Source organism: Nyctibius grandis, chromosome 9, assembly GCF_013368605.1.
Source record: "Nyctibius grandis isolate bNycGra1 chromosome 9, bNycGra1.pri, whole genome shotgun sequence".
Lineage (NCBI taxonomy): Eukaryota > Metazoa > Chordata > Aves > Nyctibiiformes > Nyctibiidae > Nyctibius > Nyctibius grandis.
In genome coordinates, this window is record NC_090666.1 from 43,464,852 (window position 1) to 43,566,554 (window position 101,703).

Consider the following 101,703-nt stretch of genomic DNA (forward strand, 5'->3'; position numbering starts at 1 on the left):
TGGAACCATTTGGACTTTTTGGGTTTGTAACAGCCCAGTGACAGCAGCAGCTTCAACCAAGTTGCCAGAATCCCTCAAATTAAGAGCAGGAAAATATATCTACAAAGGAAGACACGACATGGGATAGTCCTAATGGCAGAGTGAGACATCAAAATTCCTTGTAAAGTCAAAATGAGAGACTTGCAGCAATGAAAACTGGCTTTGCTTTGCCTGCTAGCACTTCACTTCTTGGCACCCACTTTCCCGGTGCTGAAGTTAGAGAGGGAATGCAGCGGGATACTTGAGTACAGTGGTACAAAACAAACAATTTACCTCAAAAGATTCTCCGACTCTGCTCTTTTCACAAGGTTAGTCCTTAGCAAGGGCATTTAAGCCCCCATCACCAGTTCTACAGCCTGTGTCCATCCATGCCAGCATCAGAGTAGAGATACCTCCCTTTGCTGTGGGCAAACTGCTGCAGGCAGCGTTCTGGAGCACCGCGCTGGCACCGGCAGCCCGAGGAAACCCCTGCTGATCTGTCTCCCCGGGCGAGTGGAACAACTGTGATTCAGCAGTTTCAAAGAGCATAAAATCTACTTCCATTTTTCATTCTTACAAGCATAACCCATGGAAAATCATATGTAGCAGAGTTTTTTTCTACTTCCTCTTGCATTTCCACTCTAGTTCACAGAAAGCAACGCAAATATATCGGGGTATTTTAGTTTTTAACCATAGCCACTGGATTTTGCATCTCAGTACATCTGGCAGTGCCTTTAAGCATCTTCATCCTTTTGCTCTTGAAGAGACCACTGGAATTCTTGCATATTATAACTTGAAAAGAGTAATTTCCACAATGCCAATGCTCTTGTTAAATTCTGAGATCTGTTAGTACTCCTCCCAGTTGTGGAGTCTGTATTAAAAGGGGAAAGGAAATCAATTTAGGGTGAGGCTTGGTGTATTTGCATCATAATGACACTTGGTGACTCTCATCTAACCCTATATGAAGGCAAAAATAACTTATTGATCAAAAATCGGGAGTACTTGAAAGCTTTAAGATGACTGGATCCATTGCACCCACTTCTCTCTAAAAAAACCTTTTATTGCTGTTCCCTACCCAGCTGCTGCGTTAGCATCGTTCTCCTGTAATACACATTTTGGGAACCATGATCCTAATCTGGGTCCATCTGGGCAGCTTTCAATGACAAGCTTCTTCCAACACAAGAAACGCGGTTCTTTTGAAAAGGATACTAGGGATACTGACAAGATCAGCAGCAGCAGAGCTACCCCTCCGATTTATTTCTTTATCCCTTCGGCAAATTGTTAACATCTCTTCTTTTACTGACATATTTCTGATTTAATGTTAGCATTTTAACAAAACTTCACATATTTGCCTTAGCTCCCACCCCTTTGAAAAGAGAGGAGGAGAGTACAACTGCGGGAACAGAACTGATGCAAAAAACAACTTACTGGCCACTTTCTGTAATTTTAGGGCTACTGTGTTTGATTAAATAAGTGCTTATTCCCTTCCAGCCTACCCATTTCTCTCTTCTGCAATGATGTCATACACTTGTATTTGATCTCAGCCTTTTAATGGACATTATTTTCTGTTATCACAAATTCAACATTATGGCTTCACTAAAACACTGACAACGAATGTGAAGAAGGTTTTGGAAAGGGCAAGATCTGTATAAACCTGTATTTTATCTTCAGTAACTAGAAAATGTACCAACCAAAATGATAAAAGCACTGCAAGTTATATTTATTTCTGCTTTAATGCTGATATATCTAAAACCCTCTTCAATACTATAAAAGTTCATCTAAGCCTGAATTCAGACACCCTGCTTCCAGGCTTTGTTCAAGCCTCAATACAGCCTCTAGGCTGGAAGTCTTGATGCATCTTAGAAACAAAAAGTACAAAAGACAAAGCAGACATTGAACAAAGCCTTTAGTACACAGAAAACTGTTCCCAAGAACGCTAAATCAGCTATGTCTACAACCAGCCATGACTAAACCTTTTAGCAGCAGCAGAAAGCCCAAGGTTTACCAACCCTGTTTCTCCTCCTGTTGATAATTTTGTATTTCACTACAATTCAGAACTCTTTTAGGTAAGAACAAATAAGACCTTTTAAAAGATTATGCCTCCAATTCGACTAAACACCTCAGTGCATTCTTCATGTAAACGCTTGTGCCTGACGTATATGACTTAAGTATATTCTTAAATATGGGAATACCAAATGTTAAGGCAAGATCCTACTCCCTTTCATCTAAATAGAAATTACCAGTGTCAGCCAGTGTGTCTGGAGCAAGCACAGCCTGTCCGATGCTGCTGCTGCTGACTCACGCCCAGGTAAGGTCCCAATTCCACAAGCACATGGGGTTAACCATTAACTCTAAAGGAGCCCAGATTTCACCGCCTCAATTCAACAAGTCATTTGCATACATAAATCTTTGCAGATTTGGGTCAGGAGTGTCATTTTTTCCTCAAAGCTAAACTGCTGCTAACCAACAGCAGGGCAAAATTACTGGGGGGGAGGCACAGCGTTTAACGATCTGGACACGCTATTTAAAACAAAACTTTTTGTGCATGTTTTAAACCAGTCAAATTATTAAATGCACAATCAATAATATGAAGCCACGTCAACTCCTCGCAACACACAATTTAACAGCACAATCAATGACAGTTTAATAGCGACTCATATTTTGTGCGAAGGAAGGGTGCTTAATCTCACAACAGCCGGTGTTACAATCCTGTCCGTGGTTCAAGTACATCACCAGTGGGGATGCACAACTAAACACTGACTTCACTGAAAACTTTGAATACAACATCAACGGGAACTTTGATCACAGAGTAGGACAGATGTTTCCTAAAACATCCAAACTCAGGGGAAAAAAAAAAACCAAACCAAAACCATACAAGTTCCTCATTTTCAGTGCTCTCTTTTGAATATCTGGAGATTTCTTAAATATTTTGTGGAAGTTTTTTTCCTATATTTTAAAGTTTAAAGGAAAAGTTAATAGCTTAGCTCCTGCATGTTTCCATTCAAAGAAGAGGAATATTAACATGCAGTTGTTGGAACCCTCTGACCCTAACTGTCGCTGGGGAAAAAAGGCAGAGAATCCCTCTCATTGTATGGCATGGAGTAAAAACAACAAACAAATAACCAGCTTCATCCTTTAATCAGATCCATTCTCTTCTTCTAGTTGAACTATCTGAAAATGGCACCCACCCAGAAAGCTTTAATCTCGCAGCAGTCAATCCTTTCCCCAGGAAGAAAATACACAGTATAATACTTTTACCATTCAGTGTCAAAACAGTTGCTAGAGAAGTGCCATAGTTTGATTATAATTTAAACTTGCATTCCCTAAAGAGAGACTAATCGATGTGTTTGCAATAAAGTATCAGAAATTGTACATTCCCAACAGAGACACAGTCCTTTTTCTCTATGATAATCTCTTTACTTCCTCATTAAGTAAAACTTAATCCAAAGTAGAAAGATAAATTTGAGTAACACTTAAAACCATCAGCTTCATGGAATGCTCCGTCACATTGCAAGGCGGGGAGGAAATGGCTCATCTCTTTCTGAGCATGTGCGCTACAAGAGAACTACTGTTCCCCCTCTGTCCTTTGAATATCCTAAGCAGCAAATCCAAGGTAAACTTTAAAACCACTTCATATAGAAAAAAAACGCAACAAGCAAATCAAAGAAAGGAAGTAAACTTTTTTAGAAGCTGACAAGGGACATAAGAAGGGTAGGAAATGAAGTCACCCGTGTCCACCACGCAACCTTGAATCGAGTGAGTCGGCTGGCGTTGCGTGACGTTGTTTTGTTCTGAACAACACACGCACAATCCACCGTCACTGACCAAACGCAGCCACTTCAAAGTCAGCCAGCTGCAGACAGCACGCCTGGCGATTTCAAAGCTTAACTGAAAGAGAGGGTGAAGTGAGAAAATGCTCTGATGCTTTCAGTAGTTAATTATTACAGAACTGTTTGGGTTGGAAGGGACCATAAAGATCATCCGGCTCCAACCCCCTGCCACGGGCAGGGACACCTTCCCCCAGACCAGGTTGCTCCCAGCCCCATCCAACCTGGCCTTGAGCCCTGCCAGGGAGGGGGCAGCCACAGCTGCTCTGGGCAATTCCTGGCATGTGGCTGGGCAATCCTGGACAAAATCCTGCTTTGCTGAGCTGAAGGCAAAAACCCAGAGGCATCATTTACAGACGTCCTTCTTGAACGCAAGAAATTTGCAGAGTTTCATTACATACTTTTTAATGTTATTAATGTTCCATCTAGCTTCCTATTTATTACCTCCATCTATAACAAAAAGTAACTCACAAATTAAACACTATGCTTCAATATATTCATTTGAAGATTTATTGGAAGAAGCCCACATCTCATTGCTGTCTACAACTACCTGTAGCGAGGTGGGGGTCGGTCTCTTCTCCCAGATATCAAGTGATAGGACAAGAGGAAACAGCCTCAAGTTGCACCAGGGGAGGTTTAGATTGGATATTAGGAAAAATTTCTTCACCGAAAGGGTTGTCGAGCACTGGCACAGGCTGCCCAGGGCAGTGGTGGAGTCCCCTTCCCTGGGGGGATTTAAAAGCCGTGTAGATGTGGTGCTGAGGGACATGGGTTAGTGGTGGCCTTGGCAGTGCTGGGTTAGCGGTTGGACTTGATGATCTTAAAGGTCTTTTCCAACCAAAATGATTCTGTGTGAGTCTGAGTTATCCATTATAGAACCCTACAATTTTCTCCATTACTTAAGAAATAACAATTGTACAGTTAAATTGACCTTTAACTGTCTGACTTGTAAAGCGTATCTGCTTATTCACTAGCCTATGAGGAAAGCAGGACATTTGTGATGGTGCAGTGAGCACTTTACCACTGCTGCTCTGGCATCCATCAAATCAAACGCTCAAATCTACGTCACTCATTTAGCACAAGAGAAGGAAAGATGCTGTAACAGAAAACTGCCATATGATCAACTTTCCCTTCATCACAACAAAGCACCTGGGCTTTGCCTTGACTCTTTGTGTTTCTCTTGCTCTGCTTTTTTTCTATTAATGAAGAGCAAAGCCAAAACAGTAGCTTGAGACCCTGTAAAGCGATTGATATTAGTGGAACAAAATATTGCAATTCATGATCTCTTCAGGCCTGCCAGTTTTGGAACCAAGCATTTCAGCCACCCATATAAAACCAATATAGTCTTTTTTCTTTTTTAAACCAAAAAAGACCTGATTCACATGAAGAAGGAGACTAGACCTAACAGTGCAGAAAAGCACTGAGAGAAGTAATTTTCTTGTTTAGTATTTCTTTGCTTAGTAGCGCCAACAAAATGATGCTCCTGGTACAAAATTTGACCTGCCTTCTAACTGCTAAAATGAATCAAATAAATTCTTCTTGCTTACACATAACGAGAACATTTATCTTCATGGTAAAAAAATAAATAAATAAAACTATCACCTTGGTAACTGAAGAAAATGCGTTCATCCTCTAACAGGTGGCACCCAGAGCTGTGCAAGGCACAGCACTTCAGGGTGAATGTGGATGGAAATTAAAAACCGCAGTATTTTCAGCATTCAAAATACATTTCAGACCAAAGTCACATTATCCCTACAGATCATTCCAAATAGCATAAGAAAACAATATCTGCCTGTTTATTTACATGTAAAAGTTTTAATGCCATTCTTCTTCCCATGCACTTAGACCTTCTCCTGAGGACTCTGCTCTGCAAGACGATGGCCATTCTAGCCTGGATCCAAGACAGCACACAGCTGCGTGTGTAAGCTTAAACACACCAAAGTATTTTGTAAAGTCTGGGTCAGTATTAAATATTCTTGATGCTATACAAATACACAAGAGGAAGTAAATGATTGTATTTCTACAAGAATTAGCATACATTGAAAAAAAAAAAAATGCCAAAACTGTGTAAGTAACCAGAACAGAACGTTCCATAGGACTAATACCATCAGCTAACACAACTTTCTGATGATAACCTACAAGCTGTAAGGTTTTACAGATGAAGCATCTTTTCGTTACGGTTTTCATAGAAGAAAAGGAGGGCTTCATCAGAACAGAAACTGTGCTGCTAGAAAAGAAAATCAGAAAAGAAAACGTGCAAGAACAGCAAGGAGGAAAGGACTGGGATGAGAGTGGAAAAGACTTCAGAGCAGATACTCAGGAGACTAAAAGGAACTGAATGCCAAGAGAAACTAAGGAGGTTACAGAGCTCCCAGCCTGGGGACAGACCAGTCAGAGGTAACCCAATGCGAGCAGAAGGGCTGGCTCTCAGGTGGCTTGCTTTGGAAGTGCCCTCGACTAACAATGGCCTCCTGCCGCCAGATGACCACGCTGGCGAGGGAAGGACTGACCATAGGTTCTGCAAAGAGCTGGTGTTGCAGGGGAGATGTAAACATCTCTTTACCCTTCAAGGCACAGTGGTTGATTGCTTGTAATCTTGCTGAACCAAACAGGCACTGGTCTCCTCACACAGAAGATCCTAGTTGCAACAGGCGTCAATGATGTAACGCCAGAGGCAGTCTGGTCTTACACAAAATAAGCACAGGCCTCCTTTTTTCTGATGACAAGTTATACCTACACAGTAGGCAAGGATTCAATTGCAATGGCTTCTTATCAAGAGGTGGGATACACACTGTACCACAGAACTGGGAAAGATGGATCCCATGTATGATAATGCAAGGCCAATGGAATAAGGATGTAATTTTACAGGCAGAGATAATTAAGGAGATAGACCTTAAAGGAGCTGTAGCAGAACAGCGTGTCCTATAAGAGGCATCACACCTACTAAACCATCAGACACTAAAATAATCAATACTAGGTAGTAGCAGCAGTTCAATGGAAGACAGGTCAAGAAGCTCAGGGTATGCAGAAGTCATCGAGTCACTCTGAAAAGAAAAATTACCCACTGAAGACTGGGCTTAAAATTCTGTACAAAGTATTTGGATTACTGTTGTTAAACCACAGCCCCTTTGCTCTTCAGAGAAACCAGCTGATGTGATTTTGTTTCCAGTGCTGCAAAATTAACATTAGAAATCTACGGTTTTCCGAATCATGACAGTTTTGTTTTCTTTAACTAGCTAAAGCCCAAATTTTCTCAAAGCAGGAAGGGAAACAGAAGTCCAGTTCCTTGTTTTATAGAATGAAACACATGACTTTAAGTTGTCCTCACCTTTTGCACGTGCTCCTGCCTTCTGTGTAGTATTTTAAATTAAAGCATTTCCACCTACATCATTTTCATGCTAGCTTTGTTACTGATGTTTTTTCTTTAGAAAAACCAAACCTGTCTGGAAAGGTTCACTGACCCGCTGCTGGAGGCCTCCTCCCCACAGCTCTGCTGCCAGACCAATTTGTGTGAGCATTTCTTAATGAACTTCAGGCAGAAGTCAGCTGGCTTAGTTTATACTGTATGGGCATGCAGTTTGTCTTTATCAGTGCTTCAAGAACATGTTACCCTGTTTCAGTACAGCAAATTTCTCCTTAAGCAGAGATACTTTTTCCTGTTATAACCTAGGAGAAGCTACAGCTTTCCCAGTTGCAGTGACTTGCATGTTTATGGCTGCACTTAAAAGCAATTCTGCATCAGTCCTCTCAGAGTTGAACGGATCGCTTCACAAACCCAGCTTAAGGTGAAGCCACCCAAACAGGGCTAAGAGCCACTGGGGTGGGAAAGAGGAACCTGAGCAAGCAGGACCTTGTGAGTTAGTACGGACACCAAAGGCTCTGTACCACCGTACCTGAAGCTGGCCTGGCTGATTTTGTCTGACAGTAGCATAGCTGGAGTCAGAGGAGAACATTTGTCCACAGCCTGTGAGATGGCAAACAAGAGGGACAGATCACTCATATGATTTAGAAGCCACTGCAGGTTATTTTGTCAGGAGCATTAGTATCATTCTGCACAGCTTTTGCCAGTTCTGCTAGGAAATTTGCAGAGTTATGTGCAGGAAAGCATTTGGCACACCTTCACTTGAAATCAACGCATAATGTTGTCTGATATCCTACCACAAAAACCACAGCGTGCTTGCCTGGAGCCTGTCATTTACAACCCCTGGAAACGTACAGTCCATAAATAAGAATCAATTGTCTTTTTGCACATACATTTTCTTTGTGGCCTCCTTATTCCTAAAGATCTCTAGATTTCAGTTCAAAATTCTGTATCCCTACTCTGATAAGGAAGATTACAACTTGGTAAATTTCTCAACATTTTTTCCAGGCCTCAAATACAGCCTAGTAAGGAGATGGGTAATATTTTATTCAGTTTGAGAATCACAGCAGTCAGGAGGAATTGCAAAGGATTTTAGCAGGCCTTCACCTGCCCTTGAGCAGATGTAAGTACTTGCATTCTCCAGAGCTGGTTTTGTTTGTTTGTTTGTGGGGTTTTGGGGGGGTTGGGTTAAAAAAAAAAAAAAGGTTGTTAGTTTCTACAAAAATTACTTACAAGCTTAGGACCTGAAAACCTACAGAACGGAATGACTGCTAATCACCTTTTCTTCATTGGACATCCCATGGGGCTTTTCCTCACATCCCCTCACCAAACCATCCGTTTGGGTGCTGCAGAGCTACCCAGCTTTGTTGGACACAGCAATACCCAAGAGCAGCCCTGACTCACAGGTGCACGGGGGTGATGGAGCCTGGTTTCGCAGTCAGCTGGCTTCAGCAGCAAAGCTCTCAGCAGGACTTCCCTTCACTGGGCATTCCCTCCTACCCAAGCTTAACCGATATATTGGTGCAGGATTCTGCTGTTTTGCCAAGAAAAGGTTACTTCTCTTAAACCTGAATCAACTCAGCAGCTGAGCTTATACTGTGATCCAGCAAGCTGCTGTTCCTCAGACCTCCGTTCTGCTGAAACAGGTACCCGGAGCAAAACATTCCACGTTGCTGCCAAAAGAGGAGGTCCCGCATTCCCTCTGTACGCGGCTGCTTGCCAACACCTTAGTGCAGGCGTTAGAGGCAGGAACAGCGAGCTAGATCAGGAAATTGATCCAACTAAAAAAGATAAGAGCGTGTGCTGTGGGGAGGTTTCTGGGGAAAATGGGTCGGTTTTCTCATCTAGCTCTCTGCACAGTTGCACGATCATTCTGCTGGCACAAGGAAAGCTGGAGAGATATGATGACAGGGCAGCGTTGTCCCCTTCCATTGCAGCTGGGCTTGAGCCAGAGCAAAGTGCCTGTGTAGGGAGAAGCTTGGTGATCACGCTGAGCAATTTGCAGGATCTAGAATCAAATATTCATACCTGAAGCTGCAAAGCCATGGAAGGAAAAAAATGATGAAAATGCCAACAATTTGGCAGTATCCAAATCGTTTTCTTCAATATTTTGTTTTCCCACAGGGAGAGAGAACTCTATACCCATGACAGAGCAGTAATTTTGAATGCCACCATCTGAAAGTTAAAGTTTCTGTAAAAACCCTTGCTAAAGCAGCAAAATGTCAGTCCACTACTGCTTCAGAAATACACCTCCTACTAGGTGCCACACCTCCCCAGTTCAACAACAAAAAAGCAGGAGAACATCTACTGCTTTTTAAACCAAATGAAATTACAGTTTCCAAATTACCCAAACTCAGTTGTATCATGATTGACTGAGTTGCCGTGACATCAACACAATGGCTTGGAGTAACTTCTGAAATCAAACTGTAGGTTTTAATGAGGGGGAAAAAACCACACATCTAAATAATTTCCCTTGTGAATGCTACACAGCTGCTCATTTGTTCAGTTAGCCTGCCCTGAGCATCACTCTCTTCTCCAGGTATTTTTTTTCCAAACCTTTGTAATTTCAGTACCTGTAAGAGATTACAGATAAAACAGGTAGCACTAAATAGTTTCCAGAAAAAAAAAAAAAGAGAAACAAAGGCAACGCTGTTTTTGTGACTGATATTTATCTTCATAATCCCACACTTCCAAGGATGAAGCATTCCGTGCCAACAGTTGCCACTTGCTAGCCACAGTGCCTGCGTGCTTACATCAAATGAAAAAGCCTAGGTAATCTTGCAAATAGAGAAATAATCACTAAAATTAAAGATAGGCATGCTAGCGTTCTGCAAGGACTGTGAACATCTGTGGAATATTAAAAAAAAAGACTGCAATTTGGATTAATTTCAGAATAGATTAAACGAAGCAGAAAAACATATTAACGACTTGAAATACTGAAGGAGCACAACAGCAGCAAAACAACCAGCAAATACCCGTTATCTAAATTGCTCGTCGAAAAAGCTGGAAAGCAAGAACAATCATTTTAAGAGATCAGACTTAAGGCTCATAAGAAACCAGGAATGTTCAGAAGGAAAACATGCCATTAGATTTTTATAATATCTGCAAACGTAATGGAATCGGTGCTTTCCAAATGACAGAGAATGAAAAAGAAAGATCATCTTACTTGCAAGTCGCATCCTGAAGAAGGTAAATAAAAAGAAACAGTACTTCTATGTTGCTGATCCTAAAATTGATATGAGAGTCCAAACATGTATTTGACAAAGACTACTATCAGCTAATGGAATAAGTAACCAAGAGAATCACTACACCACGCAGCTTTCTGTATTGGGAAGTTGCAATGGGGTGCCTTTCCATACCATATTTTGTCCCTCTTGGGCTCAGCACAGTCATAAATGGGTGGGAACTGATGGCCTGTGATACGCAGCAGCCAAATTAGATAATGTATTGGCTGCTCTGGGTGCCAAAACAAATGAAAAAGCTATGACTGTGTGACTAATACCAGATAGAATAAAGTAGCTGTTATTCACTGATAGTCATTCAATATATTTGCAAATCTGACAGGACATCAAAATATTGTTTTTAATTCTTTCTACTTCTACTGTGCCAAAACAAACTGGCTCAAGATCACTTTCTCCCTCTTGCCATTATTTCTTACCCTTTCTCATCTTGCCCCAGCAGCAAACTCTTAAATACAGAGAGCCCTTGCAATGCAGAGCTCTGCAGGGATATGGGGCACGTGGAACAGCCTGTTCCCAACAATGCTGAAGGTTACAGCCATCCACCTGGAACCACCCAGGATCAGGAAGGCCTGGAGATGGCATTATGCCACCTTTCAGTCCTGCAGTAGACTGTGCCTTCCATGGTCACAATAACATTCAGAAATGGTTCGATTTACCAGGGGAGGCAAGTATGTTTCTTCATTTTCTAAAAGCTGTTATCTGGGGAAGCTAAACCCATGTAACAATATCCAAATCATGGGTTAGAAGCAGCTGAGACTGATGTGAAGTTGATTCAATTAATCCAGTACACCTTTGGCAGAAGCAACCTTGCAACTAATGAAAGTCATTGCTCTCCCAGGCTCTGGGCTTTCTCCTCCCTTTATTTTAGATCTACTTACTCTGATTTCACATTTTTCCTTTTCTCTTGCTCTCCACTCTCATCTGACCCTTCCTCCTGTTTATCTCATTTCACCCTTGTTAGTTTTTACTGTTTCTGCTATTATTCCTCTGGCCTCCTGTTTCCTAGAAGGAGGCCACCATTCTGGTTTGGTAACATTTCATATCCACTTGACATAGTATGAATCAGGAGATTTTCAGGGCAGCGAGGAATCAAGACCCCTGTTTACATCTGCCAAGTGTTTTCTATTTGGCGTACGATCATACTGTAGGAGTTCCTACTGTATTAATCCATACAAATAGCAACAAATATTACAGAGATTAAAAATTATACCAATAGCCTACATAGTTTCCAGCACAGCAGGTTACATTCCAAGCAGGAAATTAAGAGAAGGGACGATATGAATTCTGAGTTTACAGGTGACTCTCCATGTTCAGCTGCCCCCTACTTTTCACCTGCAGTTCCTTTACAAACAGAGGGTAACGTCAGCACTGATTAAACCACATCAGAGCTGTCACGCCTCCTTATGCCAAGATAAAAATACGGTGCCTCCCATTGCACACTAAACTGGAGAACTAATCTGGAATGAAAAAAAAAAAACACCAGTAAAAATGCAGGTACCATGTTCATGGTTATTTTTCAGCAGGATTCCTACACACTCTGCATCAACGCAAGAGGGGAAGGGGTTGAATAAGCAGCAAGAGCTGCTCACTGAATTACACCTCAAAGCCAAGTTTGCCTGCAGAAGAATATCTGCAGCCTTCTTAGCGTGCTAGACACGTATCAGGAAAAGATAAAAGGCAAAAGCATAACAGAGTACAAGGAGAATACATGCACTTCTGGGAAGATTCAAGCAGCAGTTTGATCTTGGCTTCTTTCAGCCGTTTACAGTGTCATCGTCATATTAGTCAACAAAGCGGCGAGTGTCCTATCACAGCTGTAAAAGCAGTAGACTGGGAGGAGAGCAAATGGTATCAGTCAAAAAAACCCGAGAAACATTGGGAGGTTTTGTGTTCGGGATGGCCACATAACTCAAAAAGACAAGCAAGCATTTAACACACGTGGCAGGGGGTTGGAACTAGATGATCTTTAAGGTCCCTTCCAACCCAAACCATTCTATGATTCTACACGTCCTCTCACCCAAACCCTATTTTTAAAGTGTTTTACAGTATCTTCACATATATTGGCTTTTCTTTTCTCTATCTATAATTCTCTATGCCATAAACAGTTAGTCCAGTACTAGAAGCTGCAAAATGGTGACAATTTAGAACACTACAGAAAGCATCTTTCTCTTCTTTCACCATCGCCTTGACTCCCCCGGGCAGCGGCTGAGCGGGTTTAGGGGCCGCACGCCCAGCTGGGAAACGTGCCTCGCCAGTACCGCGGCTCTCCCGTCCCGGGCCCCTCACGGCCCGCCGGGACCCGCCGCCAAGCCCGCGCTGAGGGCGGCTCCCGCCACCGCTCCTGCGGCAAGGCCGCCCCTCACGGCTGCCAGGAGGGGCCCCCAGCGGCTCCCGCCGAGGGGACCGGCAGCGGCCTTCGCGGGCACCTCCGCCCGGGCACCCCCGCAGCGGCCATTTTGCAACCGGTTGCTCCAGCCACCTGCGCCCCGCCCGCTCCCGCGCCGCGCACGGACACTCACCGTGAGGTGGACACGGTGGAGCCGGAGGAGCCTCCCGCCCCAGCGGCCTCGCCGGGCAGACGGCCCGCCCAGCAGACGCTCCCGCCGGCGGCTGCCCCGGGCGCGGTGCGGGGCTGCCGGCCGCGTCCCGCCCCCGCCACGACCCCCGCGCGCCGCGCTGAGGGACGGCGGCGCTTCCCCTCCGCCGCCTCACAGCATCGGTAACCCTAGCAACTTCAAGTCGCGCCGCCATTGGCGGGTTTAACAAGGGCCAGTAGCCAATGGGGTGCCGCCCAGTGCCGCGCCTGGCCAATGGGCGCGGGCGCAGGGCAGGGCGCTGCGCCGGCGTCGCGAGCGGGGCGGAGCGGGGCCGGGCGGAGCGGGCGGCGGGGCTCGGCGGCGCCGGCGCCACCACCGCCACCATGGAGACCCCGGGCTAGGGCCCGCCGCGGCCCGCCGGCGCGCTGAGCGGGGCCGGCCGCGCCGCCGCCTCCTCCGCGCGGTGAGTGGGTGAGGGCCGGGGGAGGCCGCGGGCCGGCCGGGGTGAGGCGGGAGGCGAGGCGGCGGAGCCCGCCGGGGGCCCGGGGCAGCGGAGCCGCCGCCTCGGGCGGACCCGCGCCCGGCCCGCCTGCGCCGCGCGCTCTCCGCGCCCGCGCTGCCGCCTGGTGCCTGGCCGCGCCGCGCGGGCCCTGCGGGCGGAGGTGCCGCCGCCCGGCCCCTGCCCCGGGCTCCGCGCCGGGCACCCGGGCGGCGGAGCGCGGGAGCCCGGGGGCGGGCGGGCGCCGCGCGGGCAGGTGCGCGCGGGCCGGGCCGGGCAGCCCGCAGCGGGGGTCGCGGTGGGCCCCGCGGCAGCCGCGGGTCGGGGGCGCGGAGCCCGGGCCCGCCGCCTTCAGCCCGGCGCGGCCGCCTCCCTCCCGGGCGCGCCGGCTTTCCGCGGCCGCGGGGCGAGCCCGCGGCGGATGCGCAGCCCGGGGGGGCGCCGTGTGCGCGGGGCGGTGCGCGGCGCTGCGGGCGGGAGCCGCGCTGGGCCGAGCCGCAGCAGGCAGGGCCGCCCCGCCGGAGCGCGCACCGCGGCCGCAGCGCCGCGCAGCCGGGGGGCGCGGGGCAGCGCGGGGGCACGGCGGAAACTTCGGGGAGTGGCGGGGCGGGCCGGGCCTCTGCTCCCGCCCGGGCGGGCTCCCGGGCCGGCTGCGGGGCCGGCGGGACGCTCTTCCCCGTCCCGGGCGGCGTGCTGTCCCGCACCGCGGTGTCTCCGCGGCGGGCTGCCCCGTGCCCCCGGCTGCGCTCCGTGCACGGGGTTTAGATGTGCGGGCTCCCGGTACCCTCTGTGTGACCGTGAGCGCGGCGGTGCGTGCCCTCGGTCGCCGGGGGCTGGCAGAGGGGCCGCTCCGGCCCAGTGCGAGCTCGGCTGTCGGGGCTGGTCACCGCTTACAGCTGCGTTCCCCCGCCGCTGATCAGGAGGGTGGAAGCACGCAGGGAGGAGCAGCACCCGCAGCCTTTGAGCAGGTCTGGGTGAGCGCGGTGGTGGCTGCGGGGTGAAGCGAGGCCGGCTCGCCCGGACCTGAGGCGCTCCACAGCGGTCCAACGAGAAGTGTAAGCGCGTCTGTAGGTACAAATTAGTGAGTGCCAGTACCGTGTCTGAGGCTGGGACGGCTGGGAAATGAGGCCTCAGAAGAATAAAATTAATACTGACACTGAGCCCGGGCTGGTTCGGCAAAAAAATTATATTTGTGTGATTGTAATTTGTGTGGAAGGTAGAAATACCAAGTGCCACAGAAGAACGTGGTTTAGGAACTGAGCCCTCTCTGGTCCCCTTCCCCTCCCACCTAACGCTTCAGAAAGCATCAACATCTCCCTGAAGAGTGCTTGTGTTGGGCCTGTAGACCTTTGTACTTTTTTTTTTTTAATAACCTTCTGCTCTGTGTTAATTTTACATTAGTCATTGCTTCAAGATTTGACTGTTTGAAGGAAAAGGCGTGGTTGGACTTGCTGTAGTAATGTTTCATTAACGAGCTTTTCATTTTTTTTACCGTTCTCATTTTTTGGTAACTTGGAGTTTAGGCATTAGGAGAAGACAAGGATGATTACATTTTTCCCTTCAACTAATAACTGTATTTTTGAGGTAAATGCCAAATAATATGTTCACTGAGATAAAAATATGGGAACCTGCTAAATGTACTTGTTTAGTTTATGGAGGTTCACTAATTTGGTCTTGTCCATCACATTTAAAATGGGAGGAGTGTGTTTGGGGGGCAAAAGCTTATTGTTGGCCCTGACATGCTGTAGTATCTCCATTAAATATTAAAATATTACATGCAGATGAATGTAACCTGTCTGTATAAAGACACATTGCAATAACTTTCCCCTTTTGTTTAAATTGCATGTAAAGTGCTATCTTGCTACTGAAATAAGTTGCTATTAATGTTTTTAATTAAGGTAGAACAGCTGATGGTCCTTTTCCAGTAAAAATTCTGTCTTTTTTCCTTTTCTCTTGTTAGATGTTAAGGATAAATAGCAGTAATAATAATAGAAATTCTGCTATAAAACAGTTGGAGCAAGTTTTGTGAGAGAGTAGTCTTCTATAAGAGGGGAGAATTTGTTCTAAGTTTTCTTAAAATGTCGACAATTAACACACCTTTTGATGTTTGCTTTTTTTAGTAGTAATGCAGGGTCCTTTTATGATGAACAGATGAATTCAGTCACAAAATGTAAGCAAGGAAAGTGATATGATACGTTACTTTTTAGTAGGAGCTTGAAGTACTAGCAAAATAGCATCTCTAATGCATTTGGGGGTATTTTTTTGTATTGAATTGATAGCATGTGCTATGTAAAAATAATAGTAATGTTAATTAGTAAGCTGTGTCAGGTGTTTAGGAAATCTGCATGCATTGGGAGAGAAGCCTCAGTGGAAGAACCACTCTGCATATTAACAAAACAGGAAACATAAATAAGAACTTTATGTACTTCTGCTTCACTTTATGTAGATTATTTAAATACATTTATGACAGATGAAAAGCTAAAGCAGTTCCAAAAGATGGTAGTCTCTGAGTACGGTCTTAATTTTGTTGGGTTTTTTTTCTTAATTGCGGTGCTGAAAATGAGCAAGTTCTGCAAGCATTTATCTGGTTATTTATTTGTTGCAAGAAAGCACTGACTAGTTTAGGGGTCTCGGGGAGCTTAACAAAGTTGTTATAAATGTAATCAAGAATAATGGGGTTTATTACCAGCACTTAGTTGTTATTGTCAATCAAACCAGGCAGTCTGGGCTAGAGTTGGGTTCCTCTCTGTGAGAAGCTGCCCTCCTTTTAAGCTATTTACATCTTCGTTGGAGAGCAGTCCCCGTGAGCAGAGGGGCTTTATAAACGATACACAAGTTTTTAGTTGGCTGTCGTGGCAGGGAGGCCCTGCCCGTGACCTGGGACCCTTCTGGGCAGCCTTCCCTGCTGCAGAAACGTCTGGTACGAAAGGCGTGTGTACGTGTCCCGAGTAGCTCGTGTTGGGGTGGCCCAGAATTTTTGGTTAGGTTTGTGTTTGTTTTTTTTTCTCAAATGAAAGTACGACAGCAAATTGTTATGAATATGGCATGTACTGTCACTCCAAAAGTAATTTGAACTGGTTTAAACTTTACTAGTTGGGGAGGGAGGAAATTGAGCTCGCATAGCTTTATGTGTAAGTGAGTAGAAAGCCAGGCCTGAAACTGGAGTTTTGGGGCATGGCCTGTAAATATTGCTTGCTGCTGTTCCTGTCTTGATTGCAGATATTGCTGACGATAAGGCAGTTCAACTACTAGTGAAGATGGAGAGTAAATACATAACAGCAGCCGAGCAGAGAACCAGAGCCCACGGGCACAGCCCTTCCCCACGCAGCAGAACCGCGCCTGACGCCCTTGCGAAGGGAGCTGGAGGGACTGCCAGCGCTGAGCGGCTCTCGGGGCGGGCTTGGGAGTTTTCTGATTCTCAGATGCTTTTCCTAAGGCCTGCGACATGTCCTGGTTCATTGGATAACTCTTCATGTCCATTTTATCCAAACGGAATACTCGTTTATTCTGCTTGGGGGCGGTTTGCAGGGGAGGGAGGAAGGAGGTGGATGAGGACAGCCAAAAACTGCCTCTGGTGACCTCCCCAAAGCTTTTGCTTGCAGGGAAGAAAATCGCAGCCTCTTGTCAGTTGAAATCTCTGCAGCTGGCACCAGCGTTCAGACCTTTGCTCCTTCCCCACTCGCTGCCTCTTTCCCTCTCTGCCCTTAGTACCTCGCTCACGTTTCTTCCACGGCAGAGACGCGTACGTTTCAGCAATGAGGAAGGACTCCTTCGGTCTCACGGTATATCAATTTATTTATTTTTTAATAACAAAATCCCCAACACTATCATTAAAAGCAAAGGCTTAAGGAGAAAGCTCTTTGGTGTCTGGCAGAGGTTTAATTGCTCTCGGAGCCACCGAAGGCAGGAGGACGTGCCTTTCCAGTCCGGCCGCGCTCGGCGGGGAGCGGGCATGTGTCAGAGGGTCGGGAGGTGACTCTGCACAGGCTTGTCCTCCTTTCAGGACGGGTTTCGTGACTCAGCCCCACACTCCCTGGAGAGCGGTGCGGCTGGAGGAGCCCAGCTCCGTGAGCCAGCTCGGCCAGGTTGCTGCCTGCCCTGCCCTGCCTTCCCTCCCCTGGAGCCCACAGCGAAGGGCGGATGCAGCAGCTTGGGGTAAAGTGATCCGTGGAGAATTTCTGTGGCTCTCTAACTTCCCAGTCCTGTTCAGTGCATCCCTCTCTTACAGGCAAATGAAGACAACATCACTTTTTGGTATTTTTAAACAAGATGCCTTTTTAACAGAAACTTAAAAGTTAGGCATACTTTTAATATAGATGTTTTCCTTCTGTTACTGCAATTTTAAGATGCAGTGGTTACAAAAGAAAAAGAAACTACTATTTTTCTCCAAAATGTCCCCATGGCCATCTCTTATAGATCTCCCCCACCTTTTTCTTTAATTTGCATAGCATTTTACAAAGGTCTTACCTAGCACTAGAAATTGAAGACCAGTCAGCTTCCTGTTTAATGGAGAAAATAAAACTCTGAGCTATTACTTTATTTGACTCTGGTTGATTTTCTTCAAGGAATAATTAAAACTAAGACTTCTTCCCCCACCCCCCCCCATGTAGTGGGGCCTTTTGCTTATAGAAGACTCGTGATCTAAGCATTCTAACTGAAATGTAGTGGGTTTTTGTGAACCTTATATCAGCCTTATAGCTAATCTACTATTCTGATTGGTACTGTGATTAATTCACTATTAAAGAAAAAAAAAAGGTATCTATTGTGACTCCCTTGAAGGTGTACAAGCTGAAACTTGCTTTCAGCACCCCAGCTCAATGGGGAGATTTTAAATGTATTTACTGTTTGTGCAACCGTGGGGCGGTAATTGTGGGCAGTGAATAAAATTACCCTTTAGCTAGTGGATCTGCAAAGCAGATGGTTCCTAGGTAGTGTGTAGGTTGTGTAATTAGCTAGCCTTTATTGTTCATTGAATTCTTAAAGAGGAGTTCAGGGCGCCGGGACCCGTTCCCACGCGAGCGAGGTGCATCTCGGTGCGTTAAGTGCGACAGCCCCGGTGGGATTCATGGTCTGGAGGGTACCTGGGCGAGCTGGCAGCGGGACAGCGCAGCAGGAGTGGCTGCAGTAAATGTCCTCAGCTTAGCTGGAGCCATCTCCAGAGGGAGAGCGCCCTGGAAGGTGACGAAGGGCTGAAGGCGAGAAGGTAGGAGCAGTTTTTGTAGCGCCAGGCAGGGTACGAAGTAGCAGAGCTCTGGGGAGCGAGTGAGGGAAGGGAGGAGCTGGGCTGTGCGGTGCCAGACATCGCTGCTTCTCAAATGAGGTTCAGCTGTAAGGAAACAGGGAAGAAGCGTTAGAAAAATTCTGGATTTCTGTTTGCGTGGGTGCAAAAAACTTCTCCTCTCTTCACCTTCTAAACAAAACCTCATTGTGGCACACAAGTGGTGTGGAAAGCCTCAGGCTATCACCTGTGCTGTACTTTTAACGTTTCTTTGTAAATGTACTCAAAAGCATTTGCATTACACGTGTTCAAATGGAAAGCATCTAATCTATATCTTAATTTGCTTTAAATTATTTTACTTACGCCATCTCTGCTAGAAATCCGGTGTGAGCAGGAGACGCCCCGGTTCGCTGTGGATCTCTGTCCTCCTCCTGCCCAGCGAGGCGGCGGCAGGCAGCGCGTCCTCACCGTGCCTGGAGGAAACCTTTTTCCTTCCAAACACGTGTTCTTCATCGTCTTGTGTTGGCAGAATTTTCTGTTATTGTGTAACACCTGACCTGAGTGTTCGTGCGATTGTTATCGTGAAGGTAAATCCGACCAATGAAGACTAGTAAACTCGTGATCGCTCCCGTTCCTGTGGAGTGTGGTGGCTCGTGGGTCGGGATGGAGTGTGTGGGCAGCCAGGGCAGGGGCAGGCTCCCCGCTTTCCCTGACGTGTCCTTTGGAAACTTGCGCTTGCTGATACCCAGGATACAGATTCCCAGGTATTTCTTCCTGAATCGATTTGTGCATACAGTGCTGGGACTGATACACGTTACCTAATACGCTGAAATTCAATACAATATCTCCACTTAGTTAATTCTTTGTAGTGGCAGGTTTTGTAGTAATTCCAGTTTTAAAAAAAAAAAGTCACTCGTTTCTGAAACTATTTCAGACAGATGATAACTCCTGGACTCCCGTGTCAGTGTGACATGCTTAGAAATGAAGTTTCATGTCTTTCACAAAAATGAAACCAAGATGATGTATGAATGCAACTGATTTCAAGGTCCTCTGGACAAGTGAAGTGCTGGAGAGTTAACTGAAGAAATTCTGTGTACAGATGTGTTTGTGTGACACTGTTCACTGATTGCCTTTTGCAGATTCCTACTCAAGTCTTGCATGGTATCTAAAGAGAAACGGGGAGATAGATCTTAAAAAGAGTTAATATTTTTGTCTTGTTTTGGTTTAAAAACTAAATTTGCCAGATTTTGTTATTAAGAAATAAGGCAGCAGTATCAAAATGATAGCACGTCATGAAAGGAGGTTTTATTTGAGCTGTCATCGTGCCCGAAGTCCAAATTGATGTGCCCTTTTATGAAGCAGAGGGAAATCCAGGCTCCACAGAACTTGCAGACAAAAAGGCAAAATTTAAACAGATAGATGAAACAAGTGGAGGAGAAGAGATCAAGAACATGACTTTGTAGTACATACCTTCATCCAGGATGCTTGTGATCCAGGAGTAATGCTGACTTGTCGGTCTCTGTTATTTGAAGCAGCCTCAATCGAAGAACACCAGCAGAACTTGCCATCTGTTGCTGCTCTGTATCCTTCGTATCAAGCTCTGTCCTCACCGCTAATGTAATGAAAATAACCAGTGCCATATTTTAGCTGAAACAGAAAATATTGGCATGGGAGATGATGGATACAATACGTCACTTGTTTGAAATATAGACGTGCTCCCAGAAACAGGGAATGGAAAAACCCAAACATTTCAGATTGGCTCATGGATCCGTGAGATGCGGCTGTTTTCTCTGTGCTGTTGGGACTATCCAATAAGAAAGAAAAGGACTATGTTTTCTTAGTTTTGCCGTTATTTCTTAGCATAAATCACAGCAACAGAATACACTGAAATTTGTGAGATTTCAGTGTAATTAAATACATTCTTTTCCAGAAGATACTTTTAAAAATCATTGTTTAGAATTCTTTGCAGAATAGAAAGGCTGACACAAAAACTTACTGTGGGTCAAAGACTTGAGATTTTTTAAGGAAGTTCTGGTTTGCAATGCTAGACATAGAGCATTGTTTTTAACATTCTATAACAAAAGTTATCTGGAATATTACCATAGTAAAATATTTTTGTTCTGTTGTGATGCCTGCGATGCTTTGAGATGAAGGGAAACAAAGGAAAACTTGTTGTGCAAACAAAGTACCTTGCTGTGCAGACACTTTCTGCATTTTGGGGCAGAAACGTTCTCTTCTGGTGAATGGAAGCGGAGGGTGATCCCGCTTTAGAAGAGTGTTGCTGCATGGAAACTTCTGGCAGCGCGTCCTCCCGTCGCGTTGTCACCGGAGCAGCAGCTCAGAAACGCCTCACCTTACGGTCACGCAGGCCAACACCACCTTGTACTTGTGTAGAACTTTTTTCTTACGAAGTCAAGAACTGCTAACCCTGAGCAGGTAACTTCTGCAGTATGTCCTGATTCTCTTGGAGCTCGTGATTGGTTCTCTATGACCCGAAGCAAGCTTTGGGCTCCTGACTTACACCCTGTAGCTGACTGAAATGGTTTGCGGGTTGCACAGAGTTACAGCCAGGCTAGGGATTTTTATCTTGTGTGCAAAGATGCCTTCTAATTCTAGAAATTCAAGTGTGCTGTGTCCTTTTCCCCCCAGTATAAATAAATACCAAGTGTGAAACCTCTGCAGTGTCATTCTGCTGACGTTCATTGACTAATTAACAACCAAGTACAAAGCCTCTGCTCTGGTAATTGCTAACAGCCTCAGACAGGAGGAGAGCAAAGATGTAGTTGTGTAGTAACTAAGCGATCTTCCTCACTTTCTTAATTTTTACAACTTTTATTTTATCAACCCTCCCATCGTACTCCTCTCTTTTGTATTTACACTTGTCCATGTGTTTTATAATTCCTTAAGCTAAGGCGTCAGGTGACAATCCTTGTGAAAGAGTATAGTCTATTGAAATTCAAAACTCTTAAGCTTGCTTGGCCTCTATTTCAGAATCAAGTTCTGGTTCCAGACAACAGATGAATAACTACTGCTCTTCAGCATCTTTTGTTGAAAGAATCTGGCACTTGTATTTAAAGGTTTTAAAAGAAGATTCTTTACAGAGTGCAGGGGGGAAAAAAAACTGGGAAACAGCGAATACACTGTGTTCCTTCAGAATATTTCTCCTTCATTTTACACAGCTATTTAAAAGATACTGCAGGCTGGGACTTTTTATCTGCTTTACCATTACATTCCCATAATTTAGCTATTTTTACAGTAGTATTAGTGGCTTAGTTTGCCTTTCGAAGGAGCTTAGTGATGGACAGCCTTGTATGGTCCCAAGTTTAGACTTACCAGGGTATCTTCTTAATACGAATGTGAAACATTTGGGTGTGATGTTGCCTCATGATGTAATGTGTTGAATTTGTAAAACTCATGACCTCGTAGCTGTACAAACACAAACTGCACCTTCTCAGTTTCAGGTGCACATTAGCTTTCTGCCCAGCTTCTCCTTGAAGGCAGAGCTAGTGTTCAACATAATCTTGTCCAGTATGTTGGAAGCGGACCTAGTAACATTGAGTGACGTGGTGCTAGTGTCTGACTTTAGTTCCATTTTGCCTTTTTTATTTCAAAGCTTGTCTTAGGAGATGCAGTGACTGTGCCTCTCGCCTGACCAACGGCAAGATCATTTCTTCATCCAGATGAAAGAATGTGTGGCTGTCAAACTTCCTGCAGTATAGGATTTTAGAGTAGGTTTTTATGTTGTCTTCAAATAAAATGGTGATTTATGTGTGCAGATTTACTTGGGTGGGGGACATTCAGCATCTCCCCCAAGTAAGTTGTCATTTATCATGACGCAACTACGACTGTGTAGATTTTCTCCTGTGGATTGTGGATTGGTTAGAGCAGCCATGGCCTTGACCACCTTGACTAGCTCTAAACTGAACAGACAGGATCAGATCCCCGTTTAATCCCAGGTGAACTTAAACCAAAATGTAAAGTCTTCCCATACAGCTAGCAGGCGGAGGTGCAGTGGCTTGCACTAATTGTTTCCAAATGCGAATTTGTACCTTTCAGCATGGTGGAACCTGAACACGTGATTCTAAAAATCCCGTGGATGCCCAGATGTACTCGGGGTTGTTAGAGTGCTATGGGTGGATGCTAAATGTAGTCATAGCTTTGATTATTCATAACTTCAGCTACTGTATGAAGATATTTGTGTATATTTTATTCAAGAGCCCTAATTGAAATGGCCCTACCACAGAAGGAAAGCAAGCGAATCACCTTGATTTGCCCTTCACATTTCCCAGTTGCAAAGGAGCCAGCAGGATACGAATCAAAACAGTGCTGACTGTAAACACATGGCAGAGGAGCTGGCTACTTTCTGCTGTCGTAACTGTGTGATGGAAGTAGTTTGACTTTTCTTATGGTAGGTATGATTTTGTTTTATATAGCAACATGCCCTTTTGCCATAAGCAAGAATAAATTGAGTGTACCAATATGATAGGAATCCATTTCCTAATTTATAGTTATATAGACAAATTTCAAGACCTATTTGGTTTTCTCTCAAATGTCTCCTTATCCTCATTTTTACCCCCAAGTATTCATATAAAACAATATCTCCTCAGTCTCTGTTCTGTAAGGTTTCTGCCTGTCCAGAAAGAGGGTTTGGTCCCTTTATCATCATGACAGCCTTTGAATTCAGTCAGACCAGCACAACCAGCTGCAAATGTGAGAAACAAGACCTGTGCCAGGCACTGGGTTAACTTGTATTTCGTTATAACAGAAGCAGCACTTCAGAACCTCAGCTGGAAGGGTATTTTTGATGTGTTCTGCAATGTCATGTGCCACTACTGTGGCCATCTCAGAGGCACAGCTAGTGAGTCGATATTCTTCTCACCCATCGCTTCTTTGTGATGACGGTATTGTCTGTTACAGAAACTTTCATTGGTCACCATCCATGGCTTGGCTAAAGAACAGCAGCAAGATTAATTCCTCGAGGGCTTCCATAATAACATGCGTGCTTAATGCCCCAAGCCCTTCTGGCCTACCAAAGGCCCCACAAATCTGGAGGATGTGTGAAGGCAGTTGTTTGACAATGTTAAACATGATCGATCACAAGGGAATTCCTAGTGGAGAAACTTTTTTCCCCGTGGAGCTTCTCATTAACACTACTTTTTTATCTTCCTTCCCACAAACAGGCTGAATACATGGTCATGATCACTTGAAAATAGAGACCACGTGTAGCTTATTCTGTCTTAGGTACCTGGTAGAGTATTACCTGACCGTGTTTTCTCTACAGACAGATGGTTTTGTTACTCTTGGAATTTCTTTGCTGCTTTAGCAAGTCTTGTTTGGCTTGATTGTCTGTAACTTTCACATAATTCCATTATTATTTGACTTGGAAAACAACAGTTCTCAGAATTCATGGACGTGTAGATTTCTCCTGTCCCCTTAGGGTGCTCTACTTTTTCACTTGTACCTCTCTTACAGTAGGTGCGCTTCCCAGACAAGTAATTCTTTGTTGGCTTAGATGTACGTTGCGTGCTTCTGCGTGTCATGCCTTCCACCGCTTTGGATAGATAGAGATTTGTTTGGTAGCACTGGCATCAGACAGCTCTGCTGAGCTCAGCTGGTTGATTTCACCACATTGTTTTCTAGTTCATAAGATTTATTCTTCTCAAATCGATGACTTCAGTTACAGGTCTGCGTACTTAAATTACGGTTCCATTTAAAATTTAAATCACTCCCTAACAATGTGGTCCATGGCTATTTCGGCAACTGGTTTTCTTCTGTCTGTTAGGCTCAAGTTTGTTGAGTAAGTAATATTTTTGTTGACTTAATTGCTCTTTCATCACCATATCTGTGAAATGAATACCTGTGCCCCACCATTATGATGATTATTTGTGCATCAAACAATGTCTAGAAAAGCTAGGTCTTATGGGACCAACTTTCCAGTGGTATTTGTTTCTAATAGAGCTTCCACCCCAAAGCTTGGCTGGCCATTACTGGCAATATCTCTTCTCTGCTGTTGGGCATTCGCTAAAAAGCGTTAGTGGTTGAGCTGGAAACTGTCCTTTTTCAAAGGAAGGAGCACCAGTTACAGAAATGAACAGTCCCCAGAGAGATGACTTCTTTCTGAAGCTGAAAGCTGGTGACATGACTCTTCCTGTCTCTTGAATTTTGCTTTGGTCAGTGGGTTTTACGATTCACCAATGGATTAAGTTTATAACTAATAAATTGGAAATCCACAAAACAGTCTGTTGTGAAGACACTGAATCAATAGTTTATTAAGGAAGACTTTTATTCGTTGAAAGTTAGTGGCTTTGAGCATGCGATACTTGGCGTGGATGCAAGTCTTGGCATCAGTGAGGTTAGATCATCGGTTCTTCAGAACTCAGTGTGGAACCTGAAGTTCATGTTGCCATTCCAGTGATTTCATGAAGACTTATCTGGGGACAACGAGGCCTGAGGACTCTGCCCGTGAGGTGTTAGTTGGTGACAAGTACAGAACAACCAACCCGTGTCAGAGCTTTGTCCCGTGCCAGTTCCCCTGTGTTTCCCTTCGTTTCAATGCTTTGTATTTCTGATTCCTGTGGAGGACAGGAGTAGCGATGGTGAGGACCTCGGTTTTGGGAGGATTTCAAAGCAGGCAGGGTTATCAGCCTGCGTGATGTCCCGTGTCTGCGTTTCGCTGCTCTGCGCAGGGGTGGCCAGCCGGGTCAGTGCCAGCTCTGCTTGGTCCCAAGTGCCGCCTCGCTGGCCCAAGGGCAGGAGCTCTCCAGGCACGTTACTCTATCAGTTGGGTTGCAAGTAAATGCTGCCTTTTAAGGTGACTGTAAATGACAAGTTAAGGGACTTCTGGCTTAATCCGTGTATCTGACAAAACTGTTGGGCATATCCTTCCTGTGGCCCAACAAGAGGATGTTGACAGGCAGCAACAGCATCAGTGTTAAAACCGGATCAGAACAGGACAAGGTTGCATGTGAGAGTGTGTGTGGGTTTACCTCGCCGTATTTGGACATGTTGATCTGGAGTCTGCATTAATGGCCTCGCTGGAGTCTATTTTTAAAACATATAAAAAAAGATTATAAGAACATTCATCAGAAGGTGTGTTGAGAGTTGTTTGGAGTCAACCAGCAGCATTACTGTAGGGAAGCAAGTTACAAACTGTATTTGCCGTTGTAAGGAATAAACTTCTCTAAAAATGTTGTTTGAAGAAATATTATGTGCAGACATTTAGAATTAATTTTCTATTGTGCTTTTGTTTGACAAAAGAAATGGAGTGTTATACACTTCCCTTAAACAAGAGAAGTGTAAGGCAGATTTTTGAGCGTATTTTTGCCCCTCCTTTGCTGAGCATGTTGACATCTGCTCTGGCGTTTGCAGCTTTACCTGACTGGTCATATGAGAACTGAACTAACAGTGTACGAGGGGAGCTTCAAAAGAAGCAGCAGAAAGAGGTTAAACCCTTATGCAGGACCTCTCTGTGCCTTTGCTGAAAAGCTCCATTTTAAAATTTTTGGATTTGAAGTAGTCTCTGTCACAAATAGGCAAAAAATGCAATTAGGCAGATCCGTAGCCTGTTGACACCTGTAATTTATCCTGCTGCCTGTGGTACTGACAAGATAACGAGCAACTGACTTAAAGCACCTTGCTGAAGGGTTTCATTTTTAGGTAGCAGGAATTATATGTGTAACAGATATTTCCAGTTCCTGTGGTATAGTAATACGGGTGTTCCTCGTTGATTCCTCCCTCTCAGAGGACTGGTTTTAGTACTTTATTCTGCTGGAGGGTGTTGGGGCGTCGTTCGGCTCGGGGGGCTTTGCTGCTGGGTGCTCAGCTGCTGCCTCTTCCTCACCTTCCAGCGCCCAGAAGGTTCAGTTCCACATCAGCCATCTGAAATTGTATGTATTTTTACGAAGCTTAAGTAAGACGTTCTAAAAATGGAAAGACACGCCTCTAACTCCAATTACTCTTTAGGCACTATATGAAATAGTGATCTTGCAGGTTCTGAAGCGCATTCTTTTCCGCTGTTGTCAGCCCTGAGTGTATTTCCTGAGTTATTATCTCGACGTTTTCCTGGACTCGCGCGGTGCAAGCAGGAGCAGGCTTTCTCTGTCTTGAAAGTGGAAATCCCCTAAACCAGTAATTAATGATTGTGTTTTTTTAAGACTTAAAATTGTGTAATTTTTCAACTACTTCATGGTATTGAGAGGATTTGCTTTTGATAGCTGTGTTTTAAACCCATTATTTTGAGCTTTGTGTTAAAGCACAGTGAAAATAGCTGATGAAGTTTGTAACTTTTCTGGTGGCAGAGTTGCTTATTTAAATGTATCAGTATTAATTGTCAGCCATTTCTAAATTATTACTGTGAGCATTTAATTTTTTCTATTATCTGTAGTTATGAAAAGATCTAAAAAATAAAGTTTGTTTGAATGAGGAAGGGGGGAAAGAGCACCCTGTATCCCATTTAGAAGAGAGAGTAACACTTAAATAATTAATGTTATCGATACCTGGCAACAAGACAGCAGTAGCTTTTAGATATTATCCTTGATTATTGTTTTGTCTTTCCTGCAGTGACTGCAATATTTCAGCTGCTACCCCTTTTCCCCATAGTCTTTGTTTTGTATCCAAACACAGGCAACTCCTACATAAAATTTGCATAGCTTTGGTCGCTCTCTTCTGACTTTTCAATTGATCTAACTTGAAATTGGGTGCCCAGAACTGGGTAGCCTTCTTTAGCTAAGTGCACTGGCAAGATTGTGCATTTCAGTGCAGTGGGAAATACAAAATAAGCAGGAGTGGTAAATGAGGTCTCTTTTTTTTTTTTCCTTTGTCCCCTCCTTTTTCTTTGTCAGAGGAAAGTGTGCTTTGATTACAGGCGTCCCCACTTCATGCTGTTGTCTTGCTGGTTGTCTTCTGTGGTGTGTTTGTTCCTGCTGCAGCGCAGGACTCGGATCATCTTTGTAGCCGGGGTGAACGTGAATATGGGCAAGGCAGGATGATGCACGTGGAGGCAACAGGGAATCAGTGGCAGTCACTGGGATGGGTAGGCAAGCTTCACTGTTCACTTTGGGTGGATCAGCTGCTTTTGAGCTTGGCATTTGTTCTGAGGTAGATTCTCCTGTAGCTCACGGTCTCTGAATGCTGGCCCTACCGCGCAGTGATAGCGCATCCCCTCCCCTGGTGCCGCTGTCGTTATCCCGGGTGGTACCTCCGACAGAGCCCCATGTCAAGCCTTCTCCTGATGCAAGCGAGCTGTTAACTCCTGCTTTGATCACAACTGTCTGACGAGTTCCCCTGGTTACCCCTTTCCCCCGCGGTATTTTCGCCTGTGCTGTCTGGGCTGCTCGTCAGCAGGCCACGTGGCAGGGTCAAAAGCCTTACGTTCAAGATTTGTTTCTTCTAGTGCTCTTGTCATAGAACAAAATCGGGGAGATTTGATATGATCTGCTCTTGACAAGTCCATGTTATTTCTTAACACTTGAAGTCCTCGTGCCTGTGACAGAGCCTGTTACTGCTTTTGGTGTGCTCAATTTTCCCTGCTCGGAAATTAGAATTAGACTAGTGTGTGAGGCAGGGAATTAAAAGGTAGAAATAAGAATCATGTTGTTGTGATCGGTATTTGAGATCCCGTTGAAACTCTGGATTTGAGCTTTTAAAACGCATTTGAGTCATTTTCAATCTCTCGGGAGCTGAGGCAGGAAAGCTATCTAAATTGCATCTCCAACTGGTAAACGTTGATGCAAAATATTGCCATCTCATGTCAAAATTGTACGCCTGTCGGAGATTTTACAGGAAGAAATGTTTCTCACTGAGAGAAGAAAATCCCATCTTAGCATCGTCGTAGAGTGCTGCGTGAAGATGCGGTACTTCCCCACAACAGGAAGCCTGTGAATGCTGGTCTGAGAGTTTCTTCTTGTCTTAACTGAGAATCAGTAAAAAACCTCAACTGTTTGCCGTCATTCAGTATTTGTTTCCATTCTTGACCATTTCCACACTTAAATCTTCATTCCTTCAGTATATAGTTTTCTATCCCTCTGGATTTTCTTGTTGCTGTATACTGAATTGTCTACGTTTTATACTGTGGGCATCTATTTCAGAGTGTAGTTAGAATTTTTGTCATTATTTAATGTACAATTGACCTGACTTTTTTCCCTTACGGCAGTCCTGCAAAAAGCTGTCATGCCTAGCCACACATTTCAACCTAAGTGTGTCTAACTTTGTCGTTAGGCTTCTGTCAGCTACCCCCTACTATGGGGAGGCGTATGGTTCACTTTAGTAGGAATAGTACATATAATTTGCTATTTAGCAACGTTAGCTCATTCACCTTGCTTTATGGTTTTCCTCAAGTTTCTCAGTTGTCTTTGATCTCCTCTAATCGTAATGTCACTTGTAATTTTGGCGTTTCACAGCTCTTGATCTCTTTATAAAGAATTAGTAGAAATACTAAATTATCTCTAGAGTAGAGTTATGCATTATCCTACTACAAGTACTTAAAGTTCTTAAGGGTAAACAAAGCCAAATATACCTCAGAAAAATAATATGGATGATACCTCTTTTTTGGGAGACTGGAAAACTGATGGAAATATTGGTAATTTTGGCCTTAAAAGCCACATGCTTGTTGTCTAATTTGTGTAGAGTTTGCGACTACGTGGAACGTTTTTTTTTGGCTTCTAGCTTGGAGAACAGAAGAGGAGAGCGAGCTCCATTTGCTTAAATGGAGAAGTTTGCACGTAGATTCTTAGCAGCAAACTGAGTTTTGCTGTGCAGTTCTGTTTCAGAGTTGGACTCGATGATCCCAGAGGTCTCTTCCAACCTGGTTGATTCTGTGAAGAGTAAACTGTAGTTCAGCAATTGATAGAACTCCATTTCAGTAAAACCTTTTGCCAGTCCATAGCCATGTTTATTAGAGAACAGCGGTATTCCCCAATCTGTCTTTATGATATGCAAGAACTTGACATTTCTGTAGTAGTCATTTGAGCAGGAACAACCACAGGTTGCATTAAAGAACTTATAAATGTATCCCGAGTAAAAGCAGAAGTTTTAACATCCTCAGCTTCTAAGTTTTGCAAGGGCATAGTTGGATTTTTCTCCCTGCTAACCCCGATGTAAGCTGTTGCTCACTGGTCACTCCTTCCTGTTCTCAAAGCAGAGGATGGGGACTGCAGTGTCAGTAAAAACACCCGAGTCTGTGTGGTAAGTGCAGTCACACCGCTCATCCAGTCTGGTTGGTTTTTAAAGGCAGGACACACCAGGGGGCTGGTAGTGTCCAGTTCCAGACCATCTCAGGGATACACCTCACTCCACATCCCTCGAAAACTTGCATTATCGACACAGGGGGAGCTGTGGAAGTCTGTAACTCTTTGGCTGTCTTGTAAAATCGTGGTTGTAGCTGTTAATTTTTATCATTGGGAAAAATGTTTATATAGTAATTTTTTTCCCAATACGCTATATGACAAAATAGAGCAGCATACCTTTATAAATGACTATAAAATAAATTTGTGTTTATAATGCTTCCAGTTGAAATATCTCTGCCTACAGTTAGTGTGCGTTATATCTAGCAGTAATGTAGAGAGTAATGCTTCGGTAATAATTTTTACAGGGCTAGGAGAAAATATAAGTGGAAATTGAATAATACCTGCAGCTATTGATCTGCTTGGTAGTGTTTATGTCTTTACTTACAGTTATTCTCAGTTTAACCCCCGTTTGCTTGTGTATAGGAGTTTTCAGGGGAGCGATTGAGAAGTGTGGGTCTGGAGCTCCTGCGCTGTGCGAGCGTTGGGTAGCGGTGCTGCCCGGCGTCCGTGCGCCGCGGTTACAGTTCTGAAGTTATGTTGTTCTGTGACATTCATTCTGAATGACTTCATACCCTAAATTAATTGGGAATATTCCAACAGCAAACTAAGAATTTGTCCCTCTGTGAATGGTTGAATGAATAATTGATGGATGTCACCTGACAGTCTGTGTGGAAAATCTAAAATCCTTCCATGAAGCTTCATATCCCTCCTCCCTCTCAGTCAGCACTAGGATAAGACTGAACTTTATCCCTCGAGATAAATCTGCTGGGTTTTTGCTAGTCTGCAGAACTGCTTTTGAGCGCCGTGCTCTGATGGCAGTGGGTTCAGATATATCAGCACAACGGAGCCATGCAGGCTCGGGGTGGTCCAAAGGAAAGGATCAGGTTTGGGGTCTGACATTCGTGTTTTCTTTAAGGCGCGGAGTCCTGTTGACCTCAACTACTGAAAACTCTATTTATTGCCAATTAGCTTGTGGTACTTCATACCTTTGTGAAGTGTGAACACTCCAGACATCCTTCAGGTGACAAAGATTCTTCTTTTTTTAAGGTGAGCTACAAGTGGTGCCTCAGGCCTTGAGGGATATGATCGTAAATATGCCTTTATTCAAAATGGTCGTCTTCTGTTCCTGTCTGATCTCTTCTGTTGAATGGTTAGTTTGAAAGCTATAAAAATATTAATCTTACGAGCATGTTACAACTGGATATTTGCGGCTGTAGAATCTTGCCTGCTCACTAGAGTGGAGTTAAAGTATGTAGCCATCGGCAAGAAAAAAAAAAAAAGGCAATCTTTAACTAGGAGCTGTAACAAAAATACATTTATCCACAAGCTAGGGTAATAATTTTTAACATTTTAAAAAGGACATAGCACCAGATGCCTTTTGAACCTGCATGTATTTAAAAAAAAAACAAAAACAAAGAGAGGAAAAAAAATGTATCCCGAAAAGAAAAAGGGATGAGGAAGACTGTAAATTTAGCAGTAGCTGAATGCATCTCCCACATTTCTCAGGCATGTACGTTTCTTTTGTTACTGAGGGACTCAGCCTGCACAGTTATGCAGGTGTATTTGTTTATCCTGTCATTACAGAAGTCAATTTCTTCCATGTTTTCATCAGATAATATATTTACTTCCCTGCTTTCATCCTTAAGTCCATGTGAACAGAACTTCTGCACTACTAATGTCCATAAAGAGGAGGTTAGCCTGTAGTGTGGTATTTGAAGTATCTTGACTTACTGCATCTGGAAATTTTAAAACCTATTTTTCATGTAAACATTTGAGCCATCTCTCACATAATCCATTTTTAATTGCTTGCATCGTCTTTGCAAGTGGGTAGGGTGTCATCTGCTGCCTTTCCATCCAAACACATGAGTACAGGCTGGCAGACATAATGCAGAGTTTGTCTTAGTTCAGTCCCTTGGTTGCAGCAAGCTTGAGAAGGTAAATCACTGCTTAGTTAGTAGTGAGCAAAACTCCGTCCTTGTAGCAGGGTGGAGCTAGTGGGAACTACTCATACCTAGAAGCGTAGGCACTTCACCGTGTGTGTGAAGTAACTCAAAAAATCAGATGAATTTTAATCGTCTTCATCTAAAAACTGTAGAAATGTAGTAAGTCTTGTTTTAGTTTTGACTTTCACATATACTGTAAAGGATGAAAAAATAAGAATATTTGACTGAGAGCTGAGATCTGCTTTGTAGCTTAAGTGTAGATTTATAAGAATAACTTGTTTGTATAATAAATAACATGGCAGTGTCCCAGCAAGCTGATTTTAGCTTATTGGAGCTTTTTTCTTCTGTACTAATGAGTATCACTCTGATGTCCTTGGTGATTGACTCCTGTTGCTTGAGTTAATCTTGTAGCTAGATAAATACGAGGATTTTTAGTGATGAGGTGTTGCTTGTTGTTTTACTCATGTTTCCCTCATGCAATAGATACAGTCTGTCCTGTCCTAGCTGACAGTGTTCGTAGGAATTATATTACCTCTTCAGTGCAAATTACTCCGGTGACTTTTGTTACTGGCTTCAGGTCAGCAATGGGAGGCTCAGACACGGGGAACGCAGGTAAGGAGGAAATCTGGGAGGACCACCTGTGTAAGGAAGGCAAGAGGAATCGAAGGGAAGTGAGAAGGAAGCTGTGGAAAAGCACCGCTTTGCTGTCTTGCGGGGAACCTGGAAAGGTCTGGGTTCTCCTTGGGCCCACACTACCAGGAGAGGGATTGCTGGGTGCTGTCAAAACTATGTGGATATCTCTAAGAAGATAACAGGAGGAGCAGTGGAAGGTGGAAGTAGAGACTAACGAGGCTGAAGAATTAAAGCCTAGTTTCCTGCACTCAGTTCAGTGATTTCTCATTTCTTCTCTCCTTCTCAACTGTGTGTTCTTGTTCCTTCCTCGCATCAGTGATTGTATGGCTGCAAGATCGGCTGGTTCAGAAAAATACACTCACCCCCCCACCCCCCAAAAGACAAAGCGTAGCTTTGTGTCAGATGAACTCACTGAACCTATTTGCTTTGCAGCTGTTTGACCATTCGATCAGACACAAAAGAAAGCTTTACCCGTTTTGGCAACCTCCGACCTCGCTGCATGCTTAGCGGGCCAGCGTGAGAGCCAGGACTGGCAAGCTACGAAAGAAAACCGATGAATCTGCCCCATCATCAGTGCTGGGGTGCCAAGAAGTCTGCTGCCGTGTTACAAAAGGAGAACATCTGGGAGGTTTTTAGGAGCTGGGGCTTTTGTGCGCTAGGTGTAAATAAGCTAATTGTGCATAGCGGAGGCGATAGGTGTCCTCTAAAGAGACGGTTACAGTGCCTGTTTAGATGTGGTTTGCTCAAGCAAATCCCTGCAGTTGCTGCAGAGCTGGTCTCCGCCATACACTTGCTGGATTGAAAGCTGACTCTCTGATGGCTTGGTTCGCTCTGACGCAACTTACTGCGTGGTTTCATGAAACCATTGCAGTGAGCCTCTGTGGTGGAGGGTGGAAAAGCCACTATTTTCAGAATTGCTGTAGGGTACTGCAGACTAGAGGCTTCAGATTGAACAGCTTTACTTTATTTTCCTTGTACGCTTGTATCCAGTCTGAAAATGTAAATGCAGGCCAGCCTAGAGCTGGATTGTCACTGCTTCTGTTCTTTTGTCTTTTACATAGAGAATTTCAAAATTCGGAATAGATGTTAAGAATTTTCTCAGACATATGCTACAAGATGAAGCATTTAACAGTTTTTCTGAAAACTTATTTAAATGATGGAAAATACATTATTTGATCAGAGACTGAATCTACAGAAAATAGGAGCAAAAATTACTCTTCTCTTCAAGTCTGTTGTTAATCTCCCCCAAAAGTTTCAAAGGATCTCGCATATTACACTTTCGATCTGTATGAGAACCACTTACACCATTCACAAATCTGTGCTTCTGCAACATCCACCAAAAGATCATCTCAGAACATTCAAGTCTTTCAATTCTTGTGCATTCTTTGCTATAGCAGAGAATTTAAATCTGTAAACTTTTCTCTCATATTCAGGAATTTTAAGAAGTTATGTGAATAAGATGCTGAAATGCGTGGCACAAAGCAGAACAGTAAAATAAGGGTTGTAGGGGATGAGGATTTGGACAGGCAGGGAAAGACGTAGGAACAGCGTCTCCCATTCTGGGTGAGGTTGAACTGCTGGGCTGTGACACGAGGCAGGCAGTGTAACTATGGACCTGATTTTCTGAGGGGTGAAGTCTGGTTGCTTGTTTTCCAATAAAGAAGCAGTTATCCATACTGGAAGGAGTGAGCAACACAACTCGGGAAGTGTCTTCAGCCAGTAAATCCCAGTCTTGTGTAAAGAAGAAAGAGGTTTTCTTATTAACTCCTCCCAAGTTTTACTCGTACCTGATTTTAAGGCTCTCATGAATCCTACGTTTGGTATTTCCTGTTCCCTTAAGGTGAATATGAGACTAAATTGACTTTGTGAGTTCCTTTCCTCAAACAGCGTGTCTAGACAGAGGCATGGTGGTGGGGACGGGGTCCTCTGTGGGGCTGGGCTTCAGAAGGCATCTCCCTGTTCCTTCCTTTCCTGCACCATGTCACCCGAGCTCGTGCACCTGGCAGCTACCTGGCCACACAGGAGGTCGGAGTGAATCACAGACTCAATCAGGTTGGAAGAGCCCTCTGGGCTCATCGAGTCCAACCATTGCCCTGACACCACCATGGCAACTAGACCAGGGCACTAAGTGCCATGGCCAGGCTTTTCTTAAACCCCTCCAGAGATGGTGACTCCACCACCTCCCTGGGCAGCCCCTGCCAATGGCTAATGACCCTTGCTGAGAAGAAATGCTTCCTAATGGCCAACCTGAACCTCCCCTGGCGAAGCTTGAGGCTGTGTCCTCTTGTCCTAGCGCTGGTTGCCCGGGAGCAGAGGCCGACTCCCACTCCACTAATGAATGAGCGTGCCCGTTTGCGATAGCTAAAGTACGTACGTAAGCATTTGTAGGATCAAAGCCAACAGTTGTCTAATCTTGAAATCAAGATTAGAAAATCAGTAACTTTGCCAAGAAATGTGTTAATTGAGAGAAGAGCAGTTAAAACAACTGCCTGTGTGGAAGGGCGTAGCGCTCTAATGACACCTCTTAACACTGAGATAGATGTACATTTAACACTGACATCTTCATTAATAATTAATTTGATTGGTTTTCATCTGAGTGTTATTATTAGAGACCCAATATCGGGTATATTTTCTGGTCACAGAAATTACCATACCTTCCAGCTAGTTCAGATGTACATTTTCTTGACTGGTTACAGAAATTTGCTACAGATGGGTTGAAGAGTTATTTCACAGTGTTGGGGTGAGAAGAGAGTGACAGATAAAATTATGGAAAAGATGAATTGAGATCATCTCGCATCTGTGCTCATTATATCACATTTTTGTAGAGATTTTTAGTTGGTCCAATTTTAAGCATTCATTTAGACATTCATTCATTTGGAAAGAACTGGAAACTTAAAAGTATGACCATGATGGCACGTTATACTGATTTTGGCTGGGATAGAGTTTAATTTTTTTCATAGTAGCTCCTGTGGTTGTATGTCTGGGATTTGTGCTGAAAACAGTGTTGATAACCGAGGGACGTGTTAGTTACCGCTGAGCAGCGCTTGCACAGCATCGGGGCTGTTCTGCTCCCCACCCTGCCCCACCAGCCAGCAGACTGGGGGTGCACGAGGAGCTGGGGGGGACCCAGCTGACCCCGGCTGGCCCAAGGGTTATCCCAGACCACACGGCATCGCGCTCAGCAATAAAAGCTGGGGAAGAAGGAGGAAGGGGGGGACGTTCAGAGTTGAGGCATTTGTCTTCTCCAGCCACCGTTACACGTGATGCGTCCCCGCTTTCCTGGAGATGGCTGAACACCGATGGGAAGGAGTGAATTAATTCCTTGTTTTGCTTTGCCTGTGCGTGCAACTCTTGCTTTCTCTAGTAAACTGCTTTTGTCTCAACCTACGAGTTTTCACACTTTTACCCTTCGATTCTCTCCCCCATCCCACTGGGGAGGAGTGAGCGGGCGGCTGCGTGGGGCTGAGCTGCCCACCGGGGTTAAACCACAACACATCTAAATATTTAACTGATCTAAAGCAACAGACATGCATAACTGTAGTTGAGAATTCAGTGCTGCTTGCTTTTTTATTTAAGAGTTTGGCTTTATTTATTATTGTGCTGGATTTTGTGTTTCTCGCCTGGAAGTCCCAAAGCGCAGTGGACACTCCCTTGGTTACCGTGCAGGTGACGATATGTTGGGATGTATGGACAAGAAAGCAGCCTGTTTCTGAAAGAAGCTCATGTGTAACTTGTGAGAGTTTGAGATTTGTCCCTTTGATTACTTATCAAATACTCCTAAATGAAGGAAAAGCTTGACTGGGTAGTTTTATTACTTCATGATATGCTTGCAAATTTAACAGTTCATTTAGAAACCTGAAACAGAGTTCTAGCCGTAAAAGAACTCTGGAAAGTGATTTAAACAATCAGGTGTGACCCAGGGAATCGTAACATGTACTCTGTGATTCTTTGGGTTATTACAGCTTGATGGAAGAGTTGAGTTTTACAAGTAAAACCTTAAAAGAATACATTTTTATTTTCTAAAACCTTCAAGTTACATACAGAATCACACACGGATTCTGTATGTAACTTGAAGGTTTTAGAAAATAAAAATCTTTGACTTTTCAAAATCCTGTTATATAACTATTAGAGCATGGGTTTTATTCTGCCTTCTTGAATGCTATTTAACTCGTTGTAGAAACAAGGGTCCTTGAAGCTTTAGGTGTGTGCCAGGCTTACAGTTGGCTTACAGAGATCTCGGTGTGGCAGCCTTTGTATTCACAAGGTTGCAATGAATAAAAACATTGTTTCAAAGACAGCCAGCTATGGCTGGTGATTGGTTTGGTGGTACTTTGGAAGCCGAGTAGCATGGAATCACAGAACCGTTTTGGTTGGAAAGGACCTTTCAGGTCATTGAGTCCAACCATTAACCCAGCACTGCCAAGGCCACCACTAACCCATGTCCCTCAGCACCACATCTGCACGGCTTTTAAATACCTCCAGGGTATATATCACTTATATATATATTTATTTGTATATATTATTTTTGTTTATATTTATATGTCACTTTATATCTGTTCTCCAAGGGTAAGTCCTGTTCTAGTTGCAGGAGCCCCCCCCGGTCTCCCTCAGACACACCCGCAGGGGTTTCAGACTCAGGTTAGTGGGCAGCCTCCCTGTATCCCTTGTGCAGCCGCTGAGGGGAGGAGAGGCCCTTCCCCAGAAAGTAACCGAGCCCGAGCGAGGCTCTTGCTCTAACGTGCCTTTGGAAGCAGCTTTTCTCTTCCCGTTCGCAGTGGTAGAAGCTGGTGGGTGACCAGGCTCCTGCACCATGGTACCTCCATGGCTACTCCACTGCCTCTCATCACTCGTCTCACTTTAGTGTCTCTAAAGGTGTTGTTTGATTCCCTCACCGGCTGATGTCAAACTGCTCATTAACTGTCCTACCAACTCTTCTAGCAGACTAGAGTAGCGTGGTTAATAAAGACCACCTGCTAACGCTCGGAAGCCTGAGCAGAAGTCACCCCTCTCACAGTGCACATGCCGCTGTACACGAAGCCGAGCGAAAGTACTTTTTCTTACATCATCGCTCTTGCAGTTTCCACCCACCTTGTCTGCCCAAGGCTACCTGTAGTAGCACGGAATTCCTCTGACAACATGGCGCTGTGCCTGCACTCGGCTTCTGTGTATAGGCACGAGTGCAGAAAATGTCCCGAGAGGGCGAGCGATCCCGTAGGGTGACTCTAGAAGAGATCCCTTGAGGGTCAGCTCAGCTCCTCTTCCAACCAAATCAGAAACACGCAGCCTTACCGCAGAGCCACTGATCCTGTGGATTGTCCTGTGTCTTTTTAGGGTAGTGTGTGCCCAGCTCGTGCTGATTCAGCGTTTCAAAGGCAGGTAGTGGAGAAAGGATGGTCGTGGTTAAAAACGGGTCAGGACTGAGGGGTTTTAAGGGTCCGTTCCCTGCCTTGGAGCTTGTGTGCAGCGTAAGCTGCTCTTTGTGAAATGAAGGGAAGGAAGGTGCTGTTCGTATGTGTTTCCTCTAGGAATATTGAGTTTGTTCTGAAGATCTGAAATGAAATATTGACTCCTTCTAACATTACACCTCACAAGCTTTATTTTCTTTTTTTCTGAAGGAAATTAAAGTGTGGTATACGTGCAGAAGCTACATGAACACCACCTACTTGCTATTTTCAAAGCATTAAACATACTTCATAACTATCTCTAACATTAGTTAACAGTGACTTCTGTAGTTAAACAAATGAGCCGCCTGTTTAACATGTACTGGATTTATTAGTGTGCTGCCTCCACGATAATGAAGCTTGGGACTCTTGAACGCTAATCCTCTTGGTCCTTTCCACGCTACCCGTAGCCCAGGGCAATCGGTTTAACTTTAGTGTTTTAATTTCCTCTTTTTCAAAAAGAACACTAGAAGCATTATTCCCATTATTTTTTTATTACCATAATTAGTCTCTTCCATGGTTTGTTCCTAACAGCAAAGCATTCTGCAGTTACATGCCATTCCTCTATGCTGAGAACTGCACTTGTGGTAAACTTTTACTGATCCTGGGTGTTCTCAACGCTTCACGCTAGTATTTTTCAGACATCTTGGATTTTGCTACTTTTAATAACTACCACAAAATAGCGCTTTAAAAATAATCTTTAAATGTCGTGCTGCCTGCTTGCTTCTGCCCGGCCCTCACGTTCTGTGTGTAATTCTGATTTCAATTTGTGAAGGTAAAGCACAGTAATAGCAGCATATGTTGATATTAATAAGAGGAAGTTCTCTGCTAATTTGGTTAAGCTTGGAAGGGTTTTAGAAAAAAGTCAAGAGAATTTATAATCCTGAAGACTTGAATTTTAAACATCACTAGCTCAAAATGTAAACTATGTTAAAATATTGTTATTGCAGGCAGAATGCCAGCCCCTGAGCAGACCCCAATGGTGGAGGAGGGGCTGCCGCAGACAACACGGGAAACTTCCACAGGCCCAGGCATGGAACCAGAGACTACGGCCACTACCATTCTGGCTTCTGTAAAGGAACAGGTACACGCCTTGTGTTCGGCAATTCGGAAATTCAGTGTGCGTTGTGCAGTTAACCGTTGTCTTTGATTGCATTGCTGGAAAAAACATCCTTGTTTCTAAAACGTGTGGTCTAGCGTTAGCACAGTATATGTTGTACATTAGAGTGTTAAAATCTGAATATAAAGGGTTCATTTAATCACATTGGACAGAAGCATCATTATGGTATCCTGTATCCCTTGGAATGTGTGCACTGTTGTAAAGCAGACTTGAAAAGCAGGTTCATTGTTTAACAAGAAAAGCGAGCGTAGTGTTGATGCAACACTGAGAGCCAGTCCTTGTACGTTCTGCAAAGTTGTGTACAGTGGTACAGAAATTTGCTCATGAAGGTTTGGTATGTTTATTTGTATTTTGTTACAGAATGGGTTTTAAACTTTTGATTTCAGTTATCAATTTGGTAATCGATATCAGTTTGGTTTCAGTTATCGATACCAAGGTAATAATACATTTTAAATCTGCAACACATTTGGGGACATGAATCTTAGTGATAGTCTCTATAGGGAAGAAAAAGTTGTGTTTGAAATAAAGTTCAGCCTTAACTTGTAAAGATTCACAGGGAAAAAAATTGCAGTTCTACAAAGAACCATTCTAACTAAAGTTTTTGATTTTGTTTTGTTTTTTAAAAGAACACAAAGAGAGAAGTGATAGTTTGGCTTTTATTGTCAGAACTAGAAATAATGATCATCTTTCTTGGCTTAATACATAAGTTGTAACATCTGAATTTCAGAATAAATCTGCTTTGCTTTCTCTATTTTAGAACTACTTTTAAGATAAATCAGTGCTCAATTCAGGATATTAACTCTGAATGCAAACACTTGATGTATTAGTTCTCATATGTTGTCCCATGTCAATATTAAAAAAAAAAAGGTAAGAATTAGGTTATATTGTCTTGATATCAACAGATTTCGTACCCATAGAACCTTCATTTTTAACTGAAAATTTTCTGCAGATGATGAAACATGAATCTTTATGCCTAAATTAATTGTTTCAGAAGTATTTTAAGATGACAATAGCAACCCTAATAGTTTCTTAGTGATATTAAAACTAATATTAAATCTTCAGTGCGAAGGATATTAATGGTGGAGGCTATCAAGAGTTGAGCAATCACAGTCATCTGAGTTGCAGTGATCTTGAGTCACTTCTCATCATGAGACAGCAGTTTGCCTTGTGCCATCTGAGCTGATCACAAATGTCAATTAGAACTCTTGCTTAAAGTGCATTTGTGGTGATTTTAAATGGGTCCATTTTATTTTGCGGTTCACGAAGAGCACGCTCATAATGGTAGCTTAGCTGATGAGCGGCATGGCAATTAATGACAGCCCTGTAATTGCTGGTGATCACCAGGCAATGCTCTCACTGCTGGGATTGCTGTCCTGAACTGCTTTTGTGCCGTTTTGATGCAGTAGAGATTGCTGAAACTGCACACACAATTACAACAGCGTTGTCTGTAACACGGTGATACATAAGCAGACAGTAAAAAGGCATTTGTTAGCATTCGCTTTCCTACCCGAGAAGTGTTTTTATCATTTTCTTAGAGGAAAAATTGTTAATGGAGTATTTCTTAATTTTAAAAAGGAAGTTAAAATCTCTTCCCCTTTCCATTCATAAAAAGGCTATTAAATATGTGGACTATTAAGTAACTCAAATCTGATGAAAGGAAAAAATAAAATTAAAGTTGTGTTTAATAGTGAAACACAAACTTCAGAACTGTAGCCTAACTTTACAATGTATGGGCACAGCAGAGTGAATACAAGGGGGAGGAATATGTAAATTGTATTTCACTTGTGAAAATGATAACGTGAAAGAATTAAGAGCTGAACCGTTGCTTTCTGGTATTTTTTCTGTTGATAGTAATTACGGACACTGAGATATTCACCACCCTTCCTGTATGGCAGAAAGCCCAGAACAGAATATTTTCCAGTGCAGTTATTTACTTTATTAAGCTTGAACAGAAACTACTATGCTGTTTGCTGTGGCCCAGCTTCCTTTTGTACAGGAATCTCTCTTCATTTGCACGGAGTCTGTGTTTGTAACATAGAGCTGCCACACCTTAACTTCATTACTTCAGAAACACTCACTGCAGTGGAAACACAATTCAGAAAAGACTTTATTATTACTTGTCAAATTATGCAAGATTTTAACTTGATAAAAACTTTTAAAATTACTACAATAGTTCTGAAATAGGTAGGTAAATTTGTTGAATGACTTTGTTAAGCTTTCTACCCTAGCAGCATGGATAATGATTATAGAAGTGGCACTAGTCCATGAACCCTACAAGCCACTTTAAATAAACTCTCAATTTGTTTCTTTTTCCTGTGACCCCAAATCAGTTTAAAGCAACTTTTTTACCAAACTAGAGTGTCTCCCCTGAACTCTGAGTAGTCTCTCATTGAGACAAAGTTGTCAGACAGCTGTGTAAATGTCCCTTGGTTGTATTTCAGGTAAGAAACATTTTAATTCACTTTTAGTGTTATAAAATAATATGTGCAGAACAAGTGCAATCTGTGAAGAGATTTAGATTACTGCAGCTTTGTGCTTTTGTGACAAAGTTTTGTTTTAATGTGAAAACACATCCTTAATTAGTATAAATTATGCCACTGCCTCCACAACCACCACTGGCATTGACTGGGGTAGGGAGGATAGTTCTTGTACCAGGTTAAGTTACTCTGTTTGCGGGTACACTAGGGATATACTTTGGGGTGGAAATCAAGGGAAGGACTGACTCTAGCTGGTGTAAGTTGCATCTCTAGGAGAGGAATTCCTTTTTGAATGCAGGGAAATCCTAAGGGTAACTGTAATAAAGTTGAAACATATTTTGGCCTTTTTTTTTTAGTGACTTTGATAACGGGTTGTGGGGGTTTTGGTTTTGTTTTTTTCTTTTTGTTTGTTTGGAGAGGGGTTGTTTTCTGTAGTTTTGTTTTGGAGGTAATGGGGTGTTTTGTTTTTTTTTTCCAAAACACATATTTCACTTCTAAAAAGTTACAAAATTTCCGTGTTGTAGTGGATAGAAGTATTTTAGGAAACCCTGAAGCAAGTTTTAAGTAAAACTAAAGCACTAAAATATACGTGTCAATATTTGTGAATCCTGGGGAGTCTTTGGCTAAAAGTTTAGTTGAGGTCTGTAGGGAGTCTCTTATCCATATTAAACGTAAGTTGAGTATTTTCATACTAAAATAACAAATTGTTAAAAATTGTAGGGGCAACATCATAGCAGTAACTTTTGGGGGGGTTGGAATGTAAGGGCAGGTAGTTGCCAGCTACTCCAGACAGACTTGTGGAGTCACTGCTACTCTTGACGTGCGAGCTGTACACTGCTGGATTTGGATGAATTGCTGCTGAACTGGCAAGATTAAAGGGGAGCCTTTGGAACTGTGAATTTCCTGCTTAGCGTGTTAGTTTTCCTTTTCAGTGACTGGGCTGAGAGAAAAGGTCTCACAGGAAAAACTACCCATCGATCCCGTTTTCAAAAGTAACATGAACGTGCTGGTTTGAATCTCTTTGCTAAGAGAAGCACTTGCAGCAGCAGCGAGTTCTTTTAGTTTCTTTGCGCTTTGGTCTAGTTGTTTTTGACACCTGAAGATAGACAACTTCTCACCTTTTGTAAATAGGTGACAATAGGTTAAGAATGATTGGATATACTTTTGGATGAATAATCATAAATCTCTTGGGTTTTCCTAAACGTTTTCCTAGAAGAGTTCACTTTTGTTCAACACTTCAGCAAAATATTTTCCTTTTTTACAACTGTATTGAACCATATCATATACTTAGAAAGTGCGCACTTTACTTTTTTCCCTTCTTTATTGTTTAAGTACAAAAATCTTTACTTAGTTGTTGAGATTTTTATTTTATAGGGTTTGTGGCAGGAGGGGAGGCAAAAACGTAAGTTTTTTCGGATGGAAAGGGAGGGAAGAATGCCTTCTCCATAGAGCAAAGAATTGATTATTGCATGTTTAAAAACACCTTCACTAGAATGACAGTATTTTGACAGTAAGTTTGGGAGATTTCTTTACCAGTTCAGATATGTAGTGCTTTATATCAAGTACTCTGTAATCTGACTGTGTAGGCGTGTTGCTTCAACAAGATACCTGCAAAAAAGACTTAATAAAAGCACTTGCAGTAATTAGGCACAAACACTGGACAGTCTCACTTTGGAATTCTGATTTGCACACATCTAGTGATCGGTTAGAGGGGTAATGCGTATCAGTTCTGAAATGAAGGTGGTACTTTTTATTCAATGGACTTCCAAGCTTTGCGTGAGTGAAACAAAAATCTTTGTCACCATTTTCTGACTGACTGGAAGAACTGGTTTTTTTCCAACTCTCTTAATATTGTGTTCAGTTGCATAGGTCACTCTTCCCTATTTAATCCCAGAACTTTGAGGTTTACTGTTCTGCTGTTTACAAGCATTTCCAGTTTTGGTGAATCAAGTCTGTGAAGTCCACTTCCCAAGGCTCTTGTTCTAGGACAAAGTATGTGCAACTCCTGTCTCAAATGAAACAACTAACTCATTTCCATAAGCAAAATTCTCCTTTATTCATATGAAGGTCTAGAAATTAGTTTTTCTTTCTAGCGTGTTCTGTTCGGTTTCTGAGGAGAAACTACCCTTGAAAAAGAACCTGCCTAGAACTGTGGGTACCCCTGAAATATACTGGAGTATTTATACCTTTTGTACCACCTTTGTGTTCACATTACCAGCCTATCTACCCAGCAGCAACTGAACTCTAATTGCCAGCTGGCAGAACAGTATACTTAGCTTCAGCGCCCATTTAAAAAAACACCTAGTATTGTAACAAACAGTTTTCAAAGAGCTCAGATGTAGTCAGTGAATACCTCAGGTGGCATTCTTCCTTTCTGCCATTGACTGAGAGTAAGCTTTCTATGAATTGCTTAAATGTCGATCCCCCGTCAGCTAGAGCAGCACTAAGCTGTTTTACCAGACTAGTGAACAATGCAGGCATAAAAGTATTAAGGGCTTTAATGGTCTGCTGCTGTTGAATGGAGGGAGTGTGATCAGCCAATAATTGTAGCTGTGTCATTTCACATCCTGTAATCTGTGATGCTCTTCACCCTGTCCAATTTTTTATCTTTTCTATTTTGGAAGATACTGAGATACTGAAAGCATGCAAATGCAGTTGTGTGTGTGAGTAAACTTTGTTTTTACAGAAAATGTTAAGGTTGATCTGAGATGGTTAGTTAAAAGTACAGGCTTTTTCTCAGTAGATTCTGGTAGAGAATTTAACTATTAAGTCACTACAGTATGATATTCATTTTGGAAAAATACAGTATTCAGTGTGGTTTTAAGTAGTCAGTTGCTTGGTCTAGCTCTGAATTACCACAAGTGGAAACATGTCAAACTCCACATAGACCAGCACAGGAGGTTAATGTGAAGAAGGTATAAATGAATTTAATTTTGTTTGTCCTCCTCTTTGTTGCACATTTGTATCACAGAAATGTCCAACATGTAATTGTCTTTTCTTTAGTACTGTTTGAACTTTCACAGGCAGTGGGAGTTGTGTGGCTCTGCACTGTACGTTGCAGTTGAATGAGGAATAGTAAATGCGAGGTAAAAGTGCTTCTCTCAAATGTAGGCTACACTTTCTTAGATCATCAACTCAAACTGCTGGAAGAGGCTCAACTGAATTGTTCAACAGGCAATGGTTTTATGACTAGGAAAACATTTCGTAGTTCAACTTACAATTACCTTCTTAATATTGCACAAAGACAGTGACATTTGCCAATTGAAGCAACTTAGCATATCCCAGTGGTGCTACAACTTGAAGTAACATCCCATCCTACTACAGCAACCACTGAGAACTGGCAGAAGCCAAGAAGCTGCAAGAGATGCATCTCTCTCAATGGCATCATCTCTCGGATGTCCCAACTGCCCGATCCTGGTATTACTAGCCAGGCACGTACCATTCAAAAGGAGTTTGTGAGTTGCTTCGCTGCCTGTGCCATTGCTGCCGATTCTTGCACAGTTGTCACCAGAAAACCTTCAGTTACCAACTGCACCACTGTTTGTTGAAAGTTTTAAGTTACCTGTTTTTTTGCCAGAGGTTTTCAAATCACAACAGGGCAGAAAGAAAGTAATTTTTACTTTTCAACATTGTGAATGTAGACTCCACATTCTCATCCATGCTACTGAGGGGTAAAAGTTCCTCATTAACAAAAATAATTGTTGGATCTCTGCAGCATGGTATCATAATGGGATGCAGATGGAAAGCACAGAATTGCCTCTAAAATTTCTTTTATTGTCCAAAGCCTGCAACAGGAGAATGACAGCCTTCATGGTCAGTCATACAAATTACATACCCATTTCTTACCTGTTTTCAAATACTTGCAGTTAATAGCCCAGCGCAGTGTGTTGGCAATTGTTTTCACTTGCCAGGGAGCCACAAGCCTGTCAGAGGTACTCAGCTTTCAAATGAAGAGAGTATTTTGTTTTCAGGATTGGTGTAACTTGTCTCATCTGTATCTTGCAGCAGTGAAGACCTTGAAGTGTCATCTTTGAACGAGATCTCAGCATTGTTGTGGACAAGTGACCGCTTGGCAAGCAGAGCTTGCCATGTGAGAGCTGGTGTTGGTCACCTGTGGTATACACGACAACGTGCAGGGTTTGCCCCTCCTCCAGAAGCTTCAGCCTCCAAAATGAAACGGGGGGGAGCTGATTGTGGCCTCTCAAAGATGGTGAAAGACTTTTTACCAGGGCCTATAGTGACAGGACAAGGGGCAATGGTTTTAAACTGAAAATGGGTAGGTTTAGGTTGGACATAGGGAAGAATTTTTTTTAGGATGACTGGGACTGCCCAGAGAAGTTGTGGGTGCCCCATCACTGGAAGTGTTCAAGGTCAGGTTGGGTGGGGTGTTGAGCAGCCCACAGTGAAAGATGTCCGTGCCCACAGCACAGGGGTTGGACTAGATGCTCTTTGAAGGTCCCTTCCAACCCAAATCATTTTATGATTTGAAATCTCACTAATCCTGGGTTTTTTTAATTGCCTGAAATCCTCAAAAATCTGAGGTGATTATTGGAATTGGGTGGACCTTTGTTATCCAGATGAAGAACTTGAATATACTCTGAGGAGTTCTCAGGGAGGGTGGGAAGGAAATTGTGTACCTCTTAATACGTATAAAGAAAGTACACTGTGAAATGAGAAAAATATAGCATATCTTCCACTTTCTCTCTCTGTATTTTATATTGGTCCTTTTTCTGTGCTGCAAAAAAAGTGTTTTCTGTAGCTGTTACCCTTCGGTAGTGTTCTCTTGCATTGGTCATTCTTTTAGGTTCAGTGGTGCTTTTTTGTCTTTTAAACCTGTAATTGTTTTGCACTTGTAAAATGCAAATCATTATTGATTTCTCTGATGATCTCAATTAACTGGTTTGTCTCTTTAGGATGGAAGTGTGACAGATCAGTTTAAAACACCGTGATTGTGTAGATACAAGCGTGGTTGACAAGCCCAGATTTTATTTTCCCTCTCGTGTGTCTGATTTCTGCCACTGTAACTGTTGGACCTGGAGCTTTGTCCTGTTCCCTTTGTTACGTGCTCCTTTTTAATTGATTCCCTTTATGTAAGGAGGCTTTCTAGACAATATCAACCTTTCTGCAGGATTTGGGAATTTACAGTAATTTTTTCCTTCTGGAACGCAGAGTGGCAGAAGTTGCCTGGCGATGACATTTGCCATATAAAATCCCTTCCCGCAGGAGGACACGTGAGCTGGTGTAAGGGCTGGGTTAGAGCGCAGGAGGGGAGAGCTCAGGTCAATGTGTGTTCGTAGTATGTGTGAAGAGTGTGTTTTCTAGAATAATGTTATTTTCATTAATGCCTCTGCCTGTAATGAAAAGGCAAATTAATACAGATTGGTTGAAAGGAAGCAAATAATGGCTAGCATGTGTTCTTTTATTCATCTAATTAAAAGATCAGTAAATAACAATAGGCAACTTGAGTCTCGTGTTCACATTCATAGTTGGTGTCAATGACGTTGCTGTTTAAATATTGATTTAGAAGTAAGGAACAGGAAACAGCTTTAAACACAGGGTGAATGTTTTACATTATTTCTGCAAACAAGCAGCGCAGTGCTGTTTATTTTAAAGATTTCTGTTTGTTGTGTGGTTATATAATACATCATGGTTGACTTGGGGAAAAGCTTGTCTTGCTGATGTTTGCTTCAAAACTTAGAGCTTCAGCATCTGAATGGGTTTTTTTTTGAACATCACAGCCTTTTCCGCTAGCTTGTTAATGGCTGGCTGGTGAATCAGCTTTTAGATGGATGTGTTATGTATATTCAGACTTTAAATGAGAATTTATTTTCCAATTCTTAAATTTCTTTTTTTGCTTAATACACTTTTTAGTATTTTCTCTCCAAAAGGCAAGCTGTCTAAACAAACAGGGTGCATGTGTCCCTCTGGTATAACATGAAGTTGAATCACGCTAGAACCTGGTGTCAGACTGACGACTGGGTCTCCACTACTGGATGCAGTTACCTGAACAGACCTCCTGAGACTATCCGTACTTTCTGTCCATGGACAGGCCCGTAGGATTTGCTGGGGTCTGCACGTTATCATGCTCATGAGGCTTTTCATATCAGGTCTCAGGATTAAAAGGATATAGCTTTAGAATTCTGTCTAAAAGCAGGTTTTAACAAAATCCAAGTTTAGGACACAAGTCCTAAAATGCTCTTTCATGCCCGAGCGTTGGCTGTGCTGAGCTTTTCTAGTGCTGAAGCTTGACAGCAAATGCCAACCTAACGGAAGGGGTGGCCAGGAGGAGGCTGAGGACCCCATCTCCCTCCCGCTGCTCCTGGGGTTTGCATATTTATTTGTAACAGAACTACAGAGTGTTCTGTTCTGGTGAACTGTTCTTAGCAGAGCAATAGTAGAAAAACGCAGCCTTGTTCTGTGGGTGCTGGTTGTCCTACGCCAGTAGTGGGCGAGTTCCACGTCCTGGAGGCAAGCAGTTTTGCTGGCCAATGTTTGGAATATTCGGGTGTTTCTGCAGTTTGGCTGGTGAGCTCTGAGAAAAGTTTGAAAGTGTCTACAACCCCTGATACCGTCTGGGAAGGCAGTAGCTTGTGTGGCCCGTCTTTAACGGGCCAGTTTGTTGCATGAGCTTGAATCAGACTTTCAGAAGTAGCTTTTCTCCTTTTTTTTGTCATCTAATATGTAGTAGAGTCCTTCTGGCAGTGTGGCAGCTGCTGGTTAACTTGGCCCTCAGCTGGCTTCCTAGTGAAAGCAGTGCTAGTTAGCCTTCTGTTTAGGAGTTCTTGGAGGTAATCTCGTGGTGGTGTTGGTAGAAAAAAACTTTATCCCTACTTCTGCAAGGTAAATCTTGGGTTTAGAGTAGCTTTTTACTACACTGTTACTCTGAGCTCTCTTTTGCCCTGCCGTGAAGCCTGCCAGGACTGGAGCTGTGGGAGGCAGAGAGGTGCTGGCAGACTGCTGAAAGCCAGGGGTGCATCGCGGAGCCACGCTTCACCTGACTGGGAAGGTGTGCGAACTGCAAGGTGTAGAGAGCTCTGTCAGGGACCATCAATGACAGGGAAGTGGTTAAGCCTCATTCCGTGTAGTGTAAGGGGTGCAAGAACAGTTTGCATTAGCTGTAATCTATGAGTGAAGGTGACTTCTGCAATATGGCAAGGCATGCGACTACTGTGTAATGCAATTAAATGATTTACATTCAGGAAAAAAAACCCTTATTAGTAATTTGCACTTTAAAATTAAAGGAATGCTTCTGTGCTGTGTTTGACTTGGATATAAGACCTGCTTCATCAGACTATTAAATATCAGTGTTCACCTATTTTTAAATAGTATTGGACAGTTTACTTAAACTTCAGGGGATGCAGAATATCAGTTTGGACAATAATACAATTGCTCAGTAGAATCCTTTTCTGTCATTAACAAAGCTAAATGTGGATGAAAACATCACTAATATCTCTTGATGACATGGTGTAGATTTCAAAGTTTGTGTTTATAGAAAATGTTTCCAGACTGTAATAGCAAACATTCCGTGCAGGCTTGTGTTTCCCATGTCTCCCTCTGAGCATTGTGCTCCAAAACCCTGTTACAAGGCTGAGTTTGGTACCTTTGGCCAAGAAATGGAAAGGTGAAGTAGCACATCTCTACCCTTAGCTGGATTGAAATAATAGATTTTAAGTTTTTGAATACAGAAGTCAGAACATAGCTTAGGATCTGAAGTTCTGCAATTGGGAAGTTTAGGATACAGTATTTTCCAGTATACCTCGTTTGTAGATGAAATTGAAGACTGACTTTGTAGGCACTGATTTTGTTAGATTGTGGCAACATAAGGAGACAGAAAAATTTTAATTGCAGGAGGAATAAAATCCACAAATGCTTAAACATGTTTTTCCTTTTGTAACAGGTGATAAATCAATATTTGCATGAGTCACGAATTTAGAGAACCATTAAATTCCCACTTTAATCTTCTAATAGTTTATTCCACTAAGGAAGAGTCAAAACAAGAAACATGATTGTGATGAAACAGTGATTGTTTCAGAATTAATCCACACCCATTTTTTAACATCAAGAATGCTTTTCTTTTATTTTGAAATTCCAGGAGCTCCAATTTCAAAGACTTACCAGAGAACTGGAAGTGGAAAGGCAAATTGTGGCTAATCAGCTAGAGAGATGTAGGCTTGGAGCAGAATCACCAAGTATCGCCAGCACAAGGTACAGGTCCTGATGACTTTACTTTCATATGTCCCATAAATTAAAGCGCTTTTTAGTGGTGCTGATGTCCTACATACATGTATTTTCACTGATAGCTGTTCACCTTCCATTAATATCTGAAGTATAAAAAAAAGAAGATTTGCTATAAAGAGTTATGGGACAGTTTAAAGAGGCCTCTCTAATAACTGATTACATTTTCCATAGAGTGTATGTGAAACTTTAGTTTCTCTTTAAATATCTTGAATTTTTCTTCTAAGATTCAGCCGAAGAGAAATACAGTAGACATACATATTTATATCAAAGTAACAGTGCTAGTTAAATGCAGTAATCCTATTATTTTTTTCCCTGAATTAAGTCATCTAGTTTCATCCAGCTTTTCTGAAATACTTTCTGTTGTTACATTTGTTTTCAGGGAACATCTTGCTGTACGTGTGTTGTTAGCATATTTAAATAGTGTGAAACATACGTAACGTATTTCACATACAATGACAATAACTGTAGCAAAGCATTTTGTTAATATTTCAGCTGTAACTAGTATTCTGGTTTTTTTTTTTTTTTTTTTTAATTCCTTAGCAAACTCTTTAACTCTAAATGTGTTTGGGCACTCATTCATTCCCAGCGTATCAAATAATTGGTAGCTCTTGACTCTGAATGTGCTCTCATGAAACATTTATACCTGCATTTCGGGTTACAGCAAACTTCATGTTGGCATGAACATAGAGTATGCTCTGAATGTTATTATTTCTTGCCTTAAATACTGTTTGTTCCTGTATTCTTTCAGCAATAAACTTGAGTATCATTCTGTGGCCATAATAAATATTTCTGCAAGTTAAATGGAAAGTTGTTCCTACAAAAACTTAAAAACAGGAGGCGATTATGTAAAAATAAATTTAAATATCCAGTGTACCAGCTAACACAGCTGGTTTTATACATCACACTACTTGACCTGAGTTGTCATTTGACAGTATTGTTACTAGCATGAGAACTTTTGTTTAAGGAACTTTGAAATAGTCAAAAATATTCCTTGGACAAGGTGACTATTTTATACCCTTCGTGCTTGCCTATCTTCCCTCTAGATCCAAACATTTCTCCAGCTGTTGCTCAGATTTTGTTTTGAAAGCTAAAAAAGTTAAATTCCTGTGGAAGAATGAGTAAAAAGCTTGAGGTATTTTATGCCTCCAACCACCATTTATTCAGTCTTGAATGTCCATTTTCAGTGAATTTGCCTGAGTAATACAAATTAAAAGGTGTTTCTACGTCCCAAGTCCAGAGAATTTCACGTACACCAGAGTTAGCTTGTCCCACAAGTAATATTGTGCAGTTTTTGAGATAAGGTACAATTACCAGTGTCTGCACAGTTACATCCTGTACTTCTATTAAATACTAACATTTACCAAGGTGGAAGACATAATTTATAGCATCATGAAGTCATTTCTTCTTTTGGTTGTTTCCTTATCGCTAAATGATGTTTATTGTATGAAAAAAAAGATGATGAAAGTTTAGGGGGAAAAAATACTAGCACATAAACTGGTTTGTAGTGTCCTTTAGTATGAGCACACATTTGTGAATCTAGACAAACTCTTCAAGCTCTTGTTTTCTGGGCCAAAAATTTTCCATAGTTATTGATAAAATGTTTTGCACATTTAGAATAAAAGCCTAATTATATTCTTAGTTCTTACAGACACCTCTCTCTTCTGACCACTGTTCTTATTTTTCTAAATTTTCTTAACCCAGCGGAGTCTGGTCCTGTATGGATGGGAATGCTGTGCTACGTTACTGAGGGACAAGGGATTCAAACTTGGTTTAGAAAATATGCTCTGAGATGTGTGTGTCCTTCGTTAATTTTTTCACTTATTCTTTAATGTGGATGTCCCTTTTAAGGGATGTGTGAGAAGCTGGAAAAAGAAAAATCTGTATTTGAATTAGATGCTTTCATTTCTTCACAACCAGTTGCTTCCAGTGCAGTTAGAAGAGTTGTTGAGAGAATCAAGGTAAAACGATCTCACAGAGCAGTATCACAGCAGACGCAAATACAGCAGCCAAATTTATAGTAAAAAGGTACCTGCTTCCCCAAACTAGGTGATGTAAATGTTTTGGTAAGGCTGACAAGACATTAAATAAACACAAAGAGAAAAGGCATGGAAACTGAATGCTGTGTTGGGAGATTGGTCACAGACAGCTAACAGCCTGCTCCCCGAAACACACAGAAGTGAAGCATTTAGAGAGCGAGATGATGTTTCTTATAGCTTAAAAAAAACCCACACCACCACACACAACACCAAAACAATGACAAAGACTAAAAAAGCGAGCAAAATTAGAGCATAATATGTGTACACCGTTTTATTTTTATCCTTTGTTCAAGTTTTCTGTCCCTGGGGAAATCAACAGTGCTTTGTTTCAAAGCGAGTGCTTTAATCTCCTGTGATGTGGTTAAACGTTTGGGAGCGTTTCATTTCAGAGGTCCAGCTGAAGGCTTTGTTGACCTCAGTGGTCGCAGCAGTGCCTCTGATTTACCCACTTCTAAACTGGATTCCTGCGTGCCGGCCTTGGCCTGGAGGTGGTGCTGCTTTCAAAGCAGGTGCTGACCGAAGCCACGGCTGCCCCTGCAGCAGCGCACGCCTCTCTGGGGGGTTGCAGCTTGGGCTTGGAGCTGTTCTGCGTGTCAGGTCATCCCGCTGCGCCGGCTCACTGCCCAGCTGCACAAGGGCCAGCCCAAGGAAGTCGTGGTAACAGCTGGCGAGGGAAGGGGGAAATGAGACATCAGTACCTTAAACCAGCTTAAACTCTGCAGCAAGGACATGGAGCTTCTGAGCCAACCTTCGTGGCCATGAGCCCAAAGGCTAGCACAGGGTGGAGTGCAGGCCGTGGAGATGTAGGCCGGGATAAATCCACGTGGAGGCAGGCACTGGTGATGAAGGACTCTCATTTCAGAGGCACAGATTGTTCTGTTACTGCTAGTCCCTAAGTCACATGAACAAAGCGAACCAAACAGAAGGTACTTGTAGTTTAGGTTTCATAGTCTGTTGCCCACCTGTATTGCAACTGTGTCGTAAAAGCAAACGACACACAGCAGTTGGCTGTTTTGCTCTCTGAAGAGGAGTGTGACGGATGAGAACAAGAACAGATCTGCAGACCCTAAGCAGTTGTAGTGTAAGGGGTGGAGAAGAAAGCACTAGATCAGCTGCAGCCCTGGGCTCCAGTACAGCTTTTTGTGTGCCTGTAGGTTACTTGCCTGTTAAAATTATTTCTTCTCACAATTATTGTAATAAATGGGTATTGTGCTCAGCACTCCTAAGGTATTTCATGGTATCCCATATACTTTCAAACCCCTGAAGAGCCTGAAGTGATACATGATCAGTGTTACATGTAAGCATTAAATATTTTTACCCATGTTATACGTTACAAGATCAGAGGTGATAGACTGAGGAAAACAATGTGAGGTTTCGGTTGTATCTTAATTGCGATTCACGCTGTAACACGCACAGGTTTCTGTGAAGAAGCCACTGGGCCATTAAGGCTGCCATACAAACAGATACAGCATTGCAGCTGCCTTTCCTTCTGCAGCGTTACTGGTTCAATTGGGTTCGGTTCTGGGCTGCCAGAGGGGTTGGAGGATGTGCTGGTGCAGGTAGATACCCGTGTGTACCAAGGGGCAGCAGCCAGACGCCTTTATCAGACACATTGCCTGACCTCGGTGGGAGTTGGCTGCATGGCTCTCACAGTCAGCTGATTCTTTTTGTGAGTTATTTGTTGCGTGTAGCTCGTGAAAACTGAGTGGTGTTGGGAACCAAAAGGCTTATGCTTATTAATTAAATTGTAAAATACGGCACTCGTAATAGCAGCTTGTCACAAGCCCTTTAACAGAAGAACAGTGCAGCAGTGGCACCCTAGGCTTCACCAGAACACAAGCCCTTTGGCCGTACAGTAAATACTGTAAAAAATTTAACACTTCAAGTACTGAACGATCAGTTTGAGTAATAATCTGCTTACCTGAAGTCTTTTGAGGTTTGTAAAATTAGGTGTATTTCATAGCTACTGGGATGGTTTATCCTCTCCGCTTTCCCCAATGCCAGTTGAAATACAACGTGCACTTTCTGCAGCAGTGAAAAGTATTCCCAGGAGATTCAGTGATGCTGCGCTCTGTGAGTGCTATTAACGTCCTGGGAGATGAACACGAACTGCATTTCACGGTCACGCTTTTTTTTCCTCGTAAGACGGGAGAATGCTTATAAAGAGTGTAAACAGAGCAAGTGGTTTTGCTGGAGAGCCAGCCCGCGTCGTGTTGAGCTGCGTAACTTTTGTCCCACTTGAGGAGCAGTGAGGTGCCAGACACGTCCGGGCCGCGCGCCGCCGCGGGGCGTTCCAGGGCGAGCAGCGGCACGTTCAGCCTGACAGCGCTGCTGGGGTTCGAGTATGAAAGAGCAAAAGTTGTACCTTGCTGATGAGTTGCTCTGGTGATAAATTGGAGAGTGATGATTTAATACTGACTTCAGCTGCGTGTGTAAATACTTGTTATCTTACCCAACAGCAGACTGGGCTACAAACCAGGGTTGTTATTTTTACTGTGAACGTACGTCTACCGCAGGGTACAGGCTGAGGGGCAGGAGGTGACGGTGTGTCAGCTGAAGTGGGGCAACTGCTCGTACGAGCACTTGTGTGAGATGACCTAAGGTCTCTGGTGGACAATTATGATGGATCAGGAGGTCCGTGTTAACCTGCCCCCCTCTGAGGCTGCCTGAAGTACTGACAGGGCAGCGAGTGCCGTGGTCGTTACTGTGGTGCGTCCTCTAGCTGAAATGGTACTTGAGGGACTGCTAATTCGTTCTGGAGATGGTCGAACAGGTGTGTGCCAATGAGGAAAGCTGAGCCAAGCAGTGAACTAAAATAAAGAAATATGTGTGGAGTGCATGCATTTGCAACAGAATTATGTTTAGCTTTTTACAGCTTTTCACCGTTTAAAAAATATTTTATAAATAATACTTAATTTTTTCAGCTGTTGCCTTTTCTTGATGACAACAGAGGTGTATTCAAGCAGTTAAGATAGGCAATGGAAATCACTGCTTTTCTCTCAAGTGTTTAAATCAGAAATACATTTTGTTTTATGGAATACTTGCTAAGATAATAGGCTTAAACTGTTCCGTGTCATATAATACCTGCAAAAGGTGTATGTAGCACCGAGAATATAAATGAACTGCCCAGTCTAGAAACGGAAGGTCAGAGTTGTGTTTACATAATTTTTAAAAAGTAGTGTACTGCTTAAGGCATCGTAACAAAAATTAGAAATCTGCAATTTTCTTAAATACTAGTATTGTTCCTGTGGCCTCGCTATCCCATGCACAGGTACTGTCAGAGACCTGGCCATGGCCTCGACCGGCCAGTTCCGCCTTGAAGTGTGGCCGAGCCCTTGAGCTGTCGTAGCTGTTTGACTGAGATGAATTTTGACCTCCTTTTCTAACCTGGAAATCCAAAGCTGGAAAGCGTTTATCTGAGAGGTATCGCTTGGAGAATGCAAAGTGGTGCTAGTGAAGCTTAGTACGTTTGGTCTCTAAATGACTTCATACGAAACCTTTTCCATTTATCTGATCATTTTTTCTTTTCCAGATTGGCAGCTGGTTCAGTTTTGTGTTTTAATACATCAGCTTTGAACTAAAGCTATAAGATGGCAAAGAAACAGTGTGAAATTGAGAAGGGAACCAAAAAAAACCAACCACCCCACAACAACAAAACAAAACAAAAAACAAAACAAAAAAAAAATCCACATACTTAGGAAATGCAAGTGAGAAAAAAATGCAAAGGATCAAAACCCAAAAGTGAATAGATTGATTTCAGCAGAGTTTGTATACATGCTCTATCTTCAGTTACCAAACACTTGGTTACTGGCTAAAAAATCAGTGTTTCAGTGTGTATATTTTATATACACTTAGTGTGGAGTTATGGCTTTGTTTCATTAATTCTTTGTGCTCTTGCGAAGCCGATTGAGAAGAGAAAATTCTTTTCATGTACATGGCGGTATGTCTGATATTTTGTCTGTGCTCTCTTTCCATGGCATTTAAAAAGAGGTGCTATACTGTAATAATATTTATCTCTAACTTCTTTAATTGGAAACTATATACATCATACCAAACTGTTCTAAAAGAAAAATATAATTTTTGTGTGTCTACCCTACTAACCTAATTCTTTTTCAAGGATAGTAGTGGGCTAACATTAAGCGTTTTCAGAAGCGCAGTGCCCCACGTATGGGCTCTCTTTAGATACACTACACGTTACTATCAGGAGGAGGCAGCGCAGTGGCTGGCTACGGGCAGCAGCGTCTCGTCGGTAGGGCGGTGTGTGACCACACTGGTTTTAAACAGCAGGATGAAATGCGTTAGACGTGCTTATCAAAGCTGAAAGATTGGTAAAAACGTTTCACCTGTAAGCTGACAAAATTAGATGATGAGGTCAGTGGGTGGTAGATGCTGGACTTTTGCAAAAATAATTTACTAAGAATGAAGGTAAATTCTAAACCAGTCTAATTGTTCATGAAGTAGCTTTCTGCTTATGACCCATAGTCAGAGCAGCCTTTATCGTTCATGAGTCCTGTCCATGTCAAGAAAGTTCAGTTGGCCAGGTGTGTTGGGTAGAGATACCTTTGGGGGCTTTTATAGTCTTGTGTGTGTGAGAGTAAAGTATTTCTGTGTGCTCAGCACTTCTTACCTTTGCTGGCACCTCAGGATGTTGTCATCTCCTCATAAGGCATAAGAAAGGCTGAGGAGTGAAGTAAAAGGTGAAGAGTGTAAAACTTGGCGTTCAGGTAGCATGAGAATTCTGGGGCCAGGTTCACCGTGTCTGTCAAATGGTCTTCATATTTCTTCATTTCGGTGGAGCAAAGTATTAATGAATAGGCTGACAGTAATTGATTAGAGAACCTGTTACATCCAGGTTTGCTTGATGAGGAGTAAAGATTGTGCTCTGTAAAGAATTCATGTAGATTAACTAACATTCAGAACACAGCTTTCAATAATTAAAATTAATTCAGTTTTATACAAATTCTTTTGAATTCAACACCAGTTTTGGTACAGATTTCCTCATGAATTTTTAACAATAGAAATATTTTTAAAGGTTTCATCAAATTAGTTGCGAGGTTCAGTTTGCAAGCAAAAAAAACCAGTAAAGTTGTGCAGAATTTGCTTTGGTGCGTAGTTACTATCCCCAAAATATGCCAAAGACACATTCTACAGTTAATGCACTGGTTAGATTCAATGGTAGCGTACTAGAAATGAGAAATATTTTTAACTTTTTATTTAAATGGAGTGAACTTTAGCCCAAGGCTGTGCTAAAATTGAGGTTTGGTGGTCTTGGCACTGGTTACTGCTCTGGAATAGCCAGGTGAGGATATCACAGTTCCTTTCTGCAGAGCTCCTGGTGCCTCTGGATACTTTGGTTTTTCAGAGCTGTCTGGCTTGTGTACCACGTTCACTGAGGCTGTTCTTCTGTGGAGAAAGTTGTAACAGCTTAAGCAATAACCATCCGTGGCCATTTATTACCCCCAGTTAGCTGGAGGCTGTGACCTTCTTTCCTGAAACGCCTTAGCAGGTGCTGTCAAGCAAAATCCGGGTTTGTTTAAATCCCAATTTAAACTATACCACTAAAGGCAGTTTAAACTAATCCACCTGACTTTGCACTTGGGTGGGATGACAGAACTCACACGGTCGCAGTGGCTGAGTTTCGGGGAAGACACTAAAATTGTAGACTGAGGGCAAGAAGAGCCAATGCAATGGTTGGACTCGATGATCCCAGAGGTCTCTCCAACCTGATTGATCCTGTGATTCTGTGATAATGCGTAGTAAAAATTCTGTTTCTCCCTAGATACAAAGTTGGCTTTCAGACACTCGAAGCCTGCATTCGAATTCTCTTTTTTCTTTAAATTTCATTGTAATTGTAGTTTAGTTTGTGCTGGTATGCGAGTTTAGCACTGTCTTATACATAAATACTTTGTTTCCAAAAAAGGCTCCTAAATGATTGTTTTTATTTTAGAAAATAAGCATATAGTATTGTTCATGTTGCTGTGCTAAAGTTTTTTGTAATTGGTAGCTGTGGAAGAAAGAGGTAAAATAAATAATACTAATTTAGAAATAGATACATCTTACCCAAAATCACAGTTTCGTGCTGCTATTTAGACATAAAATCTGATGGACTTGCCTGTTATTCCTTTAAATAGCTTCTTGTTTGGAAAATAGCAGCTTATAATCATTGCAAAAATGATTTCCTATTCAAAGTTTGATAGTTCATATGTCAAGTGAGGAAATACTTACATATTTCTATGGAAAAATGTATCTAATTTTAATAATACATGGATGGATTTTGCATTTGTCTGCAAAGGTAGTCATGCATCAATACTGTTACCAGCACATGGAAGAAGATTGCTTTGTAGAAGAAACAGAATAGTTAAGATAGTTTGATATAAAATAGTTATTGGAAAAATGCAAGAGAAGTGGAGGTTTGCACGGATATAAAACACCTGCTTGATCTTGTGGAATAGTTGTTTCTTTACCTTGACAATGTAAAACCCGTTACTGTTGCACTCAGAGGCGCACGTGTTTTGGTATGTCAGATGGTTTGACTCCTCATCATACGTGAAAGATCCGAATTCTCTCTGGAAAAGTGGAAAACAAAATAGCAGTAGAACTTGTAGGTCTGTTTCTGCTCTTTTTTTTCAACCTGCTTTACACGTAGAAGCCAAATGCTCTGCAATTGTGACTCCCAACCCTCCTTCGGCAGACCCTGCCACGAGCAGCAGATGCGCCTGCCTTTGCAGGGGTTGGTTTGCTGCTATCACACACACACACGACCGTGAACACTTGCTGGGTACTGTTTTATTTACGTCATTGCACCTTAGGTAGGAAGTGCGTAGCACAAATCATGCTCCTACCTGTCCTGTTGCAGCCAGGTTACGCTGCTCGATAATGTGCCATACAGTAAGTTACGGGGCATTCCCATTGAATAATGCAAAATTAAAATCAGTCACCAACGGTTTAGTTGGCAGGTGTAAAGTGCTGCAGTGTTACCTACATGGGCTATTGAAACTTTATCTGCTGGGGGTTTTGTACAAGTTTGTATGCTTTGGTTAAAAAAAAAATAACTCCAAACTAGCCACGTGGTTCATTTTTGTGATAATTGTTTTTCTTTCTGCAGCTCTACTGAGAAGTCATTCCCTTGGAGGTCGCCAGGTATTCTCTCTTACGTGTACATTTTGCTTTAAGCCCGAAAAACTTTATTTTCTTGCTATTCGTTTCTTGTTTTGCAGTGAACTGAACGTTAGCAGCAATGCTACATGTCTCCTTCAAGTATCTTCTCTACAGTGTAACATTAATACCCTCTGTCTCACACGTGAAAGGCTTGTGTGTTCCTCTGTTGTTGTAAAGGTTGCTTTGGCTTAGAGGTAGTTGCAGGTACTTTTCTTGCACCTTTTTGTGTCTTTGCATTTGTCTGCGAGATGTGACCGTAACAAAAGTCTCCTGTGTTGGGTCTCCTTTGCAATGAATTCAAAAATACTCTTGAGTCTTCCCCTTGGCAGGTAAGGATCGTAAAAATACTGTATGTTTTAAGCTTGAAAACGGATTTTCTTTTCACAGATATCCTTACCTAACTGAGAAAAATCTCCAGTAAGCGAAGGGTTTTCTGAGAGTGCTTTTTCTGTTTTTGTATCTCAGGAGAGCTTGAACTTTCTTCCCAAAGCAAGAAACATTTGTCTTGTAGTACTTGTACATCTACTCTTGAGAGTATTAGGTGGGATGGATAGGACTGTGTCTTAAAAGTGACATTGAGGTGTCTTGGAATAATCCAGTCCGTCCTTCACGGATCAGAGCGTTTAACTGGTTAGGGTTTTTGCATCAGTTACATTAGTTACCATTGAAGAGTCGATCTTCTGAACAGGGTCGTCTCTTCAGAGTGATGGGGTGTGTGTGCAGAAGGGAAATGTCAGAACCACGCAGCAGGACCAGAAATGGGACCGTGACTCGCTGCACGTTGCTTTTTGCCCTGGATCGTGTTTCTCTAGTTCAACCACGTACTCTTGAGAGAACGTCATAGTAAGCAAAACCGGTCTAATGTAATCAAAATGCAATTAGCGTTTTAGGTAGCTTGTTAAAAGTTTTATTACCCGAGTTCTGCATAGTATAAATATCATATCTTTATATAAGGATGCATGCAGTTCTGACAGCGATCCCGTTTCTGCTGATGGAGGAGTGACACATCATAGTTACCTGCTTGTTCACTCAACCATATTCGTAATTACCATAATTGTGACTATTTTAGGTAAATAAATACCTCAAACTATTTGCTTTCCCTTCACCTTCCTGGTTTTTGTTTTATTTAAAGGCTAAGCTCTTAAACTTGTGTGTAATTGTATTTACATGGTTCCAGTTGCCATTGTGGTGTCGCCTCAGCTGAGGTGAGGCACACATTAGCTTTTTTCCTTTCTTTAAAATCTAATATTCTCAACAACAAGGTTTGTAAACAGAAGTCAAATTTTTTTTTCAAGTAATTGAGAAATTAATTTTACTTATTCTTTCAATGTGAAAATTATTTTTGTGGGGTTTTTTTTTTAATCACATTATTCCCCTGGTTCTGTAACGTTCCAGTGACAGTTCACAACTGGTAAAGATACCTTCTGACAGATCTCGGTCATTGTTTTACTGATTTATCTCATCCAGTTGCATTCCATTTCCTCCGTTTCTCCTGTAACTTATTGTTTGTCTATTACAGAATCACAGAATTGTTTGTTTTTCTCTTTGGCTTCCTATGAGTTCCTCTCTTTCTTTGATCTCTCCAGCTCATGTTTTTATTTTGTCCTTTAATTCTCCTCCCATTCATGTGTTTCTTTTATTCAGAAATCTCTGTGCACATCCCTGCTAAGAAGTCACTTAACATATGGCAAAAAATCATGTATCTGTTTAAATACTGTATGCAGTGATATAAATCTAGATGTATATTTCTCACATCTATGTATCTAAAGTAAGGCTTTTCTGGAGTAATTGCTCAGAAGTGGGCATGTTTGAAAAAAAGATATTTTTTTGCTTAGAATTTTCTGATATGCATTTCATTTAATGTTTACATTTATGTTGTGATTATAGCATGGTTGTAGGTTTTACTTAGAGATTCACTCTTGAGCTTTGTTTTGAAGAAGTGTCACTAGATGATGCTTTACCAACTGCAAGCTGAAAAGTACTGAAGTTAAAGATGAATGAAAACACTCCCTTAAATCACCTTTTTTCCTGACTGCAGATAGTAGTTTATATCAAAACACATCAGCAGATGATGTGATAAGACGTGACCGTAGCTGTAATTGCTTTATGCATCAGTAGAATCATACAGAATTTTTAACAGAAATATAAAATGCTGTTTTGCAGATCCTTATAAATGGAATATTAGATCAGCAGCCATTTATAAAAAGGCTGTTATTTTATTCAGAGCACTCTCCTCATGATTTATAGTAGCAGAGACAGAAATACAACAATTCAGTTTATTGTGCATTCTTGCCTTTGTTAGAGAGCCCAAACAGGCTTTATTTTTTCATTTGCTTGGTGGCAAAAGTGTGATGGCAGCGAGGTTCTGGCTCAGCCCCCTGTCTCAGGAACATCTGTACAGCTGCACAACTGAACCTCATTCTTCCTGTGGGTTTCTCCCAAAACGGATCATTTGTCAGTCTGACATTGATTTAGTATCATGTAGTATCAAGTAACTAAAATAACAGGGCCTCTCTTATTTAAACAAAAAAGATTGGAGATGATAATATCGAAGTTGAATATAACCATAATTTAAATGTCCCAGTCCCCACAAGTGTTTTATCCTAAAGAACATGTAATACCCACTGATGTCACTTATGGTCTGTAGTAACACTTCTTATTAAATATTAATTAAATTTGGTCATAATACTACTGTAGTAAATTAACTAGTGTCAAATTTTACTAGATGGTTTTGATTTGGCAGTGCTGGGGTAACGGTTGGACTCGATGGTCTTAAAGGTCCTTTCCAACCAAAACGATTCTGTGATTCTGTACTGCATCTCTGACGCCTGTTCTTCATCAACAACATGATAACAATTGAATGCTTAATATTTCTGTCAAAATAATTTTGATTCAGTTTTTCTTCTTGTTTCATGTCCTCATCTTTGTCCTTTTTTTCCAGACTGCGTTTAATTTTTTCCTTTCTTCATAATAGTGGCGTGATGCCTCCTTTGCTTTCTCTTACGTATGATGACACTTTCCTTTGCTGTCTATAAAGTTCAGCTAATATTCTTAGAACTGAAGTTAGCTTAAGAGTTGTTAAAAAGTAAACATTTGGATAGTAGTATATGAAGTAAAAAATGTATAAAACTTGCAGCAACTTCTGTTGGTGGTACTCAAACAGGGACGAAATTCAGCTCAGCCTTTTACTTACGAAGCTCTTGAGATTATAGGACCTTAAGACAAGTGGTAGCTATCTGTGCACTACAACACAGTTGCACAATGTTTCTACTCTACTTACTAGGTAACCAATTACATTTTTCATTAAAATAGTTTGGAACATGCATTTGAAAAATTAGAATTGTAGAACTACATCAAAACCACAGGAAGCGAGGTTCTCAGACACTAGTATTAACATCCTTTGCATTTAGCTTGGTAGATGATGCCTATCTACCAGTAGACGCTGTTTACGTTGGAAGTAAGTTCTTCATTAGTATGTGTGAGAAAATTGTTATGATTGAGTTTGCAGGAAACTGACATAAGAAACGTTGGATTTATCTAATTAATTTATTCTTTCAGATCCTCCGGCCACCAGTGTGAACAAACCCCAGGTGTCAGAGAGTGCTCATACCAATGCCTATGACAGTAGGACAGAACCAGAGCAAGGGAACCTCTGCTCACCAGAACAGACATCTCTCCATGAAAGTGAGGGTCTGTTGTGTGCATTTTAAATACTAGAATATATTTCTGTATTGACTGTGTAAAAATGTAATACAATTATGAATGCAAGAAATATCAAAGTTATATAATATTTTATTTTTGTGAAGTTGTTTGTTGCTTTTATTCTGATGCTGGCTTTGTATCTCCAGGGTCTGTAGGTAACTCAAGAAGTTCAACACAAATGAATTCTTATTCTGACAGCGGTTACCAGGAAGTAAGCAGTTTCCATAACAGCCAAAACTTGAGCAAATCAGAAAACAGGCAGCAGCATTCCCTCATTGGAACTGCCAATAACCATTTGGTGAGGAGCTCGCGAGCTGAAGGGCAGACATCAGTCCAGGTACGTTCAAAAGGGCACACTTTGTCTGTACACCGTCTGCAACACGGTTTTAAAAGACAATCATTTTATAGCTTGGCCTGCCTTTGTATGGGCTGGAATTAATGTTATAAAATTACACTTTCATTTAACACCTTCACTGGTTAAAAAAGAAGAAATGGCTTGCAGCAGACATGGATTTGTTTGCTGAAATCAGCATGCATGTGATCTGGTTCGTTCACTGCAGCTGCAATCAAGTAAAATTTCTGAGGACTCCAGACTGCAGAGTATGCTGTTGATATAATGTCAAGGAAGTGTCACTCACTTAAAATTCAGTTGTGATATTAGGGAAAACGTCCTAGAATTTAGCCTGTATGTAGACATAGTGCTTAAAGGAAGGTGCTGTTTGTGTTCCTGTACCTTCTACTGTTTCTGGCTTTTTCCCCTTCTTTTTCATTAATCAGAATGACAGTAAGAGAGTGACACAGCTTTATGAGCTTGTGCTGGAACTCTTTGCATTGCTGTTCCTGGATTTCCAAAGTGGTAGCGTAGTGAGGAAAGCAAGCGTAGGTGCACATTAACATAGAAAGCCAAATAAGAGCGAGGAACGGGTGGCTTTTTAATGTTAAATTGCTGTTTTGTATATTAGGAAATACTCATTAGGAAAAAAGTTATTTTGTAGGAAAACTTGAAGGAATTCTGTTTAGGGTAAAAGCTACCCTTCAGCTGCTTTATAAATTGTTAAATTGTGTGTGTCTCTTGTTGACTGCTCTGTCTTATGGGAGAAAAGTATCTGCTACATGGCCTAACTGATGGAACTAATAGATGTTTTTGTTTTTAAACAGCCTTCAGTGAATATTGCCACCAACCGAGTCATGAGACGTGTCAGTTCAGTCCCATCCAGAGCGCAGTCTCCCTCTTACATGGTCAGCACGGGCGTTTCCCCTTCGAGGGGCTCGCTGCGAACGTCCCTGGGTAGCGGGTATGGTTCTCCATCGGTCGCTGAGCAGAGATCCCTTGCTTCTCACGCGTATTCCTCCACCACTCTGCCAGCACAGCGGGCAGCATCCCCCTACGCCGCACAGAGACCTGCCTCCCCCGCGACTGTGCGGCGCATCGGCTCGGTCACATCCAGACAGACGGCCAACCCCAACGGCGGGGCTTCCCAGTACCAAACGTCGGTCAGAGTTGGCTCTCCTCTTGCCCTTGCTGATGTACAGACCAGAGTGGGTTCTCCGTCCCAAACTCAGCTGGGATCTTCCTCCCCGAAGCGTCCTGGCATGACTGCAGTTCCACAGCATTTGGGAACAACGCTGCAAAGGACAATCCATGATATCGAACAGTACGGACAGCAGTATGAGATCTACGAGAGGATGGTCCCTCCACGCCCAGACAGCCTTACAGGTTAGTAACAAGGTAAAGACACAGCTTAAAACTTGGTACAAACCTACAGCTGTACAGAACCTTTAACACAGTAGTCGTTTTGTGGGTGAGACGTCGTAGCACTGGGACATAATTGTGGTGGGTGCATCCAATCAGATGTAAATACTGATGTCAAACGCTACGTATCAATCATACCATACCTGTGAATGCTGTCTTCCTCTTTCATTACTAGATTGCTAGCCATGCATTAAATTAATCGTATGTTTTGAGCAGCTAAGTGAAATTTAATGTCTTCCAAACAGAGGCATTTCGGTATTTTCCAAGATAAAGTACATTTAAATATATGTGCAGATTATACACAAAGTAAAAGATCCTAGGCTGGAACTAGTTTTATGTCTAGTTCTTTCTTAAAATATGTAACTTGGTACCACTGAATTTAGTCTTTTTTTTCCTAATATTTCTAGGCTGTCTCAAAGTACTTCAGCTTAAATATAGGGTAATCATTGTAGTATGAGCTTAAAATAAAGCCCTAAAAGGTAGAATCTGTTCATCTCAGAGGCAGTTCTTATTAAGATGCAGTTACTTTACATTTTAAGTTCTGTGTGTGTCACTTTTTGTTCTGACCTTCATCTAAATGAGCACAGACAAGCTGATTTTTCAGTTAGGCCATATACTCTTTTGAACAGACTACAATGCCCGTTTTTTTCTTTTAGACTATTAAACTGCAAGAAATCCCAAAATGTTCTCATTCCTCAGCACAAAGTGTAAGGTGTCTTCTCCCTCACCTCTCTGCAAGACAGTGATCTCCCAGTTTGATAAGGCACGGAAAATAATGAGTTTGACGTGAAAGGTGGTTCAGTAGTGTAAATGAATGCAGTCCAGTGGGCTGCATAACTTGGGGTGTAACAGCACTTGTACTCTTAAAATATTATTAAGGTACTTTACAGATACCACAGCTTGAGAATATCACCTTGTCTAAACAGGTGAACTGATAAATCTTTAGAAAAAAGGAGTTATTAGGACAGTGAATCAGTAATGCAGAAGCAGATGCTTTAAATTTAATGCTTTTAGTATTAAGGAAGTAATTAGCAACTGTGGGAGTCAAGCTTAGAGAGCATCTTATTTTATAGCCATGTCCACTGTAATCTTCCCAGGAAGCCTGAAATGGTGTGACTTCCCTGTGCTCTGTGTTACAAACTAGGAACAAGAATCCTTCAGTGTTACAAAAAACCTCTTACATTTTCTAGTATAAAGTAGTTTCCATGTTTCTTTGGAGAGAACAGTTCAATATAACACCTGAAACCGTAAACTCAAATTTGTATGTGATCAGTTTTCCTTGCATACACTGTGATAGAGCAGGTCTGTGATTTTTGGAAGAAAAAAATATTCAAATACAGGATACATTTGGTTAGACATCAATATTTAATTGTATTTTGAAGTTATTGTGTAATCATCATGTGATTACCTTTGCATAGTTCACTTAGCATATTCGATTGCTTTGATAGCTGCTAAAGCTTTAGTGCCTGCACTGGTAACGCCAAAGTGGACAAAACAGTATTAATTTTATAAAATATTTTTTAAAATATCTTTTAAAACCACAAATTATGCTGATTTTATGCCCTACGTGAATTTGTGAATGGCTAAACATTTAAAAATGTGTTTGCCTTGGCTATACCACCCATATGGTACATACTTATTTGGTAGCTTTTTTCTAACTCTGTTGACAGTTTATGATTTGATGTAGTGAGTAAGTGCTGTAGATAAACTCTGCATATAATTTTAGGCAAGAAGGATGACGATAAATTATGTTGTGAGATTGAAAAAATTAGGTTAGCAGTCTAGGAAGGGAAGCATGAGGAATGCTGGTCTGAGACCAAGCGGGATGTATGTGATTGTCACACTTACTGTAGTACAAAGGGAATTAAAAATAAAAGCTTTTAAAATTAAAGAGAATTTTCCTGGTAGTGTAATATTCAAAACCCAAGTGTTAGATAGCAATTATATAAGTAAACTAAGTTTGAAGATAAATATAGGTTTGGCTTATATTTTATTAAAGATATATCATTGCTGGTTACAGAAATACAGTAGCAGGCTGGAATGCAGGGAAAGAAATTCTAGGCAACGTGACTGAAGTTTCCATGGAGCAGGTGGAGGGGGAACCTTCACGGGGAGCAGCAGGTCTGACGTGGGCAGTGCTGTTCAAAGTGCTGGAACTGAAGAGCTGTTCTGCACCTCTGCCAATGATGTACGTGGATCTGGCACTGCAGAAGTGGGAGCAGGAGGTCCCTGCTGAGGAGTTGGAGTGAAATGAGGCAGAGAGAAGTTAAAAGAAGCTCAGAAGGGACAGCTGAAAGGCGAGGTGAAAAGAGATTCTCATACAGCTGTAGCACAGCAATATATATATATATGTGCACATCATGGGCTGTTTAAACCTTTATAAAGACTTTTCTCCACATGCTTAAATCTCTGCTGCCACTACCAAGAAGACTTTTGCTCTTACTGCTACCTATTGTTTCATCTCCAGGATTGTGACCCCTTTTAGGCTGTGCCCTATTTCACGACTGGATTTCTGTCAGGTTCACAACTTACCTTGTCATTGCTGAATCTGTGAGGTGCACATGCTGACTTAACTTTTACTTTGTATGTTTTAGACTTTCAACTGTTAAATGCTACCAAAAACATTGAGTTGGAAAACTTAAAGTTGTCAGTGTAAGGACAAACTTTTCATCAAAGAAATGCTGCTTTGTCAAGGAATATTTCAGTGGGGATTGTTTAATAGTGGGAAGGTGTTTAAAGAATAAATCTTTATAACTGTAGATCCAGCTAACACCTTTTCTTGGCTAAAAGAAGACAGATTCAAGCATGGCAGCTTTATTATTTTTAATTGATGTGGGCCATGTACATATTTCCCTTCTCTTGGTTTTAGGGCTGAGGAGTTCGTATGCTAGTCAGCACAGTCAGCTGGGACAAGAACTGCGATCGGCCGTGTCTCCTGACCTGCACATCACCCCCATCTATGAAGGCAGGACTTACTACAGCCCCGTGTACCGCAGCCCAAACCACGGAACAATCGAGCTCCACCAGGGCTCCCAGTCAGCGTTGTACCGGACAGGGTCGGGTGAGTAACGGGCTGCCAAAGCTCTGCCGTTGGCTGTGACCCAGAGTCAGGCTGAACTCACTGGAGTTCTTCTGGAACCGGTGGCACACAGGAGAACATACGTGAGGTGTAATGCCAGTTTAAAAGGAAAAACTAGATGTTATAAATTAATAGAGATAGAAACTAGGTTTGAAGGACTTAAAATAACCAGCAGGAATTGAAAAGCTTTTGTGGTGTTTGCAAGAAGTACTTGGGGCTACATACCAGTGTCAGCTTAGGGTCAGAACGTTTTCTGTTCGGTATCACACACTCAGGTACGTCCAAGCAAAGCGTATTTCATGACACAAAACGGTCCTGCTTCCTCTTGCGTTCGCTGTGCATCGTTCTCTGATGGATTGAGTTTGTGCATAGTTTTTTATTCATCAGTACAGTAAAATGATAGCTTGCAGGCTTAAATGACCTCCTGCCAATTTCTCAGTAAAAATACTGGGTTTATCCAACTTCTCAGCAAAGGATAATGTTAAAATACTGTATCTGGAGATCATACATTGAAACTGAAATATTTCTGTATTACTTCATAGAATTGCTACTCGTATGTTATGAAGTGCGTAGGCATTAGATTAGTATTAGAACTGATTGTTTTGTAAAGAGAAATGTAATACACGTTGCAGTGCAGTTTGTTCTTTAAGGTTGATTAATAATTTGTATAGCGGACTAATTTTCATAAGCTCTCAAAATATTAGAGTGATTTAACTGAGTAATTCTCTAGAAATATTTATAGGGAAGTGTTCGATTCATATGTCATGTTTTCACACATTTGAAAATTGCTTTTTAATGTTTTTTAATGTAGCTGAAATGTTGAAGGAGGCAACAGTTTTTGCAACTCTCCTGTCTTCTACAACCTACAGTAAACAAATTAAGTTTGTCAGGATGTGCCAGTGAGGAAAGATAACCAGAAATCGGACTTCTCTGTTTCCTTGTGTACCGAGTGTCACTTACCTTGGAAGAACAAAAGCTACCACAACAACTCTGTTAAGTCAGGAACATACAAGTGTCTGTTTTTGAAACAAGCAGCTTAATCTTTGAAATCATCCTCCTGTCAGCTTTTTGTCAGGGAAAATGTACGTGTAGTTGGGAAAGGAAAATATCATATAAATATATAAATTTTTATTTACTTATTTTTCCTTTTGTTTTGGTAGTTGGCAACTTGACATCACTGTTAGTAATCGAATTTTATTCTAAACCCTGAGAACATTTCTGATTTCTGCTCGATGGCACAGGTTGCATTTCTTTGAATACTTGTTGAGGCAAGCTGAGGCGTAAGCCGGATTTCACCAGACCTTTAGTTCTGTAACCAACCTCTCTGTCTTCCCTGGGACAGTGAGTAATTGCTCCCCTGAATCTGGCAATAGCTCCCAACGTTGAGCACAGTACATGTTTTTAAGACAGATTTTTTTTTCTTGCTTACACTTTAACCACGTGTTGCCTCTTCTCTTCCATAGACATTTGTTACCTATCTTGTTTTAACACTGATTTTATCCTAGGAGTTGGAAACCTGCAAAGATCGTCCAGTCAGCGTAGCACACTCACATACCAAAGAAACAATTATGCCCTGAACACGACGGCTGCCTACGCGGAACCCTACAGGTCGGTGCAGTACCGGCTGTCGGAGTCCAGCTACAACAGGCTGCAGCACGCGGCGCCCGCCGACGACGGGACCACGCGATCCCCATCCATAGACAGCATCCAGAAGGACCCCAGGCAAGTCCAGCGGTGCTCTCAAGAACCATGCAGATTGGCTCTGATAAGATTTTTAATGCATTCCGTGGATATATGTGGCACTTTGTTTAAACAGTGTAAAACTGGAATACACACAACAGTCGTGACTAGTTTAGATATTAAGATCTATACCTTTATAGCCAAAATAATAAATGCAGTCTGCCTGTTCGAGTAGGAAGGAGCAACTTTTATGCATTTAGTTGTTCTTACATTTTTCTTCCATGCTTATTTTCGTGTAGAAGTTATCACAGGAAATACTTATAAGTTTGATGAGAATTGGCTGGATTATTCCAGACATTTTTGAGTAACTCTACAGAACAACCTGTGATATTGTAGTAAGTTTTCTCTATGGGAATGGGAATCAGGGTTTGAAAGTTAGAAAGTACATACTTAATTCATTTGAATGAATTCTTTATGAGCAGCCTGCTTAATTTTCAAAACAACGTAAGTTTAAAAATTATGTATAAATGTACAATTTTGAAAGTGAATACACATTGGTATTTTTAAAATAGTTACTAGTTTGATGTTGTAAGTGTATGTACACGGTGTGGGCATGTGACAAGTGCAATAGTATCTTTACAATTTATCAGAGACACTGTTCATTAAAACCTTGTATTCTAAAATGGGAGCATCAAAACCCAGTCCAGGCAAAGCTGGGAGGGATTTATGGTGCTGTTTACCTTCAGTATGGGCATGGATTGCTAGAAATTCCCGTCCATCCTCAGATTGCCAGTCCGTGGAGGCAGCTTCTAGACACCCCCTGGTCACGAAAGCACGTTACACAGTGCACTGGTGTAGAAGGAACGGAAAGCAGAGAACCTTGTACTGGAGGACGTGGGCTCCAGTGGTGCTGCAGGAGTCTTTCATATGGAAACATCAGGGCACCAAATAAACTTTAAAAACAAATAGCTAATAGCTATTGTCAGACTAGAGTCTTACGCTGCGATCTCTTGGGCTTCCTGCGTTACAGAAGGCTCACAGCATGATCCAGCTGTTTCCTAGTTTGGCCCTGGCCTTCAGTCTGGAAAATAAACACACTGTTTTTAATAGACTTTGTTGTTCTGTTTGTTAGTGGAAATTAATATTTATTTTTTTTTTAATAGATATTGAGACTGCATTAATTTCATTTAACTGAATGGTACATTCATCTAAATTATGTTAATAGGATAATCTTACCTCTCAGTAGCAGTGCTTGCTAGCTGCGTGCTACTGCTGGCCTACTCTGGCATGGCTTACGAGAACGGTTACTTACAACAGGGATGCTTCACATTCATCACAAGGAACTTGAAACAAATTCAGAGTCCGTTTTCATTGCTGATGCACCTTCTTGTCTTCTAATTTCACAGTGGGATAGGTTTTACCTTAGTTTTAATATGTTTCAGTTTCTGATTTGCATGTGGTGCTCTTGCAGAGGTAGGTTAGTGTGTCGCAGCAGCCTCAGACTGGGCTGTTTGAAAGCCTCGCTCCAGAAGAAGAGGGAGGGAGCATTCAGAAAGCTGCTGGGTTTATTGGAAAGGCAGTTTTGCCTAAGGTTTTTTGAGCATGGGAAAACTTAGATACTATTTTTTTTTTACCCCCTCAGTCTTCCTTTACAGAAGGAAGGTGGCCCAGCAAGTATTAATGCGTGTACGTCTAGGTCTGTGAATTGGGCACGGATATGTCTAATGACTTTTCCAGGATTTGTCTGCGCAAAATCATTTTGTTTAATGAAGGGTAGTTTATTTTAATCATTTTAAGTTTACAATCCCTGAATAACTCAAATTACGCACACGTCCCGCATCTGATCATGATGATGAAATTTTAGGCTGCGCAGCTTTTGTTGAAGTATAATTGACTTTGGACTAGGAAGAATGTTGAGCGCTGAGAGAAAAAAAGTGTGGGAGAGATGCCCCTGAGCAGCATTGTGAAGTGGGTGTCTGTGGCGTTACACATGTAAGTGCTGGGAGATCTATGTAGGCTGCAGTGTCTGAGTTGGTGTAATTTTAGTGTGTATGTGTGATCAACAGCCAAGCACACTGAAGAGCACAGGATACAAAGCATCCTTTTCCAACAGGCAGACTAAAAGGTGATGTGACTCGTAGTTATTCTAACATACCTGGGTTTCCTCCTGGCCCTGATACTCCAGAACAAAACCAGAATTGTTGAAAAACACTTAAGATGCTCTAGTAATTCTACTTGGTAAATAAACATACAACTAATGTCTTCTCTTGATTGTGTTCACCTAATGAAGGGAGTTTGCTTGGCGAGATCCAGAGCTGCCTGAAGTCATTCACATGCTCCAGCACCAGTTCCCCTCGGTGCAGGCGAACGCCGCTGCCTACCTGCAGCACCTGTGCTTCGGAGACAACCGAGTGAAAACGGAGGTACTGTACCGAGTGCTTGCTGTGCCTGGGGGAACTGAAGGAGAACCAGACCTCTCGCCTCTTCTTGGTTTCTTCCAAGTGTTTTGGGCCCTTTCGTGTTTCTGTTTGTACCAGAGGTGTGATGATTTTGAAGTACCTAGATGTGTGTCATTGCACACACACACACAGATTTTTCCTGTCATAAGAGGCTGCATGGAAACTATATAAAAATATTTTACATGTAAGTTGTGTGATCTAGCAGAACTGTAAAGTAAGTTCACCAGAGCCTGGTTTTGTGTGACCTGTTGATGACTAGAGACTGAGAAAAACAGGAATTCTGGAAGGCTTTTCGCTGGTTTTGATCAAAACATTTTAAGGCATCGTAGGGAATGAGTGAGCTGTCAAGCAAAGGAAAGAAATCCAGCCCTGGAAATATATAGAGGATAGTATTTATGTCAATATGATGTGGAGGAAGGATACATCTGAGTGAAAATTCGGCTTATTGTTGAAATTTCTAGAAACTGCATTTGAAGAGCAGCTCTTTTTGCAGAGCAGCTGTGAGCTGTTGATCTGAAGGAATATGCTTTTTCGTTCACATCATACATGTGTGTTATCTGTTATTTTCAGTATAAATATTATTTATGTTAAAGTTGGTGCAACTTTTATAAGAAGATAGCCCAGCATAATTCACTGTTGCTGGAAGGCAGGTGAAAAGATGGTGATGGTTTTGATGTTCTGGTAAAGATTGCAGTGATAATCAGATGTCAACGGATTTACAAGGTAGTCTTGCTATTTTGTAAGGGATATGACAGCTTATTTTAGGAATTCTTGGGATAGTATTTCTCTGCACGTGTTTATCTGTAGGAGATCTTGTGGTTCTTCACTGTTTCCATTTTCATTATGGAAGGTAAGCATGAGAAACTACTTATTGCAGGGGGAAATCTTTATCATTTAAATTAGCTATGAAACTACACAGAATGAATAAATTACACTTCCATGTAATGAACATCTATCTGTAAGTACATACAATATTGAGATATTATTTCATGAATGTATCATTTTACAAGAATTCTGATTTTTTACGTTTAGAAATTGAAATGCCTGTTCAAACTAGCAAGAGCTGCTACAGTTTAAAATAGTTAATGACTCGGCAAAATACAAATCTTAAGAATGGATTTCTAGTCCAGTTTTATTTTGAATTGTATACACAAAAACTATCTCATCAAGTTCTGAGAACAGATGGAAAAAATGATAAAGCTATTTTGTCATTCATAACTTGTATCTATATTGTGGATGTTTGCTGTAGATGTAGTGTTTGATGTGCTGTGTTGACATACAAGAGGGAGATCTAACTGAAAAGTATGAGTAGTTATTTGTTGCTTCATTATTTAGTAACAGAAATAAGAATTATTTGCCTTGAAAAAGAGCAACTTTAATTTTTTGTTATAGTATCCTGCAGGACATGCTTTCAGTATAGTCTGCATCAAATAACTACCCTGTAAGGTGATATTCATTTCCTGGCTACGGAAATCTTGCCAGAGGAATAACTTTAAGCCTGAAGCCCACCGAGTGCCTTTAGGTACAGATTCCTGGTAGCTTTTGGCGCAGCAGTGGCTTGTCTAGGTGATGCACACCACGCTTTGTATCCCCTGGGGTTTTAACTTAGTGGTAGAGATGTCTAGGTGTGTAAATACAGGTTTCCTTTTGAAAAATATACGTTTTAAACAGAAGTCTAAAAAATTTCCATGTCACCACTCTCATTTTATTTCTTTTATTCTACTTAAGAGGTTATGTGACATACCCACACAAAACGGGTAAAATCACCTGCGGCGTTGGTCACAGACCTTGTGTTTCAGTCGTGTTTTTCCAGGCCTGTTCAGTCTGGCTGGTTTAGGGTGTGGGTAAAGGTAGTCACCGTTGTGATACCCAGGGCCATTTTCAAGAACGTAGCAAAGAGAAGGTTCTGTTTTTCAAAGCATCAGCTTAAAGTGATTTGGCTAAATCTCAGTTATGTTTTCATTGAGAATAATTTTATTCTCCTTGTGGTATGGCCAATAAAAGACACTGAACTTTTTAAGCCAAAAATCCATGAAATCCACGTTAATGTATTTCAAATAGCCCCGTGGCTTTGCCAAACTAATCATTATACAGGTTAGGATAGAAAAGGGGCCTCTAAAAGCGCCTTTAATGCTGAACTAGAGGATCCTTAGGACTGCTATGATTATTGTGAAATAGCTCATTTTTTAAAACAGTTCATAGAATATATTTTGGTAGCCTTTTGGTGGTGTTGTTTAATTTAAAATTAATGTTAATCTTGTAAGTAATACTCTTAGCTCTCTCTTTAAAATATTTTTTATTTAGTAAATCTTACAGGATTCTAAAATACTTTAATCTCATTTCTGTAAGTTATTTTGAACAAAGAAAAGTACTGCAAGTTGGCATTTAAATCTTTGCAACTTCTTATTTCTAGTATTCACTAAAAAGAAACTCTGAGGGATAGGAAATTACTTTAAAAACTGCATTACTGGGAAACAAAACTTTAGCAGTGACAGTTCTTCTCTGAACACAGCAAATGACTGAACATGTCCATCAGCCTTTGCAACGAGGAAGTGAGCGGTTCACAGGAACCTTCAGTACAGTGCAACAGTCGAGTTATTAAGATTTACCAACAATATTTCCTCTTGAAGTAGAATGGGCTGTACTGTTTTGTAAAAATAAGAGTTTTAAATGCATAGAGTGAAATGTGTGACGTCAGTGGGTGCTGATGCTCCCACCGTTGTATTTTCCAGGTGTGTAGGCTGGGGGGGATCAAGCACCTGGTTGATCTCCTGGATCACAGAGTCCTGGAAGTGCAGAAGAACGCTTGTGGTGCGCTGAGGAACCTTGTTTATGGAAAGTCTACTGATGAAAACAAGATAGCAATGAAGAACGTTGGGGGGATACCTGCCCTTTTGCGATTGTTGAGAAAATCTGTTGATGCCGAAGTAAAAGAGCTTGTAACAGGTAAGTTTTTAATAGAAACAAGCAGAGAACTATAATGCAGATTATTTTTCTGAAGTGGCCAAGACTGGAATAACTGGTGACTGGAACTGAGTATATCAACTGGATTTTTATTCGTGCATTGGTATTTTTTGTGACTACAAAATCACTTATTTTGATTACTGCCAGTTAAAGCATTAGCACAGAAGTATGGATTCAGTGGGAGAAGTGACTCTTGAGGTGACTGCACTAGAGCTCCACTTGGGGTAAATTTTCCCCCGCTACGATTCTCCTACATACACAGCTAGGTCTCGGATGGGTATTTCTTTAATGACTCCTTTATTTCTAATAAGCACTAAATTTGGTCCCAGTTATCTTAAAATAAGCACTTCACAAAGAATCAGATTGTATTCTCATTTTTAATGTGAAGACTAAAGGGCTGTGCAATACACAGTTCTACTTTGTAAAATAAATAGCTGAAGACTCCTCCCAGATTAGGAAGGGGAGTGTCCTGGTGAGAACTTTTACCTCCACATAATGAACACGGGGGTAATAAATCATTAATAATTTAATCAAGCTGCCTCCCTGGGAGTCCAGCTTCTGGACAAGTTGTGACAGTGGAACTCTAGTGGTTTGCTCCTCGAACCCCCCAGGCTGATCCTCACGGACGAGTTAACATCGCAAAGTTTAACGGGCTTCGTGGAGGGATCGAGTTCAGGGGGTCCTCGAGCTCGTCTGTGCAGTCTGTGCCCACACGTGAAAAGGAGCTGCTGGCTGTTCTCCAGTTTCTCAGCCAGCGTCTGAGTGCCAGTGTGCTCTGAAGGCAGGGCAGGGTGGGTGTGCCACGGCGCTCGTGGGTCTGGCGCGCGCGGCTGGCTGCCTTGGTCCAGCGATGCCCGCGTACGGAGCACACCATCCTTTGCTGCCGTGGCATTTCAGACAGCACCCGGCTGCTCCGGCTTTTTCACAAGCTGTGGGTTACCCAGGAAATCTTTGGAGGCAGTCACGCTTAGCAAGGCTGAGATTTACCTCTCGGAGTAACCACACGGGAATATTCTCAAAGCTGGGTCACGCAGAATCGCGCAGGCTGTTCTCCTGTGTGTGTTGGGTAACTCATAGTAGTCTGAGACTCAAAATAGAAGTTTTCTCTTGCGTAACTTGCTTTAACAACAGATGTTTGCAGGGCGGGGAGGGGGTTAGGTGAGATCTAGTTTCTAGTTTGCATCACAAATGGCATGAAATACGGTTTCAAAAGCTTAAAGCTACAGGCCAGTGAAGCATTTCCATTTCCCACTGTTAGTTACCCATGAAGTCCTTTTCTTTAGCAAGGGCACACAGCAGAGATCTATGGTGTGAAATTGGGTCTGTGTTTGAAATAGCTTGCTTTACGTAACCAAACTGTTAAACCTGAAGAATAAGCAAAGTTCAGCTTATTTTGAGCATGTAAATGTAATGCAATACAAAGACTGGTGAAGCCATAAATAATTTTTGAGAATCACTCAAAACTTTTATGAAAAAACCCTACACAACAACTTTAAAGAGCCTTTTTATTTAGTTTTTCTTTTCCCCCAGTTTGTAATGAATTCTCTTTTGTTACTGGAAGTCTTACTGTACAGGAGCTGGAGTTAGAAGTCGTAAATAGTACTTTTAACGTGGCTCTAAAATGGGTCTGTGATGGTATTAAAAGACTCCAGAATCCCTGAACACTTTGACATGTGAAGTATCCGTTGGTGTAGATTTTTCCTCTTTAGTCCCTCACGATTATCGGGCTGTGAATGACAGGAGTTACCAGCAGCTGCCTGCTTTGGAGGTGTTTTTTCTGTCCATGTCAGTATTCCCACCTTTCCTTCTGCACTGGAGCTCTCTGGGAGAGGGGCCCGCTCGCAGCGCAGGGTGCCGTTCCTGCGGGCACGCTTGGGGAGCACTCTGCTGGTACCCTGCTCCGTCCAGCTGCAGGGGCACAGATGTGCCTGTAGATCACAGACCTCGATAAAACTAGTTAATAGTAAATGACTAAATGACTTTCACTTTTTGCTTTTTATGAAGTTTTGTGCTGAATTAATCAGGGGAACCCATTAGTGACCTCTTTAGGGACAGAAGTGTCTGCTCTGGCACGTTCATACCAGCCTGCACTGATCTGCCATGTTACCTGGCACGCTACAAAACGAGGCAGATTTTTCTTCCCATCACAGGTAGTCCGTGTGGGGTTGATCTTTCGATCTCCAAGGAAGATGTTAGCACGGGAGAGGGAAGTCGAGGCACATGTGCTGCAGGAAGATGGAGAGGTGTTTTGCAGATGAGATGAGTTTGTGAGCTTGTAGGGAACATCCCCCGGACTCCTGTAGCGCAGTGGGGCCTCCCCCCTCCCCTCTCAGCAGCACAACGAGCTGTCCTTCAGGAAGGGAAGAAGGGAACGTCTGTGAGTCCGTGTGTGTTTCTGCTGAGTGTTTTTCCTTAAGAGAAGAGCATTTACTCACGCATGTTTTCCTTCTCAGTGTTGTGGCTGCTGATCTGTTGGGGTTATGCCGATTATCATCCCCCATTCCAGCTCTCGTCCAAGAGCAGACGCAGCGGCAGACAGCAGGAGTGAAGGCTGCTGAACACGTTATCATCTGAAGTTTAGAAATATTTATTTCAGTCTGTGAAGTGAATCTTTCAATGGCAGCTTTGCTGACCACTTACTGACCAGTGATCTTGGAATAATATTAAAGTTACATTGCAGGCAATTACATTCCTTTTGGTTTTGCATAGGAAGATTACCTTTCTCCTGCTGAAAGTGATGTCTTTTAAGTTGTTAGTGTTGCTTTGTATTTGTTTGCCAAGTCTTTCCTGACTTTGCTGCCGTGGCAATCCTTTCTGAAGGGGTTCTCTGGAACTTGTCTTCGTGCGACGCAGTGAAGATGACAATCATTCGAGACGCTCTGTCGACGCTAACAAACACTGTGATAGTGCCACACTCGGGCTGGAACAGTTCTGCCTTTGATGATGATCACAAAATGAAGTTTCAGACCTCCCTAGTTCTGCGCAACACTACAGGATGCCTGAGGTAATTTGCTGTTCTAGAAAACTCCCTTTTACAGAGCAATCATGTTACCCAACAGGTCCTTTTTATCCTGTAATTTTTAAGACAAAAGCGGTGTTGCATTCTATAAATAACATATCGTTCTGTCATTTAGGCAACTTTTGCACTTGTTTTTTTTTTTTCCGTATTAGGAAAATATGAGAAGTACAAAGTTAGTCACAAAGAGGTGCTGACTACAATGGCTAGTGGTTAAATTTGGGTTGTTTTTTTTATAAGTTACCATCATTGCACTTTTCCCCTATTAATTACTGCAATTTTTGTGTTGTGTGTAGGGCTTATGAATATTATTTAGGAAAAACATTGTGTATTTTATTGTTGTAAAATAACCCTGTTTGTATATGCGTACATATCAGTAAAGAAGTGTGTGAGTGTTCCTTTTGTGGGTTTCTCAAACAGCAGTAAGAGAAAAAAAGTATCCACACTAATAAAAGGCAAACCTAAAATATCTGACAAGAGAATTCAAGGGCCAGGGGTGGTATGTGAGCTATTTCTGTTCATTTGTAGGTTTGTTTATAATATTCTAAAGCCCAGCGCAGCCTTTGCCTTTCCCTACACCCTAATTTATACATTTATACATTTAATTTCTGGCTGTGTAGCACTATTACAGATGTTAACGAGGCTGTGCCACGGAACAGACCGCTGAGTGGATCCAGTGTAAAAAAGAGGCAACAAAGGGCACTGCTGACATGGACCAGCTCAGCAGCCTGTTCTCCAGCACAGGCAGACCGTGGGTTTGGGCTTGTCCAACGGACAGGGCTTGGAAAGGACAAGGCTGTGGGGAGGGGTTCTGCTCACGGCCCGTTTTTCAAGGAGCCAGAGCTATCTTGAAACTGCAGTTCTGAGTCTCATTTGTCTTCTGTGAGAACTGGGGGTGGGCTGCTGCACAAAAGGGTGTTTGCTTTTAACCTCTCAGTTATCCATCAGCTGTGTAAAACCTGCAGACTGTCTGGTGAAGCGATGGCAGGTCTGTCTGTCTGCACATACTCCGTGTGCCTTTATCGTTTCACCCCCTCAGGAACCTGAGCTCTGCGGGGGAAGAAGCCCGGAAGCAGATGAGGTCCTGCGAGGGGCTGGTGGATTCGCTGCTCCACGTGATCCACACGTGTGTGAACACCTCAGATTACGACAGCAAGGTGCGTGCACGTTTCGTCTGAGCGATTCTTCATGCTCAGCGGTGTGGCTGATGGGGGCTGTTGGAGTCTGTGCAGCACACTGTGGCGCTGCGATGTGCTCAGCTCAGCTGCTCTCCCTCCCAACCCCAGTTCACTGATGCACAATCAAATGCTGTTGCTAACACAGTGTAACTTGTTCTGTGCGTCTCATTTCCATCAGTGTTGAAGTATTCATTCTTTAATAAAATAATATGCCCTTGTGCTTTTCATTTTCAGAATACTAAAAACCAAGCCACTGTAGTAGGGATTACAAATATTGTCATAGTTGAGGATATCAGGAGAGAGATTGCCCAAGAGAAACAGACAAAGCAATGCCCAGGGCCCAGAATTAGAATCCCGTGCTTGTGTCCCAGCTGCCTTTTCACCTCTCCTTCATTTGTTTGCTTTATCACTGTGTAAGGAAGTAACTCGTTACGTGACATCTTTCTGGTTTGGCTTCAGACAGTGGAAAACTGCGTGTGTACCTTGAGAAACCTTTCCTACCGCTTGGAGCTGGAGGTACCGCAGGCACGTCTGCTCGGCATCAACGAGCTGGACGACCTGTTAGGAAAGGAATCGCCTAGCAAAGATTCGGAGCCAAGCTGCTGGGGGAAAAAAAAGAAGAAGAAAAAAAAAACTTCCCAGGAGGATCAGGTTTGCCGTTTCCCTTGTCTTACGAGTGTACCAGCAAGTTCAGCTAGTGATGGGGGGAGTGCACAGCTTGAAGAAAAACTGCGGTATGTTGAGTGAACATGCAGAGGTTTCAGGTAGTCACAAACGTATGTTCGTTTCTCAGTGGGATGGAGTTGGCCCCATACCAGGATTTTCCAAGTCTCCTAAAGGGGTGGAGATGCTGTGGCACCCGTCTGTGGTAAAGCCGTACCTCACGCTGCTAGCAGAGAGCTCCAACCCAGCTACTCTGGAGGGCTCTGCAGGGTCTCTCCAGAATCTTTCCGCAGGCAACTGGAAGGTATGTGAATTCCTGCTCTTCCTCCTATCGCTGCATGTTAGCTGGTTTGTTAAATAAGGTGTTGGAATGTGGTTGGAAGGAACGTGTAATTTTCTAGTGTGCATCTGAGCGTCCCTCCAGTGGGCATCGTTAGTGCTTGTGTGCTGCAGGATGTTATTGCCCCAGTGCAAAGCAATGACACAGATGGTGGACAGGGCGAGCAATATGAAACTGGCCTTGAAATTGGTACTGTTTATTTTAAAGAACAGAAGAGCCTCTCTCCCAGTGCATATTAGGTCAAACTCATCTTCTAGCTGCGAGTTCTGCTGGGAAGGTACTGTCAAGATAAGAGCAGCATAAATAAATTGTTTGTATTTGCTTTATTATTTGTATTATTTATTTCCGTACATCCTTGCTCGTGGCCCTTGCATACAGTGTGTTACAAAAGCACCACACGAGAACACTTTATTAATGTTATGTATTTGTCATGGAGAGATTAAAAAAAAGTTAATTGCTTCCTTTGCTTGTAAAAAAGCAGCTAAGAGCTTTTCATTTTATGACCATTATAAAATCAGTCATTAAAAAACAACCCAACCCAAAACTCTTCCCTTTTCAGTAATTTGTCAGCTATTAAGGTATTTTGTCTGTTAGACCACTTCTTTTAAACATTGCTTTGTAGGAGGAATGAGTGAAAAACAAAGAGCCAACCCTTTATAATAACAGAAAAGATACGCATTTAATGTGTCATCTTTCTCTGGAAACTGTCCCCTGACATGCTTAACAATTACAGTCTAGTACGAAACGATTTCAGCCAGCACGGTGTAGTAGATTTGCGGGTAACTGGAGTTGTGTTACAGTTCGCCGCGTACATTCGAGCTGCAGTGAGAAAAGAAAAAGGGCTGCCGATCCTCGTGGAGCTGCTGAGGATGGACAACGACAGAGTCGTCTCGTCCGTGGCGACGGCCTTGAGGAACATGGCGCTGGACGTCCGAAATAAGGAGCTGATTGGTAAGTGAGGAACCGTGCTGGAGAGCGAGCGACGGCCAGCCTGCCAGACCTGGGGCTGAAAACACTGGGATGAGACTCTAACAGCCACAGTGCACCTGATTTTACTGTGGGGTGTCAGCTGGGTCACAGGAATCAATCCTTCTGACAGCAGTAGCTTTTCAGAGCAATATTGACATTGTGGGTTGCCTTTATCCACCTTGCATGGCAACCTCTTCACAGTGGGTGGAAGTCACCTCAGCTAAACTGGGCAGGAAACGGGCAGTATGAAATCTGGTGGAAAGCACAACTCCACTCCCCTGAGCTAAACGGTAACCTGCTCAGAGGGTGTCAAGGTCCCTTACGTATGCCAAGAGGACAGGACAGCTCTGCTGCCAGTACATCAGTAAATACTTTAGTGAATAGTGTTGGACAGGGAGAGAGGGAAGGAATCCTCTCCTAGTAAAATATTCCACGAAAACCCAGGTATAGAGCAGCACATACGTGTCTTTGCTGAATTAAGGAATCAACAAGGGTGCTGCTAGAAAAAGTTAGTTTCCCTTTTGTCGGTTTTAATAGTTAACACTTTAAGCATTCATCTGTGCCTTTCTCACCTAGCAGTTAAAGAAAACCCAAACAACATTTTTTCTGCCTTGATCAGGAACCTCAGTCTATTATGGCAAGTGTTGAACGCGCCTCGCCCTCAGCTTCAGACTGCCGTGGCCTAAATGAACGCTGCTGACACATGTCACGATCTGGAAAAGTTTTATTTTTGTAACAGAAGCATTTTCTGTGTTGTAGACTAGTGGGATAAGAATATAACAGCTGTTTATACAGATAAGAGTATCATTATTCTCACAAAGATAAATGCAGGTGAACAGAATTTTATTCCGTATTTCTGAAGCTTCTCCATCTCGGCTGTCAGAACACGATCTCTTGCAGGGTGGGTGTTACATACAAATCCTGTTCTGTAGCACCAGCCACGGGTCATGCTCAGGTGATTTTCTCTTCTCAGGTTTTCTTTTTCCCTTCCTGGCAGAACTTTTCAGTTGAGGAATGCACCTCCGCCTGTTCCCTCTCCCTGCCAGAGCCTCAACCGTGGAAGAATTATTGGCTTTCCAGATACACTCTGAAACTAATCTTTGTATAAAATATTTTGAGGCATGAAGTGAGTCATAAATTACCTCTTGCTAGTGTAATCTGTTTTATGCAGCTTCACTGCCGTTGGTAGGGGCAGGAATAATGGGTTTGCATGGTCTAAACTGGAGAAAGTGAGAGATGGGGGACTCCAACAAATAACAATATAAACTGGTATGTGCAGACGTGTTGCTGAGCTTGCTGGAAGACTGGCAGTGACAGGGCACCCCTGCGTCCAGCGCCGCTGGTGATCGTTTCCCAGCGTGTTTGAGAAGTTGTTCCTTTTGTTTGCAGAAGTCCTTGTTGGATTTTTTTTCCCCCTCAGGCACATTAAGCAAAGAGATAGCCCATGGCTATCTGTAAAGCTTGTTCATTACTCACTGCTATGGACAAATGCATGTCTTCAATAAAATCAATTAATCATTCAATTAACAGCACAGCCTGAACAGGAGGAAAAGGTTACCTTAGCTTTGGTGAATGTCCCTTGTCTGCAGTGTGATTACTCCTCTGCATCAGTCAGTAACTGAAATCTGAGAGAGCTGAGATCTGATCTTACGGGTAACAGATAAGGTGAACAGAACCTCTGAAAGGACAAAATTCCCAGTTACCGTAAGGATTTCTTTAACCCTCCCCTAAGGAAGCGTGGGACTGTGCACACTCCTTCAGTCATCATGAACAGCGTAACATTTTTCCTTGAATGATTCTGCTTCTCCAAATAACTCCTGGTAACAAACGCTCCTGTTTCAGCGCAAAAATGCAACTTCTCACATTTTTAAAATTCAAAAGTTGATCTCTAGTCTCTCTTGACTCTGTAAAATGTGAATTCTTGGAAGGTTTCCGTGGTTTTGATCCTGTGTTTATCGCTTGCAGACGCAGTTTGTGAGGAGTGCTGTGATTTCAAATCTTGAGCACCACAGTGTGTTTCACTGGTTCTGTCGGTGGGTTTTTGCAGGTAAATACGCCATGCGAGATCTGGTGAACCGCCTCCCGGGGGGCAGCAGCCCGAGCATTCTGTCTGATGAGACCGTCGCGGCCATCTGCTGCGCCCTGCACGAGGTCACCAGTAAGAACATGGAAAACGCCAAGGCCCTGGCTGATACTGGAGGAATAGAGAAGCTGGTGAACATAACGAAGGGAAGAGGCGACAGGCAAGTAGGCGACAAAGGTCATACCTGAACTGTTTCTCTGTTCCATTTAAACTGCTTAAGAATGCGGGAAATGGTTTTTTGAGTAAAAAAAAAGGATCTGCTTTTGCAGTCCTGATCTGAGTAGCTGACAATTTTCAATTCTTGCAGACAATGACAGTAGCTATTCCAACCCTTCTGTCTGTATTCCTCACGTGAGTGACCTGAAGAGAAAATGTCTGGGCTGGAGGGGGAAATGATGGTCGTGCTCGATCAGGTCCTGCACGCGCCGGCGGTGAGGCTGCTGGCACAGCTGTGTCACGCTGCGGTGACACGGGCGTGCTTTAGTGACGCCTGGAGAGAGACCTGACGTGCTTCACAGCATCGAGGTTTAGGCTGTTATGTAGCTCAGGAACATTGTTCTTTCCAAGTGGAATTAAGTGGCTTTCTAATAGTGTCATATTCTTTACTTCCTTAGATCGTCCCTGAAGGTTGTCAAGGCAGCCGCCCAGGTCCTGAACACGTTGTGGCAATACCGAGATCTCCGGAGCATTTATAAAAAGGTAAGTGACAAAATTAGCTACACTGGGAAATAGTTCTACGAAAACTCTTAATGTCATGAAAAGGGATTTATTTTGGTGTTTTCTTTTTGCCACTCCACAGGATGGATGGAATCAAAGTCATTTTATTACACCAGTATCAACACTAGAGCGAGAGAGATTCAAATCACATCCTTCTTTATCAACAACAAATCAACAGATGTCACCTGTCATACAGTCAGGTCAGTCAAGAAATGTGAAGAGATTCACTGAAGGGGTACCTGGTATCGCCTTTTTTTAACTCAAAGCGCCTCTCGGTTTACAGAATCCCAGAATCAATGAGGTTGGAAGAGCTCTCTGGGCTCATCGAGTCCAACCATTGCCCTGACACCACCATGGCAACTAGACCAGGGCACTAAGTGCCATGTCCAGGCTTTTCTTAAACCCCTCCAGAGATGGTGACTCCACCACCTCCCTGGGCAGCCCCTTCCAATGGCTAATGACCCTTGCTGAGAAGAAATGCTTCCTAATGTCCAACCTGACCCTCCCCTGGCCAAGCTTGAGGCTGTGTCCTCTTGTCCTATCGCTGGTTGCCTGGGAGAAGAGGCCGACTCCCACTGCGCTACACCCTCCCTTCAGGTAGTTGTGGACTGCACTAAGGTCACCTCTGAGCCTCCTCTTCTCCAGGCTAAACAACCCCAGCTCCTTAAGCTTACTACTAATTCTATCTCAAACACGGCGGTCATGCTGTCGCTCCTAAGTACTCCACGTGCTCCAAATGTTGCCGTAGCTGTTACTGTCGGCAGGCTTCAGGTTCCACAGGGTTTGTGGATGTCTCTATGTTAGCATTTTAGTTTGGACAAGGAGCACTTTGAAGCAAATCCCCCCACTTACTCCCTAATGCAAATCAAACATTGTCCACTGCCCACATCTCTCTCGTTCGTTAATCCTCGAGGAAGGAAGGGGTGAGGAGAGAATGAGAGGTGAGGTAGGTGTGGGAAAGGCCTTTGCCGTATGTGCTGACACCTCTCTCTTTTCATCAGTTGGCAGCACGTCCTCCTCGCCGGCTTTACTAGGAATCAGAGAGCCCCGCTCTGAGTACGACAGAACACAACCTTCTATGCAGTATTACAACAACCAGGGCGACGTCATTACACATAAAGACATATACACTGGTAAGGTACCAGCTGGGCGAACCTTTAACTGGAATACTTAAGCACTCCTCACATGAGGAGTTTATACACCATAACACGGACAGGTGCATTCGCAGGCTTGTTACTACTCAGTGCTGTTTTCCATTTTCATTCATTACATTAATTGCATGTGGAACAGAGCAGGTTTTTCATATGTCTCTGCTATTTTCTTTAAAATTGCACACATTACCAGAGTAAGAGAAGATCTGTTAATGTATTGGGAGGTGAGACGTGTTTGGAATTCTTATTTTTATTTAAAATCCTATTACGGAAAATTGTTTTATTACGCACATAATATATATATTATATTATTATATTATGTTATAAATAATGACATGCCATTGTATATTACAATTATATAATATTATTATATTATTAAGTTATACCAAGATTTAATCTTTTCCCTGATCTCCCTTTTCCTTCTTACTGACACAAGTCGCAAAACAACGGAGATGACAGTGAATAAAGAGAAGGAAATTCCTTGTTTTAAAGGTTATTAGTCTGCAAAACAAAAACCAGCAACGCAAAAAAGCCTCTTGGTTTCAATGTAACTACTGCTGAGGGACAAATGTGCCTGTACTGTGTTACTATATTATATTATTAGTAGATATTAAAATCTGCAGACGTGTTTGGGTGCTGCATCATTTCTGGGTAAAGCAGAAGCAAACAGGGCTTCCATACGAGAGAATAAAGACTGAAGTTTATGCCATAACCTCTTTTCTCACAGGTTCCAGCAAACCCTCACCGATTTACATCAGTTCCTACTCCTCACCAGCAAGAGAACAAAACAGGCGACTACAGGTGAGTGCAGAGTTTTATTTGGGAATGACCCTGCTAACAAGGCGCAGCGTGTGGTGCTGGGTGGAGCTCGAGGGCTCTGAGCACGCTGCCTAACGCTGGAGCGCTCGGCTACAGAGGGGGTCTATAGCGTGGTGTTTGTGACGGGGCATCGGTGTCCTTGAACCGACGAGTGCTCACGTGCTGCTGCTCCCTTTGGGGTTTCTTTATAGTCACATATTTTAGCGAGTTCTTCCTATGGTGGGACCTGAGAGCACTCCTCTGACTGGACTGTTGGGTTTTGGTAGGTACAGTCAGGTTCTGTACTTCCTCCTTAGCTCTAGAAGTACTGCTGTTGGGGAGTGACTGCAGGAGGAGACGTGCAGGCAGGCTGAGAGGGTTTTCTTCCATTTAACTTCATTTAAAAGTTAGGTACATTCCCTGGAGGTTTGAAACCCAGGTTACTGTCATCACGGGTGGAGCTGCACTTCTTAGGGAAAGGTTGTGTATCGTGTGTGTAAGTCTGAGAAACAAGTATTTTCTCTGCTGATTGTATTTTGAAAGCTTATTTGTCTATCATTTTGTCAACAGCATCAGCAGTTGTACTACAGTCAAGAAGATACCAACAGAAAAAACTACGATGCCTACAGACTATACTTGCAGTCCCCACACAGCTACGAAGACCCGTATTTCGATGACCGAGTTCACTTTCCTGCTACTTCAGATTACACCACACAGTATGGACTGAAATCCACCACAAATTACGTAGACTTTTATTCCACCAGACGATCTTCTTATAGAGCAGAACAGTACCCGGGTTCACCCGACTCCTGGGTGTAGCATCAAAGAGAAAAAACAACAGTCTGTTTCTCATCTTGCTTGAGAAGAAATGGAATGGCTCCTTTGTGTTCTGGTTATGAAATGGGAAAGTGGAATAAAAGAAGGAACAAGGAAGATTTTTTTTTTTTTTGAGTGAGGAATGATCAGGAAGAAAGACTGGAAGGGATGGGTTTGCTCTGTTTAGATGTTAGGTAGAATTACTTGTAGCTCCTGTAGTCTGGTGAGGGTGTGGGCGATGTGATGAAAGGTTTGAGAATTGAGTAAAATGAATTTGGAAAGAGTGTAGGTCAGAGCAAATCAAAGCTGATTTTTTTTTAATGTGAATAAAAGTCTTGTTCTGATAGTTTGTACAGCAAAAAATAAAATGGATGCCCTTGTTTTATTGCTATTACTAAATGTCAAGATTGTATGCTATTACGTCTTGTAAATTTATTTCGTTGGTGTAAATATGGAAATGCCACATTGGTTTAAAGTGCCATCCATTTGTAATGCAGTGTGTCATTTTAAAAGGAATTTGAAACGTCATGCACAAAAAAAATCCAAGAAAATGTTATAAATTTTAAAAGAAAAAAAAAAAAACTTTTAAAAAGGAATAGTGTAATTTTGAAGCACAAAGTCCAGTCCAGTATCTCCACACCTCTCCCATTCCCCGCCTACTTCATAAGAAACTTCACTGCCATTTTCTATGCACATGGAATAACAATAAATATGGAAGTCTCATCCATGGAAAGCTGCTCCCTGTTCATTTCTGATTTATTTTCTGTGTGTGATATTGGAAACAAATACCATGAATATGGTCTAAGTGCATGTTTTTAAGCAGGTTAAATGTATCAGAACATTTGGGCTGATTTCCCAGCTCTCTTCAGTGCATACATTGAGTTTGCCAGGCGGGCAGACCCAAGTGTGAGATCCTGCACTTCCCTCCCATTCATTACACTGGTATTTTTACTTTTTATATGGGCAATCCCAGATATCTCAGAACTCTATCCTGTTTTCTTCCCATCACTCCTCTACTCCTCCCCTTGCTCTACCCAAGAAAATGAAGATGATCTTGCTTTCATAGAAATTACAGCCACCATTTTGATGACATTCTGCTGGGATTTATTTACAATTAAAATCTTTTATTATTTTAAGTACCTAAATCACATACTTTCCTCATGCCATAGAGTCTGTTAATTTTATACTGTCTGTAATCATAATTATTGTTCCCCATCATCGCACTTGTGTTTCCAAACACCCCGATTGCATCAGTGACATGAGAGAAGGTAAGCAGAACTGCTCCGAGTTCAGACGATGAGGCAGATTCACTTTCCCTTTGCTGGCTGGGCTGCCTCAGCGCCCTGACTGTAAAACAGAGAAGAAACGCAGGGGTAAAGGCACAGCCAAAGCAGTGAGTTAGGTCCTGACTCTGACAGGCAGCCGTGCAGTTCCCCACTGTGTTGCCGAGGGCCAGTGCTGTGCAGATGGTGCCTTTTCTTTCCTAGACGAGTTTATTTTTTCTTCCGAGATAGAAAATAGTTTCCACTTACTTGACTTTGAATTTGTTTCTTGTAACAATAATGTCACCACTGATCTTCCATTGCTTCTGTAACCACCTTCAGAGTCCCGTGCCAGCTTTGGTACGCACTGATGCAGGGGGATGGTGATCTGGTGTGCCCATAACCTGCTAAAGGTGGTGAGCGCTCCGAGCCAAATACACCTGCTTGGCCTGTCATTGTCCCGGGAAGATGTAAATGAGCTTCAGCTAACAAAACAACAGGCTGAAAGGGTCGTAGTCTTATTTGCTGCTTTGAATCTGCTACCAACTCTCCAAAAAGGAGGTAGTCATTTCAACAGAACAGCTCTGTGATGGAATTAGTTCTGCTTCTCATCGGAGGCAGTTTCATCAAGATCAAAACCAGCAAGATTCGGGACAGCACCCCCAGTTTGGATCTTTCATGCTGTAGAATATATATATATAGACCATGACATTAGTTTTCTTTTGTTTTATTGGTCTCATTTATTTATGTATTTTTACACGTTATGCCTTGGTGCTATACTGATTAAAATGGTCTGTACAGTGTATTTGTTGGTTAATTTCCCTTTACATGTAGTTTCAGACTGAATGTGTGGAAGCGGGGAAGAAACGGCACAACTTCATTCTGTCCACTTTCATAGTGCAGTCTGGCTCTTGGGCCTGTTTAAAAAAGCCAAGAGCATACATTTAAACTCAATGCTTTTGAAATGTATTCACAATTTTGTGTTCCAAGTGATACTCCACTGAGAAAGATAAAAATTGTGAACTTTTGAAAACGTGGATGTCCTTAGGAGAAGGTGATGCTAATTCGGGAGTTAAATAGTAATGGTGCCCTGGGAAATTCACTACTTTGTTTCCACCTTTCTAATAATTGCAAATATGGTGAAAGAAAGAGAAATTAAACTTCAAAAGCAACGAGTTAAATATGATTTGGATTGGAACAGATTGAGAAGGTGTATGGTGAGACTCAGCAGCAGGCGTGTATGTGTCCTTTTCTGTAACTCCCACGGAGGACAACGGAAGGCACCGCTGACCTCAGTGAACGCTTACACTCACTAAATGCAGAGAGCAATGGGAAACAAGTGCTGGAAGTCACACGTGTCCATGGTTGTCTGTCTTGTAAAAAGCCTAGATACAACCCTGCAACGACAACACGCTTCTCAAACACACACTAGGAATTCAGTAACCCCAAAGGCCCAAGGGGCAGTTTGGGAACTAAAGCTTTAGTCTCCTTGGAGGATTGTTAAATGTGTAGCTTCAGTAGTACGGAACTCAGCGGAGGCTGCGGACTGTATCCAAGAAGCTGGGTAAATACGTTGTTAATTGAGCTGCTCGTTATTCCTAGATGTGCTCACACTAGCAAATTTAAAGGCACTTCTATATATCCTAGATAGGACATAGACACCCTCAGACTGTAACAGGCATTTATACAGATGTTAGAAAACAACTAAAAAGTAGTATCGTGGACAAAAAGGTCAACACTTTTTATCCCTATTTCTATTGAAATGAGTCCTGCAGTACTTTCACACACAGGCTCTTTTTTTTCACTAGTTACTGAAGGTAAGTTGGGAAAAGGTGTGCCACATGAAAGCTTTACATGTCACAGCTAATAGCAGACTGAAATTTCTAGAGTGGACTTGTGTCAGCTCCCACAGGCTGGTCACTAGCACAGCGGACGTTCTGGATGGAGAGAGCCATCAGCGTGTTAACAGGAGGCCTTACGAAGAGCAATGAAACCTGCCAGTCACCAGCAGCATCACCCTAGGAAATGGGATGGCAGACGCTCATAGCTCCATCAGTGGAGCTACTAGGAAGAGGGTTAAGCCTATACAGAGCAGAAAACTAAGCATTTGCTCTTCCACTGTGAAGTCTGTTGCTGCGAATATTTTAAAATAGGCTCTTTCCCATAGCAGAAGGATTTAGTAATTCAAAGAATGATGACGATCTGCACTAGAACACTTTGCCAATGAGAATACTACAAATCTGCACAGTAAATCTTCAGTGACACGTTGGCTCATGCAAGCGAACAACCAAGACAACAGTTTCGCTTGCCTGTGGAACCTAGTGAGATTAAAAAAAAAAAAAAAGATGGAGGGTGAAGTTGAAAAAGAAAATTCAGGAACTGATCACATCTGTAGGCAAGATCTAGAGGGGGATGTGAGAACCAGAAAAGGTATCAGAACAGGAATACTTTATGGAGTTTTAAACAGAGACTGCAACAGCTTCTTCAGAGATACCACCATACATAACTGCCCGTTCCATTGTTGAACCAAGCTTTTGGTTCTCTTTATATGTTCAAAGCATTTCTTTCTGCTCAAACCGCATGAAAAGTTGATTCACCTCCCACGCGTTATTTGAAGATATGGGGAGTGCTACCACAGGGGGAGGGCAGGCTAGTTAGCGTGGACAGATGAACTTTCAGGTGCTGATCACAGCCCTGCTGAACACAGGCCAGGGGAAGTACGCAGTGAGGCAGTGTTCACCGGGAAGGTATGCTATTAAATTGCAAAAATAGGAAGTTCTTGCCTCTGTGGTTAGTCTAGGGAATAAAAGTGGTTATAAAAGAATGTAACGGGTGTGGCAGCGGCTGACAAGGAGCAAGGTCACACCAGCTGTCTGGGCCAGCTGCCTCCAGCAGTTCCTGCAAAGAGCACTGTCCTGCCACAGGAAGAATCAAAGTTCAACTTTTGGTTTTGTTTTGTCATGCTGATAGGGATTGGTAGTGCTGTAAAAGCAGAGCCAGCATTCCCTTCGGGAGACTGCAGCAGCAGCATTTGCACAGCCAGCCAAAGGGCTGGACCAGCTTGTCGGGGTCAGCTGTTCACTGACCTCGGCCGTGAAGCTGACCAGTCTGGGTCCTGGAGCAGGCCAATAGTCTCAGGTACCATCTCTCCTTACTACTTCAGGGCACCCTAAATATTAGTCAGTATCTTCACACATACCACTTTTTAATACTAAATATCACTCTGTAGTCTGTTCTACTTTAGATGAATTACGTGTAAAAGCCTAACACAAGCAGCAGGGCATTTAGTGTGGTCATTTCCAGCTAGTTCTTACAGTCATAGGGGGGTTCATTTTTCTTGACTAGGAAGAGAGTGACATGCATCATCTACCTGTCCATCGGCGCAAAGTAATCACACACTATGAGAAGAGACTGATCTCCCTCAGGAGTAAATACAACAGACCTCCAGTTCATGACAAAAGGCTTACAATCAAGTCACTGCATTGTAGCACAGTTCATTTGACTATGTCCTATAATTATTCAAATAGTTGAGTAAATCCAGGATCTGCCAGTGCCTCCCCAGAATGGCCAGAGAGATACAGGAAACTGAGATCATCCTATCACATGAAATGCTGAATTACTGCTGCTGACAGTCTCCCCTCTGCCCCAAAATCAATCCTTATATATGAGTGCTTAATAAGGGAACAAAATACCACGTTCCTGCAGTTTGGCTGTAAATTCTCCAGCACTCCTATTGATGCAGATCCTGTTTAAAGCTGTCACTCACCCAGAGAGCTTACTATGTTGTTTTAGAAGAGGATTTATCTGATTTCAAATATTGCATAAAATTATAAACCCATACAATGAAACAGGGGCAAGGCCATTAATCAATTGTCAAAAAGGCATTTAGATTGAACTTGTCTAGCTTGCTGGTACTGTTAAACATTCAAACACTGGAAACAAAAAAAATCTTTTAAATTTTATAGGTATGTTAACCCCTGCTCACGCCTGACATACTACGGGCTACAAACGAAATTCTGTTACATGACTGTATTCTGTTACATGACTGTTACATGACTGTAACTCTGCAACATCCATCCCAAGCAATAGGACAAGAGGAAATGGCCTCAAGTTGTGCCAGGGGAGGTTTAGATTGGAGATCAGGAAAAAATTCTTCACCAAAGGGTTGTCAAGCACTGGCACAGGCTGCCCAGGGCAGTGGTGGAGTCCCCATCCCTGGGGGTATTTAAAAGCCGTGTAGATGTGGTGCTGAGGGACATGGGTTAGTGGTGGCCTTGGCAGTGCTGGGTTAACAGTTGGACTCGATGACCTTAAAGGTCCTTTCCAACTAAACCGATTCTATGGTTTTAAAATACTGTGCTAGATATGGTGGCAGTCAACAAGTAAGACCATAAACCTGTTTGGTCCAACAGCATAGAAGGTGTTGTGCAAGTAGGACTATCCTGCTGTAGTGCTAGAGGGACACACTGTCTGGCTGTAAGTCATAGGGACACAGGGACAAACTGCCCCTACAGTACTACAGCTGCTCTCCTGCTATGGGGGCAAACACACCAGGATGAAGATGTCTCTTCAAACAGCATGAAACAGTCCTAGTGATGCACAGGGGTGTAAGTTGTGTAGTCGACAAAGCCTGTGTGTTGATAGGAGATATGAAGGGCTGGGAAAACTCATTTCAGCTTGCCAGCTCTGCTGGTCCTACAGAGGCTAAAATCCTCTGCTTCGTGACCACCATCTAGTGGCAGTTTATCTATATAGTTACATTTAGGAGAATATGAAATACTTTTGTTTCCCTGTCGAAACAGTACAGATAAATCCCTTCCTGCACTTTCCAAGCAGCATGTAAACAAGACCACAAGGAGGACACGCTTCCCCAAGACAGTCTGCAACACGTATTTATTTATATAGCGTAATATGTATTACTGCCCCGTACGTGCTGATCCTATTCTGTAGTCTGACGGGGGAAAGGGAGGAATCCGTGTGTCTGTTGCCTCCTCGTTTTCTTCTGAGTGACTGGCACCTCACAAGACAGGAGGACTAACCCACTGCACAACACTGCCTTTGAAAAAGCTAACTGGGTAGCAACTAGAGGGGAGACTTGCACTTCACTTATCCTCAACCTTGATCTGTACACTCAACCAGGGAAAGACTGTAATCTAGCTCGCAAGATGGATCTCCTCATAACTACTGTAACAACACAAACAGAAGAAAAATGGGTATATTAAAATTAATTCTGATTATTGAATTTTAGCACCTTTGTATAATTTTTATGACATTTTGCAAAGACTGTCAATTATAATATTTTCCTCTCGTTTAACTTCCATTTTTACTCCTCAATGTAAACAGAGCAATTACATTTTCAGTCGGTACTACTACAGTGTTATCCCCACCCTGCTATACATAATGACCAGCCAAACAAGAGCAGGGGCAAGGCACAATCCTTGCCCTTCATTTTCCAGCTTACTGATATGCTTCCAAGGGTGTCCTGGTTTCATGGGGATAAAATTTACAGAATCCCTTTTCTGTGCCACGCTGTCTCAGTGTGTGCCCAGCTGTGGCTGGTGATGAGGCCATGAGCAGTCAAACCCAGGGCAGCTGCCCCAGGCTGCCCACAGGTGGGTTCTGGATCATTAACACCAAGTTCCCTACAAAAGGCAAAGCCTGGGGGCAGGGGGGCTCTTTGCTCTGCTCAGCGGTTACTACCCCTGGAGGGACTTGCCACCACTCTGTGAGCTAAGTACAATGTTGTGTCTTTTATATTATTGTTGATGTTGGTTCTTTTATTTTATTAAATCTGTTTAAATTTCAGCCCACAAGTTTCCCTCCTTCTCCCAATTCCCTTTCTCACTTGGGGAGGGGTCTTGGGTGACAGAACAACTGGTTGGTGTTTAGCCCTGGGTGGGGGCTGAATGGAGACAAAGGAGCATCCCATAATCGCTGTTGTTTCAGAAAGCTGCTATTCCAGTGGCAATTACTAGAGAATTTGAATCAGTTTCTATCACGAAAAAGGACAGTTTCTTGTTCACAGCCGGGTCCAGTATGAAGTTATTTATGGTAAAGGATCCCCACTCGGTTACTGGTAGCACGTGCCCTCCAGTGTCTAGGCACTCTAGTGCAAACAGCTGCTTTTGGGTACTGGTTCAGAAAAACAGATATGGTAACAAGTAACTTTCACTTGGCTGGCTCCAAGGAGTTCAGTATCACATGACATGCAAAACCTGCAAGATACTAAAAAATATTTTGCTTTCCTTTGCTCCCCACCATTAAGCTGTTTTCTGAGGGTGAGGGTCCAAAGCCATGATCAACAGCAACAAAACACAGAGAATTCTCATGTTTAACCTTTGAGGAAACAAGTGCTGCTGTTACTACATGACAGAAATAGTGAAACCTGTGTAAGGGCTTCCATACAGCTCAGTATGTTGCAATTGAATTCTTTAGAATTGATTTGCTTATTCCACTACCCAGTAATATTTTTTTTAACAAGGACACGAAGGTGGATAAAACACATCATGACAAAGGCATATCTTGGAAAATTGACTCAATTGAAAAATGTATTGCCTATTTGTAACTGAGCTAAGAAAACAGCAATAGTATTTCACCATTCAATTATCAGACATAAAAACAGTATCAGTTTGTATCACTAGCCACAAATTAGTAATTCTGACTTTTGAAAACGAGCAATACTGGAGATAAGGTGGATAAGGGAAAATACTGCAGTCCTAAGCAATAGATTTAACAACAGAGACATGAATTAAAACATGATACATGAGGAAGATACTCTACATGCCTGTGTCTGAAGTGCTTGGTTTAGATGTGGACTATGCCCACTGTATAATTATGCTAATAGCTGTTGGCTAGAGTAGATCAAGTACTCAGTCTGTTTGGAAACATGTTGATCCTTGATTCTGCCAAGTCTGTTCAAACTTTGCAATCAGGTAGTAACTTGCCTGTAGAATGTGGAATTGTCATGCAAGGTGAAAGAGTGACAGAGCACTGCGAGCACTGCTCAAAACAATTTCCTATGACTGTTGTCTCTTTATCAGAGCTAACTTGCTGGGTCTGCTCTCAGGCTTTCCCACCTCTGCCTCCATTATGAAAAAAAAACACATTCTAAAAATACACAGAACCATTACCATATAAATTCCATTCCTAATTCAGTCATTCACAGACCACAACCATTAAAAGAAACTACCCCCAGCATTAGATGAACATCTCCAAAGTCTGCTATTTATGTGATAAGGACTTCAATGGAAATAGTAATGAGAATGGCAGGAAAAGGAAGAGATTTCAACTGCACTATCCCATGGTCACAGAAGAATGATGCTCTCGCTCATTCCTCCCAGACAAACCAGTCTAATAATTTCTAACAGAAAAAAAAAAAACAACTAAATAAAGCATTAAATCAGCTTTACAAATCTATGCTGATGTTGTGGTATTTTAATAGTGCCAAAGGCTACCTGTCAAGAACAAGGCACTCTCATAAGTACTATGCAGATATGATTTCCAACAGCTTCTGGCTTAAATATATAACAAGTGATGGGGTACTGAAGAAAAGAGAAAGGGGGTGGAAGAAAAACAAAAAAGAAATAGTGAATTATATTTAGTATCATAAGAAATCCACAACATCAACTTACTCTTTCTTGTTTAAACCAAGTTCCCATGATTTTCACAAGAATTTCTGGAACAGATGTACAATGGCACTAAGCTTTATTATTAATGCTTTAGACAGCACACCAAATCTGTATTACATGACTGCCTTATGTTCCTAACATGACAAGTTATGAACCACCACCTCTCCAATCTGTATGGTAAAGCACAGTTTCTTTTATGTTCCATATATTTCAGGATTCACACTCATTATCCAGTTGCACAATGTGGTTTTCATTTTTGCACTTACATTTCCAAACTATGGGACTAATTTAGCATGGGTCAATGGCTTGGTTTGCCAGTATGGCTTTAGCATTAAAAGCACAGACTCTTACTAGATGACCTGAAGTCTGGATTTTAAAGGCAGTGAAGGAGTTGTCTTTTAGACAACTCTCTGGAAATCCAAGCTTAAACATCCAAACCAACAGATACAAATCTAAACCTGTTCAGAATTGCCTTCTTTCAATCAGTTTTACGGAGGTTGTGGAAGATATTGCAGGAAGCGTGGATGAGAACTGCCATGGCATTTGTGCCTCAGTAAGAATATTGTTTTCGTTTTAACTAAAGCCAGGAGGACGAGGTTTTGATACTGAAATATGCTTGTAGGCAATGGGTACCGATGGTGCCCTGGTTTTGCAGGGATAAAATTTATAGAATCCCTTTTCTGTGCCATGCTGTTTCAGTGTGTGCCCAGCTGTGGCTGGTGATCAAGGCCATGAGCAGTTAAACCCAGGGCAGCTGCCCCAGGCTGCCCACAGGTGGGTTCTGGATCATTAACCTCAGGGGCACTATAAATGGGAAAGCTTGTGGGCATGGAGGCTCTTTGCTCTGCTCTCTTCTCCTCTCCCTCTTTTTTCCTTCTCTTCTCAATGGTTGTGATCTCTGGAGGAACTTGCCACCACTGTGTGGCCTGAGTATAACTCTGTGTCTTTTGTATTAGCATTGATACTGTTTTTCTTATTTTATTAAATCTTTAATTTTCAACCCATGAGTCTCCCTCCTTTTCACAATTCCCCTTCTCAGCTGGGGAGGGGTCTTGGGTGACAGAACAACTGGTTATGGTTTAGCCCTGGGTGTGGGCTAATCGTAGACAGATGGTTACCTCGCTAACACAGCTAGTACTTTAAGCAGAAATCTGAAGCAAATATATATATAATTATTAGTTGTCACAGTATCAAAAGAATCCCAACAGTTCAACTGCCAAGCTCCAAGTTTGTATTGAAGGAACTGAGGGAACAGAGTAATGGAGAAGAGTTTGACGCTGAACCCGCATGCAGGAGCTGCAGCAAGGTAAGCAGGCTCACACGGGTCTTCCAGGTTCTTCTGCTCTCCGTGCTTTATTTATCAGCAGTATCTCCAAGATACCTCATTTTCCTGTGTGAATTCTAGGTCCACTCCCAAAAAAGTGATGTAGGCTGTGTCAGCACATTGAAATAACAGCTTTACAAAAAGCATCCACTGGTGAGGGTTATGTCTGAGCTGAGTATATAAGGTCTAGTGGGGCCTTACATTTTACGTGAAAGCACCATGGATGGGAATCACCACCACAACTTCCCAAAATATGTCAGTAATGAAATATGTGAGTTCGTAGCTCTTTTACAATGTCTGCCTGGGAACTACGCTGCTGCTGGGAGAAGGAAGGATATAAGGATTTGGTAGGTTTGGTATTGCACGCTTCAACTTCTAGGACTGAAACCTGTGGACAATATCTAACGGTGACTAGCATGCAAAGAGAAAAAAGAAATTTCTGATACCTAACCAGTGTAAAGAGACACTGACTTTGGTTCATTTGTCATTGCTATTAGCAAATGCAGAGACAATAAATGCTGTATTATCTTAAGGAAAAGCTCCCGAATCGTTCATCTCTGATACGAGGAGGGTACCATACCCAAGTTCATGTAAATAAACTGAAAAATCAATATTTCTCTGCTGATGCAGGGTAGTACTCACATGAAAACCCCTTACTACTGAACAAACACTTCAGAAAAAGTTTCTTTTGTTATTTCTCCTTCAGATTGTTCTATCTGAAAGATTTTTTTCCCAATCCAAATTGTCATCATCCATTTCAAGCTTAAATACTTACTGGCAGAGACACGCAGGACTATTGACTTTAGTATTTGCAAAGTAAGTTGCTTTTCTAGGGAGGAAATTGCTGCATTTCAAAGCTATTTCCTGCTTCATGCATACAGAACTGAAATATCAGATAGATCTGGTTTAGACTGGATGTCCTTTAACTTTTTCTGCTCTAAAAATCCAGCCAACAGTAGTCATGCATAAGGTAGCTGTCGTGCTTTAAATCCCTACTGGTTTCTTATTCCATGCTCTGTTCTGCTTTTTCTGCTTCATTTCCCCCTTCTTCTGACCCCACTTAATTACACCCTATTTTTACATTCTCTCTCTCCCCTTTTGTTTTTAATTGTTGAGATCCAAGACAATCCCAAATCATGAGACTAACAATTTTTTCTTCTTTCATGTTTTGCTCTCAGAATCTCTAAAAGAGCTCATTTGTGTGATTAAATGCTTCGGCACAGCAAAGCAGAACATGTTTACAGCACTCTAGAAAAATCTCTTTGGCATTATGTGATATGGTTTCAGCAACTGCTTGTGGATAAAATTAACAGTCTCATCACAATATATGCAGATTTTGCTCCCCAACTCAGGCAGGGGTTATTCTTGCATGAGTACTGTGAGCAATGCTTTCGTAGCTGTCTTTTTAAGCCACCAAGTACTGCAACACAATAAAAGAGCAAGTGCTGGCAGCACTCTAATACTGCTGCCTGTTCTCCCTCCCCAGCACATGCATACATAGGCACACAAATGCATGTGCACACACACACCTTTTTTGGCTTGTCTGGTGAGGGACAGGGTAAGAATGGAGTAGGAACTACCTTCTACTCCACAAGCCCCACTACCTTACATAATGCCTAGGGACACAAGATAACCATTATCTTAAGACAAAAGTTTATAAACACTGACAGATTCAGGAAAATGCCAACATCTGTGATGAACATTTCTTCATCACAACATGGTTTACAACATAGATGGTAAACATTAAAAGATAATTCCTTAATGGAATTTTTCATTTTAAATAATGAAAATAAAACTGTGAAGAAGTTTGTCAAATAAATAATTCCAGATTAGCTGTAGCTACTTCCAGTTCTCATATTTCATTGTAAGATTATTATAATCAGGCATTTATCTTGGGTGATGTTATTCCTACACAGGACATGTATTTTGGACAATGCTGTTTCCAAACAGGATGAAACAGGATTAACTACCAGAACTCTGGGATGATAAGTGTCACAGACAGGATTCAGAAAATCTCACTGAGTAATAGTTCACAGTGGAGTTATTTTAGAATTAGGTATTAATCACACAAAAGCTTCATATGTAGTAAGAAAAAACATTAACGAACACTCCCTTCGAAACCAGGTGCTTTGTTGTTTCCAGCAAGTACTTCTCCAGCTTTTGCAGGGTATTCCAGTAGCCATCCTACCTTGATAGCCATCTGAGGCAATACAAACTGTTTAAGAAAACGTGCTGGCTGTTTAGATGTCTTCCTCGTCAGTGACAGCATTTAAACAGAACGTACCACATTTCATTAACACTCTGTCACTAAGTCGTTGGTTTCTTATTTAAGAAGGAAAATAATGACAATGAACTATATATGGGAAATTATGTAAAATTACACATGAAAAATCTGCTTGTGCCATCCAGTGCTGGAAAATGTTTAACTGAAGCCTACTACAACTAATTATACATATTTAATATATTAAGCAACAAAGAAAAATAATGGATGTTCCCAGTTCCCTGCAGTTTTGAATGTCATTTTCATTGGTATAAAATTTTATCACTGATGTTACCACTTTGAAAATGTATCTATTTAACACAAATGTCACAGTCACTTTAGGGACATCCTGTATTAATTAAGGGTGAAATTATGGTGATACTGAAGGCAAAGAGACTTCACTGTGGCCAGACTTAATTTCATACCACACTTTTAAAAGAACAAATGAAATTCAGGCTAGACTTTCTCAATGACAGCATTGGATCTTTTGGATGCAGTGACAAAATACTTGTAACTTAAGCATTATGACGGTGGGTATTTTTGATAAATTCTGTGACACTTTTATACAGATGAAGTAGTAGAACTCCTTATTACTACGTACTAGATAATTTAGAAGGGTTTGTTAAAGGCTGTGTCGTTGTATTTTTGCAGTGTGACAGTAAGTTATAACAGGCCTGGAAACAAAGGAGTTTTTTGAACCTTTTTTTGATATGTCTATAACTCACAACAGAGCAAGTATCTGTGTCTAGCAGCCAATGGTCTTCCAGGCTTGATGTCAGAGTACAAGTAACTCACTGGTATGCTGCACGTGTACTTTGGACACTATGCATCCAACGTATTCAAAGTATTGTGAAACTGTCTATGATTTTAATGGATTCTTTCTCATATATTAAGAGCTTGTATCACCATGCCCTCTTTGTATTGTTGCCAACATACTCTTACTTTAAGCACGCAGGGCAATAAGGAATACTCGAGTAGGTTCTGCACGCTGAAATGCAGGGGGTTGCTTAAATCACCCAAAGATTACAGTCTTTGCTGCTTTGGCACTGAAGCCTGATTTAGATAAGTCACATTTAGGCTTTCAAAAGCGAACCGTGGTGGTTCTCAGTTGAACAGGCTGCTTCTGATCTCACTGAGAGGCCAAATGCCAGTTTGGGACAACTCCTTATGCTGCATAGAGGCAGAATTCTGAACGCAGCTCTGCAGAGAGGCAGTCCCTGTTCTCCCACACCGCTGTAGCAGTGACTAACAGGACTGCAGCTGGGCGTTTCCAGCTTCCACAGCTTTACATTACCCTACAAACTGCTGGCAACAGTTCTGCCTAATCCCGGTACACCAACGCAACAGAAGAGAGTGGCTGAACAGACTTGCCCATGACTCTCATCTGGGCCGTTCCAGACAAGACTAATAAAATCATCTGGATAGAGGCTACACATGCATTTCTTAAATTCTAGCTTCTTTTTATGGAAACATGGCTAACACTTGTTTCTTCAAATCTTCAGCAGTGTTTTCTGTGCATTTTCCCATAGCACCTGCTGACACAGGAATGCATTTTACTTTGTCTCCACACTGTTTTCCACGTACTATTTCAGCCATTTTTACCACGGCAGAAAGAAAAAGCATTTCCACAATGGCACGTGCCTTTTTGTCTTTCGCTGTTACTGTGTGCTGGGTTTGGCTGGGACAGAGTTAACTTTCTTCATAGGAGCTGGTATGGGGCTATCTCAACTCATGAGTTTTCTCACTTTCACCTTTCTGAGTCTCTCCCCATCCCACCATGGGGGAGTAAGCAAGTGGCTGGCTGATGCTTAGTTGCCAGCCAGGGTTAAAACACGACAGTAAGAAACCTCAAAAGAGGCTTCTAAAGATTTACAATTAACTTCAGTGACATTATGTATGGGACTGAGTATCACATGACTCTAAAAAAAAGCACTGAAAAACTGTAGAGGTTTGTCTTCATTTTCTGGATGCTTCATTTTTAAATGTTTTGCTAATTGTGATGTCTTTATACTATCATTTGCTGTTATCTCAGGGCACAATACACAATTAAGGTGAGTTCATCGTTAATGATAGCAGATGTAAATCCGTATTTCAAGTAGTCTTGATAACTTCAAAATTTTTTGGCTGATTTCTCCTCTGATCTGATTAGACCATCATTGTTTTTACCTTGTAATGTGGCTGACAAGCGTGTACTAGGAGCAGGTGAAGTGTAAGGTCTGCTATTTTCTTGTTGTTTGCTTGCACTCACATTATCTTCAACCTGTGGATTCTTTGCAGGAATTTCTTTAAGCCCCTTGTCCATTTTGTGAGCATTATTTTGATTAAAATTACATCATATAATCCATAAATCCACTCAACCAGGCACACACAAACAGGTACATCACAATCCACTGAAAGTGAACAAATAAATGAGGGCACCACTGTGAACACCCGCTCTGCCTCCAGGAGATGTTGGTACTGTACATGACACAGGCCCCTCTAACACACAGACCAAGCGAGGGCACCAGTGTCAAGCTGTATATTAAATATTAGTAAAGCATAATTTATTTTTTCTTTTTTAAGGTAATAAATGCAAGTTCTAAAATTTTCTTTATGCACACCAACGGATCAGTCTTGCACAATCCCTGGGCTGCGCACAGCTCATTTTGAAAACCGCTGCCCTAGACAACTGGGAAACAATGAACAGTCTGTTCCCAACTTGTTTCCAAGTTAACTGGGTGACCTGATTTTATAATAAATGAATTGGATCTTTCAAATGTCTTGTTTAAGTTCACTCTCCAAAGGATCTGGAAAACCTCTTGACAATGAAACTCTACTTTTTATAATGTTAA

The 101,703-nt window shown here is 42.2% G+C and overlaps 1 protein-coding gene across 1 annotated transcript; it reads left to right on the forward strand.

Moving 5' to 3' along the window:
- Positions 1 to 13,385: 13,385 nt before the first annotated feature.
- PKP4 (plakophilin 4) lies at positions 13,386 to 87,131 on the forward strand. Its single transcript, XM_068407529.1, has 22 exons — positions 13,386 to 13,448; positions 38,952 to 39,085; positions 49,691 to 49,803; positions 58,978 to 59,012; positions 62,589 to 62,714; positions 62,879 to 63,069; positions 63,891 to 64,449; positions 67,355 to 67,546; positions 69,070 to 69,290; positions 71,539 to 71,667; positions 74,436 to 74,649; positions 77,488 to 77,671; positions 78,723 to 78,840; positions 79,321 to 79,512; positions 79,655 to 79,828; positions 80,665 to 80,815; positions 82,881 to 83,076; positions 83,531 to 83,615; positions 83,716 to 83,833; positions 84,635 to 84,766; positions 85,512 to 85,585; positions 86,153 to 87,131. The coding sequence occupies exons 2-22, from the start codon at positions 38,957 to 38,959 to the stop codon at positions 86,399 to 86,401; spliced, it is 3,582 nt and encodes a 1,193-aa protein (XP_068263630.1). The 5' UTR covers positions 13,386 to 13,448; positions 38,952 to 38,956; the 3' UTR covers positions 86,402 to 87,131.
- The last annotated feature ends 14,572 nt before the right edge of the window (positions 87,132 to 101,703 follow it).

What these genes read in the sequence shown, in the direction of transcription:
- PKP4 (XM_068407529.1), top strand. Translation starts at nt 38,957, where the DNA reads ATGCCAGCCCCTGAGCAGACCCCAATGGTGGAGGAGGGGCTGCCGCAG. An exon ending in TCCAGAAGGACCCCAGGCAA is followed by an intron (nt 69,291 to 71,538) that starts GTCCAGCGGTGC and finishes TAATGAAGGGAG; the next exon opens with TTTGCTTGGCGAGATCCAGA. An exon ending in AAACTTCCCAGGAGGATCAG is followed by an intron (nt 79,513 to 79,654) that starts GTTTGCCGTTTC and finishes TTCGTTTCTCAG; the next exon opens with TGGGATGGAGTTGGCCCCAT.